We start from the raw sequence: 125,712 nt of genomic DNA, 5'->3' as shown, positions 1-125,712 counted from the left end.
CTTTCTTTGGACTGGTTCCTCAAGTTAATTGGCAAATAGTATGTATGTAACGACCCAGGATCTCATCCAAAATGACTAGTCGAAAGGTATTATTTGGATTCCTTGATCATGTATAAGTATCCAAGATTTACCCAACAAATAATTGATATGGGACAAAACACACGCCCGCACGGATCCTCACGTATTCCCTCCGTTCAAGTCCTGACGTTCTCATCAGACTAAGGGTTTAAATCCATTTAAATCTAATCACAAATATCACGATTGGCTCATGGCCAGTCCTAATAGAATCGTGCTGCAGTGTCCCCTAGTCCACATAGGTTATGGGCCGGGTCCACTTTGATACCATTTGTAACAACCTAGGACCTCGCCCAAAATGGCTAGCCGGAAGGTATTATTTGGGTTCATTGATCCTGTATAAGTACTCAAGATCTACCCAGCGAATAATCGATGTGGGACTAAACACATGCTCGCACGGTCCTCACAATGTATGCTAAAAAAAAAAGGAAGAAGGGCTGGGTGTAAAAGATATTGATCAATTGAACACTTCTTTTTTTTTTTGGTAAAATTGAACACTTCTTTGCTGGCTATGGAGAAGACAAATTTTGTTTGCTTATCATAGGTGGGTTAAGCTTTCAATGCACTGGAGGCCAACAAGGAGATGCTCGAGTATGTGGCGAGATATTGTAAATGCACTACCGGCTTTCTGGGACAGAATCCAATTCAAGTAGAGCCAACCCTTCTTCGGATGCTAGGACTCAATTCTCCCAACTATCAGCTCTACTTGCTTATGCATACCCAACACGGGGAAGACCAGATTTTATGGAAGCCAAAGGATAATGGAATTCTCTCCACTGCTTCCTTGTATGATTTCTTAAGAAACTAGAGGGGTTAAATGCAGGTTTGCAAAGTCTCTCCTTATACCTTTGAAGATCAAAAGCTACTTGTGGTTGTGTTGGAAGAAAAAACTCAATACATGAGAGATTATTGGAAGAAAATTGGGGAGTAATCTAGGTGGATGTGCCCTATGAAACCAATCACCCGAAACAGTGGATCATCTTTTCTCCCATGTTATTTCTTCTCCACCATTTGGATGGCCATTTGCTCAGCATTGAGATTCCTACACCCTCAATCCTCTTTTCAGTTCCTTTGCTTTGATTGGGTTCAAAGAAACTTCCATAGGTCAGCCCACCCCATCATTCTGATGTTGTTAGCTGCCATGGCATGGACATGTTGGAAGGAATGAAATACCAGGCTTTTCCTCATTAAGTGCTCTTCCATTATCTCAGTTGCAGCAAAAGGACTGCACACTTTCAATGATTGGTCCTGGTTGTGCAACTTCAAAGAGCTTGCTGAATTCGGGGGCATTTAGTCTAAAGTCAAGGATATTTGCAGATCGCTTTCAGAAGATTGAACATCTTTGTAGATGCAAAACTCTGTTGCAATTCACCTCCTAGAATATAAAAATCTCCACTGCAGCTTCGGAGTTCCCTCGCTGCTTGCTGCTATCGCAGGGGTGTGCTGGAAAGAAAGAAATCCATAAGCTTCTTCCTGAATTTGTCATGATTTGGGACCAAATGTGTTTTTTCAGTAAGCATTCTGGTTGGAAGCCTGTCTCTATGATGTTACCATCCTACTGATCCTTCTTCTGTATTGCTGCTACACACTGGGATGCTCACTTTTGGACCCATGAAAATCTCTATTTCTGCAAGACTTTTCCTTTTGTTCCACAATTCTCCATGATTCTCTTCTGTTTTTCAGAGCATTGGTTCCCTTTCTAGAGAACAATTGAAGACAGCACAAATGTTGGAGCCCCAGCCTCTCTCTTTCTACTTTGGAGGAATTTGGTCCGGAGCAGAGAAATCTCAACTAGCTAAACTTTCCATGCTGCAGTTATCCAAAATGATTTTTTTTTCTTAGGAGCACATTTGTCTATTTTTTGGGGCTTGGTTTCTGTTTCCTCACTCTCCTCTTATGTTCTGAACACAGTCAATTGCTAATTGCTCATTCATAAGAGCAGAGACCATCTAGTGTAAATTCTACCTTTTTTTTTCCTCTTTACAATAAATTTCAGGGTGGCCTTTTCAGCCTCCTTTATCCTAAAAAAAAAAAAAAATTCAAGCAAATGGTTGTCATCATAGCAGCTTGCAACAATCTAGGATAGGATCTATTATAGCAAAATAATTGTATTGTTGAAAGTTTAGTCCCACCTTCATTGCTTTTTCATTGTGATGGATGATCTCAATCTAGATAGTGATATTTTTGGCTTTTAAGCTAGCTTGAAATTGCACTCAATTAGGTCCTCCTAAACTCTCATCCTGAGCAAGCTTTTTTCGGGTTTCAATTTCTTGATCTTGTTTTAAAAATGCTTGGATCAAACCTAAATTCTCTTTTGAGTTTAAACCTTTGAACCGATTAAACCTTACCACCTTGTATGGCTCTCTTATCTCAGCATGACAACAGAAATGCTAAGCTAATATTGGGGGGAAAGAAGAAGAACATCCAAGAATCATTTCTAGTCTACATTTGAGATAAAGGGTCAAAAACCTAGGTGGTGGTGGGGTCCCAATAGCACTAATTTTTGGGCCATTCTTGTTGGGTTGATATTGCTCGAAGCTCAATGTATGGTATTGTAGCCATTGACCTATTCTCGTCAATATTAAGGTCAACCTAGTTGCTATGAAATGTATTTCAGCTAAGAGTGATGCAATATGTCGTCAGTATGATGGATTGTTTGGATTTTTTTTTTTTCATTTCTAAAATCGTCTAGTTAGAGGCGTATCTTTCACATGAAAGAATAATTAACATTTTCTCTCACAAAACCATCGTTGGATTATCAGCTACACACTTTGAGATCTGTGCTGATGGATGAATGACGGACTTTGAAGTGCTTTGAGAAATGCGAGGTGGGTGATCCAATGGTGGTTTTGTGTGAAAAAAGGTTAATCGTTTCCTCTATCTTTGTCTCATTGCTCACCGTGCATGCGAATGCGCACAAACTTGCACACGTATTATGTGGTATGATATCTCACGGTGAGATGGTTGTGTTTGAATTATTGCATTTTGTTGTACCTCAATGATAGGTAATAGTGATTAAATCAAGAAAACCAAATCTTAACAAAAACTATGAAAATTGGAAAATCGAGGCATGGATACACTAAATGAGGTGTAGATCTTTGTCTATTTCATGATAGTGATAATACACAGTCATTAAACATAGTGAGTTTTGATATGGGCAAGATAAAGAATGTTGCCAATGCGCCCATGCCATTATGTTTTTGGGATTATGTATTCTAATGATAAGGTAATTCAAATTGTCATAAAATTATAAATATATAGGTTTTCAGTACTTCAAAAAAATTTCTAACATCCGCTACTAGGCGACATCTGTTGGCTGGTGGCTGGTGAGGAGTGTACTGCCTTTCAGGCCGTACATATATACCGAAATGCGAATAGAACAGTTGATTGAGTCGCCTCATTTGCTGCCCAATACTTCAGGGAGATTCTTTGGACTCGTCATATATCTATTTTTCCACTACTGAGCCGTCTTCTTTTCTTTAACTTTGTTGGTTGTATTCATGTGAAATTAATGTGAGCAGTGGGTGTTAAAAAAAAAAAAAAATCCTCTCATCCGCTAATCTTCTTTCATTGATATAAACACATCCATGATGCGGACACATAATCTCCGCCGTACAATTAATGCACCGGTAAAAATGGAACTCGAATTATGAGGCGGCCAGTTGTTAGGGTCAGATAAGTGGTTAAGATTGTTCCGTCATTTCTTTTTCGGGACTCCGACGCCGGCTCCTTCCAAAAGGAAAAAGTTAAAAGTTAGGTTGATTTGGAGTGCACCATCTGAGCCGTTGGATGTGCACCGAGACGATAAAGATCCGTCGTCTAGCACGCGCCTCATCATAACGCGTCGGTGTTATAATGGACGCACGTGATTTGCTGCAGCCCCCGCGTCCGAGCGGCAGTGGCCGGGTGGCGTCCCGATGTCTCGTCTCCATCACTAGCGGTTATATGCGGGTGTTCGATCTACCGTTGCAAGCATACCTTGTATAGGCGGGCGGTCAGGATCCACTCGAAAGAGGCAAGATCGGCAGCGGTTTCATTGTTTGCATATAAATTTATATGCGGACTATTCTTCCATCTGTTCTATTCTCACACCTTTCGGCAGCACCTTAGTGCCAGGTGTCATTCGACTGCCAAGTTCCACCACCGACTTCATTATGACAACGAAATGACATAAATACCCTTAGCAGCCTAGCAGGACGACGAAATGATGTTCGGAACCCGGAAAGAAATCCACAGATCCAATTGCCAAATTTCTCCACCGACAGTAGCCCCAGTTTGAATGGTCGTTGATCCAGCCACTTCAGAGGGAGAGAGAGAGAGCACTACCGTCAATATCCGATGACATTGGGGGTAGTTCTGGAATCTAGTTTAGATAATATCGTGAGGACGGATAACGGCTAATACCGGACCATGGAGTGCAAAAAAAGTCAAATAAATTAAGATCTCTGTTATGCGGCCCCGTCGAAGCCCACGAAAAGAATGAACACTCGTAAAGCGGTCCGCGAGAAAACCGCGTCACCTGCACGCAAAGCTGGTCTTCCCTCGACTTTGGGGGATATATTGGGGCCGCATTTCTTCCTGTTTATACTGTTTAATATCTACCTGCTCATGTTATCCAACGGCTCTTTCTTGAAGAGCGTTTCCGATCCCGTTCATGTTTCGCTTTTCCGACACTCTCAAGCCCAGCAAACCCCAACCCCCCCGCCCCCCATTTTCCTCTCTGTCTCTCTACTTTACTTTTCTTTTTTTCTTTTTTTTTTACTTCTTTTTTGTTGGTTACGGGTTTCCATCAGCTCCTTAGAGATCCGAAACCTAGTCTGATCTCTCTCGCCTTTTCTTTCTCCATCTCTCCCCTTTCTTGATTTCTGTGGAGGCTAAGGTGTAGGTAGGGTTTCCGGTAACTGGGTTCATCTGGTAAGCTTCAGATCCATGAGATTTCTTTTCTTATCTATGTGATTTCACTCCGTGTTAGTTTTTTCCTTTTTCATGTGCATTGGATTTGGAGTTTGGACAAAGTTGGTCGAGCTCTGGGACTGACCGTGGCGTTCTTGTCGATCGGAGTCAGGCTTTCACGCTTTTCTTTGTGATTTGAGCTGTTTTTCTACATATTTTCAGTGTTTTGGTCTCAAAAGCTTTGATTCTTCCTGTCGATTAATTGTTTTGGCCTTCTTTGTTCTAGCAAGTAATTGTTTTTTGGGGTAGGTTTTCCTATTCCCCTTTTCTCGTTTTTCTCTCATTTAAGCGTTTTGACCTTTTCGATAGAATGCGAAGTGCTGAGACGATCGGTTGAGTCATAGTTTCCTTCACCTTACAAGTCATTTCTCTGCCTTTCGTTCTATGAATCAGATTTCTCCTTACTTGATGTTGCTTGCTCTATATTCTGTGCCGTGATCAAGGGTTCTTGCAGGTTTTGTTTCGAGATATTACAATTTAGGGTCTTGAATTTTTGCTGATGGGGAGGTCTCCTGGAAGATGGATCAAGACAGTGCTCTTTGGCAAGAAATCATCCAGATCTCATGCATCAAAAGGAAGGGATGCTTTGGTATGGAACTGGATGCCTTTGTTCTTTATGTCAATAATTGTTTTATGTTTTTTTTTTTCTGTGGTTAATGATTAGATGTCTGGTTTTTAGAGGTAAAGATTCACTTGGCAGTTGATCTACATGTGTTATATATAGCTTCTGTCATTTGCTTCCTAAGCTGATTAAGGAAGCCTTCCATAGCAGCAAGTTGCTAGTTTTGTGTACTTTTTTAGCCACACGTTATTCTCACCATCACCAATTAATTCAAGTGATGATGTCTGCATGACTCCCTGTAACATCTCTGATCTTTCATTTGTGCATACATTCGTTCCTAGATTAACCAAACAGATCTAAAGCATTACATACATGCCATCTTACTGTTATGTCAAGGGATGTGGTTGTCTTGCAGTGAAGATGAAGTGGGGGTTTGGTTAGGTTGGTGTATATTTGGCTTCTTTATATGATGGATATAAGAATCTTCAATAGAGAAAGGACTGAGGTGATGAACATGGTGCAAGCCTTCTTTTATATAGGACTAAGGTGATAAATATCATGAGTTTAGAGTTAATGATGGTTTGATAAGATATAGCTTTATGGGGATGGAATGCATTGAAACATGAATCATTAAAAATGAAATGGGAAGACTGGCATTGCAAGATGAGCTACTTGATAGTTGCATTGTGATTCATACAAATCAAGGTATTGGTAAGTTTGATGGGATGATTTTTGACTTTTGAGAGGAAATGGGTAAGGTTAATGCCGTTTGAATGCCGATGCATTTCTAAGCTAGGAGGTATTATCCTGTGTCTTTGGAGGACAAGGGAGTGTTAAAAGTGAATGACATGTAGGATAGATAGCACACATGCATTGCATTTGGCTTTAACATGAGGACGAGTGAGCTTCATGGTCTCAATTCTCTAATGGAAGGATGTCCTTAAATTTTGTAAGATCTCTTCCTGTTGATAGGTTTCATTCTTTTTTCCAAAGCCCCTATTATTGTTCCATCCTGTGATCTGATGGCTATTTTGCACACAAGGTTAATAAATCCAAACATAATGACCATAACATGTAGTAAGCTCATAAAGTTTCATCTTTTGGAACAAAGTTTCAAATATCGGCATTGCATCTCATACCAGTTTTTTGTCGGAATGGTATGGTACCAGTTACCAAAACAGGGTATGGGACGCGACACATTATGTATTGGTGTTGAAAACTTTCTAGAACGGTATGGTATTGTTCTTACTGTCCTGTTCTGGCGGTATTTGATATCTTTTTTTCGGAATGTGAATATTACAACCAAAAGCGAGGAGTTTGGTTGAAAGTTTATATGATTAAAAAGAGGTATGGGTATGTAACCATCCAAAAGGGGCATTAAATAGAATGTTGGGGAACAAAGAGATCAGGAGTTTTTTTATCAAAATACTGTGTTTTGGAACAAATATGATTTAATGTCAATGACAAAAAATAGGGAAAGAGAGGGGGAGGGTACCATTGTGCTTGCAAAAAATTAACACCTGAAACCAAATGTTGGAGGAAGCACATAAAGGGTATCATTGTGCTTGCAAAAATTAACACTTGAAACCAAATGTTGGTGGAAGCACATAAAAGATAAGTCATCAAAGAAATAATTCATAATTTATAAGCTTCTGCATCAGCCTTGAGAGTTGAGATATGCTTGAGAGTTGGCTTCTCTAAACTCAAAAGAGACTATTAGGCTTCGCTCTGTCATGTAATGGGTCAAATTTGATTCAACAGACTGTCATTGTAGTGATACTGTATTTTTACAATGTGGTTTTCCACAACGAAGACAATGATTTTTAAGGGCATTTGCTGATTATACATGAAAACTGAGCTATATGATTATAATAGATCATCAAACACTGCTTCATTTCCGAGGGCCTGTTTGGATGCAGGTATAACTTGTCGTTGAGTTAAACTAAACAATTGGTCGAAGTTGAGGAAGGTAGTGGCGGCCGTAAAGAAGAAAATTGATGAGAACATACATACTCTTGTCTTTCATGGAGCACCCAACCCCTAAAAAATTGAGATACTGTATTCCACTTAAAAGGCATTTTCTCGTGTCCTGATCCTTTTGGGATTTTGATCTCAAGTTTCCCTAATGGGAAACTTATTCGCACTATTTACTTATTCTCAGCATTTGTCATATATAGATAATTCAACCGGATAATCTATAGCGGCATCCAAACAGCCCCTACATTAGGGCTTTGCATTCCTTAGAGTTGACAGTGACTACAATACAATGAGGTTTCCTGGGGATAGAGAGTGGATGCCTTACCAAGTAAACGAATGATTTTGGGCAATGAATTAGAGACATGTTGTTACTTGATGTGCCTTTATTTAATCAATGTTTCAACTTGGAACAATATCAGAAATTGTGTAATTAATTATATCCATCTTTGATGCTAACTGAGATGCATTGATGCAGTTAAGAATCTTACAGATTGAAAATGATGCACTTTGGGCTTAAAAAATAACTCAACTAAATTTGTCTTGGCTGCTTTAGTCAATTATGAAGATATAATTTACCAAAAGTAAGATGGTTTGACTTGGTTTTAAGTAAATTAGGGAAGATTAGATGGTCATGATTAGATAGTATGTTGGAAATGTCGCTGATTGGAAGGGAATGTTTATATTTGAGGGCTCGAATCACTTTCTTGAAGTTGTTTTGTCTATCATATAATTTTCTCTTATACATGTATGCATCATATTTCCATGGAGAGAAAGAAAAGGTGATGGTAAGAGACCAATCTGTTTTACTTGAAAAAGGCTACATAACGAGGGTTCAGCATTAAGCCTTTGAAGAAAGTATATCATGCACCTTGCTCACAGTTCATCATTCTTCCTATTACTTAATTTCTGAACATGCAAGATATAAGAGGATATCAAATTACTGGGAAGATGATTTGCTAGGAATACAACTGACCTTGTGGGGTCCGTGTATTTCATGCTGCTGAGTGTAATATTGCTTAATATTCACTTACCACTGAAATTTAGGTTTTTTCTTTGTTTAATTTCAGAGGAGTCTAAAGGAAAATTATTTCCTTGAGGAGGCATCTTTCTTTACGAAGGAGTTGCTCCTTGTTAATGTTAATTCTACTGTTGTCTTCTCCTCCATATATTTATTTTTGTTGATCCCCTTTTCCCCTTACCCCCTTATCAGGGCAGTGGATGAGCTAACCTTGCTTTTACTTTGTTCCATCTCATGGAATTTCTTGCCATGAATAGACTTTAATTTCAGAGGAGTCTAAAGGAAAATGATTTCCTTGAGGAGGCATCTTTCTTTTCGAAGGAGTTGCTCCTTGTTAATGTTAATTCTACTGTTGTCTTCTCCTCCATATATTTATTTTTGTTGATCCCCTTTTCCCCTTACCCCCTTATCAGGGCAGTGGATGAGCTAACCTTGCTTTTACTTTGTTCCATCTCATGGAATTTCTTGCCATGAATAGACTTTAAGAAATATTGCCTCTGCCTGCTGTAGAGAAATTAAGTCAGAAGATATCAACATGATCGTCTTTTGGGTCTGCAACCAAATATAAAGGAAAAAGGAGCATTGGTGATTGATCTTAGTTATCGATGGCTGGATATCTTACTGTTGTTTTGTCTTTTGGTTGCTTTCAGTGCATGTCTGTTTGGTTGCTGTTTCTAGGCCTTATTTTCTCTGGCTTTTCTTTCTTCGGGGTGGGGGTGTTTCTTGTTCTGTCTCTACTTATGAGTTGAAGATCTTGGGGTATGATCTTGTATTGTCCGCTTTTTCCCCTCAAGACTATTCTTGAGGCAGCTATAAAGTTACAACTGCTAAGGTCTCACCTTTTTTGGGAGAAAAACCCAAAAAAAAAAAAAAACAAAATTGTTCATTGCTTATTCTAGCCTCTTCTGCATGTGGTGTCGGACTTATGAGAGCTTGGTTTGGCTCGAGATTGCCTGCAAGATATGCAGTCCTTCAGTAAACTTGTACTATTGTGGCACCAAACTGCTTTGGCTGGCTTGGCATTGACAAGTCAGCATAGCTTTGTTTTGTGATTTTAATACCATTCTGTGAAATTTGTTAACTTTCCAGGAGCTTTTTAACTTTCTCTGCATGGTTACTCTTCTTTTAGAGATGACCAGAAACCTATCAGATATAACTAAACATAAGGACTGTTAGTGTTCCTGTATTTCATCAGCAATGCAATGATTCCCAGATGGAAATGGAATCATGCCTTTTGACGTATGTCACAAGAACCTAAAGAATCCTGATTAAGCCGTTTATCGAGAAAAGTTTGAGGTTCTTAATATTTTTTCCTGCTAGGTCTGTTCACTTTCACCTGTGCAAGATTTATTAGCATCCTAAAACCTTTTTCCTTTAATTTAAAATTGTCAGATACGTTCTCTCAACATCACTTTCACTTGGAATCCTGGATTGTTAATAGAGTCATAACTTTTCAGTAAGTTTTCAATACTATATATTAGCTGTCTTTTTTCATGTCGCAAAGCTATTTGGTGACAAATATTGAAGGTAGATAGGTCTGGCTGGTTAGTTTCATAACCAGTAGATAGGGCCATTAAATGATGACAGAAAAGAACTTGCAATATCAAGTGCAGTTGTCAAAGAGGACTATTAAGGAGCAAAATGCATGTGTTATTAGTTGTACAGGGCCTATTAGTGGGAAATATCATAGATTTAACCAACTGTCGAAAACCATTTTTATTCTAATGTGAAGTCAGAGAGATGAGGAATAACATGTGCCTTTTAAAAGTCAAATCCTGGTTTTCTGTGTATATTTCTATATATCTCAATATTTCTTACTCTCCTTCAAGTTTGCTAAAGTTTATCATTAAGTTTCCTCACCAAAAAAAAGTTTTCATGCATAGTATGCCCAGTCTAAATCTGCTAGAGTGATTGAATTTGCAAGGACTGACCAATCTGTCTATTTCTATTAGAAGAAAGCTGCAAATGATAAAGAGAATATTGGTGGAAAAGGACCATCTGCTCAGGTTGTGAGTTCACCAGTGATATCTCAATCAGTACTTGTAAATGCCAGAGCTAATGATATCATCTCAGAACCAGAAAAGGGGGCACCTGCTGATATGGCTGCTGGAGCAGTTCCATCATCCATAGGTCAAGATGCAGATGATCAAGGAATTGTTGGTCCTGATGTATCAAAGGAGACTGAAAAAGTCAAGGAAGAGCAGGCTGCTACCAAGCTGCAAGCAGCCTTCAGGGGTTATCTGGTAATGTTTGATTGGAGTTATGATAATTTGCATTTACTTTGGCTATTTCCTATTTTCCTTCCTCACACTACATCTATATTGCAATTTGGCCAGGATAATGCACTCCTATTTGCACACACTCTTATTTGCACATTATTTCAGTAATGTGCTCATCAATATTTTTTTTACTCTTTAAGCTCTTTGGGGGAGATAATTGTCGATATCCCTGTCCTTCCCTCTCTCATCATTTGATATGCTCTCTCTCTCTCTCTCTCTCTCTCTCTCTCTCTATATATATATATATATCTTTCTCTCTCTCTCTCTCTCTGTAATTTTTTAACTGCTTTTGCAAAGTGTGGAACAGATAGATATGCGGGAGAATACAATGGAAAAAAAGTCCTCAATGCTGTCTGATATCTGTATATTTTTTATGCAGTCACGCAGGGCATTTTGTGCGCTTAAGGGCATCATAAGGCTGCAGGCATTAGTTCGCGGGCACTTGGTGAGGAGACAAGCAGTTGTAACTCTACGTTCTTTTCAGGGAATCGTTAGGTTACAAGCATTGATTCGTGGGCGGCGAGTCAGGCTTTCTGGTATTGGCCTTGAAATCGACACAAAACGCAATCAGGGAAAGGATGCGGTAAATATTCTTACCTTGGAACTTTTGAACTATAAAGAATTAACTTAGTGGGTGTGTAACTTGTTCTTTTATTTTTCTCATCCTTCTCTGAAATGAATCTCCTTGTGGATGTCAATGTTCCACTACTTTGAAAAAAAAAAGCCACATAATCTTGATTTATTGCGATGTCGGTCAAATTGGTGGAGTCACAACTGGTTGGCTATTGTTAGTCCAGCTGCCTTGCCGTTGTGTTATGAAAACAAGGTCTTGCATATAGTTCTGTAGCAATGAAGCTACTATTTCTTTTTGTTTCACACTCTCTTGGGAATTGTACTGACATGTATGCCCCTTGTGAGATTGTGGCCTTGCATGTTTGGGTAAAGGCAGGCAATTAGGGGATGTGTGGATGCAAATGTGCATTCAGCTTTTGGCAACACAAAAAATTCAAAATTGCAAGAACAACATGCGTGCATGCATTTTGTTTTATTTTATGGTCTAAATAGAGTTGGCCATATTTTGCTTGTTCAAGCTTTACTTGTATCTTAATCAATTCGCTATAAGGTCTTGGAATGGTTGCACCAGTTTATTGAACTTTCTCATCTCTTTGTTGAAGATTGTCTGCCTCTTTCTTTTCAGGATGCTAAACACTTGAGAACTTGGAATGAGAAACTGTCAACTAACGCTTTCATTTGTAAGGTAAGTTATGTTGCGTTAGAGCTATTAGCATGATGAGATCATGTTTTTCAAAATGCTGCTTCATATGCTTGCTTACTGTCACTGCTATATCTGCCAAGCTGGTTAAACAAGCCTTTAAACAATTTTCCAGAATATATATTGCGCATCAATCTTGTTTATTATATATTCATTTGACAAGGGATATCGCTTGTTCCATTGCTGTAGCTTCTTTCTGCATCACCTGTTACAAAACCTCTGCAAATCCAGTATGGTGATGGGGAACCCAATTCAGTCTTGAGCTGGATGGAGCGCTGGACGTCCTGTCGTTTTTGGAAACCACTTCCTCAACCAAAGAAGGCTGTTGATTTGAAATCTCAGGCGAGAAGGGGTGTTGGTGCTATGGAGAGTGAATCAAGCAGACCTAAACGTCGAGTTCATAGGAATTCAGCTGCAAATGCTGACTCTGGGCCAGCAAATGTCATGACTGAACCTGGAAAATCCAAACGCAACCCGAGGAAAGTACCTAATTCCCCTGCTGATTCTGCCCAGGAAAATCCACAAACTGAGCTTGAAAAGGTCAAGCGTAATTTAAGGAAGGTATCTAATGCGACAACGGAAGCCTCTAACAGGTTGGATACTGAAAATGAGATACCACCTCGCAGTTTGAAGGTGTCAAGTTCCCCTTCTGATGTTATGCAACAGAGCATTGAGGATTCTGCAGACAAGATGAAGAGAGACACTGCAGTGACTCTTGAGAATAAACCTGATGTGGAAACTGCAAGACTGGTGGCATCAGATGGGCCTACGAATACATTTCTAGATGATGGCCCCCCTCTTGAATTGTATCCATCGCAAAATCACAGTAAAGAAGATAATCTTTCTGCATCTTATAGGGATTTGAGCATGAAGGATGAACAGCCATGTGATGGAAGCCAGAAAAGCAGCAAGAGGCGGGCTTCTTTCTCATCAAAATCTGAACATCATGCAGAAAATGGTTTGCAGAATGCTCCAAAATTACCAAGCTATATGCAAGCAACTGAATCTGCAAAGGCAAAACTACGGGGACAAGTTTCACCGAGGTTTGGCTCAGATTCAGCTGAGAAAAATAGCACCACACGCCGCCATTCTTTGCCATCTTCAATGAATGGAAAGCAGAGCTCGCAGTCGCCACGGACACAGAAACTGATTCAAGCAATTGGCAGGGGGGTGATTAGAAATGACAGATCTCTGACATCATCTGGAGATGGTAATGATTTAGGACCAACTCTGCCTATATTTTTGGGAACCACATTCTTGGATTTGTTTTGTTAGGGTCATATATTCTTTCTTTTTCATAAGAGCATAGCTCAATGATTTTACTTGAGATATTGATAGTTCTCTTGTACTTGCTATTCCATCTGGAAATTGCTTGAGTACTTTGTCGCATTTTACACAATCATGTACTCACTCCCCTTTTCTTTTTATTATTAAATGCAGAGAAGGCGATCAAAGTAGATTGGAGGAGGTGATGACACAAGTGGGATTCACGTTCTTACAAGAGCAAATATTGTGGTTTATCTGCAGGTTTCCCCTCTTAATTGTGTGTGGGTGGTGCAGGGTTGCCCTGTAATCCTGTAACAACTTATTATCATTTGGGGTTTGGTGTGCTTAATGCTGTGTTCTTCACAAACTTCAGGTTACAGAATGTTGTTTTGTATTTGTACAGAAGAAATGCCTTTCGGATTCGTCTTGTTTGTCATTTAGGTAGATTGCTTTGAATTTTCCAAATGTCGGACATGGCCATCAACTGCGGGACCACTTATTAAATTCAGCATCATCTCGGTACCTTTTCCTACATGAACGAATTCCTAGACATATGCTGCTATAAAAATGGGGCAGGTTCTTTGTTTAATGATCTGTTAGAGGTAGCTTTGTGGTTTTGAATATATTGTTGTAGAAATGTTGTTAGGCTCTGTTTGGAGAACATTGGTAGTAGAATTTTTGGAAATAGAGCTTTTGGAAGTAGAGTTGTTTGAATTAGAGTTTTTATAAAATGTTGTTTGCTGTTTGGTAGCTACATTTCTAAAGTGTTGTGATATTTGGTAAACAAGCCGAGAAAGTATTTTTAGTATAACAAAATGGTCATAAAGGATATTGTATAATATTATACAATAGAGCATAATAAATATAGTATGTATTAGTATATAAATATATGATATAATATAATACTACTATAATATAATATAATATTATTATAATATAGTAAAATAATATTGTATACTATAGCATAATAATTTAATATAATATTAAAATATTTAACATAAGATATCAATATGTTATGCTATAATGTAATATAATATTATTTTTATAGTATAATATAATAATAAGGTATAAAATATTATAATTATTAGCGTAAATTAATTTTTCATAATATAGCATCATATTAAATTATTTAATATAATATATTAATATATTATGATATAATGTAATATAATACTATATTTATAGTATAATATAATAATAAAGATATAAAATATTATAATTATTAGTGTAAATTAATTTTTTACCTTCTGACGACCATTTATCTGTATAACAAATTTTTTAGTAGATTTTTAGGATTGTAAAGGATATTTTGTGTAATTGTTATATTTTATTACGGATATTTTGATTTAAAAAAATAGTTTTCCAACTGGGCCTAAAAATGCTTTTTTGGAAAGCTCCAAAATTGGAGCTTTTCTCAAAAAGCTATTTTTAGCTTCCTAGAAAAACTAAAATAGTTTTCTAAAATTTTTACTAAATAATCTTATTTCATCTAAAAGTGTTTTTGGAGGGTTAGAAAATACTTTTTGGCCCGTCAAAAGTTTTCCCAAATAGGGCTTTAGACATTTTATTTTTCAAAGTATCTCTAAAAGGTGCCCTAGAACTTTTGAAGCTGAATTTGAGTTCTACACTAACACATCTTTTATCTTGAGTTGTGGTCTGCAACAAGGGCTTTTTCTTTTGGATTTTTTACATGGATACCCTTCTAAATATCGAATTTTGTATGAATACCTTCCAAAATTGATATTTGCATGTATACCCTCGTAAAACTCTGTTATTGTACAAATGCCGTAATATAACGGTTATTCTAACGATGTTAAGAAAAATCATATTTATATTAATTAAAAATAAAATAAAATTTTAAAATTACGCTATTGTCTTTATCTTCTTCTCCTGCTATCAGGATTGCGATCTATTTGCATGTCTACCTATTAAGGATATTTTAGTCATTTTAATTTGAAACGGTTAATTTTTTAACATCGTTAGATATTATGGGTACATATACAAAAACAAAAATATAATAAAAGGATAGAATGACAAAACAAGTGTTTTACGAGGGTATACATGTAAATATCAATTTTGGAAGGGTATTTATGCAAAATTTGATATTTAGGAGGATATTTATGGAATTTTTTTTTTTTTTTCTAGTCATGATATACCTGCTATAACATGCACTCTCCTACTGTTTAGTTTTCTCTATCCTATGCTTCTATTGCACTCTCCTACTGTTTAGTTTTCTCTATCCTATGCTTCTATTTTCCTCGCTAAGTTATTTACAATGTAACTGTCGAGTCAAGTATTTAATTAGATGGTATTATTTTTTTCTCACTTGGATAAGGGGATGGAAAACCGAGTTTGGTTGGAGGCGGTCCTCAAAGAATTAATAATAATAAGATCAGGGTCGAAGGTTCAAATTCTTTCTGTATATTTATTATTTATTTAGATTTTTTTATTGAAAAGCTTGAAAAGTATGTATATTGTACGTACTGCATCCTAGTTCGTATAAATCATTTTATTTTAACACTACATTCTCTAATTGTAGCTTGCGTGATTGGTTCTTACCTGAATCTTTCGAGCAAGATCTTGGACCCATATTCCTGTACGGGAAAACTATTGCACTTCCATTCTCCTGCTCCTCAACTCATTATTAAAATAACACAGTCAAAGCAAGTGCAACGGTTTATTTATTTATTTATTTCGGTACAACGGTTTATTCGTTTGAATTAGTTTTCTTGTGCCAAGAAATTTTTTTTTTTCAATAAATGACAACAAGCTGTCATCCAAAGGAACATAAGGGGACATAGTTTTATTGCATGCATGAAGACTTCAAATTTTTTTATGTAACTCCCATCTTATTGTTGATAGGTGATTAGCTTTATAATTCATGGCAAAATGGCTACCAATTTTTTTTGGATTGTTTTGTCGAGCTAAAAATATATGCATGCTTAAATAAGTTAGTTAGATGTTTTGCATTTTCTTTTCAGCCAAATATCCCGACCATAAAATGAGACAGATAGCATTGTAGCTGATCCAACTCCTCACATACATGATTTTTTCTTTTTTTTTGGGTGAAAAATAGAAAAAGGGAGAGAAAACTTATGGCTCCTACTGAACCCTTCTCCCATCAGAAAATATTTGATGCAGGCTGTAAATTTTTGCGTATCCTTTTCGATCCGTAGGCTTCTTTTATTGAGATCAACATGAGTATGTTACTCCAACACCATTTCGATACCAGCGGGTCAGTAACGCTTCTAACGACAGCTTCCAGGCGTGGCCCGGAGATGATCTTGGACTTTACGGCGCTTATTGCGTCCACCAGTCCATTTACGTCAACTCAGTGAATGTCTTAGCTGTCTGCGAGCAAACACGAAACAACTTTAGTAGCCCACAGGCCATTACAGACCAGACTGTGGTTTTGGAGGTCACACCAGGAGAGGGCACTTTTTTATGTGACCTGCGGGCCCCACTACCTATAGAAGGCTGTTTTCTGTTTGTTACTCGTCTCCTCTGAGGGTATTCTTTTAAGTTGTTAGGCCTGAATATTTTTCTAAATATTAAATTTTATATAAATAAATTAATATTATATATATTTTTGCTTATATATATCATTAGAAAATATTAATGTAAATTTGTATTTTTAGAAGAATATTAAATTTTTTTTTATATAATTTTTCAACTCAAGCGCTGCTCCTCAAGAAAGACGTCAAAAAGGAGGGGCAATTTCGTCTTTTCGTCTCAGAGGATCTATATATACGTATAGAGAGAGAGAGTCAGTGTGGAAGAGAGGGAGGGAGGAACCAAGACGTTGTAGCAGGCGTCTTCTTGCAATCAGGAAGACGGGAAGTCTTAGATGGAGAAGACGTGAAACACTATCCGTTGCTGCGAGCTCTGGAGAGCGCAGGAGAATCAAGAAGACGTGAATTCCAGAACAAGAAGACGGTGAATGGAGGGCCGTTGTCCTTTGGAGCTTCGTCACCCAGGCCGACGCCCCTTGGAAAGAACCCCACATTCCAGGTCGGAGAATTCCACCTCTTTCCATCTTCCCCGTTTCTTTTTCGCTCTCTTTCATCGGTGGGAGGTAAATTTATAATCTTGTCGAATTTATCGATGTCTTCGACAATTGTTGTGCTTTCTTGGTTGTGGTTTCCGGTAGGAAATTTCGATGTCACGAAGGGTCGAAAATTTTTCTTGCGCAATTGAGATTAGGGTTTTCATTCTTTGTTTTTCTTGGTTCTTGATGATATTTCACATAATGTAATGTAGAAATTGGATTGGACGCTGCGAAACTTGAGATTTTTTTTAAAGAATCACGCTTCAGTTCAAGAATGTTTACTTCTTTTTTTCTTTAGTTTTTACGTAATGAATGCAAACTAGTGGTGAATGCTTTGGTCATTCATCCATCAGGAAAATTCAAAATCTCAAAGCTGAGAAAGATTAATTACAAACAGGCTTCTATTTATTGAGTTCTTGCAATAGGGGCCGCTCTTGTTTCGGGTGGTCTCTCTTGCGTGCTGTAAATTTGAGATTGACTTTCTTGATTGTTTTTGGTGGTTTATGTAAGATATATCGTAAAAAGAATTGGGTATTCACCATGTTCAACATTTTTTCTTCAAAACGTTCAGAGTTGAATTTTTTGCGAGAAACTAAATGAATGTTGTCCTTATACAATTCAAGAATGTTAATCTTTGTCTGTTTTTCCGACAGTATTGTCTATCATTCCCAACCTGTCTCCCATTTCTTTCCTTCTCTTTATTGACACAGTCCGGTGAAAATAATTGATGTCAATTGATTTTCTTTCTTCATGATACATGGTGGAGAACCAAAACTGAGTCGGCTAGTGCACTGATAAAAAATTTATACTTTCTTTTCATGCTCATGACCTATCATGTTGGTGTTAATTTGCAGAAATGTAATTTATATATTTTCTCATCCTTTTTCTGGTTCTCCTCTGTTTGATAATCATTGGCATTTAATATTGTTTAATTTTGGATCACATACACCTAAGAACCAACATGGATGTTGCTATATTGGCAAAAATGGGGATGGCAGGTGGAGAATGTCCATGATTTCCACTATTCATCGTTAGACCAATTGTTTACTTGTGCAGTACCTATTCCTCTGAAGTAAGCACCTTTATTGCAAGTTCCATAACCTGAATATCCTGTCACAAGAGCTGATTTTATTCAATATGCATATCTTCGTGGTGAATCATACAAAAAGACATAATCCTCTGCTCCTTTCATTGCGAAAGTTATTCATTTGCTGAGTACATGTAAATGTTTGATTATCACAATACTCTAGATCATTATTTTAAAGAGAAATTGTCATTACATTTCTTAGTTTTTTTGACAGGTTAGGCTGGAAATTTCTTTTTGATTGCTACTACTTCATATTTCTTTGTTTACCCAGGGCACTTTATCCAATTTTATTCCGGTGAGCATGCGGTGAGTATGCCCTAAAAAATACATGTGATGTTTTTCTTCACATTTTGCATCTACAAGTATTTATACCTATTTTTGCAAGGCCGGGTTCTAATCTTTCTAATCCTTTACTGGGGACAGACACAGAAAGTTGTATTGTACATTTTGATTGCTTCTATCATGATGCTTGGTTACCAAAATTCATGGTTCCCTGACTGATTCAATAGCTATTACCAGACAAATTAATGATTTCAGACTCGTGTCAGGTAATTATTGGGTGCTCCGTATTCTGTATCAAAATATAACATCTGTTTCCACCTTATTTCTGTAGCATCCTTATGGGTTCAGTGAGGACTGCGCAGACTTGTGTCAAATAATAATTGGATGCTCGTTTATTCATTATCAAACACATGACATCTGTTTTGAAGCAAGAATTGCTTATCTATATAGTTTTTCTGATTAAAAGGGTGGATTATCCATCTAAGAACAGGTTCTTTTGCTCAACTGGGTAAAGTTATCCCTCCTGGGCCATATTTTTCTGACTGGCATTGTCATATGAAACTTGAGTAGCTCAAGGAGATACAATGAAGTGTACAAGTCTCTTAGTAAGGCTTCAGCCCAATATATCCAAGTTATGAAGATGCACACAGAAGCAAGTGAAAACACACAAGGGTGCATATGTATAGACTCCATGTCATATAAGCATATACAGATGCAAACAACAATAAGAGAATATATCATGGTCCTCTAAGGCCTGTACTATGCAAAAGATGTTTGCTGTGCCACTTCACTAAACTTGTAGCCCAACTCAGACCCTTATTGTGTGCTATTCAGCTATCAACCAAGTATGATTGCATTTTTTTTTTCATTTTTTATTTTTTTAAAAAACCTAGAACAGTGATGGAATGCTTTCTAGGTTTAGTTTGTGGTGGAATGATTCATCATTGGTAAACGTTGAGCTGTTTATTATTTATTTATTTATTCTTTTGCGTGTGTGTGTGTGTGTTGGGGGGGGGGGGGGGGGGGTGGACAAGGGAATTGAGAGAAAAACAGAAATGAAATTATCGCAGGTATTTGCTGTTTGGCCTCTGTCTTTCTCATCTACTGTTAGTCATCTATGAAGGTGGTTTTAGATCTGATTTGTTTTTAATTTTGCATTTGCAGCTTATGACTTCTTAAACTCCAATAAGAACAACATCATGCATGCGACCTACTATTGCAATGTTGTTTGTTCCACCTGCGATTAATTTGGTGAGCACACCCTTAGAAGTGAATCAGAATCATTCAAAATTTTCTTCTTAGGTTGTATTACCGTCTTCTTTTTCATACCAATGTTTCTTATTTATATCAGAATTCTTAGAGCTTTTGAGCAGGCAGATGGGCTATGACATCCAGTTTGATTCTTGGCTAAGGCATTGTAGAGTTGCGGATTCCATTGATTCTCTTGCTGCCTGCCACCCTTCCTCCTAATTAATGGCTAACCACTAGAGCCCAAAAGGCTTAAACTTTTACGGAAGGGGTCGGGTCTTAAACACCTCTTCTCGTGTACCGCTCGGACCATGCACCTGAAGGCATAAGTTAGTGAAGAATGACTCAAGATAACAAGTCAACAAAGATTCAAGCTAACCATCCAGAAAGAGCCAAGGAAAGGAAAGACTCCAGATAACGAACTAGTGATATAAAGAAAAAACTTGTTTATTCTTGCTTGTGTGTTCTAAATGGTCATATAGCCTTCTTGAAATCCCGGCTCAGCTAATTGGTCATACGGAGTCGTGCTTTGTAAACTTTCTTTAGATATTTAGTGATCTTTTCTTCAGATTTTCAATACATGGGAGCTGCTTCACTGTATGTGCATTTCTTGTGCAAATACTCGAGCGAGGCCAAGCATGTCTCAACGCTGCAACTTAAATTGTTGGTAGCCCAAATGTTATCCTTGTTCTTGTTCTTATTATTATTATTATTATTATCATTCTTCTTCTTCTTGTTAATATTATTAGTTATTATTGTTGTCTTTATTGTTGTTGCTGATGTTGTTGTTACTATTATTATTATCACTATTACTGTTACTGCTATTATTATTATAACTATTATTATGAATATAGTATATAATAGTTTTCTAAATATATATAAAATATATTTTATATTTTTGAGTCTTGACCATAATTTTTTTTTTACTTCGCTGTAAATGGCATATTGTGTTATTAATATCGTAAAAAAGCGACTCTGCGTTGGCCACTCCACCAAGTAAACGGGCGTTTTCGTCTTATTGTCCTTCTATCCGAAGACTCTCGTCAGCCTCGTCCTCCGCCTTATATATTTTAGCAGCTACGATGCACGGAGAATGAAATCATCGAACTCTCTGTCTTCTCCTCCTCGCTCCGATGGAGGACTCGTCCTATGTGCCCGCGCGTTTCGTCACGGAAGCCGGTCCCGATGCGCTCCACAGAATGCAAAAGTCGATCGAGTCGTCCCGGGGCCCTGCGAGCTTCTTCACTCAGGCCGATGCTCTCCTCCGAAAAAATCTCATGTTCCAGGTCGGAGATCCCCGCATCTCTCTCTCCTTCTCCCTCTTCTGTTTTCTTTGATCAGTGCTTCATCATTTCTTCGTTCTTTCGTTTTTTGATTTCTGGAAAATCATTTTGATCCATGATTCGGGGTTCCTGAGCGTTTCTTGCATGGTCTAGATTATGTCACAGGTTCTTGTTGGATGCTTGTTGATGGCTCGCGCTAGTGTGAATAGAGATAAAATTCTGATAGCAGAATAACCTTTTCAGTTCGAGATTGAGATCGACATGCTTGAGTTTACGTGGGAATTTATGGCAGAATAAATATGTAAATTGCCATCAAAGAATGATCCTTTAATTCAAGACTCATTAATTTATTATGATGATATCTTTTTTAATCCCTGGCTTGGATATTTCTTTTTTTTGTTTTTTCCCTCCTTCCTTCCTTTATGAGTTTGCGTATATCTTGTTTTTCCTCCTTTATGAATTTCATGCAAGCTAGTGGTGCATACATTGAATCTTTTGCTGGCTTGAAATTTTGAAACATTTCAGATATACTGGTGTCATATCCAACCATTGTCTTGGTTCTGGCGTTGGCAACAGATTCTAATTATTTACTCAGGTTTCACCGTTTCAGGCATGCTTGTATTTTGATAATCTTTCTTACGTGATTCATATGCTTTAAATATTAGGGTCGGACATTGATTTTTCTTCGTTCTTGATACTGGTGCAGAAATTGTAAGTTCTTGTATTTGGGTTTGGATGTCACCGGTAAACTTTATTGTTTAGTTTCATGCTGAATTTGTTACAAAGATCTTATTTGCTATTCCTGATTTGCAGAAGCGTAAATCCTGCACAAATATCTGCACCATTCTTTTCCCAGTTCTTATCTGTTTGCTAGTTGGTTCTTTGCAAAGTTGGGTTAACATCCAGTTGGCTAAGTATGGGCCCAAATGTGAGTGCTCCTGTGTCGAAACTGATGGGAATGGCACATGCAAGACAGACTCCTGTTCGCAGAACATGATGCCGGACCAGCTGTCCCCATGCCCAGTCCCCAGCCCTCCAAAATGGCCGCCTTTACTACAAGTTCCTAAGCCCAAATATCGTGCTACGAGAGATGACATTATTCCATTTACTGACCTTCCAGATAAGTCATGCAAGAGGACAAAATCATGCCCTGCTACTATACTTGTAACTGGTGGCAATCAGTCTTTTGCAAAAAGTAAGTTAATTTGTCAACAAAACAATGGAATTTTACTTTATATTTTTTGAGGAGTAATTGCTGCTGAGAAACTTAATCTTTTGATAGGTCTGACAGACAATTTTTTTATAAAGAATTCTTCTTTAAATTTCTCAGAGTACCTGGGCACTTTTTTATCCAATTTCATTCTGGTGAGCTTACTTTTCGTGTATATTTAATAGTTCTTCATGTTTTCTATGTTTTTTTTTCATATAATTATTAGCTATAGCACAATATTTTAATCCTTCTAATATTTGAGAGTCTCACAGGGAACAGACTCACGACCTATGCAAACGCAATTTACTGAAGTTGCTTTCTTGCCTTTTGGATCCTTATATGTGGTTCAACCTATGTGTGCGCCGAATTCTACGCATTTAGTTCCCTTTCAGGTAGCTGGTTCTCCTCTTGAGAAAGGTAAAGGACTCTTTCTTATCAGAAAATTCGCGCCTGAGTAGCATCAGCACTGACTATTTTCTAGGTTTCAGTTTGCCAGTTTCAAGGAACTAGTTTGATAATTAAATACTTTTCTTATTATGGAGCATAACATTGCATTTCCTTTATGTGTTTGTCAATCCACCTTTCCCTAGTAATATCAGCTGCTTCTCATTTTGGCTCGTAGGCATAGACAAAGGACACATTTCATTTAAGAGCTTACAAGTCCTGATGCTCACTCAGCAAAGTTGAAATTTTATATTGCATTAGTAGTTTTGGCATTTAGCATTGAGCAATTTAGGGAAGTATGCAATAGCAATTATTTGTTGGTTTAGGTGCTGATCTCATGCTTGGTTACAACATGTATGGTTTGATGTCTGCTACAAAGCCATTATCAATTATATCAATGATTCCAACCACATGTCATATAAAAATCGAGTGCTTTGTTTATTTCGTAGTGGAAAACATTAGAATATTTATTCCCTCTTTTTTTTTTCCCTTTTCTATACGAATACTATTTTTTAGTTCATTATTTATCCACAAGGCTTCAGTCTTAAAGTATTGATTTTCCGTTTTAAAAGAGCGCATACTTTTTATCTGTATCTATCATGACTGATGAAAACATTTACTAATGTCAAGAGCATGGGTACGTCATACTCGTGCATACCTTATCGTATTGGTACCAAATTGAGACTCGGTATGGGAGGTGTACCGAGTCTTGGTATGCTGAACGAACCCCTATATTGTGCATACTAATACTGTACCAGCATGGTACTAGTACATAATCTGGTATCGAGATGGCCAACCTTGGTTGAGAGTATTACTTTGATTGATATTATGTCTTGAAACTTGAGGAGCTTGAGGAATTCAGTTGGGGTGAAGACTCTAAAGTCTTTTATGAGGGTTGATCCCAATATAAAGTTATAGAGACGAAAAAGTTTGTCATCACAGGGTGCAGGCACATATATGCAAATTGCTTCAGGAATCAAGGAATGTACTGTGACCCTACAAGGCCTGCAGTACATGACAAAATCACCTACACCACAAGAAATGAGGGTTTGATTCCCACATAGACATTCTATAGAGACATACCACATAGACATTCTATAGAGACATAAAAGCTAATAATTTCAAGGAGTGTCATATATTTGTGGACTAATGCCATTTATGTATCGACGTAGACTAATTCGTGAATGAAATAATACATTATGGTCCTAGAGAGCCTCTAATACATGATAATGTCACCTACAAAACTTGACATGAGTGAAGTTGTAACTTCATCTTCATTTTTTATTCTATTCAGCTAGCTAGTCTATACTGGTGCCTTCTAATTTTTTAATCTTTTAATCCTGGTATAGTAGTTGAATGTGTACAAGGTTTACCATTATGGCGCAACAATTCATCAGTGATAAATGATGAGTTGTTTAAGGGTTACGAAAAAGGGAATGCAGAGAAAACTACTAATGAAATTCTTGCAGGTAGCTGTCATTCAGTTTTTTTTTTTTTTTTAAAATTTATCTACTTCCGATTGGCGAATATATCTCTGACTTGTTTTTCCCATTGCAGCTTATGATTTCTTAAATTCTGATGAGAAAATCTTAAATGTGAATATCTGGTACAATTCAACCTACAAAACCTTGAACACCATTGGGGAGGAGCCTACAATGCTCCGTGTTCCACGGTCAATTAATGTGGTATGTACATGCTAAAATAATCAGGATATGTGATGTGTGCTCCCTTTCTGCTGGCACCTAGAGGAGTACCATGTGTTGGTACAATGCCATTCCATAATACCACTAAGGTACTGGTATGTGGATACCAATACTGGTACTCCAACCCTTGCTTTGCAGATTAATATGGTACATCCCGATCATTTGTATGCTAACAGGCCTCCAGCGCATACCTTCAGTTCTTGAGAGGTGGTGCCAATATGCAGTTTGAATATGTTAAAGAAATGCCCAAATTGGGAACGCGGATTATGATTGACCTATCTTCTTTAACTGGTGCACTATTCTATGTATGGGTTATGGAGCTTCTTTTTCCTGTAAGTATGATACTCCTTAAATTTGGAGACTGTGCTCTATGATTTATTCTCTATATACTCTGTTTCTCATGAATTAAGAATAATGACATAGTTGTATAGACTGTGCTCTATGATTTATTCTCGGTATACTCTGTTTTTCATGAATTAAGAATAATGACATAGTTGTATATTTTGTGGTAAACTCTTGTAAATGAAACTTTTATTGATGTTTCATTGCTTACACTTAATTCTGTGATCACATTAGTCAACCTTAATAGAATTTTTCTGCCCTTGTTTTTCCTATAAAAATGCAGATCATTTTGACATACCTAGTCTACGAGAAGCAATGGAAACTAAGAATTATGATGAAAATGCATGGACTTGGGAATGGACCTTATTGGACGATATCTTATGCTTATTTTCTTCTTTTATCATCGGTTTATACATTATGTTTTGTGATGCTTGGTTCGATTACAGGTAAGACAATTTTTAAGCAATAGACATGCATCTGAAATCATCCTCTTCTGAGGTGAATATTTCCTTCTGTTCAGATTTAAAGATCTTCCAGTTGAATGACTACAGCATACAGTTCGTGTTCTATTTCGTTTACATAAACTTGCAGATTGCACTAGCATTTGTTGTTGCAATATTCTTTTCTGATGTGAAAACTGCTTCAGGTTAGACGCACTAACTAGACGAAATTGATTACATATTTTCCTAACACTTCAGATAATTCATCCTTTCTTTATGTTGTGAATAACAAATTCACATATTATATGGAATCTGATGTTGCAGTAATAGCATATATATACGTATTCGGTTCTGGCCTGCTTGGAGAATATCTATTCCGGTATTTTATTGAAGATACTTCCTTCTCAGGTTTGAGAATTTAATCAACTTCAAAGTGCTCACTTTGAGTATCTTGACATATTGTCCCTTCAAAATTAAGTCATCCTCTTTGTTTTAGTTGCTTTATTTGTAAACAATCTTTCAACAAGTTGTAATTATTATATATATTTGTTTCTGTTGTTTAAGGAGGTTGGATTCTAGTAATGGAGATGATTCCTGCATTTTCCTTGTACCGTGGGATATACGAGTTTTCAAGTTATGCACTTCAGGCAAGTCATGTTGTTACTTCTGGCATGCAATGGAGAGATTTAGATGACAGACAAAATGGAATGAAAGATGTCTTGGTTATAATGATTGTGGAATGGCTACTATTGCTCCCAGTTGCATGTTATTTGGATCAGGTTGTCTCATTAGGAGATGGGGTTGGGCAAAGTACTCTGTTTTTTTTGCCATGCTACTGGAAGAAGCCTTCACGGTCTTTCTGCAAGCCCATTTTACAACAACAAAAATCTGAAGTTCTTGTAGATTTAGAGAAGCCTGATCTCTACCAAGAAGTAAGCTTTAGTACGATGTATTTTTTTTAAATGTTGGTTATATGCTATATATTTACATATATATACACACACATATACATGTTTACATACATATATAGATATATGTATATACATACATACATATATATGTATATATATACATATATATATATGTGTGTGTGTGTGTGTGTGTGTGTGTGTGTGTGTGTATGTATACATACATACATACACATATATATGTGTGTGTGTGTGTATAAAACAACAGCAGAAGTTATCTCCTACATTCGATCCTTTGGACTCATAGCTCTTGCAAAACTACAGATCAGATTTTATATAAGATAAGTTCTTATAACTAGCTATTGATCATTATCTAATGCCCGAGACAAAGATATAGATGTTTGGTGGGCCTCTGAACTTGTTGCTACGAATTTACACTTATCAAGTTATCACAGCCTGTTGCACTCTGGCATGTAAGGTTTCTGCAAGGGGCTGCCCTAGTGCTCCCAGGAAACTTTTACAAAAGGGGTTTTTACATGAATTGAACCCAAAACTGTTTCAATTTATTCAATTAATTATGGAGGAGCAAGAAATATACAACACAAAATTTTCTTAAGATAAATTTCAAAATAATTTCAATCGGTTCAGATATATGTTTTCTATAACTTGGGCCAGCTGCTTATATGGATTGTCTTGCCATAAATTTGTGAAGAGATGCATCTTTCTCCTTTTGATTTCTTTTGCAATTATCTTCAACTTCTAAAAAACTCTAGGCTGTTCTTAGTTAGTTTGGTCCCATTTATTCTCTCTATACAGTGCTTGGAAATTATGGTATTCAATCATAGATGCCAATTTTCTTTTGATTTAATCAATTTCAGAGACAGGTGGTTGAACAACTTCTACAAGAACCTAGTACTAGTCATGCAATCATATGTGATAATCTCAAAAAGGTCTATCCAGGAAGGGATGGAAACCCAGAGAAGCTTGCAGTTCAGGGATTATCTCTTGCCTTGCCTCGAGGAGGGTGTTTTGGCATGCTTGGTCCTAACGGTGCTGGAAAAACTTCTCTAATCAACATGGTAAGTAAGTTCACTCCCTGATAGTCTTAGCGAATTTGAGCAAGATGATCAAAATCTAGAAAGGTTTTCCTTATAAGGGAGCCCATTACATGGGTTTTAGATTTTAATTACATCAAAAGATCATGCCATGTTTTTGTGTTTCTTCAGATAAGTTGTGAATTTAGGAGATTGTCAGCCCCCCTCCCCCACCAAAAGATAAAAAAAAAAACCCAAAATTCCCCTCCATTTACTATTATTGTTAAGACTATCTTATTATCTTAGACAAATGATGCGTAAGCATTTGTCTGCACCTTGTTTGTTTCCCATTTCTTCTAAATTTATGAGGATTTAGTATTATGATGCAAAAAATGAAACCAATGCCTTTAGATGGTATGAAGGATAGTTAATCTATTTACAGATGATTGGGTTTATAAAGCCAACTTCCGGCACGGCATATGTTCATGGAATGGACATACAAACTGATATGGAAAAAATATACACAGGATTGGGTGTATGCCCACAGCATGAGTAAGATTTTTTTTTCTCCCTTATTCTCCTGATCAACAAAGTTCAGTTGATGAATTATACAACATAGATTGATGGAACCTCTGGTAAGATTCAATTATTTTCATCACGAATACCTTTTCTTTTTTTGTTTTTTGAACACTGCACTACAGCTTGTTATGGGAAACACTGACTGGCAGAGAGCACCTGTTATTTTATGGTCGACTAAAGAATCTAAAGGGTGCTGCATTGTCTCAGGTATTATCCAAATATTTTGCGTATTGCTCCACTTCCTTTTCTTCTGCACCTTTACTTCGGCAAGTAATTTACATGTGCAACTTTTCACTTAAGAAAATTCTTTTAGCTGCTGCAGAATATACAGTTATTGCCAATGTGCCTCCTTTCACTTCATTCGTCAAGAACTTAAGAACTGTACAAAGTCCATATATTTTACGTATTTATTTTTTGTATTCAACAGATCTGATCTGCTGCAACCATGATAAGTTAATTTAGCCTATATGCCTCATGCATTGCAATGTTGTGTTTGAATGAACACTTTCTTGTGAAGTTGTGATGTGATAGAGATGGTAGAAAGGAGGTTTAGAAGCCTACATTACTAATTGTGATAAAAAGAAGTACATAGGTTGTGTTGAGGGTAATACCGCCTTGATGTGAGCTATGCTGCAGAAGAATTCAGAAAGCCAACCTGGAAAAACAAGAGAAAAAGAATAGTTTTTGATGATGCGGTCAATGTGGTGGGTGTTTACCACACCATTCTGACCGAACAAACTTAAGGAGCATAAAGGTTTGGCCACTTTTTGTTAAAAAAGAAAAGAAATATTTTCAGAATTAGGTCGATGTCATGTCATTCTTAAGATTAAAACCCGAACAAATGTAACACAATTTTAACTGGTTTGCTGATTGAAGCATTGTTGATTTAGAAGATCATGGCTTGCATGAAGCTTAGTTTTTTGTTGTTTTCAGCATACAACAATGTAGTCCAAATTCTTTAACTACTCAGATCCCACCCCCCACCCCCCCCCCCCCAAAAAAAAAGTTCTCCAAATAATAGGAAAATTCTTGAACTAACCACAGCTTTCTTATTTGACTGAATATTTCTTAGAATAATTCTCAGGAAAACCAAATGGTTAAAAATTTCTTGTACACACTATGAACTTTTCCTTTTTCTTTTTCATTTTCTTTGGTCGAATGATTCTCCAAATTATTTCCTGCTAATTAGACTACTCAAGAAATATTCAATTATTGATAGCATTTTTTTTTCTGGCTAGCAATTGATGACATTTTCATGCATAAATCAGGAAGCTCATGGATAGCAAGTTTATGATGTTATTGCTGTTGTTGTTTGTGGTAGTGTTTTCAGCAAGTAAACATATAAATATATCAATGTTTTATTTTTTTAATATTTAGTTTTTTACATTTAAATTTTTTCCAATCTTTTGGTGAGTCTTCACTTATTCCTTTATTCTGAATTTTCATCATATGGAACTATTCCTGAATTCTGAACTTGTGACCATGATTATCAGAGGAAATACCAAATTGCGACTCTTTCTTGATGTTTTTCTTTGACACATCCAAGATAGGACCACTTCAGTATCGCAAAGTCCCAGTATCTCATATGAAATTGCTATTATTATTATTAACAATAAAAATTAGATTGCACCAAGTACTTCTAAATTAATGAACCTGATGTGTTTCTATCTGTAGAGTAATATTCCTTGCTACAAACTAGATTCATGACACATCTCCCTCCCATGCCCCCTACCTCTTGAATTTTTAAATCATGATAAAACACCTCCACCACCCCATGGTTGCCACAATGAAAGGGTCCGCTTAGGTCATGGTCTGCTACAAAAATAGATCCACTCTAGTCTCTGCAAATTTTCAACTAGCTAATTCATTAATAAAAATTCATGCCTCTGGTACTAAATTAACCTTATCAGAATTACTAAATCACCAAAAACCCGTACTCTGTTAATTTCCGAACTTCAGCTGCAGCATTTAAAGAGTACTGTTGGATGTCAATGGTTGGGCCAAATTTATCGGTTGTCTTGGTGTTAGCCCTAGCATGATCTTAAACAGAGACTATGCCATAGAGCACTGATGGTGTTGTTGTAAGCATCCTCGGCTTGGGAAAGAATGGTGTCCTTTGTAGCTGAGCTCCCTACAACAAGACTTTGTTAACAGGTTCCCAAACTTTTATCTACAACTTCAGCCTGCCCATTGGTTTGGAGATGGAAGGCACTAGAAAATCAAAGCTTAGCGCCTATCTTGGCCCACGGTGTCTTCCAAAAGTGGTTGGTGAACTTGACATCACGATCGAACAATATCATCTTTGGAAACCATGCAAAATGAGCTACCTCTTTGAAGAAAAAAATTTTCAACATGGAAAGCATCAGTAGCCTTGCTCTTGGAATTTCTTTGGCAGTATCTAATTTTCTTGGCAATTGCATTCCTTATTTTGCAGGCAGTTGAAGAATCTTTGAAGACCGTGAACCTATTCCATGGTGGTATTGGTGATAAGCCAGCTGGAACATATAGTGGTGGCATGAAGAGGCGGCTTAGCGTTGCTATTTCATTGATTGGTGATCCTAAAGTATGTATTTTTTGGCATAAGCATTCATGTGCTATCAAATTTTATCAGCTTATAACGAATGGCCCACTGATAATATGCCCCTGGAATTCTTGTTAGGTCGTCTATATGGATGAGCCAGGTAGTGGGTTAGATCCAGCATCAAGAAAAATCTTATGGGATGCTGTAAAACGTGCAAAGCAGGATCGGGCTATTATTCTTACTAGTACAAATTGTGTTACCTTAGTTCTGAATTTAATTTTTCACCTCATCACATGCCCTTTTTTTTGGTCAGGAGAGAGTGAAGTTTGTTAGTCTGTACAATTGTTTTACAATAATTGGAAAAATACATTGAATTTATTGGCTGATACAATGATAAAATATGTATTTAGTGCTCTCTCTGTGTGCTTGATTTCATTGGTTAAGCTGTCTACTTGTCTGTTGCAGCACATTCAATGGAAGAAGCAGAGGCCTTATGCGACCGGATGGGAATTTTCGTAGATGGAAGTCTGCAGTGCATAGGGAGTGCAAAAGAGGTTAGTGGCAATCTTGATATCTTGACAATTTGAAGATACTCTAAGTTCAGAAGTTTCCTTTTGGCGTGTGGCTAGTATTTGAATAATGAATATCCGATAAGAAATTTATGATAACTTGATCATACGTAGATCTAACAATTGATTTAAGAATAATAATAATAAAAAAGATGCATGGATTGCTTACAAAAATGATGTTTTTGACAGCTGAAAGCAAGATTTGGAGGATCTTATGTCTTGACGATAACAACATCATCAAGCGAAGAGGAAGAGATAGAACGTTTAGTTCTGCAACTCTCACCTAGAGCTAACAAGATATATCATCTGTCAGGAACCCAAAAGTTTGAATTGCCAAGGCAGGATGTCAGAATTGCCGATGTTTTTCAAGTAGTGAAGGAAGCAAAGAAAAAGTTTCCTGTATTTGCATGGGGATTGGCTGACACCACCCTGGAGTATGTCTTCATTAAAGTTGCTAAGGGAGCACAGGCATTTAACGAGCTTTCCTGATCGAAGAACAACAACTCATTTAAGACATTTTGATCTTATCTTTATTGTTTTCCTGGTCATGGATAGCTTCTTTCTGATAATCTCTTGGAGAATCTAATATGCTAGTCCAAAAGAAGACATGTTAATTTAATAAAAAAAAGTCAAGGTTAACTTAGGCCCCGTTTGGCAGAGTTTTTGGTAGACCAAAAAATACTTTCTGATTCTCCAAAAGTACTATTGGATGGAATAGGGGTGTTTATAGCTTTGCAAGAAAGCTAAAACAGCTTTTTAGAAAAAACTCCAAAATAGAGATTATTCAGAAAACACTTTTAGCATACGTTGGAAAGCTGTTTTGATTTATAAATTTTTTTGGACCAAAATAACTAAAAAATATAATATTTTGTATCTTTATTATTATATTATACTATAAATATAATATTATATCATAATATATTGATATGTTATGTTTATAATATCAAACTATATTATATTATTATGCTATAATATATAATAATATTATTATATTATATTATAGTAATATTATACTATATTATATATTTATGTATTAATACATATTAAATTTTATTATTTTCTATTGCATAATATGATGCAATATTCTTTATATTCATTTTGTCATACCAAAAATATTTTTACAGTTTATTTATCGAACGCATATTAAAGTTCCACGCCACTTTAAAAATATAGTTACCAAACAGCAAATAACTTTTTATAAATATTTTACTTTAAAAAAATTTATTTTTGAAAACTCGGCTGCCAACAGCTCTCTCAAATAGAGCTGGGAGGCTGAGCTTAAATTTATACATTTAATCCTTGTCTCTTACATAAATGAGGATGAAGCGTATCTGAATCTGAAAGGGAATTTTACGGTTTAACACATCACGTGGAATGATATATATATATATATATCTCCTTAGATTTCTCTATCACGTGCACACGCACGTGTTTGGATAGGTTCTTTTGGGGCTTCCGAGACGGCTAGGATCCGGGATTAGAGATGTTGCGCGTACCGGAGGTGGCCCTGAGCTCCGGCGGCTCCCGGCCCATCCCCATGGTGGGCATGGGCACCGCGGGGCGCCCCGTCGTGCCGGAGAACGTAACGCTCGCCGTCCTCCAAGCCATCGAGCTTGGCTACCGCCACTTCGATACCTCTTCCCTCTACCAAACGGAGCGGCCCCTCGGCAAGGCCATTGCCGGAGCCTTGCGGCGGGGCCTCGTCAAGTCCCGGAGCGAGCTCTTCGTCACCTCCAAGCTATGGTGCAGCGATTCCCACCGTGACCTCGTCCTCCCGGCCCTCCACAGGAGCCTCCGGTACTCATTGGAAAGAAAACACCCTCTTCTACTCTTCTCTCTCCTCCCGAGGAACGCACTCTTTTTTCTTTCGTTTTTGAGAAGGACGTCAATTTTAGCAATTTCGAACTCTCCAAATATCAATATATTTCCAGAATTATTTTTTTCTTAGGAATATTTCCAGAATTATGGGAAGCAACATAGAAGCTGATCAAATAAGGTAACTGTGTAATTGTATATGTAGCGTTCTTTTTCATAACCATAATTCGATAAGATCAACATATATTTTAAAGCAACCTTGAAGTAATGCCATGAAACTACGGTGAAAATTATACAGAATGGTCATCAATTCTCTTCACTCGATTTTCCGGTTGTAGTGGCGTTTCATTTGAGTTTGATATGATAAATTCTCGCATAAAACCGAAGAAAAACAAAATATGTACAACCTCTTTGATTTATTAAGAAGCAAACGATGATAAGATTTGATTATTTTCACCAGCAGACTCCACAAGAAAAAAAAAATGTAAAAAGAGAAACAAACTAAGGAAACCATCCAAATCAAGAGAACATCGCAGGGCTATGAGTATTGAAGTGAAAAAATCAAATTGTTGCCTGCTCCTTAATTTGCTATTTCATTCATTATATAACTTTATTGCAAATAATGGTGGGAGTGCTACCAATCATTTTGTTGAGGTGATGGAATATTTATCCAGTAAAACAGTTGGGGAAACACCTTTCAAAGTTCAGATGAACCTTTCTTTCTGACAAAAGATGAGTGCAACCACCATGCTGTAAGCCTGTTTTGCTATTTCTTCTTGTACATGTGTACTCCCTTGACATTGTTGTTTGTGGTGCAGAAATCTCCAGTTGGATTACCTTGATCTCTATCTAATTCATTGGCCTATGAGCTTAAAGCCTGGGGCTTGCAGTTTTCCCATAAATAAGGAAGATATTCTTCCCTTGGACTTGATGTCTGTTTGGCAAGCCATGGAGGAGTGCCAAAAGCTTGGCTTGGCAAAGTCAATTGGTGTCAGCAATTTCTCACGAAAGAAATTAGAAGAGTTGCTCGCATTTGCAAAAATGCCTCCAGCTGTCAACCAGGTTTCTTGGTTGTTATTTTATGGTGTTTGAGATTTTTGTGTGTGTGTGTGTGTGTGTGTGTGTGTGTAGAAGATGTAAAATATAATTAATTTTGTAGGTTGAGATGAATCCGCTTTGGCAGCAGAAGAAATTGAGGGAGTTCTGCAAGGAGAAGGGCATACATATAACTGCTTGCTCTCCCATAGGAGGCCAAGATAGACCAGGGAGCAGGAATCTGGTGATGGAGTCTAAAGTTCTCCAAGAGATTGCTAAGACTAGGGGAAAGACTGTGCCTCAGGTAGCAATCAAATCCTCATCTTCCTTAGCTTTGACTTGCAGCTTATGAATTACCATTCTTCAGACTCAAATCAACTCATTGGCTTTGACAACCTTTTCTTATAATTTGGAAAAAAAAAAACTGCTGTAATTTCTTGAGATGTTCTGTTTTAGACATGCATGGTAGTGAGCCTCAAATTTTGCTTCCTAGAAGTCATCTATTTTCAGCAGCCCAGCCTATATGTCATATTGCATACTATATCAAATATTTCTCAATTTCAAGCCTTTTCCCATAAAATATGGCCTCCATATAGAGCAAAACCAAGTTGAGAAGGCTAATTTAGGCTAGAGGGGGTGTACCAGGAGACATGTACAACTATATTTACTAGGCGGATAGGGAGATTTATCTTATCTGTTAGTATTTAAGATCGAGCAATCAAGAAGCTATCCTTCCAAATCCCCCTCGACTTGCAAAGAGTCTAATGAGGTGATAAAATGATGACTTTTGATATAGCATGCCATGTTTCTCTTTTATATATGGGGAGTCATGTTCATCTTAAAAACACAAATAAGCCAAGGAGCTAAGTGAAACACTTCCACAAACTTCAAGTTGATTTTTTTTGATCGTTCTGTACTCTAGCTTGATTTAGATCTCTCTTCAGGTTTCCTTGAGATGGGTATATGAACAAGGGGCGAGCTTGGCAGTGAAAAGCTTTAACAAGGAAAGGCTCGCGGAGAATATCAGCATTTTTGATTGGGAATTAAGTGATGAAGAACATCAGGAAATTAGTCAAATTTCGCAATGTAAGAAGTATTCAGTGCAGTCTTTACTCTCCCATGATGGGTCTGGTAAGCTGCTTGGCCTTTCAGATTTTGACGTCCTTGACGAGTAATAAACCGAATGTATTGTATGATTCGAGAAAAATTATCGTTACGTCCGAAAAAAGATAAATTATTCTATCTATTAATGCTTTGTATTTTATATTTTTCTCCATGGCCGGTTATATATTTTTAGCTCTTGGTTTATACAACCCTAAATTATACTCCTTTGTCGTCTTTGTGCGGTTACTATGTGGATCAAACAAGTTCCTTGTTTTACTCACTGTTTCTTTTCCATCCTCTTCTCTTTTCTTTTTTATTGCATCAGTTATAGTTAAAAAAAACCTAGTTGCACAGTTGGGGCCGAAACTGAGATCATCCACAAAATGGCATTTCCTGTAATGTGCGTGCCACGCCCCAAACCCGCAACTTGGGTCAATTGCGTGACACGGCCGTATGAGAAAATAAATCCATCTAAATAAATCCATAATAATTAAATTGGACCAATTATAAGATCTTCAAATGTTCATCTGTAACTAACTTGTAACTTTGATGTTTGAATTTTATGCCCAACCTATTCGAAACTATGCATACTATGACTCTGAAAGAAGAGAAGAAGTGGTGTGAGCTTTACAACCCAATAAAAATTTCATACACTCGTACCAGTATAAATATAATAAATTTAAAATAAAGATTAACTATAAACTATATCAAAAATCATAAAATCTCACACCGATGGTCCAACATAGCTCGATAAAATCTATATAAATATGCACCCATAAATATATGTCATCAAACATGTAACCCATTCCAAAAAATATATAAGACATTATGATACAGTGGTCTTATATTTTTAATCTTTTATTTTTATCCAGATTTCTGATCTATCATTATCTTTCTGTTTTAGACTATTCATGGCCATCCTTCGGCCCGTGAGGCTGTGACTAACAAACCATAATTTCACGCTTGGGCCTATTATGGCAAACCAAAATATCTGTGCTTCGGCCCGTGATGGCAAACCAATGTAACTGTGCTTCGGCCCGCAGTGGCAAACCAAACTATCCACGCTTCGACTCACAGTGGCAAACTAAGATAACTGGGCTTTGGCCCGTAATGGTAATCTGAGATAATTACACTTCGGCCCATAGTGGCAATCGGTCCGCAGTGGCAAACCAGAATATCCGTGCTTCGGCCCACGGCAGCAAACTAATGTGGGACGATTCGGCCTATGATAGACAATTCATAACATGTCTAGTCCAAATTCTTTTATTCATCAATCAAATTATTTAATTTCATCCATATCAGAAAAAAAATATAATTTTATAATATATTTTATACCCAAATTCCAAAATAATTAGCATCATTCCTAACAACCAAAACTATAATCCAAGCAGCCATAATCACCGATATTTGATATGTCTATATTTTAATGAAATATATGTCAGAAATTATTAAACAATTATACAAAAAATAATGCAAATCTTAAAATCATCAACATATGTTACAAAAAATATGTTATCCATGAAGGTGATAGTGTATAGGACTTATTACCTCTGCCGATGACAGACTCAAACACTGGGTACCTCGATTCTCTTCTTGATCTATGAACTCGGAGGCAAAGTGGCCTACTTAATACCTTCTTGCCCAGTCGAATGTCCCACTATAAGATCAAGCCTAATCATTAAAGTGATCACAACAACCACGATCAATAATATGAAATTATGGAATGGTATTAAATTTTAACATTGCATGTCCGAACTCCCTGGTTACACAATGCCAATTGAGACCTCTGATCGTACAATACTAGCCCGACACCCCTCCTAGGGTCTACTAGTCAACCCGAGTATATTTGGACCCTCTAGTCCTAAAATATGTAGAAAGAGAAAGAGTGAGAAAGAGAGAAATATTGGAGAAAGAGTATGACAGAAAGAAAAACAAAAGCGAGAGGGAGAAGAGAGAGGAGCCATGGTTGGCCACCCCCCATGATAGCAACCTTCAATAATTGTGGCAGCGACAACCTCGGCCATGGCCCTCGGCGGTGGTCGGTCAGACGGGAAGAAGAAAAAAGAAGAAATAGGAGAAAATAGGGCTTTTCCTTCTCGGCCAAAATCCGGCGATCACCGGCTGACATTGGGGCTCCAAAGAATTCAGAAGAAAGAGGGAAAAGGTAGCTTGAAGATGAGAGGTCTTTACCTATTTCTCGGCGATGTTCGACCGTGGCGACAGTGTGAACGATGATCGGCGTTCGGAGAGGAAAACGAAGAAAATATCGACGGTGAGCTCAAATCGAGGTTGGATCTCTGGTGGGGGTGGGAGGAGAAATCGGGGATGGCCTTATGCAGACTTGGTCACGACCAGAATCCGGCTTAGTGTCGATTCCGTTCAACCATCTCGGAAGGGAGAAGACTCCCATCGGGAGTCCTCCTCTCTCCTTGCACACGCGCAATATTTTCTTTTTTTGTCATGCTTTAAGATTCGTGCAGGAAAAGACTTTGGGCCTATGCAAGTCTTTTGGGCCGGGCCCTTGCAGTGCCTGTGTTGTGCGTGCATCCGTACGTCTGTGTACAAGCTACCTAGCAAATGCAGATGAATTTTCAGCTTTTGTGTTCTTTTATGCAAGTTTTCTCCTTGGTTGTATAGCGGCGCACTGTCATGCCTCATGAAGTAGTTGGAATGGAATATGTGTCGTGACATTAGAATTAGAAACCAGAGCTCACAATATATCCCATCGCTTCCACAAATGCACATTGATTTTATCCCTGAAACCAAGTCCAAAGAATGTTACGCCCAAGTTAGAACATATGCACATTTATGTGATATCTTAAGAAGCATGTGGAACCATATTACGTCCGATTGTACATAACAACAGTACTTCCAAAGCAGCATTAGAACTAGGAGCGGCCTAATGCATTTGGGGGCCTAAGGCGAACTCACTAAGAGCGCATTTTTTCTTTCTGGTTGGTCTTTGAGGCCTTCCCTGCAGTGGGCCGGCTTAAGACGAATTCACAAAGGAGGACCTTTTTTTCTTTCTGTTTTATCTTTGAAGCCTTCTCTACGGTGGGCCTTCTTTAGGCCGGAGCCTTAGGCGACCGCCTCAGTCACCTAAGGATTGGGCCGGTCCTGATTAGAACTTGCATAAAATTTTTCTTTTTTCTTGAACAAATAATTTATGATATTATTGTTTATTGCTGTAGTGCTATTATGATAAAAAAAAATTCTAAAAAAAAAATTATTTATCGAAAGAGCTCTCATTCTGTTGGACATTTTCAATCCATGCTGTAGGGTTCGAACCCAACAGAATGCAAGCCACATAATACGCTGAAACCACAATTGGAATTGATGAAACTTCCAAGAATGCGTAAGTTTAAAGATTAAGTTATTTAAATCTATCTCATGCCACTGATTGTCCAGCCAAATAGACTGCTCCACCCACAGGTGGCCCTGTTCAAGGACTCGCATTACTACGAAATAATATTAATTTATGCATCCTGATAATCCTATCCTTGAAAGCAAGAGAGAATCTTATCATATTGGAACGTCGACAGTATTATCTAACAATATTCTGAGGAAGGATTCAATGACTTGGTGATATAAATAATGACGTGCTGAGATGCTTGCCCATCCTTGACTACATCTGGGGGTGCATCTGAAGGCAGGATGGGTAGCATCAACCATGGAAGAAATCTTTGTTTTTTTTTTTTGTTAAGCCAGATGATTCATACAGTTCTAGTACAGGCACATCCAAAAAAGTCAAAAAATAATAAATCTTGGAGCGCTCTAAATAGTTCCTTCTTTTCGATTCACAGGGCATCTCTAGAGTGATTGGCCATGCACGTACGAGGCTAGTCAGTTCGTGGTCCCGTTAGTCTCTCTGTAAATGTGTTTAGCTTGGAACGCCACGTCGCTGCTAATAGTGGATGTGTTCTTGAGTGGTGGACTATGCTATGGCCTAAATGACTCACTAAAAATAAAAAATTTGTTGGAGACTTTTGCTTTCCTAAACTATGAGAGTTAAGGCCTAAGCCCTATGCAAAGGTCCAAGTCAATGATGATAGAAAAATTGCCTACTCTCTAGAAAACTTTTGACTTGCTTTAAACCATCCAAAAGCATAAGCACCCACCTAATCAAACTAAAATATTCCGCATTCTCAATGTAACTCCCCTGAGATAGCAAGTAACAAAAGCTTAAAAAAAAGGTCCGGAGATTATTTATTAGATTTCAACCTTCATCTCCATCTCTATCTCTCCTTATAGCCAATCTATCAACTTCATCTAGCATCAAACCGTGTCTGCGAATTTGTTTCTTGCTTTTTTACCAAAAATTCAGTCCTTATATTTGTGATTACACCAAAGGCTGCATAGTATAAGCATGTTAAGTAAAGTTTATTGAAATTTTTGAAGCAGCTGGTAAATGAGAAAGTGGCTAGCCAAATCCTTGGAGTTAGAAATTAACAAAATATTCGAGGTATTGTGGTTCACTAATATCTCTGTCTCAAACAAAACTACAATGCAAAACGGCTAATCAAATTCTCATTGCAGCAAATTTAGTAAAACAAGTGATTTTTTTTTCCTTTAAATAATTCTTTTTCATATATTCCCCCATTTTTCTCCCTTATTTTTCGGTCTTGTTTCTGCTCTTCCTGGGATGTTAGAATGAAAAACTCTCCATATGCTTCTAAGAAGGTCAATTTGTCATCTATATATCATGTCTTAATTTTGATCTTTGCATTGTCTGTAGCATAAATACTTGGAGATTGCATCAGAAACACATTAGAATTCTCTTCTTGTTCTCTTATAATATCATTGATTGCTGTGTTGAAAAACATTAGATGTTGATTCTTACTAAAGTAAATGATATTGCGCACATTATTAGTTTTATCAACTCATGAATTTAATCAAGCATATAGTGTTAATTTGAACCTTCCTAATTTACATAATCCAATTTCTGGTACACATCTTTGTGATGACCTTGATGTTCAAAAATTCATCAAAATGGTGTTTATATATTTCATCATGTGACTGATCATCCAGACAAAGACACTCAAAAACCAGATATACATCTCCATGGTCTTCAGAAGCTGGAGAATCCCCTTGTATTTTCTAAGTCACGTAGAATTGAAAGGAAGATGCTAGTTTTCAATCAACTAAGACTGCTCCACTTAACGAAACAATACTTACTTCCAGCCTCCACCCGTTTTCATATTCCTAAGGCAGGTCATTGCTCTCGTAGTTTTTGAACGGAGTAGAAAATGTAGCTAATTGTTAAACTAAGCGTTAGCCCGTTGGTTTTCTTTTTTCTCTGACCATTTTCCCCAGCTTTCCAAGGTTCATATTCTCTCTTTTATTTAATCATATTTTATTTGCTATAAAATTATCAGACACTACCGGAAGCAACAGTAATCTCGACTGTTATTTGCCGATGCTAGAAAAAAGTATCGGTAAGTTCTCTACCGCGTCTAAATTTTTCGATACTTTTTATTAGCGTTGGTAGATTATGACGATCAAAAGCGTCGGTAATGAAGGACACAATTTTCTCGACGCTTTTTGGTAAACATCAATGAAAGCCAAAAATTAGTCGATGCATATAAGCATTGGGCATATTAGACGGCACGATTAAGCGTCGTCGATCCAATAATAATATGATGCTTATAAACGTCATTAGAAGTCATATATTTCTAGTCCGGCCTTCTCAAGCCTCGTCACCGGTCTCCCCTCCTTTTTGGACGCTTAACCAGCAGCCTCACCATCTTGAGGAGTGAATCCGAAGAATCGATTCTGGATTCTAAAAATCTTTGACTTGACTTTGGCCACCCAGCATCCTAAGCAGTCATCTGGTTTGAATTAAAATATGCTGCTGGTTAAGACTAGAGACAACTCCGAGATCTCTTAAGAGATAATCCCTTTAACTCTGTGGCCAACTTCGTCGTCCCAGCTGCTTGAAAGAGATTCCGATGTGCTCTCACATCATATCAATCCAATGGTAGGAGAAGATAGTATTATCCACAGTTTAGCCTCTCATGAAGCCGAGGCAAGAAGAAATAGAGGTTTTGATGGGAATACGTCATGCAAGTCAACGTGTACTAGCTTCGCTTTGAGATCTGCGCAGCCTGAGGGTATTTTGGAGAATTTAGTTAATGGAAATAGAGGAGGGTGGACGTTTCGGTAACTACGTGAATTGTGAAACTTGTCCTCAACAAAATAGAACGCCTGCCGGGAAAACTCTGCACGTCAAGAATTCCTTGTTTTTCTTCCCTCCTTGATGAGATCCCAACGGCTATATTTTTCCCTTCCGCGTCAAGAATTCTTTTTGATTCGGCGGAGTGGGTCTGTGTGTTAAAGAGGGAGAACTAGCCGTTAAATGGATTCTTCCTCTCCCCGTTCTTCCGGGCCTGCGAGCTTCCTCACCCAAACCGACGCTTTCCTGAGGAAAAACCTCGTCTTTCAGGTACGTTGCTCCGAATCCGTCCTCTTCCTGTCCCCCCCCCCCCCCCCCCCCCCCCGCCCCACACACACCCTTTTCCATCGATTTCTGTGACGTTTTAGCTTCTTGATGTTGGAAGTCTCTATGGTTTTCTTGGGTTTTTTTTTTTATGTTTCACTGGCGGGGTTTCGGTTCCTGCGTTTATTGATCTTCCCGTGCTTAGTCCGGGTGGTGAATTGGTTAAAAGTTTTGCGAATTCTTGGAGTTGACCCACTTATTTTATACCTTTCTTTTTTTGATGTTTGGAGATGGGTTGTTGTTTTCAATTTTTTTTTTTTTTTTTTGTTCTAATAACTGGGCTTTGATCAAGTGTTTTTCACTTTGAGTCTCAATTAGTGCTTCTTCTTTACCCATGGTTGATGACTTTGAATCACCGATGCGTTTTGCCCTTTCACATGCTTATCGGGATCCTTTATTTTTTAAAAAAATTTAAAAGAAATTTTCTCGTTGGATATATTGTTTAGATTTTAGCCCTTTCGTTGATTTCTTATCATCTTATGGCTGGTAGAGCGGATGCATATTTTTCATGAATTTGATCAAAGATTTATATCCTCTACCGATTACTATGCCAGTCATGGCTGGTATGATCGTTTGTAAGAGGTGAGCCGATTCGATGGTGTAGCTAAAATTACAAATTCAATTTACGATCAACAACAAAGTCGGAATATTTGAAGAAGAAAAATTAGAATCTTTGAAAGAACAAATTGTCTTTTCAAAATATGCGACTGAGCATCTTCAATTTGGAAAAGCTAATCTTAGTGCCTTCTAGAAGCTGATATAGTGCATTAAACTAAAAGAAATTGGTACAAATAATTCTACTTGTTTAGAACATTATTCCAATTTCTAACACTAGCAGTTAAGTGCATGAGTGGCTGGAAAAAAATCCTTTTTGTTGAGCACCACTTTCTATATATCATGAAGTCAGAGCTTTATGTATAACCTAAAGCTTTTAGGCTTGCATGTGAACAAATAAGACCCTTCTTAAGTTTCAGCTTTATATTTTAAGAGGATATCTGTCATTTGTTTAAAGCTTGTGGTAGAAATTTTATGTAGTAAAGCATGGATAACATTCAACTTAGTGGATTTACAAGCAATCTGCACTATATAGTAGAAAAGATGAGATCTCATGAAGCAGTGTTGCAGATGGTATTATTGCTATAGGAAATTCTTTTGACACCATATCATATTCAACAATGAAGAGTGGTCATACTTGTCAATAACATTTATTGCATGCTTTATCGAAAGCTGAGGAATGAACCGAAATCTAATATGGAAAATTACTTAAACAACTTGCCCCATTAGTGTACACATGGCAACTAACTGATTTTCGAACATTATTGCTTGCTATAACGATGCAATCGTCATTGCTTGGATTTGCAGATACGCAATCGGAAGTTAACTATTCGAATAATAATATATCCATTAATCATCTGTGTGTTACTATCTGTCCTGCAATGGGCCATTAACAGTGAGCTAGATAGTCCGAAATATAAATGTGGTTGTCGTTGTGTTGACACGAATGGAAACGGTTCATGTGAGAACGTATGTGGAATTCAGTATTCTACTTCAGACCAGGCAGACAGCTGTGCAATACCAAATCCTGAGGAATGGCCTGCATTATTGCAAGTACCTCGTCCTGAATATCGTGCTGCAGAGGTTGATTTTAGTACATTCACTGACCTGCCAAACAAGTCATGCAGAGACGCACAGTCCTGTCCAGCTGCTGTACTTCTCACTGGGGGGAATCGATCTCTTGTGGACAGTATGTGACTTTCCTATGTTACTTGAAGTTGGAAGATTTATGTTACATTCTAAATCCTGTTGTATGATACTGACCATTAAATTTGTTAGGCTTGGCACTGGACCTGTTTACAAGTTCATCGCCTTCAAATCTCTTAAATTATTTGAGTAATCTGTCGAACTTTATCACAGTAAGTTGTATTGAATAGATAAGTATTTGTCTTCAGAATTTTCTCATTCTTTTATTGTTCACTATAAACTTACTAGATTAAGGCTTATATGCTGTTCTTTTTTATGGTAAAAGGCTTATATGTTGTCTGACAATCTTTCAGGGAACGGATACAGTGACCAGAGAAACAGAGTTTATTGAACCTGCTTTTTTCTCTGGTAGACCCCTATATATTGTTCAACCTGAATGCAGACAAAATTATACCCTTACAATTCCCATTCAGATAGCTACTGCCACATTCCAGCAAGGTATTAAACTTCCTGGCCATTTGGAGAGATCATCTAATTTACTTTTTTTCAAATAGATATGCAAGAGCTATGTAACAAAGATACAGAATGCTGCTTTGACTACCAAAAGGCCTCTCTGCCTTACAGTATTACCTCTATTCACTGGGTGATTTTGTAAAAAATTGAAAATGAAAAGGTTATTATTTACAGTGCTAATTCCTTGCATATAGTTCTGGGCCTCTGGCCCATTATTCAGTTTGTTGTCAAATTATGTGCAACCCTGAGTTCATGGGATTGAAGGAAGTATATCGTTTAAGAGAGAAAATCATGTACATTTTATTCTAATGTACTTTTTGCTCACTGTATTTGCCTTTCGCACCATGAATACATGATATTTAACATCAAAATGCCTCAAAGCTTATGCTTAAAGATGATGAGAACCTTTTTTAAGATTATTTTGAAATCCTGATATACCACCATAAAAATATCCATCCATTTAAATTATTATGTCTTCGACAAATGTGTGCCTATATATAAACTGATTCATAACTATGGCATTTTTACAAATGCATGTCAATCATCCTTGTGCATGCATTTATCCTGTGGAGAACAGTTCTCCATTCAGTGTCATTTCCTTCTGAAATTATCACTTCTAAAATTTTGGGTCAGAGCTGAAGTGTGTTCAAGCTTTACCCTTATGGTGCCGTAGCTCCTCAGAGATAAACAATGAACTGTTTAAAGGTTACCGTCTTGGGAACACAGAGGGGGTGATAAATGAAATCATGGGAGGTTAGTCTTTTTCTTCTCTTCTATGAATTGACATGTCTTATCCCCTCTTTTATTTTGCATAGCAAGTGGACATAAATATACTTGTTTTTTTTTTTTTCTCATTGTGCAGCTTATGATTTCTTAAACTCCAACGAGAAAAGTTTTAATGTGATTATTTGGTATAACTCGACATATAAGAATGCCAGTATGCGTGGTACTCCTCCTGCATTGATGCGTGTTTCACGCTCATTAAATGTGGTGGGTATTGGATGACAATGAATTTGAAAGCTGCCTTTTCTTTTATTTTTCTTTTTTTTCCTTTCATAACTTCAGCTTCCTGTTCATTTGAAAGTTCAATTTCAGAACCATATTAGAATGATTTTTCTTATTTGTATATGATCAGTTTTCTTTACTTTGGGGCTATCAGGTTATTATAGTCTTACTAATGAATATTTCTAGGATTTTTGTACCCTATTCTAACAGAAGGTTCGTCAAGTGTCAAGATCTTAAAGATCTGTTAAACCACAAGAGAACTGTAGGAGAGAATCAATATATCAAAAGAGAAACATAAGTAAACTACTAGAAAACGGTGCACGCGACAGGTGAACCTCTTGTGAATTCTCATATAGGTGCGGTCTTTTCTTGGGTGGTTTTTTTGTGGTCTTTTTTAGTTGCTTAGCTTATCTTGCATGTTTCTCTGTCTTTGCAATATCAAAATAGACTAGGAGGAATCAAAGTTTTGAAATCTTTGAGAAACCAGATACACCGATATAAGTGCAAAAGTGCAAACTTGAACATATACTTGTAACTTCTAGTAACGTTTCTAGTAGGGTCGGTGGAACCATCTTGAATTGGGCGGTTCCGACCATTCTGAGCCATATCGGCGGCCTACTGTTATGGTTTTGGCAACGGAAACGAAATCCATTGCCGGAGGCGGAGAAGGAGAAGGAAAAGAGAGAGCAGGCGGGGGAGGGAGGGAGGGAGGCCGGCGGCCTCCCTCCCTTCCTCCCCCCCTCCCCCCTTATCTCTCTCTCTCTCTCTCTCGTTCTCCCTCTCCCCTGCCTCTTCTACTGTGTCGGTATAGATCCGTACCAACTCGTCCCGCCGGAGAACTAGTATGGTGCCCGGTATTGATTCCGCCGATATTGGTTTCTAGCATGTTTGCCCATATTGAGCCTAATTTTGATTAGTTTGATGTAAATAATTTTCTCCTTCAGTAGTCATTTCATGATTGTAGTTCTAATGAAGGTATTTGATATGACAAAAAAGTAAGAAAGGAGAACTAGCTAAGTTCAAGAGATGGAAAGTCTTCTTTTAGAGCTATGGTAAAGAAACGATATTCATGGAATAAAAAATAAACCATGAAAGAATACTTTGTTTTCAAAATTCAAGCCATACTAAAACTTAAGTGTCATGTATCATAGCAATGATGCTTAAGGGGCATGAGGGTATTATGTGACATAGGGGATCATACATTGACAGTGAAGAATACGAAGCACTGCTAAAAAATATGCAGCTGGTGCACTAGTTTGCTCTAGGAAACATGTTAGCTTTAATTGTATTTAGCGGACGGTAGACATGTTTCATATACTCAAAATTGTTTCTATTTCATCTAGGTAAATGTAGCATCTTCAGCAACACCAAAGACACTTTTATTAAACTTATGTATTGCACTTTCTTTGGAAAATTCAAAATATAGAGTAAGATAAAGTATACTATAGATATTATTATATTAGATTAAACAAATAAAATCAGAGACCAAAAGCTGAAGGTCAAAAGAGTTAGAGATGTTCTGGGAATGAAGATAATAATCAAACCCACCCAAATGAAATATTTCTTGGCAGGTTCAGTCCAGTTTGACCATTTGTTGACTTTTAACTACCTAGTGCCTATTAATCCCTTTTAAAATATTTTTCTTGCACAACAACTCAATCCTTATTCTTGTGTAGAATTAAGTTGAAGTGCTGATTGCTGTACCTATTGGTGGAAGTTCTTCTGAAGTAGATCTTAGTTATATAGCCAGCCTTTTGCATTCAGTTGCTTCTTCATGAAAACATGACAATGGAATTACTTGCATTTAATGCCTGTTCTTGTTCATTCTAAAACTTTCTTATGTACTTCTTGTTGTCATGTTTTTTTTTTAAAAATATGGATTTGGAGACTATAATAAATCTTGAACCCCCTGTTTACAATCTTGTATAGGTTTCAAATGCCTACCTCCAGTTCGTAAAAGGTGCAGATTCGAAGATGCAATTGGAGTTTACTAAGGAAATGCCTAAACCAGCTAATCAACTTTCACTTGATTTTTCTTCTCTTCTTAGTGCTCTTTTCTTTCAGTGGATTGTGGAACTACTATTTCCGGTAAGAAGTAGGTCTTGGTTTTGTGGTCTTTAAATGCCATTTTATTCATGATTTGTATTTCTTGTGTGTTACTAGTATTGGCATTTACATGAAAAGACCTCCGCAACTGGATACTTCTAATTGTTAATATTGTTAAATTACCATAAGGTGTTTTCGGGGTGCATTAATTTCCAATGCACTAATTAGGAGCCATTGTTTGGTGCAATGGTAAAATGCTTGGCCTGACAGGTGCAATGGTAAAACGCTTGGCTTGACGAGTGCAATGGCATAGATTTGAGTCCTGGGGTAGCCACTTTGTGCAAAAAATGCCAAAGCTTTGGTCTGCTCCCAAGATCCTAGATTGCTAGGATCGTAATTGTATAATAGCCCTTTTGGCCCTTTTATCTTGAGCAAATTGCATTAACATTCTTCTTATATTAATAAATTTAGCCTAATATTTTGGTAGGATTGAGATGTTGCTGTAACGTTATTTATGGCCCCCTTCCTTTTGGATGACCTATGTTGTGTGTGTGTGTGTGTACCTATATATATCTTATGTCAATCTTCACATTTGCATGGTGTATGTAGGAATGAGGATGTTTTAAGATATAAAAGCCATTGAAACTTATACCTACTTCTTACTTGTTTTGAACTAAGGTTTGTCGAACCGGCACCGAGACACCGGTCGGTGACCAGTATGGTTCGGTACTGGTTCGAACCAGACCGAATCGGAAGTGCTGGTTCACGGACTGGCACGCCCTAATTTATATTTTTTTCGTAATTATCTCTCTTTTCGAACTTTTTCTATAAATTTAAGCCGAATTTGATGTTTTTTTTGTTGTTTTCTTGATGTCTTTTTTATGTTTTTGGATGTTTCTATGATCTCGGTATAAGCTAGATGATGCATATTATTGCTTCAAAATGATACAAATCAAAAAATGAACAATATAAATCATTGCCATAGCCCCGCAGCGGGGGTCGGTTTGCACCGAATCCGAGTCGAACCGGACAGAACCATCCGATTCCGACTGGTTTCAGCTGGTTTCGGTTGATTCTGGCCACATCCAATCAACCGGCCCCGTCGGAGACCGGGTCGGCTCGGTTTAGGCTGAACCGGCTGGTTCGGCTTGGTTCAATAATCCTTGTTTTGAACTCTATATAAATTGTCAATGTTGCATGACTAACCTGAAAGCAATAGAGAATAGATTGAACAAAGGGAGCGATATAAAAGATTTTGTAACTAAGTCTTGTCACACATCATGTATATATGTATATCTGGGCATAGTGCAGATTATAAGAAAAAAAGATGGTAGAACTCCTTAATGTTATTCACCTATAGAAAACTTGTGTGTATGCAGACGTTGTATCTTGTTACTATAACCTTGAGGAAGCAATTAACATGGTTCTAGAAGGAACATAATAGAGTGCAAATTTCTTTTCCTTGGTCTTATCTCCTCAAAAATATGATTAGGTTTGATTACATTGTTCTAGTATGGAAGACATAATTGTCAAAGTTTAGATTGTTGCTATCATCACCTTTGTTCTTCTGAAAGATATATCAAAGCTAAATGGCCTAGTTGCAATGCCAAATGTAACCTGATGTTTTACTTAAGTGCTTGAATGGAGAGCCAAACATTATTTTTGGGTGCACCTAAAATCAAGATCTACAATCTTGGTACCGAATATTATACCAATATATTACCAGTTTGGTATGATATAGGTCAGAACAGGTATACATTCCATATCGAAACAACTCTTGAACCAGTTTTCTCACTTTAATCTTGGTACACCTCGGTATGGGTCAGTATGGGCCTGTACCGACCCAAATATGATTTTTGTACTATTTTTGACCTGATACCCATACTGGGTGGTTCGGGGTAATACGACGGTCCTTGCCTATAATAGGTAATGAAGCAAAAAATCTTGATAATTGATACTCAGTCTTGGAGCACCTTATCTCTAGAGCATCTACCATAAAACAAACCTTGCATGGGTGTTATCATGATTTTGACATGGATCGTGCAAATAACATCATAGTTGGTCGGTGTAAGTAAGATTTGGTATTATAAAGGTGCCATATTGGATACTTTCTTGTATCTGTGGCATAGAAAGGATAACTTTGTGTTCGGATGATTCTTAGGTGGCGGGTACATAAGCTGCCTTTGGTTTCCCCTGTGAAATTGTTAGAGGTACTTATAAGCATAACTACATTTACATAGGATCATGTGATCACCTTGTTGAGAAACTTAGCACCTATAAGTTGTGGAAGTTACTAAGCCCTTTTATTGTCAAACACTTGATGGATCATCTTCTTAAGATTTTTTATGGATATATAGTCGCTTTCACTGGTTATGGTATTGTGAAAATAAAGGAGCACTTCTACAGGGCTAAGAGAATGATTAGAGATGCCTTATTTATTCCCTACGTGCATGACATTCATGCAAAATATGTTGTAACATGCAGTGGGAGATGAAACCATTTATGACTTTGCTAAGGTAAGTTTGCACATATAGTTATCATTTTCAGCAAAATTTAGGCTGTTGTTTAATGTACTTATTTGACCAGGCTATTCAGGAATATATATTCTTCTGCATTTATTGGAAAAAAGGCTATTGGAATGGTGTAGCATGTACTAGAATAAGATGTAGACTTAATTTTTCTTTTTACTGTAGACAGATATTTGAAGCCAACTCCTTAATGCTGGTTCATCATCTCGCAACCAATCAGATCTGTACCATTCAATTGATCTATCTAGTTTTCTTTGAATAAAAGTATTCATCTGCATGACATCATCTCTATCCTTCAAGCTATGTGATAACTGGTATTCGTTAAGCTTTTGGCTCATAGGCTAAAAAAACATGTTAGAGTAATCATGTTTTCTGACGGGAGAGAGGAGGAAGCAATTCCTTCAATCTGTTCAGCTCAAGCCTCTCGTAGAAAATAATAGAATTGTAAAAGTAGGTTTCAAACCATTTTTGCTTTCGCTAATTTATACTAAAACTGATTTACATTGCACCTACTAGTGAGGTCTGCATCCTCTAATCTGAGACAGGTTCCTCTGAGTTAAAATAGGTTAAAAAATTCTTAAAACAGTTAGTAAGAAATTAATGCTAAGGTGAAATCATCTTGGAGCTGGATCTCGACTCCCATGTCAACTTTATCTCTTGTCGTGTCACATAATTTCTCTCGAATTGAAAGATATGTTTGATCAAAGTCTTGCCCAAAAAGAAAAGTTTTACTTTGACCTGCCCGCTTTGAGACCGAAATATTGTCGAACCCCCTGTTAACGAGGTGCGATGAATCCCTTAGGAGTCTCGATCGGCCCATGGTCAACCTCAATGAACCCGTGCTGCAGTGTTTCCTAGTCCACATGGGTCATAGGTCGGGTCTGCTCTGATACCATTTGTAACAACCTAGGACTTTACTTCAAAATGGCTACCTGGAAGGTATTTTTGAGTTCCTTAGTGTTGTACAAGTACCCAAGATCGTTCTAGTGAATAGTTGATGTGGGACTAACACATGCCCACACGGTTCCTCACAGAGTGGTTGCTGCTTTTAAGCCGACGGATATTTTTTTGGGTAATTTTGCTGGCTTTTAGGTATTTCAATCAAAGTTGGCTGGGTAGGGACCCTTTAAGTTATTTTAGTTGATTGAAGTTATGAAGAACTGAGTAGAAATTCATTACAACCCACCAAAATGCAGGCTGCAGGAATGAAATTTCTCAGTTTGTTTCATGTGAAAAAAGGGATGTGAAAATTAAATAGAGCAAATCATGGCAGAGTCCTAGTTTTGTGAAATTCTACAAAAGATGTAAGAATAGGAATAGGGAGAGAAAATACTAATATGCTATATAGTCACCCAAATTAATTCTTGTCAATTGTATAGATTTTTCACTCGAAAAAGGAGGGAGGAGGGGGGGGGGGGGGGACTTGAGACACAGAATTATGGAGATTTACAATTCTAAATAACCTATAAGAGATTCAAGAAATTCCTATGCCCTTAACCAATTTTTAATTGGAGAGAAACTTCTTTAGCTTCGGTCTTCCAACATGGCAGCTAATGCTGGCCAAAACACAACCATATCAGAGACTCAGTAGACAGAATGCAAGCAATAGTTTCCACTTCAATTGTCTGACTTGGACATGAATTTGAGACAGACCAAACAAAGGTCATGCTTGGTCACAGAGTTATGCATTTAAAAGTTAGGAAGTAACTTTTGAAACTACGACTACTTTTCTATGACTACTATGAAGCACAAAGTTTCATCCAGTAGTATGTAATGTTCTTCATAGATTGAAATCCTGTGGAACTATCAACTTTAGGTAAGCTTATTTATACGAGTCCAACTTAAATTAGTAGGCTTCACAATTTTTCTTTTAATAGTATAGTGGACATTGTTCCATTTATGGTAACTAGTATTTAGCACATGCTGTGTACATGCCTTTCTTACGGGATGGAGAGAGAGAGGGAGAGTTGTGAAAAAAAAGGGTGCAAGGACAAAAAATAAAAAGTGCAGGCTCTCATGAGATATAATTAGTACACAGAGGCAGAGGCTTCATGTTCGTGGAGTCTGGCTTCATGTGTTAAGCTCTTGGAGTTTTTGTATATAGTAGATGCATGGATATTTTTCTCAAGTGTAAATATGATCTTCTTTATGATGGTTGAGCTCAAACATTCATCTTAAATATCACAATTCTTTCTACAGTCCACTTATTCTGATCAATTTTTTTCCTGATAGATGATGTAGCTCGTATATAACTAAATTTTGCCTACTGACGCAGGTCATGTTGATTTATCTGGTTTATGAGAAGCAGCATAAACTAAGAATCATGATGAAAATGCATGGGCTTCAAGATGGTCCTTATTGGATCATTTCTTATGTTTACTTCCTTTTCCTATCCTCAGCTTATGTGTTATCCTTTGTGATACTTGGTTCTGTAATAGGTAAGATGATATTTAGTGGACTTCCTGGAGTGAAGGTCATTTTAAATCAAGTAGTTAATTTAAAAGGTTCATTCTATGCAGGCCTAAAATTCTTTATGCTGAATGACTACGGTATACAGTTTGTATTCTATTTCACTTCTATAAACTTGCAGATTGTGCTTGCTTTTCTGACAGCAGCATTCTTTTCGAACGTCAAGACTGCAGAAGGTTTGAAATAACTCAATAAGTTTATCTATCGTAAATAATTAATTCTTCCTGAGACATGACCTGTGATTTTTTTTTCTTTTGGTCTATCTTCTCGATGATAGTAATTGGATACCTATATATATTTGGATCGGGGATCATGGCAGGATATCTTCTCCATTTTTTTGTTGAAGATACATCCTTCCGGGTAAAGTGAAAAGAATTCCTTTTAGTTGATTTTTTCAGCTCTATAGTCCCATTCTTTGTTCTAACTTTCTTTCTGTTTCCCTTATGCCATCTGATGAGCATTTTCTTTCATCTTTACATTTGCTATTTTAGGGAAATGGCTTTTGGTTATGGAGATCATACCTGCATTTTCCCTATATCGAGGGCTTTATGAGTTTGGCCAGTATTCTTTTAATGGAGATCAAATGGGAACTTCTGGTATGCGCTGGGGAGATTTAAACGATAGTCTGAATGGAATGAGAGATGTCTTGACTATCATTGTCATAGAATGGTTGGTACTGCTTCCTGTCGCATATTATCTTAATCAGGGTGCCTCACTGGGCAGGGGAATCAGCAATAACCCTCTATTTTCCCTACAATGCTTTCTGATGAAGACTCCATCTAATCAAAGGTTTAATATTCGAAGACAGGGTTCAAAGGAAGTTTCTGTGGACATGGAAAAGCCTGATATTATCAAAGAAGTAAGTCAAGACTCTGCAAGTGTACAATAATGATGACATGCCCAATGGTGCATTGCAAAGTTCATTTGTTTCTGGCTTGCATATATCATCATTTAAATTCTTGAAATTGTCTGTGGATTGTGGTAGGCCTTATCCAGTTTAGCACAACTTAAAGCAGGATTACAAAGTGACATACATAAGACTAATGTTGTCATTGCCGCGAGCATTAATATTAGACAAGAAGTAGCTGTAGAATGCCACTAGATTACTCCCAATATATTGTCAGAATCTATGTTAAAATTGAAATAAATGTTTAATCCAGTTTGCAGAGACATTTTCCTGTTATGTCCCTAACCTGACTTTAGAAAGCCCATATCATCTGTAGATGGTTTTCATGCAAGCTAAGAGATAGTTCTCTTTTCTACTCAAACACAAAAATTGCTACTGGTATTCATATATTTATAAACAACTCTAGATGGTTGGTTTATGATTAAACTAGACTTTTGCACATGCCATGCACAGACACAGAACACAGAGTCCTCATGCTGAAAGAATGCCCAATTTAAAGGAAAAGAAATTTGACACTGTACAAAATGCCTAATGGTTTAAAGAAAAACAAAGTCAAAGAGGGACCATTGTGGAGTCACTTGGGGGTGTGGATACAACCCCAAGTATTTCCATTTTATACAGCAGAAGATAGCATCTTTCTACCAACAAAGCAAAATTAAAAAAGATAGCATCTTGCTCGTGCAATCCATGTGGGCATGCTGGAGTGGAGACTCCAAGAGAAGAGCAAGGCCCATTGGAGTCAAAGCGCAGATATACTCAGGGGTGGAGTTGCTCCAAGAGCATTCTCGCTATACTAGTTATATATAGAGATGTTCTCCAACGTGTCTTGAAGTCCACTTAAATATGAAGAACATTTTTTCATTTCTTCAGATTATGCTTTAGGTATCCTGCAATTCGTTTTTCTCTTCTTTAAACCAAAAACATCTTAAACAAGGACTGTTGTTTATCTGTACCTTAATTTATCTACCATATCTACCAGGCTGGCAAGCTTTCCACATGGTACAAGGATGTGTATCTCTGAACCTTGTATTTTCTAATCATTGTTCTTGACACAAACTAATACATAGTGCTAAAGGGTTGCACCCTACATTTCCAATCTAAAATTGTACCTACTCTTCCTGAATGGTCTTTATGTCTTCTAGTTGCACTGGAAGTCTTCTCCACAGAACTTTCCTTCCATTTCTTCATGAAGAACTGCTATCCTGATTTACAGATTCTGGATGTTGTTATCATAAAAATTCCTTTGGCATAAGAAAGAGGGTCAAAATTTAAGGTAACCCGTATCATATAAGCTTTTAACAATATTACCAACATACAAGGTTCCCGCAATACTGGCAGTATATGTTCAACACTTCAATTATGATGCTAATATGTAAATACAGTTACATACCCCCCCTGTAATTTTACCATGAATCTTGAGGTTATTTTGTTTTTAATGTGTAAAGTGGTTATGTAAACTATTAAAGTTGGTTTGTATGAAAAAAAAACTCAAAACTATGTCCATGCACAAGTATAAAGCTTTGAAAATTGGTCTATATATTAAAATAAAAAACAAAAGAACTGAATTAAGTATATTTTCTTTGACTATAAGTTGCTAGTTTGAAATCTTTTTCACGGGCTTGCTTATTTTTCCATGTCATTGCATGTCAAGTTTGGAAAAATAAGCTTAACATGCTGGCAGGCTTTGACCAGCATATGGATGGTATAATAGTTGAGGTTTGTAGGTGTTTCTTCCTATCAAACTTATGTAGTCACCTTCTGTTCTCTCAAAGCGTAACTAGTTTTTTTTTTTCTTACAAAAATTATTTCACTTTATGTCAGAGGAAAATGGTTGAACAGCTACTTCTTGAACCTGATACAAGTTATGCAATCATCTGTGATAACCTAAAGAAGGTTTATCCTGGAAAGGATGGAAACCAGGATAAGTTTGCAGTTCAAGGTTTATCTCTTGCCTTGCCACGTGGAGAATGCTTTGGGCTGCTTGGCCCTAATGGTGCTGGAAAGACAACCTTTATCAATATGGTTTGTAGCAAGAATTCCAATTTTACAGTTTAGCAATCAGATTTTTAAACTGCATCTGTTTTCACCAGTACAAACAGGGGAATCAAAAGATTAGTTCTAATATTCTCTATTTTCCCTACTAATAAAACTTTGCTGATCCCAGATAAATGTTATATATACAGTGACCTATATATATTATTTATGTATTTAATTAAATGCAACTTGCAGATGATTGGTCTTATAGCACCCACATCCGGAAATGCATTTGTCCGGGGATTCAACATTCAGAATGATATGGATAAAATATACAGCAGCATGAGTGTGTGCCCACAGAATGAGTAAGAAATGTTCTACTTCCACACGACAAGAATTATACTGATAAAATGAAACTCACATGATTTACTATGATATAACTGATGAAACATGTCTTCTGATTCTTTTTTTCTTTTTTCTGATTAATGCAGCATGCTCTGGGAAATGTTGACAGGTAGGGAGCATCTATTGTTCTATGGTCGATTGAAGAACCTTAAAGGTTCTGCTTTAATGCTTGTGAGTTTTTGTGGCACCTATCATACTCTTTGATTAATGTAGCATGTATATAGTGTAGCTTTCATATGCTATCCATCAGAGGATTAGCACATCCTGAAGCACATATATAGGGCTTTGCTCTCACTTGATGTCTTCTTTTCTTTCTATTTCCATTTAAATTGGCTTTTTTGGGGGTTTCAATTACTAGTAATCGCTAAATATTCCCCTTGATCCTGCTAGTATATGGTAATAAAGGGATACCATGAAGCACATCTCTACTTCATCCACCTTGTTGTCGCCCTATCCAGAGATTTCCTCAGCTACAATGCATTATTTTTAGATGATAAGAATGATTAACTAAGTCTATCTTTGGGCCATCAAGTTCTAACAAATGGTACCTACAGAGCTGCATTGCACTTTGTTTAGTATTGACCATCCTCTAAGACCATATGCTCTACGATGATCTCCATAGTGCCAGTTTACTGATTTGGAGTATCTTTGTTATTTCTGCTAAGTTCCTGCTGCCTGACCATCAATTTATTTCATACCAAGTGACATCTTATTGAATGTCAGCATTATCATATTTATCTACAACACGCTTCATAAGGCTGCAGGTAGGTATTGGTTGATCTCGGTACAATTGGTTCTCAAACCTTTCTGTTTTGATCCTATGCAATGTGAAGAGCATGTATTACAGCAAAGCTTAGGGAGCACCGAGCTCGCGTCCATCATGACCTGTTGCATTTTACAAAATGAAAAGAATGAAATAAAACTTGGCATGCATAAATAAGTCAGTTGCCTCTGAAATGATCATGTGCATTCATTTTCCATGATACTGTAGACTGTTGAAGAATCTTTAAAAAGTGTAAATTTGTTTCACGGTGGTGTTGCTGATAAACAAGTCAAGAAATACAGCGGTGGCATGAAAAGGAGGCTTAGCGTTGCCATCTCATTGATAGGGGATCCTGAAGTATGCTCCTAACCTATATGTTTCCTTGTTAATCAATATTCTACTTCATCCTTATTGGTGTATATGCGGCGAATATGCTAGGTTGTCTACATGGATGAGCCCAGTACTGGCCTAGATCCTGCTTCAAGAAAAAAGTTGTGGAATGTTTTGAAGCATGCAAAGCAGAACAGAGCAACTATTCTTTCTAGTAATAATCACTGCTTAACCAGTATCCCCATTATGTATGCTAGTGTGAACATTTGATTTATTATTTTTCTGTTAAGTTAGCTGTCTCTATTCAAGAATGTTACGTGGTTGTACCACGTCTGATCATAGTGGCTGGTGACACTATTAGATCAGCCTTTGAAGTTTGAGCACACATTTTCTAAGTTGTCTTTTTTGCTAATTTTTAGCACACTCGATGGAAGAGGCTGAGTTTCTATGTGATCGATTGGGAATCTTTGTAGATGGCAGTCTTCAGTGCATAGGAAACCCAAGAGAGGTAATTTAACAAGTTTCATTGAAGTACTATTATGTCTATCAGATTACTTATCAGTTCATTAGATGTGAACTATGGCCTCCACATATACTTAGGTTATACTTGACAATGAATGATCCATATTTCTTTTCATTGGTAAATCAAAATTTGTTCCATCATGAAATAATGATAATATTGGACACCATCAAAAACATTGTGAACCAGCCGATCAAGAAATTCACTTTTATTGACAAGCTCCAAATGCACCAGCTCCTCTTGTCTATCAGATTACTTATCAGTTCATTAGATGTGAACTATGGCCTCCGCATAGACTCAGGTTATACCTGACAATGAATGATTCATATTTCTTTTCGTTGGTAGATCAACAATTTGTTCCATCATGAAATAATTTGTGAACCAGCCGGTCAAGAAATTCGCTTTTATCGACAAGCTTCAAATGCACCAGCCCCTCTTGGCTAGCCTTTCGTATATTCATGAGTAGCCCATCTTGCATGAATAATTTGAACCTTCATCTCAGAAATAGTACTGCTGGTACACCTAAGAATAATTTTCTATACACCAAATGACAGTTGATTGTAGCCACCCAGAGTATTGTTTGAGTTGCGCCTGCTAGGGTTTTCTACTTCTTCTCTTTGTGCAGGACTTGTCACTCTGAGCCAAAAAAGGATGTTTATTTTGTTAAAAACAGAAAAAAAAAAAGGGGCTAGGAAAAGACTTAAATTGTTGAGAAGATAGCATCTTATCTAGCATATTCTCATCTGATCACAACCTTATAACACTTTACCTTGTTAAATGTGGTCTATATGTGCCAAAGCTGCCCTGAAAAACACAAGCTGCCATTGAACAATAACTACACACATGAAGAAAGATAATAGGACTTGTCATTAACTATTTCCATCTCATGGCAGCAGAGGAAGCACTGCATAACCAGTGCAGTATTTTCCAGCATTGTGGATGACCATGATCAATAATCTTTTCACAAATACTACACCAAGGAAAAACTATGTATCTAGGAATTGAAGCACCCAAACCCAAGTTTGTGAACAGAGGGCCGTGAAGATGAATGTGACTCAACAAAGTGACAAAACACAAGAAGTAGGCCATGATTCATCCACCCAAATGCTTGCACCAACCTTGCTATATGTGTTATCGACTTCAGTAAGAACATCTAGTAGCATGTTACATTTCTTCATCACCTAACAAATAACAGGCATCTAAATAATCAGGGGCAGCAAACCCATCAAACGAAATGCTTATCAACGAAATATGATTTGGCTCATGCAATCCTAAAAGAGATTAGGGATTAACAATTAACTTCATTTTCTTCCCTCCATACTATTCTATGTAATTGGTATTACACATATTATATATAATGACTGGTGAGATAATGTCCAGAGCCAAGAAAATTATGTTCTGAAAACTTTTTGCTCAAAATGAAAATGAATAGTTAAACAGCGCATCAACAAAGCAGCATATAGAAAAGAAAATATGTTATGTGTGTTTTTGTGACAGCTGAAGGCCAGATATGGAGAGTCTTACATCTTTACAATGACAACATCTCCAGACGATGAACAAGAAGTGGAGAATTTAGTATTTACAGTGTCTCCTAATGCAAAGAAGATTTATCAGATATCAGGGACGCAGAAATTCGAATTGCCAAAGCAAGAAGTTAGAATTGCTGATGTCTTCTCAGCTGTTGGTAACTTTAAGAGCAAAGTCAGTGTACGGGCATGGGGTTTAGCTGATACAACCATGGAAGATGTCTTCATAAAGGTTGCAAAAAGAGCAGAATTGTTTGATAAGTTGTCATGAGTGGTTCATATTTTCTCCACTGTACATTAGGACAATGTTGATTGTATATATATATATATAACATCAGTGTTGATCCGAAGGACAATGTGGATTCAGTTCTTATTGTGTATTTATGTCCAAATTACAGCATCCAATTAACTGTTTGCTGGTTCATATGACATTATGCCATTCTATATATATCGTGAACTAGTACAGATTTGCATTTTTCAGTTTCCATTCTGGAAATTGTTAATACCTAAATGGGGAACCAAACAAGCAGCATCAGTGCATTAGTTAGAGTTTTGACATGAGCATTATGCTTTGATGGCATAAAGTATTCCCTTATGGTGTCATGCTGCTGTGAAAACGCGCCGTGTAAGGTTTACTTGTCTCTTTGTAGCATATGGGGTTTTGCTAGTTGCATTATAATCTCTACTTGCATGTAGAAACTTATTTAGGATTGGAGAACTTGCTTGACATGTCATGTTTTCCCCTTGAGAACAAGAACAAGGAAGCCTGGTAGGAATCTGGTGAAGGGATAAAGGTAGGAATATTAAAAATCACATGTGATGTTTAGTCCCACAAAGAATAACTAGTGAGAGGAAAAATGGTTGATATTGATAATTAAACTCAAAACTTAACAGCTTGAGCTTTCAAGTTGAATTGGTTTCCAACATGTATGCAATCAATTTTTCGTCTATTTTTACCTCTTCATGTATAATAAACTGGCATTGTTTCATAACAATAAATATAAAACAATGTAAAAACAGTTATTGGTAAATGCACATCTCTTTGTTTCTTTCATGATCCCTACCTCTAAGAACTGCATGCCAATATTAGTCAGCTTTAACATCTCCTCCAAATGGTGAAGGTTCTATATCTGAATCTTAAGAGGTGTTACGTTACACACAATTAATTGTTGCAACATTCCTTTGAAAATTTTACTGGTGTTTCCGCAATGAATCTCAGAAAGAGAGTGACACAGATTTCAATGACATCCTAAATTATCACATTTTGATCCTTGCCATTTCCAAAGTTTCAAAAGAAAAATTCTCCTGACACTGGTAAAAGATTCTCTGTATGCTGAATCACAAGTTGCACGCTGCAAGCAGAATAACGATGCTTTGATAACATTCTACGTACAGGCTGCCAATCAAGAGAACAGTAGGAGAAATACAATTATACAAATCAAATATAAGGTTTTCTGTCTGATATCTTAGTGCCGTGTTAGCATCAGAACTTGAAGAAACGGCCAAGCAACGAACTTCTCATATCTGCTAATGTTAGAGGTTGGCATCATTGTTATTTAGTCTATGCTGTTAAGTTTAAAATAACAATCTCCAATTTGCGAATTGAATTCCATAGTTATATGCATGCTAGCGGTGTTCCCACTTTTTTATTACAAGTCAAACAGTTTGCTCTTCTAAATGCTAATTACAATAATATAATTAGCGAAGTATTAGTTGTCTTGGAGCTCCTGGTGTACAATTGGGGTCCAGCAACGAGCATAGGCTATAAAAATTGGATTATTGTTTGCTGGTCTTTTTCAAAATCAAAAAAAAAAAAAAAAATTCAATAATTTTTTTTAACACCAAACATAGTAATGGGCCGTTGTTGGAAATCTTCTGGCTATTATAATAGTATTGTTACTAACTTGGAAGCGATCCCGGTTCCAATTCTGGGAATATTATTATTATTATTTATTATTTATATATTTAAATACAGATGAAAAAAAAGGAAAAGGATGGTGATGGTGAGAGATAGGGTGGCCTTCAAGGCCAAGCATGTATTTAAAGAGACTAACAGGGCTGCGAATTAGGTGGCTGCCTACGTAGCTAGTCATTCTGAAATCATCATGTAGGCCGGAGAGGGGGAGTTGCTTCGGACACTTTGTGACCTTTTTTTTCTGACTTTATTGGGTGTATTTGTATTCGTAATGTACGAAATATTTGTCTTAGCAAAAAAAAACTCAAAAAAAGAGAAAGATAAAGGAGAAGCATAACCATAATATTATATTTACACCACATCTCTGCCCTTTATCATCAAAAAATAATAAAAAATAATTATTCTGTATCTATTGACCCGTATGGAAAATTGCTCCAAAGAAGATCCTATTCCTTGTGATTCTATGGTTTATCTCTATCTCGACAAAAAAAAGAAAGGAGGAGATGGCTCCTGGAGTTGGCGAGAGGGCCGATAGAGAATTTGATCCAACGAACTTTATTTAGCTAGGGAATTGGATTTCTTCTTAGTTGTAAGAGTATGTATGTAAAATGTTGGAAGTCAAATTAATTGGGACCTGCCCTGCTTGTAATGTGCCATTGACATGCCACTATATCAATGCTTTGGTGAGTTTGAGCTGACCTATGGTCCGCCAAAATATTGATGCAGCAAAGTGGCTCCGTTATGCAAGCTAGTCGCGCATAGCAAATTAGTGACATTAGGAGTATAATTGAGATGATTGAGCTTAGACCTGATCAAGCTTGGTTTGAAATTAATTTGATCTTAACTTTAAGATCAAGCTTGATTTGTTCACGATTATGCTGGGCTTAATTGATAAGATTGATAATTCTAAATTGGCTTGAGATCAATTCCAGCTTCAAGCTTTGGTTACAGTTTGATTTTTAAGTTTAATTCAAGCTTGGTCCTAACATTTAATCGATTTGAAGTAAGAAAAGAATAAAGATACTAAATAAAGCCTTGTTCCAATGATCAATTATCACATAATATATACATAATATAAATATATTCGAGTCATATTGCACAGAGCTTGATCAAACCTAATCATTTTCTTTTTGATCACTTGGCTTGAAATTAATTTGGAGCCAGCTTTGCGTTCAAGCGCGATTTATCAAACACTGAATCAGACTTGGCTCACCCCTGTCATGTTTCTATAGGGAGAACCAAAAATAAAAAAAAATTAAAAAAATAAATCGTCCCACAAGGTACGGCACTCCTTAATCCGACGGTTTTGATTGGTGTATCCATAAAAGGTAAGGAAGAGTTTGAAACACAGTAAAATTAGGATTTCCATAGCAGATATGGACAAAGTTTAGATAAGCGGTTAAGCACTATGATTTATAGGATTTGGATCTCTTTTTACCCCCAAGAATCCGGTTTGCCAACTGCCACCTTCCATAAAGGACGTTTGGAGACTTATCAAAAGCTGGGAGGAGTAGGAGATTCGACTCCGAGTCCGCTTATTCCCCGAAATCGACGCCTTCGGACTCTCGGAGATCAGAACTTTATATCCCCTTGTATCATACGGTTTGGTTTATTCCTTCTCTCTGCTCTCTTTCTGACCTCTCCACTGCCAGGGTTTCTTAGCTCGAGCTTCTGCTACCTCGTCAAGGAAGAACCAGAAACAAAAGGATTCTTCTCTGGTTTTTTTTTCCGTTTCTATCTTGTTCTCGGAGTGAGAGCGAGAACGTTCCCAGGGAGCTTTCTGGCTTGAGAACGTTATAAAGTTTTCTCTTTCTCCATCCGTGCTGCCATCGTTTAGCTGCGTGAAGAGCTTCTGCTAGTGTTTGTTTGTCCTCAACACCAGATCACTTGGTTTCCTGTCATGATTTGAAGTTGAAGATTATAAAGGTCGTACCTAAGAGCTATCTTGTGACTGCAAGAAGAGGCCACCCGTGGAGAGGTTGCAACTGAGGTAATCTCTGCTAACTTTTCTTTTAGATCTCTGAAATACATGGCGTAAGAAGAGCGGGTCTGCTACATTTGGCATTGCTTTTTTTCCTCAAAAAACGTAGTTTTCTGTAACTTCGAAGCTTCTGAGAAAGTGCTTTAGAAAGCGCTTTTTTCAGTTGCCTGGTGTTTTTTGGTAGTAGATTGTCAATGTTTATTTGGTGTCCATAGGGTTGAATTGTGTCAATAAGATTGAATCACACTGTTGTAGCTAGCCAGGCTTAATCTTCGTGTGTAGATAAAAGACACGGTAAGACCATTGTTGGGTGCATGATAAGGTTGATTTAAATTTGACTTTGCGCAGTTCATTCAAAACCTCCAATTTGTTTGTTCTTTAGCAAGACGCACTCATTATTTTTCGTGTTTCATGCATAAGTTTCAATCAACCCAAAGAAGCAACCTCTTAACATTTCGAAAAAAAACCATCAGGAATTGTTTTTCAAGCAATTCCAAACATGCCCACTGCTTTTACTCGCAGTTTTTACAAGCTGATATTGTTCCTCTCCTGTAGATTTGTGGCTGCATGGTACTGAAAACTGATTATCTAGGGAAAGGTGTACTAAATCATTTTCTTACAATTCTTTGCTTCTTAGATGGGTGACGGAAGTGATTTTGAAAAACTGACAGTAAAAGCGCTGCTGCGGAGGAAATTAAAGTATCGAAAGATTAAATACCACGACGGAGATGTAGCGTGTGATACTCTATCTTCAGTCCGGAGTTTAACAGCCTTAGATTGTCAGGTGAAAGCTCGGAGTGACACTGAAGAAGATGGAATTATTGGAAGCCCAGAGGCTGGTGCTGAATCGAAACAGCAGTCTAGTGATGGATTTCCTCCGAGCACTAAAGTGAGTATTGCCGATCATGAAGCAGTCTCTCATAATCTCGGAAAAAGGAAACATATGGATGATGATGCCACTTGCAAGCTTTGTGGGAAGAACTTTTCATCGATGAAGGCATTGTATGGTCATATGAGAAGCCATGAGAGAAACTGGAGAGGACTGACTCCACCACCGGAAGGGAACACACTGGTGCCGATACCAGCTGCTAATTTCAACAGCTGCAATATAGTTTCGTCAGCATTGAAGTGGTACGCGAACGCAAATAGAAGTAGGAAAGCCAAAGCAGCTGCCAATCCCAGGATTGAAGAAGAGTCGGAGGATCCATTGATCAATGCTGCCAAGAATCTTATGTTTTTGGCCAATGGGGGTTTCTCTCTGGATTCAACCCCAGCAAGGCAGCAACAAAATAGGAACTCTGTACCATATGATTTAAAAGCGATGAACAATGAGGACGATCTGAAAATCAGCACTACTGCACAAATGGATGTAGATAAGACTGAAAAGAGCTCGAATCAAAACATTAATAGTTCGGTGATCGACTGCAATGAAACAGTGGACATGTCGAGCGAGAAGCCAACGAAGAAGAAAGATGATTTGGAAGTAGTGACCGAGTTGGCCGGAGACCAGAAGCAGTATTTGTGCACCGCCTGCAACAAGTCATTCTCCACTCACCAAGCACTCGGGGGTCATACAGCCAGCCACAACAAAAGCAAGAGCAATGCAGGAGTTGAAGAAGCAAAGCTAGCACAAGCTGAAGGTAATTTGATTGGCCAAAGTGGTGGTTCGGCCATGAAAGTCTCCGAGCATCGGTGCAAGATCTGCGGCCTGGTATTCCCAACGGGGCAGGCTCTTGGTGGGCACATGCGGAAGCATTGGACGGGTCCCGAAAATATTGCTGCACCCTCGTCATCAGAGAATGCTAGAAAAGCAAACCAACCTTCCTCATCATCAGAGAAAGCTACAAAAGCAAACCAACCCTCATCATCATCAGAGAATGCTCCAAAGGCAGAACGTCGTTATCTAGATATCGATATCAATGAGCCTGCACCGCCCGAAGACGCCGAATAGCTCGCAGGACGTTGGCTTAGAGGAAAGACGGAAGTGTGCATTGCCGGTTCAAGTTACAAATAAGTCAAAAAAAAAAAAAATCTGTGATTGAATTATTTAGACATGTAGAAATTATGTTGCTGTTAGAGTATTAGACAATAAGAGGGGACTGAAGCTTGTTTTGGATTCCTAAATTTTGTTGGTTTCTCTTCCATAGTCCTGGTTTCTTTCTTTAGTTGTGACGATTTTTTATGTCCCTGAGGATGGTGGAAAGGTCAATTGAAGCCTTCTCCATCTATCTACCTATGATATATGAAATCCACACTTCTGTTGTGTTTTTCGAATTGGTTATGAATAAACTCAGGCATATTCCTTTGAGGCCTGCTTTTGCTCCCTTGCTCTTGAACTTGCCCTTAGGTATGGTATGGTGGCCGCAGCTCCAACATTATCATCTACACAGCGTATGTGCGGGAATTGTTCTATAAAATGCCATCATGGAGCATCGGACTTATTGTGCGTGCTTTGTCTCGGCGTGGTTAGCTTGATGAAGTCGCCATGGTAGGCATCCTCTCTGCGTACACCAACACGAGCATATTCAAGCTCGGTGAGATCCTCCAAGAAGACGGATAGATCCACGCCCGTGCTCCTAAATCTGGTGCTGGCTTTAACATCCTCGTTTGCAACTCGTGCGCACGAGTCGTTTGGTAAAATGCTAAAAAAAAGACAATAGCTTTGGCGGCCATGATTGACAGGTCTAATCTGAAGAGAGTAAAATAGAGAGAAACAGTGCCCTAAAGTGATAATTATAGAGGACTGGCTACAAAGAGGCAGCTCAGTTCGCGGTCCGTACACATTGCTGGCTCTAAAAGTTATACATTCTCTAGCCTTTTTATCAAATATCAAGAGAAAAAAAGTATCTATGCGCGCATGGGTACGACCGTAACCGAGTCGCTCATCAGGTGGACGATGTCCGTTGTCTCATGCCCAAAGGCTCGACATGGAAGACTTTTTATTCTATTATTATTATTATTATTATTATTATTATTATTATTTATAATAACTAAAAAAAAGGAAGAAAGGCGAAAGTACCAATATCGTTTGACCTAAAATGTTGCTTCCCTTTTAGGATAAGTTTTAATAAAATGGAGAGGGGGCAGCGCGGGCGAGAAGGCGGCGCCGAAGGGCCGCTAGGAAACCCTAACCCTAGACCTGGTAGGTCCGGTGGCGCCCCGTGGGTGAAGGTCCACCTCTTCCAACGAGGCAGAGGGTCGATCGATATCTTCCGGTCGAGCCTTGGATTTTCACTTGGTAAGCGTTTCTTCTTCGAAACCTCAGCAGATATGGTTTTATAGGACGATTTGTCCAAAACAGAAATTTCGCTGCCAAGCCTTTTTCTTATTTTTTGAATTTCACTCGCTATACTTTTTTCTTATTTTATTAACGTCCTTCATGGCAAATAATTGATGAAGGCGACACTTGATCAGCGATATGGTAACGGAGTAATCACCAGTAAGTTTCATATCATCAACATACAACAACAGAATAGCACGTCAGTCATTTTCTTACTAAGGTAGTATATGGCCCTTTGCCTTTACGCGTGCGCCCGGATACATAGGCCGACTGCTGAGCCAACTCTGGCTCAGCCGCACCACCCGGGGTCGGGGTGCGAGCCACCCGAGAAGCAAGCTATTACAGCGAGCGGCTGGAGCAGTAGGGAGCCGAGGAGCAAGGCAGTAGATAAGATAGAAGAAGGGGCCAGGCTCCCGGTAGAGCAGGGGAGACGGTTAGGATAACGAACTTGAAACGCGGAGCCCGAGCGGCCGGCGAGCGAGTGGTTAGTGGCAAATAGCGCCCAAGGATGATGCCAAAGCGCTGGCAAAAGATGCTGCCTTCCCCGAGATATAATCTCATTTGCCTTTCTGATTGACTGAGGCAAGCCTGACGGAATAGTCTTTTAGACCTACCTCCTCCAAGAAGAATTGTGCTATGCCCCCCCGATATCCCTATAGAGCGAAAGAGCTGCCTGGTGATCCCTAGGTTGCAGCACGTCCGGTCGTTAACTCCTCGCGCCGCTGCCGCCGTTTCTAGGACCGACCGACGCCTCACCTGCACAGGTACCTACATAGTGTAGTGTCGGTCGCACATTCATAATAGCGTTCGGACTCATGTGCCTTCCAGAACCAGGAGAGTTCCCTTGCTCCTGCTGCGTACGATTAGCCAGCCTTGCGGCGGCAAAAGGATTAGGACGTCCCCCCATGCTACGGTTCCCTGCGGTCCGGCTGGAGCCAAACCGAAGGAAGAGCAAAAGGAAGGTTGGGCGAGGCCACCCGGCCTCGAATAGGAGGGGGCTTAGCTCTGGATCCCGCCTGCTTGCAGAAATGAATGGATCAGAATCAGTTTATTCTCAAAAAGGAGACTAGTGCCTTACCTGACTTCCTTTTCAAATTGAAATTGTGTCAATTCAAAAGAAATATCTAGTTACCGTCGCATCAACAGTCAAGGTCATTGCTCTTCGCCCTGCTTCTATTTGTCTAGCTGTGATCCAAACGGGTTCAAGTGCCTGAAGAGCATATCCGCCGAAACAAATATGATTGCCTCGACAAGATATTCCCTTCATTCCGTTTTCGTCAAGGAAGAAGGGCCTTAACAGGAGCTTCCAATTGGCTGCAGTATCTCCACACTGAGACTCAAATCTGGCTAAATGTTCTTTAGGATCGTCCATCAAAGAGCTGGAAGCTTGGGACCGTGTATCCCTGAGGATACGGGGACTGTTTTGAGGATGAGTAATTACTGGATCCGCTCGTTTTCTTCCTTCACGTACTTAGTTTAGTACAATAATATTCCTTGGTGAATCGGGCGAAAACTTGAACTACGCACATACATACTTTAAAAAAAAGGTAAAGCCATCAGGACCACCTCGAGGTCTGATCGATCCTCGCCAGGTACGGGCTCAGATCCATCTTCGCCTTCAGGTCCCCCTCGGAGAGGGGTTTCCCGATCCGTTTCAGCCCTAGAGATGGGACATCTCTCCACCCCTACCGAGACAGAGCCGTAGTCTTCGTCGACAGAGAGCCAAAGGTTAGTTCGTCTCCCTGGAGTTTTGTTTCTTGATCTCCTAAAATGATGCATGGCAAGTGCCGGCCGTTCTATTTCAGATCAATTTTGAAGTAACTTTCTTGAGAGATAGAAGCTTTCTATTTTCTGAGAGAGAGAATTTTGAAATAAATTCTTGTGTTCTTGCTTTTGAGGAGAATTGAATTTATGGATTTCTTTCTTTCTTTCTTTCTTTCTTTTTGGCCAGGACTCCTTATTAAAACCCATCATGAAGGATGCAAAAAGAGTAACGAGAAAAGATGGTCTGCTTATTTCCGTCTTACAAACAACCAAGTATTTTACTTTTAGCAAGAACATCTGTAAACGAATCAATGGCAATTTCCATAAGATAGATCTAATGATCAAAAATCCAAGCAGCATAGCTAGGGCCATGATGAAAGTCACACAGAGCATGCAGATCAACTCCAAACTAGAGAGCACATCGCAAGCAATTTCATCAAATGCAACAGTAAGAATCCCACCACATACATCTTCAGCAGCTGCTGAAATTGCTTTCTGGTATCCGTAATTCTGCACACCATGCAGCAGTCTCCTCCTGAATTGAAGACAACTGTGGTCAGATTTTAGTCAGACATTGATATCAGCTCGCCTCGATCTGGTGCTGCCAACAGGCAAACTAGATGCTGAAGATCTCTGGAAGCTGTAATTCTCAGATGTAGACATTGGCTGCTGCGGATAGAGCGTGGGAGGTGGCGTTAGGTTTCTTTGAGCAGGGAGAGGGGGGAGCACATTGTACTTGTGGCTCTCACTATTTAAACTGCCAGAAACATGAAGCATTATGATTGAAGACTTCAACCAGAAAAAGAAACAATAAGAAATGTACATATTCAACAGGAACAACCATGAGGTAAATCACATGAGATCAGGTTGCCCCACAAGCACTTTCATCATTATTAAGGCAATGCTTTAGAGTAATATCTGCCGCATATCAAGATCTCAATAATATAGGACATGTAAATATGATTATCTAAGCCGTGCATTTGCATGGGACTTCCAGCCGGTCCTTTGCTTGCCTGCTATATTGTGCTTAAACCCTGCTGACTAAAGATTTTATTCCTACCCCTTTTTTAATTCCTGTGCAAAACAGATACAAGTGTGCACGGATGCGTGTGAACAGGCATGTAAGTGTGTGCGGAACCCATGAGAAATAGTAGAAGACCTTCCAAGATACTATAAGCGATCTCCATAGTTCTCTGATGGAAAAAAAAAAAAAAACGCTCCCAAGCACGACATTCAAGCCTTACTTCAGGGAATTTTTAACAACGTTTTATCCATTTTATTGCATCTTATCCAAGTCAAACAATAGAATTAATACCTACTTAAGTGTTATGCCTATTTATTGCATCATGCCATACATACATATAACTTGTAATGCATGCTCCATGAAGAAAATGATACAAATTAAGAAAGAAGGGCCTCATCCTCATGCTGTCTTCACCATTATCAACTTGTAAATAACTATCAAATGAAAATGCAGAACAAACATTACAAAGGTATTGACATAATATAAACCCAATACATGTCATATGTTTCTGTAAATATGGTACCAAGGGCCATACAAAGCACGAGACTGTCACCAATAGGGTAGGTACTGGCCATATGGACCAATACAGGGAAGTACTTAAATCATTGGAACATGCAGCAATTTCAGCAGTAATGTCAGAGTTTTACAGGTTCAATGAAAATATAATAAAGATATAAAAATTCAAAAAAGGTTGAAGTATTTAAAATATAACATGAAGTAAAAAAGGCAAGAAAGTATATTAGACATTATTATAGAGTAAATGCATTACTTAATTTTGGGCGTATTTTCCCTTATAATCTTAATTTAATAAAATATTAAAAATAAAAACAAAAATGCTAGCATGCATGTTTCATGTCATTTGGTTGTCATATATCCTTCAATTGTGGATAATAATATATAAATATGTGAAAATAGTCCATAGATAGCAATCTAAAGAAAGTAAAAATTAATGATAATTCAATATGCACATGAAGAATTGCCAGATTTTCTATTAGAGCTTAAAAAATTGATGGTTGTTCCAAAATATTTGTGCCTAAAGATGTTTTATCTGCCACCAAGGTGGTAGCCCAGTTGGAACGGGGCGTTTGCTTCCAACCAAGTGGTTCCAGGTTCGAAACGCACAGGCGTCGATTAAATTCGGGGACCGAATGCCCCACGCCTGGACACGGGGTCTGGAGCGCTACTGGTCGGCTGGTAGCCTGGGTGGTGCCAGGTGTGACGTACTCACACGGAGGGTCGGGTCGGATAACTGAGCCGGCCCACGGGTGGGGAGGGTATGAGTAAAATAGGTCGGGGTGCCCAACACACGACTCGGTCTACCCGCATCGAACATTCTCCTGGCGGGGTGGGGGCCCAGTGGTCGGGGCTGCTACGCGGGGGTGGGCTTGTCCCTTCCTCCCCCCTTCCCCTTTTATTTACCAAAAAAAAAAAAAAAAAAAGATGTTTTATCTGCATAATGTATAGGAGATTGATTAGAAAATACATTATGATCTATCTACATGAAATATAGGGGAAAAATAGCAAATACAATATAACTTATTAGGTTTTAAAACTTCCACACCTTAAGAGAGCTTTTATCTCATACCTCACAAATCATTAAGAAGGGCTAGCCTTAGTGCAACAGTAAGGTTGCTCATTGTGAACTAAATGTCACAGGTTTGAAATATGGAAACAAATTCTCTACGCTCGGGGATAAGACTGCATATATTTGATCCTCCCCGATAGCGATGGGAGCCTCGTGCATCATGACACTTTTTTTCTCACAAATCACTACTTGTGAAGGCCAGTCTACTTAACATCTTATCTCTTTTGCCTAAAAAATCTCCAAAAAACTTTCAAATCTCTATAGCTTTGAATTAAAAACATACATCTAAAACACTTCAAATCTTCTTAAAACTTACTAGATCCAAGTTCGTTACTTTTAAAATGCTTTCGGAATTTAAATATATAAATGTGCAAGCATAAAAAGCCAGCCTATATATACACAACTATGGCCCTATAAGTTAGTTTTGCCCAAATCACCATGAACTTATATTTGGAATGGTTATGGGAAAAAATGAAAAGTTCCAGTTTAGATTTAGCATGGATGAAACTTACAAACCATGCTTGAAGTACTCTTCTTGCTAACTTTCCACAGCACGAAGGAAAACTTTGCCCATAAAGGGGCCTGCCACGTGGGCATATGAAAATTCTAAATCTTGATCACCTAAGGAATCCAGTAGAGGGATTTTCCAACTTGTGTTTCTTACACAGTCATTCATTTATCCATTTTTCTGTACTTACCAAATTGATATTTATTTCAGTTCTGTAATTACCAGATTGATATTTATTTCACTTTTGTTTTGGAACCACAATCTACAGGATTCACCTTAAACCTTATGGATATTGTAGCATAGATTATGCTCTTACACCTAGTCTTATAATTTACCCATGCACACAAACATTCAGTATTGACATAATTTCCAGAGGCCTACTTTTGTTTCAGAGAGCTTTATTTTTCTATTTGAAAGCAGGGAGGTCGCTGCTATAAGCACCTGATCCTAAACCTCGATATCACAGATCAAGACAGGTTGAGATACAATTTAAACAAATTCTAAGGGAAAAATAAGGATGACGTTAATGTCAAATAAGGTACCACTAGGTAATTAATGCACAGGCAAGAAAAGGATCGGTGAAGGTAAGATGATAAAATAAAAGTTAAAAGGTGCATACCTTAAATTCTTTTGAAATTGATCATCATCACTTGAAATCTCATCCAACCTCTGGACGGAGTTCTGCAGGGCAGCTACAGACCATGGATTTGGTGCAGGTAGTTCATCAGAAAAATATCTTCTCCTGATCAACTGAACAAATGCATGTCACTAACATTTAAACTTAGATTACAACCAAATAAAAACATTAGTAAATTTCCACATTATGATACAATAGCATTGATACATACCATGCGAAAAAACTTAATCAAAGCTTCTTTGTCATATCTAGCTTCTTTGGCAGCCTGCAAATAGTAAATAGAAATTTAAAAAAAGCTAATATAAAAGAATGATTTCAAAACCTATATAGTCAAAAAGTACTAAGTAATATTTTTAACCCAAAAAAAAAATCAAAACAACATATATTTAATGGCTAGAAAGTAGACTTAGAGTATCGAATGTCCCATGCCACATGCTGCAAGTCAAGTGATCTCTCAAGTCAGTCTCCAAGAGGATCTGGCTCCTACAAGAATCTAAACAAGATTTGATTGCTAGAGTACACACTGAATAGTGAACATATGCATGACAAGATAAAGAACTTAAGATAAGACATAATACGAGTCGTAAATAAAAAGGCAAAAGAAAAATTAACATGGATAACCAATGAAATTTGCAATATAATTACACACATGATAATGTGGGTTCTGTGAAAGGTGCTAGAGAATTGAATTTCTGAACATCTATAGGAGGTTGTTGAAGATGATACTTGGTTAGATGTTGTGCCAACAGATTCACTAATAGCCTCCAACTCATAGTATCCACTCCCAGCAGAGAAAGCACATAAAAGGCTCCTGAACCCACCAACCCTAACCAGCCCAAACATTTTCATACATTTTGCAACACAATCAACAAAAACTTTTGAGAATGTTAACATCTTCCATACCCTAAACATGCAAGTCTATATATCTGCAGATGGGTCAATTTGGGTTGACTGCAAAGGTAGCTAGGTGCAACCTACCTTTGTTTTTGGAAATGCACCCACTTCAATGACACTTGCAAATCTATATATCTGCAGATGGGTCAATTTGGGTTCAAGATATGCTAGAATCAGTTTCCAATCAGGCAGATCCATCTCATCTACTAACTGCAGCTGGGTTAGATTCAGGTCAGCAAGTATAGCAACATTATCAGGCTACCTTTGGTCTAACTAGATCCAAATCCGAAACCAATATGTTTGGTTTTGGTTGGGTCGAGCACAGGCTGGGATCAATTGGGTTAAGTATGTGCCTATGTCATCACTAGGGCACAGGAAAATTTACTGTCTATATGATGAAAGCAATATTATAGTAGATATAGTATCAACACAGATCACTATATCTAGCTAATGTTTATCATCTCTTGCTCAGTGTAATGATACAAAACTATATAGCCAAATTTTTCTTTGCTATTTATTTATTTTGCAAAGACTAAATAGCAGTTCTTCAATACTACAAATAATCATATGCCTATCATTTTAAGTTGCAATAGGTTTAGGCCTTGTCTTTGGTCTGGTCAGGTTGTAAAGTGACCCATTTAGATCCATTTTAGCTTTGTGACTGGATCAGTTTAGGAACATGCTATGGATAGCCAAGTCCAACACTGAAATGAAATCAAGTTCAAAAGTTGGACCAAATCCAACACAATTCATTAAGAGACATTCTGAAAAATAGCATTTAGTTAAACAGCCAACATCTTTCAAATCAAGGGGCATGTGATGTAAGGACAAACACTAAGTTTGTTAAAAGGTTTGTATATCATTAAGCTACAATGTTTTCATTAAAAAACAAATCTAAAGGGCATTTAGAATTTGATCACAATAATGTGTAGCCAAATCCAATCCCTCTGAAATTGCTTTTAAGATTTGGATCTAATCCAACTGAAATAACATGGTATTCCAGCGTATGGATATGGTACACAAAGGAGGTAACAACAGGGAAAAAAACAGTAGGTAGAAGTCTGCATCATGTACAGGAACTAACCCCAAACAGGAAGAAAGAGAAGCCACTCAAAAAAAAAAAAAAAAACAGAACTACATAAACAAGTGCAGAAACCAAAAAAGACTAAAGAAAAGGCAACAAATTAGCCCAACTATAGCAACCGCTTAAAACAACTCCAAACAAAGGCAACTCCATTTTTATAATTCATCTATTAGAAGTATGGCAGATTTCAGAGTATGCATAGCTGCTTTTCAATAAATAGCAGACTTTCGTGATACATTGCACATACATTTTGCACATGCATATATTACCTCAGGCCGTACCTAGTACAAAATACCATTGCTGTTAAAATCTTACGGTTCATGATCTGGATCTTACAAACTGGATTAAAATGGCCCTATACGATCCGAATCCCATCCTAGGATCAGGCTTAGTGTAGGACCACAAGATTTAGATCCACATAATTGACTATACATTCCTTCGAATCATAGACTCTAGCTTGATATGCTAACTACATGTTAAATCATGGGTAGACCCATTATCTATAAATCAAGTGACTGTGGCTTTTAAATTAGTTATCATCAGTAAGTATTAAGAAGTAAAATTAGCAAACCTACTATTGGACTCTATAGAGTTAAAAACAAGTTGCACATATTTGTCTTTTTTTTACAGGCATATGTTAAAGATTTGTTCATGTTTCCTCCAAAAATATTATAGCTAAAAGGATAATTAAATTGTTAGATAATATATAAACTTCCTGAATAACCAAATAAAAAAATGGTCACATTAAACATGTTATATATGGCCTATATTTGTGAAAACTAGAGTTCTCGATGTATGGCTTTCTTCGTTCATTTACTTTATAGTTGACCCATATTTCAATTCCACGTTTCTTGTGTAGTTACAAAGTCCTATAAGAAATCAAACAAAATCTTACGATCTACGATCCGATCAGCTAGCCCCTTCTATGATTTACGACTCGATGCCGATCTTAACAACAAGCAAAATGCATTTAAAACAGATCAGAAATTATTCAAGTAGGGCACTGAGAATTTCTGATAAGCTAACAAAGGAGACAGATCTAATATATTCAACACCAATAAATCAACACGACTAATTATTATCTTGAAAGTTCGCATGTAACAAGTGACTTAGGTATCAGTAGAAAGAGTTGTAAAAGTGGTGCATTACAACATATCTCAGCATAACTGCAGAACACCTGAAATTAAACTCTGAAACTTATACATACGCACGCACGCACGCACACATAATATGTATGTATGTATAGTTCTTACTGTGATAAGGCCTGAACTGCCTGGGAAGCTCTCTGTTAAAGGAAGTTCTTCGCTAGATGCAAGTAGGCCCTGCTTTTCAACCCACTGGCGAGCGGCGTCAACAAGGTTTCCACTGCTTCCCCTGATGCCCTCCTTGGCAGCAATATCAGCTTTGTTACTGATAACCAGGTAAGGAACAGGAAGACCTCCAGGCCCTCCAGATCCAAGTGGTGCTGAAAACGTCCCAGTTGCTGCAATCTCTGCTGCCCACCGATGCAAGCTTGTCTTTGTCCTCCTTTGGGAGAGATCATGAACAAATATAACGCCTATGGATGAGTGTCAAAATAGGAAAATGACTACAGTATGTTAATTCTCAATAAACAAACTGATCTAAATTATACTTTTGTTCTCAAAGAAATAAATAAACAAACAAACATTACATGCAATGATCATTTCCTTGCTATTATCATAGATTGAACATGGTATTTCCAGCATTTTCCCCTTTATTGTTAAGTCATACGTCATCAGATATGGGTAACGTGCACTATCTATGTTCATGACCCAAGGGGAATAAGAAAATTTATTTACGAAAACTGTTAATTATCCCATTTTAGAATGCAGCCACAATATAAACAAAATTTGAGACTAATGAAACCACAAGGACATAATTCTTAAGAGCCCCTACATATTATTTCTGTCAAGGCATGGCTTCTAATCATCTAATAACTGTAAGAAAGAAGCACTTCTCATGTCCTATGAGCGAACAGGCTGCAAAGTGGACAGTCTTAATATAAACAATCGTCATATTATGCTAAAGTGAAAGATATTCAGATTATGATAATAATTTCAATATCCCTGGATTAAGATCAAAGTTGAAAATCAAAAAGAATATCACAGCTGAATAAATCTGGAGATCATCAAATGGCTGGCTGCAGGCCTGCGGTAAATGCACAAGATGATGATTACAAGACAATATAAACAGAATAAATCAAATACCATGCATATGCAGATGGAAAATCTGCATAATGTCGCAACCAATAATATAAATGAAAGGGTAATCAATCCATGGCAGGAGGCAAAGTGATTCATGGAAAGAGACAAGCAACAGGAATAATTTCCAAAGAGGTGGTGGAAATGACATGAAAAGGAAAGATGCAAATATAGAAACCAAGCAAAGAAGGACAGAGGCCAACAACCCACTATTCTAGATCCATTTCCAAACTAACCCCCTGAATACTTCACTAACCAAGGATTCATGTACCACATCTACCCCCATACCAGTCACATGTTGGCTGAGTACAGTAACATACCAAACCATATCAATAAGGCCATGCGATTTTTATATGATTATAGGTTTGAAATTTGGGAACAATATAGCTAAACATAAAGATCCAAAATTCCCAAAAAAATGAAGAAGATATACAAAATGTTCAAAAAGAATTCAAAATTATTCAATATGTAGCATTTTCAATTTGTATTTTATAAAAGGTTCCTTGAAGTAGCCACGAATAATTTTTGAATAAATCATAAAATATGTCAATAATTATTGAATAATTGCATATTCTATAATAATTCATATAAGAAGAAGATTTTAGAGAATTAATCATCTAAGGCAAAAAAATGCGACCAAATTGAAATTGTTTCAATAATTTGGATAGTAGTGTTATTATGGTTCCAATCATGTGCTCACATTGCATGGCTAATGGCAAAGAAAAGCAGGTCCATCCCACTCCAATACTGATCCATGCAAGTGCACACCTATCCCTCTCTCAATATCCAATCCCATCAAAAACTTAGAAGATTCCACTCTATAAATTTGGTCTCTTCATAACACTTACCTTTTAATACGTAACCATAAACTAATAAACTCCTAAAGTTTTTGGATAGTCATGTGAAGCCTAAGGGCATCATCTTTTCTTTTTATTTGGCAATCTTCAAATACCTGAGGTCAGAACTGGTTCCTCTAAAAACATCATGAAAACATGTACCATACTGATTAAGCAAAACCCAACACTATTTTATCATAAGCAAAATCCAACACTATTTTATCATAGGCAAAATCCAACACTATTTTATCAAAAGAAAAGAAAGAAATTTCAAGCATGCATCATGAATGAACAGAAGTAGTACAATAGTGATCTTAATGATGCTGTCATATGCAAAAGTATTGTCACCAGCCTCCATAGCCTGACGCCCATTTGTCCCGATATTGTAGCTGCCAAAAACCAATTAGCCAGCGCAAGCAACAATGCCTCTTAGATATCTATAAACAATAAATTTTCATGGTTTATTCCATTCATCCAGTCTTTATGTCATTTTACAGCATATATTGAAGTTGCCTGACTTGGAACTTCCCATACTTGAAAATGACTTTGAGTGATTTCCCTCATAGAAGATGACAATGTTTTGCTTTTAGCCCTATTTTTCTCACATTCAGTGGTGAAAAATTACAATTTTTCATATTCTTGTGAAGATTTTGATATACATTTTTCTACAAAAACACACCAATATCATGAAAGCAAAATCCATTAATATCAATATAGCATTCATGGACAATTATTCCCCTACAAGCCATTATGATTTCACAATAAGAAGTAAAATTTAGTAATATCCTCCTCAACAGATATTATGTTCCTTACCATATATAAAAAGAAGAAAAACAATAGGAACATACGACGTAGTGGACATGTGGAGCCCTATATGTAGCTATGACAAGTAAAACAATCTAAAACATGAAAGATCTGATGTAATATAAGACTTACCATTGATTTGTGCATAAAAAAGAGATCGGCAATCCTTATACCGTTCATGTCCCGAGACATCCCAAAGCTCAACAAAGAAGTCCCTTTCTGCATCACCTTTTATGCTATTAGAAGAGCTGCCAGCACTTCCATAAGTAATATGCTGGAGAAGAAAAAATAAGATTTTGTGAGGAAACATTAAGTGAAAGCATATCGCCAATTGAAAAGAAAAATGTAAAAACCATACCTTCACATTCACTGTACATCCTATTGTCTGAGATGGTCGAGCAATCGAAGAACCCTTTACAATTAGATGCACTAGTGATGTCTTTCCAACACCTGATAGGTGATTTTAAAAAAAAAATCATGTTTCAAGAAATACTGCAATAGGTTAGCATGCAAACATGCACGGCACAGACGGACATATACATAAGAATACCTACATACAAACAACATAGATATGGATGCATGCATGCATGCATTGCATGGAAAAAATTGTGCGCTAAAACTAATTAGAAGAAGCACATACTATAGTAGACAAAGTGCATTGTTTTTCTGGCTATACAAAATATATTAGGTAATTCATACTGGATGCAAACTCTTGCTACTCATGCAATTTTGCACCAACACTGCATAAGCGAAATACCAACTAGGGGAAGGGAAAAATATTTAAACTTACTGATTTCTCATGTTTTTATGTTCGTTCTACTGCTAATTGTAAACGTGATCGATTGCAAACAAAAACACTTAATATCTCAAATTTTAGATAACCATCTTTCAGACAACCCTTTTTAGATGTAGACTCTGTGCAACACCTGAGGAGAAAATCCATGTTGCGAAACCACTGATTCAGCTTCGAACATGAAATGCTCCTTTCAGAGTGCAGACATGCATCCACACACACGCTTGAAAATAAAATAAAACGTGATCATGGCTCTATTAATGCAACCAGAATGGGCATTAAATGCAATCAGCTAGACATAAACTGCAAATTAAACTCCAAAAATCAGTCGTCTTGTTAACAGTTAAATATATTTGCAATAAGAAAGTACATTCATTTGTATTGATCTCGCATAATACACATTAAAACGGAACACAAAATCAAAAAAAAGGAAAAAAAAATCTGCAAAACAATCGGTGGGAGCAAGAACAGTTGATCATCTAAACAATTCAAGAACCAAACTGGTAAATTATTTCCGACTATCTAGCCGGAAGGACTAAAGATCCAATTTTTCAGTAACAAAAGAAAGGAAAAGAAAGGAAAATAAAGAAAATTTCAATATTCCGCAAGAAAAAGAAAAGCAAATCGATTGAATACCAGGCTCTCCGACGACGAGGACCCGGACTTGGCCGCAAGGAGGGCCGCCGTTCTGCTCTCTGCTGTCCCTTCCCCTCCTCTCCCTCCAGAACATGGCTCCTCCAAATCCCTCAACCACAAGAATCTATTCCCGGACCCAAGAAACCCAGTCCCGCAGAGATCAAGAGCCCTCAAATCCCAGAGAGGAGCAACGCATTGAGATGGGCATCTCATTGACCAAACAAAGATCCATCAAGAACGCCAAGAATCCAAACCTATAACCCAGAAACAATAAAACCCTCCTGACCAAATCGTCTAAAAACGCATCAATCGGAAGAACTGATCATGATCTGAGATTAATTGACCAAAGCCCCAGCGCTATCCGAATCCAGAACCAAAGAATTTCGGTGCCGATTCGGAGAAAGGAGGAGGGTGATTCAGTCTAAAAGAACGCAGAAAGCGAGGAATTTGAACTCTTTCCGAATACCAGAAGGAATGGGGAGGGAAGAGGAGGAAAACCCAACAAGATTTGGGAAGAGAAACAACCTCTTTTGTTCGAGATTTCTTTTTCCGCTTACATAATGTCTAGGATCGAAGAAGGAAAAAAACGAGCCGATGGGCGACGCCCGTCGAACTGATCGGTTCTCACTTTCGAACTCGCTCGTCCGCTCTACTTCTAATTCTATCTATCGGATCGCGTCCGCGCGGCGCTGAGAGGGTCCGGCTTATAATCACAAGATATATATATATATATATATATATATATATATATATATATATATATATATATATATATATATATATATAAAATATAAAATTTATTGAAAGGCTTTGTATGGATGCTAAGGGTCCTAATTTGAATAGTGTATATAATAACATTGTGCCTCTCCAATAAGGCTTGGATTTCGCATTTTTGTTATCTTTGTTTAAATATCGATTGGATTAGCAATAAAATTAATATTTAATTTACTAAAATGATTGTATGGATGATCAACCTCCCAACTCAAATTGAATAATAGTTTTTATTCACTGCAGCATTTGACATCAAAATGTCTATCCCCCAATGGTTCGGTGTAGTTTTAAATTCAAATGCATGCACTCGGGTTTTTTCTGGTTTTAACATAAGAACCTAATTGGATAAGGTAGCACTTTATTTTACACTCGATAGTAAAATTTTTGTTGCATCAGACAAGACTTCAATTCTTTATAGCAACCGAAGACACGGTTCGAAAGTATATTGCTACAATTCATATTTTTGTAATATTTGGTTCAATAGAGTGCGAGGCAGTAGGGCAAAACACTTGATCATGCACTATGAACCATAGTGCTCATTTTGCTTCAACATCATTCTCCCCTTCATCGATGAAAGATTTAGGCCTATACCCTCGGCATCCCCTGGCTGTTGTTTGGGGTCTTTTATCTTCTTGGTGATAACCATGAAGTGAGATGCTGCTTTCTGATAGTTTTCATTAAATTCAGCTAATCCCTTGCTTACTCATACACATTCTCCTAGAGTTAACGGCCCACTAATGGGCCAGTGGGTAGATTTTTTTTGTGTTGCTGATTGGGCTATATCCAGACCGACTCAAAGTTTTGGATGTGGCCCATGAACTCTTGTGTTTTAGATTTAGGTCTTTTGTCGGACCACTAATACTAGGATTGGATTAGAAGATTGATTTTATGAAATCCTATCAATGTAATTCACTTTTCAATATTTAAATATGTTCGATGGGGTTGTACCCTTTATCTAAAATATGCTTGTCACCACAGAGACAGCAAAAATTTGCAACTAAACGTTTGGAAAGTGCCTGCTCATAGTGGTAATCCTTTGCAAGATAAAGCCCTTTCCTTTTTAGTACCCACAAGCTCCTTTCCTTTTAGCACCATGTTCCATTAATTGAGACTGTTGTTGTGCAAAAGCCATTAGTGAATTAGATACATGATTTCTTTCCAGGTTCTGCTACTTTTTTGTGCTAGGAGGTTTCATTTTGTCTCTCTTGCTTACAACCATCTTTGTAAAGCCGGCTAATCCATCGCATAGTTAACTCCTAGAGAGAAGAATTTGCAATATTTCTTTGGTTTTTGACTCTTGATACTGGGCTTAGCATGGGCGTCCGCATCGACAAGGCCCTACCTCCGCCAAAGCCCTAAGGATGCCAAGGCCCACGAGTAAGGATGTGGTCGGGTGGAGCTTGACCGAGCTTGGATCTAATCAACGATACTTTGAAATTAATTTCAAACTCAAGCTCAGAGTTCAAGTTCAATTTGTTTATCATAATTTCGAGCTTAATTTTGAATCAAGATGAGCATGCGCCTAATTGATCAGTTTGATAAGCTCGATTCAAACTTGAATTAAAGCAGGGCTCCAAAACTTGGTTTTAAATCTGAATTCACATTTAATGTTTCAAAAATAAAAAATATTAATCAAAATTTAATCCAATGAACCAATATATAGTATATATTATATTATATATAATATTTACATATAACATATATCATACATAATGCATAACATATATTATATATAAATAGTATATAATATATGTTTTATGTATTATATATTATATATAAGATAATATATATTACATGTAATACATGTATTTCAAGCCTTATCCGGTCGAGCTTGATTTAGCCGGTTCAATTTTGAACCTAGCTTGAAATTAATATCGAGCCTATTTTGCTAGTTCGAGATATATTTGTTTACTTTGGAATTGAGCTTGATTCAAGCTTTTCTCGAACCAATCTTGTGCTTAACTTGAGCTAATTATTTAAGGAACCTTCTATATTTACTTTAAATCGGATGCAGTGAAAATATCCCCTTCTTATGTAAGATTGGTGCAATTCATGATAATTTCACCAGCCGAAACCATCAGCGTTTGGGGTGACCTTGTAAACGCCTCCTATGAATCTTATCCCCTCCTCGTTGCGTTTTGTGATTGACTTCATCAGCGTGCGTGTCCGAGGTTGCAGTTTTATCTGAAAAAGGTTCCTGCTATCGACTTTGCTTCACGGCTGAGAACAAGCTTGGATAGATGAATGGGCTGCATACGTCGTGAAGTTTATCGAGGTACATGTGTACATCTTGACAACAACATTTAGTCTTCAAATACGCATCCAAGCAGCCCTTTGCTTCCATGCTATTTGAGTGATCTTGGAGTCAAAGTGAGGTCATGTTGGACTGGAGTGCCCCGCACATAGGCCAATCTTTTCATGGTCATCCGTTTTTCAGGTGCTAGGAGCTAGGCGCATCACTCTTGAGAGTGACTTGGCTATGGTGATAGAGTGGATTCTACAGGAGGGTTGAAGGGAAGCAGAGCATCCGCTTTTCGGCGTCATCCGGTGGTTGGCAAGAAGTTGTGTTTCCTTCCAGGCGGTGCATGTATACCGTGAGGCAAATAGGGTGGCTGACCGAGTCGTTTCTTAAGCCGCCCAGTATTCTGGTGGTTTTTTTTGGACTCGAGAGTCGGACATTTCTTTAGCTTTGGGTAGTCTATTTTTTCTTGACAATTCAGGCTATGCTCATGCAAATTAGCATGAGCAGCCGATGTACCAAAAAAAAAAATGGTCGTCCGTTTTTATAACAATGCATCAAGATGAGTACTTGATAAATGAAGCTCATAAAATGAGGGACTATAATTGACAGTATACACGTCTATGAGTTACATATAGTGTAGGATATTATTTCCCTACGTTGGCGTGGAAGTTTTGTTCTTTTAAAGAAGTTTGCAAGACCAATCACTTTAAGTGGGCTCTAAATTTGATAGCGAGCAAGCTGAGGTCGATTCAGGGATTTTGTCTGAGCCTCTAGAAAAGCCATATATTCTCTCTATCAAAAATAACTAAATAAATAAATAAAACAAAGGATGTATCTTTCTGATCTGATGTTTGAATGGTTCATACGCTTTGCAGAAAACATTCATGTTGGCTCCATTGACAGGTTTAAAAAGGTAATAGTCGTAACAGAGTATTGCATTGGTTACTAGTCGTAAGTATAATTATAAACTTCCAATTCTAATTCTAATCATAAACCACTCGAGAAATACGATTATTTTGATTTTTATTTTAATTTTCATTCCAAATGTGAACCAAATGCATGTTAAACGGGAGGCAAGGAAGCAAAGATTTGTGTTCTTCTCTTGGCCGTTTTCTATACCTACTGCCGCCTGCCGGAATATCAACTTCCGTGGGTCCCAATTAAAACGCATGAATGAGATCAGCAAGCACGCCACCCCTGTCCTCTTCATATCCAAGTAGAAAATAAATAAAACCTCGTTACTTCAAGAACGTTCATTGGATGCACATCTTCCCTGCTTATTATCAGTTTAAATTAATCGAATACATTTAACTAATATAAATCGTTAAGAAAATCGTGGACATGCAACGTCCTCATATTACTTTTCCGTTGTGTTTCACGTGCTGACGGTCCCCTTATCAGAGCCAGACACGTGTGACATAAAGGTGCTTGCGTGGACGCTCATACGCTCACGAGCAACACGAAAAAAAATTCTGACAATCCGTCCCACAAATAAAACCGGTTACCCAAATCCGAGTCCCTCATGCCTACGACTCCACGAGGAGGTTAGGCTTCGCTCGGAAGGCCATGACGAAGTATATATTAAAAATAGATACGGGAGCGTGGACCGCCTTATTCTGGAGAAAGAGTCAGCCACAATAATTGGGTGGATTTGAGGTTGGAGGTTCTCGATCGATCATCGACCGCTGCTCCACAATATCTGTAAATTACTGAAAGAATGCGATTCTCATCAGATCATATACGTATACCGAAAGATAAATGATGTTGCAGACCGAATTACATCTTTTGCAGCTCATCATTCTTAAAATTTCATCTGGATAGGTCATGATTTTATGCTAATACCTTTATGTAGTATTTTATTTTTTAATTTTGTTAGCCCAATGTACCCAAAAAAAAAAAAAAAAAAAATCTGAGCCGAACCAAGGACGATTCGGGGTTGGGCCGGTTCAGGTTTGGGTTCGCCGAAAACCATGCCCCCTTGGACTCTAATTTGGGACCACCGCAACAACCCGGTTTCTTTATCCGCTGCCGTCGCGGAAACCGACGGCCCGGAAGACGCCAAGAAGAGTGGGGCCCACCTCAACGTTGAGTGAGAGAAAGTGTCGAGGCCTGTCGGCCCAGCTGGCAGCCACGTGGGCGGCGACCGATGGTTGTACCATCAGAATCCGACGCGTGACAGACATGTCGCATCAGCCGGACGCGTGTCTCCTTGCCTTTTTTCTAACCAAGACGTCGGCGACAATATACGTGGCATCCGTCGAAACATGAACCGTCCAAGCCATGGACCAATCACTAGACTGTTCCAAATTTCCTATTTAATCCAATTAATTTAAAAATTACTATTACTATTATTATTATTACAACTACTACTTAATGTTAACTAGTTAGCTTGTGGGTCAAACACGCCTCATCTGCCATGTCATTGCCGGAATTTCTCTCCTCCTAATTGTGTTGCGTTACTTGCGTAAGTTCACGGTTGGCTCCGGTAGGAGTTGGGGCAGGTTGAAGAGTGGAGTTCAAGTTGAACAGTTGATAGTGGCATTTTTCAAGAGATGAGCTAAAGTTCAGGGATCATAATTTATGAATTTTTTTATTATTCAGCATATTTTAAGAATTACTATGTTAAATATTTGTGGTTGGATAACCTTTTTTATAGACTCATCACTAGTTCTTCAATAGCCCATTCAACGTCTTTCAAAACATGTGTGAATCAAGATGGAAGACTATGTTAATTAGCTTTTAGATATATGTACATCACATGTCCTATCAATTCACAACATATGCTGATACTAAAACACATCAATAGTATGTATTAAAGTCGTGAACCCCACAATCATACTTTAAGAATAATATCCATACCATAAACGAGCGCAATGATAACTAGTCCACAAATATCAACAAGAATGTAAGTGTACGTCGAGATTTGAGATTATGCCCTGCATTCGCCAATTCTATGTATGCTTGAAAGTGTCCTATTTGCGTATTACCACGGGTCAAGTTTCTGCTATTTGTATTAATAGCTATGCTAGAAAAAATAATTTTATATGGTGCTAACGATTTAATAACTATTTTTGTAACTCCAGAATGTTATGAACCCGTGACCTCAAGGTTATGCGCCTTGCGAGCAACCAAACTGCTCTACTCTTCAATGAAGAACTGGGATTTCGTGATCCACTGCTGAGCTCGGACTCAAATCATGGGGATCGTCAGAATACTCCGTATCAACAGATAAGATACTCGATATATCATTATTGATTAGATCCGAAATATATTATTAAATTGTTCATTCAATGAGCATTCTCAATATTATGCCTTGAAGAGAAATCGACCTCCACGCTCCTTAGGTTAATTTCATCATTTTGATATGTATAATATTGGAAAACTATAGCATGCGCTATAGCTGTCTTTCTTTCACGCGCTTTGTTCTCTCATCGCCGTTGAATTTTTCCGAGTCAGATGCATGGCATAAGCAAAAATCCTAATATAGAATCAATGAAAACTCGCAATTGTTATACAAAGCAATGCAAGATGGGACAAAGCACGGCCTCTCGGAAGCATCCCTCACTATAAATCAAACAACATGGTATCATATATCACGCGCAGTCCAGGATCCATCCCTCTCAAGATTTCAGCTGACTGAGACTCGGTAACGATAACATTACCCGGCTCTTGTATTCTCAGGAACGCTCTTCCTTGTCTCTGGTTCTCACTGAAAGACTTCTTGCCACATCACGTCAACCCTGAAAAAAAAAACACACACCCTGATGATAGCATGAGAAAGGACCTTGCTTTCTCCCTCATCTGTCCCCGCGATAGGCGTCGAAACTTTTCATTCATCAAGGAAGTTCTCCCTCTCAAGTCACGCAAATGGACGAAAAACCATTCCAGCTGTGATACCAGCTCAGCGGTCCAAACTTTTCATTCATGGAGGAAGTCCACGACCCACCCCCCAAGTCACGCAAACGGACGAAAAAACACTCCAGCTCAGTGACAGCAGCTCAGCGGCACCATCGAAGAAAAATCAGACGAAACAGGTACCAAAAATAAAAAAAAAAAATAAAAAAAGACTTTTTATTTTATTATATTTTTTTACTATTTATTTTTTAAAAAGATTAAAAATTATAAACTCCGACTAATGAAATCGTTAGTCCTATGATTGAAAAAACTATGAAAAAAATACAGTACTTACCAATGTAGTCGAGTAATACATATAAGTAAATAAGTTATTTAGTAAGCCAATATACACATTTAGATAATTTGTTATATAATTTCTATAACATGATGTTCATTATGTATATAATACACAATCAGATGATACATATTTAGCAAATTAGTTATCCAACAGCCCAATATACATCTCCAAGTGAGTTGATACACGGTTTCTAAAATATTATATTAACCAATACATACTATATAGTCAATGATACAAACTCATTGACTTCCTGATATTTATTGCAAATCTATTTGATTCACACCTAATAATGATCCAATACACACTTCCAAATAAATCGATACACAAGTTTCAAAATATCATTTTTACCAATACGCACTATATGGTCAGGTAATATACACCAAGCAAATTAATCATCTCGTAAGCCAATACATACTTCTAAGTATATTGTTGCATAGTTTTCAGAATATAGTATTCATCAGTACCGATATGCAGCTTTCTAGCTTTGTCTAATATAAAAAACTATATATATATATTATTTCTTAAATTCTATGAACTCTTAGGTGCAAAGATTATAACAAAGAGAGAGGAATTTAGAGGAGGAGAAGTAGACTTGGGATGAGAAGGAAGACCTCATGGATGGAAAAGAAGGCTTAATAAGGAAGAGGATAAGTGGAGAGGCTGAATAAGAAAGAAAAAGAATGTGGACGGTTTCTCTTCGTGGCCCATATCTCTTGGTGTGTGTAATTTCTTTTTTTTTTTCTAAGTTACAAGATTGATGAACTTCATTAGTAGTAGAAGTCCTATCCCTATTTGACTTTTGGGTTTTCTCTTTAAAATAAGCACTACAAAAATATGGCAAAATAAGAGTCTCACTCTATATGATATTCTATAGTGTCCGCCTCATATAATTCTTGTTCCATCTAATAGACATTTTAATCACCTTAGTGTAAAAAAGCAACAAAAAAAGGAATAGAGAAAAGAGAAAGAAAAAGAAGGAGAAGCGGACCATCTCTACCTCCTCTCCTCATGATGCCGCCCTCTGCCTTGATACAAACTGCCTTATCCCTTCAAACAGATTCAGCCAAACGCTCCATCTCCTCTCAGAGGAGACCGAAAGGTTGCATGCGAAACACTAATAGAAGTCGACAACAAGGGAAAGCAACCATTGGATGCTTCTCCAATGATGGTGGGGGACCCAAATATTCTAGCTGTAATAGCCAAGGACCTCGCCTAAAAAGACTAGCCAGAATATATTATTTGAGTTCCTTAGTCTCGTATAAATACCCAATATGTACTCAATGCATAACCAATATAAAACTAAACACATACCTACATAGATTCTCATATACTCTCCCCCATTTAAGCCCAGCATCCTTGCAAGGCTAAGAGTCTAAATTCATTCAAATCCAATCACAAATACCACGATCAGCTAGTGGTCAGTTTTAATGGACCCATACTGCAGAGTCCTCTAGTCTACATAGGCTATGGTTTGGGACGATTCTGATATCATTTCTAACAACTCAGAACCTCACCCAAAAAGGTTAGTCAGAATATGTTATTTGCATTCTTTGATGTTGTATAAGAACTAAAGATCTACCTAGTGCATATGTGATGCAGGACTAAACGCACACCCACATGAATCCTCAAATACTGCCTCCATTTGAGCTTTGGCATACTCACCATGCTAACGGTCCAAATCCATTCAAATCCATTCATAAATACCACGATCAATCCGTAGTCAGTTCTAATGGACTCATGCTTTGATAATATTTCTAACAACTTAGGACCTTACCCAAAAAGGCCAGTCAAAATGTGTTATTTGTATTTCTTTTTTTTTTTTATAAGTATCCAAAATCTACTTATTGTATAGCCAATTTAGGATTAAACACATGCCTGCTTCTCACACCGGCGGAGTAGTTCAAGGTCCTAATCGGGGATGAGATCTACCGGACGAACCTAAACACTGTCTATGATCAAAAGGAGGAGCACGACCTTCACCGTCCATCAATGAAACCGTTAGTGAAGGAGCACGACATTCGTACCCTCTTTGTCTGCTACCATTTCCAAAATCTCCGTGGCCCAGATCTGCCTCACCGTCGGGTAAGCTGCCACAAAGCGCAACGCCCTTCGTTCCTTTGCTGATGTCCCCATCCGTTTCGTCCAAGCCCTAGCCCGATTGGGCATCTCTATCACCGTCGCTCCTGACCGGACCGATGCTAATCTTCTCGACTCATCTGAGCGATAGAAGATCTCAGCCTCCCATGAGGTTTTGCCAACGCGTCTAATCCGACGAGACCGCTTCTAAGATCAAGCATTTTAAGAGAGCTAATGACATACGTCCAATTGGTGGAGGATGGAGGCAATTCCTTTCCCGAGGCCGATTTGATGCGAACCCGTGAGATCTATGATTTTGTCTAGCTTCACATAAATCAGGTAGCATTTTACTGATGCAGTGTACCATACCACCAGGCTAAGCTAGCCCATCAAGTGCAGGATATAATTTCTCAGGTAATAGGCCTTAAATATTCTAGAGCAGAGGGTGGCACCTACCCATGCCACTGGTGCCCCTTGAATCCAGCCAATTACTGTGGCCGAGTCACCCTCGAGTAGGACTGTTATGGCTCACAGAACATGCCGTGCATAATATCACCAGCCCATGCCGCCCTCAGTTCCGCCCCCGAAATAGAGGTTTCAAAGATCTGGCACTCGCTAGCAGCAACCACCTTAAAGTCCGAGCCTATAATGATGAAGTCTGCACCACCTCTTCTGTCAGCATCAAGTATGTATCTATCAAAGTTGATCTTAAGAAAAACATCATCCAAGATATTACAAAAGCAGAAGTAAAGCCCCATGTGCCCTAAATCTATGATTTTGTCTAGCTTCACGTAAATGGGGCAGCATTTATGATTTTGTCTAGCTTCACATAAATGGGGCAGCATTTTAGTGATACGTGTACCATTTCCATCAGGTGGAGGATATAATTTATCGGCTGATAGGCCTTGAAGCTTTTCATTCATCAAGGTAGTCCTTCCGATTCACGTAAATGGACAAACAAAACACTCCAGATTTTTTTAGGCAATCATGGGACCACCTATCTTTAACTAAGACATTGACCAAGGTACCTTTCAATTCCCACTAGTTTTACACAACTTCAAAGCTTTCTTCAATAAGAACAAACTGAATACAAAGACGAAAAGTTTCACAAACCATCTAGATTTTAATTGCCACTAAAATGGCTTTGTTGCTAATTATTCACCACCAAAATTAACCTCACCAAAGACGCAGAAAACACAGTAAAGTAGGCACAAATCGAACATCGTATGAGTCAAGGCCAGAACCAATAGGGCTGGTCCTCGACAGGGAACCTGTAATTATTCAAATTGTCTTCAAGCCTCAGGAAGCCAGAACCTTTGACCTCATCAACCTCTCCGGCATGCGAGAGATCAGATCGATCAGGTTCGAAAGCATGGAAAGAATCCACAGGCTCCATCAGCGTAGAGCGATCTACTTCGTCAATGTAGGGAGGGCTCCCGGAGTCTAACACAGTGCTGTTGGCGGAGCTGAGGTCCTCTTGCTTGCATACTGTGACTCGGGCATCTACTCTTTTCACCTCGCGCATGGCATCCGGGACTATGTTCTGCAATTCGTGAGGAGGCAATTTGTTGCATTCAAATGGTGCCGAGCTGCCGATATCCTTCTCTTTGAGGAAGACCTTGTTTGTGAGAGAGAGAACCTGTCAAGAAGAAGCTCCAGTTGATGAGGGTAATGGTTCCATAATTTAGAATACTAAGCTAACAAAATATCAGTCCACTGAACAGATGAATAGAGACAGGATATATACTGTGTCAAACTTTCCTTTCCTTTCCTTTCAGCATTATACATGACATGTCTCAACAATCTACCGCTTTCCTTAGTAGCACTTAGCAAAATGACACAGAAAAAAAATAAAAACACTAGTGATTTAGCTAGAAGCGTTAGGATTCACACCTTTCTAGACCTTAACATTATCTAGGCATCACAAGCAATTCATAGAATTAGATTAGTTTGTTGAAACTTGAAACATCCAAGATATGCAGTATGCCATCCTAGACAGTTGCAAAATGTCAACCAACCTCTCCATATATAAAGAGAAGAATTTTACACTGCTAGACTATGTTTAGGTGTCATTTAATAAACCACTGTCTTCAACAACAGCTGATAACTTTATGAAACAAACGCAATAGATTCGAAGTTAGAGGAACTAATTAAGAAATAGATACGGTTGGCAGACCAGAAGCAGTGGTTTTGAAGCATATCAAAGAACTAAATGCTTTGTGAAAGTTCTGAATGGATTACCTCGGCTTGAAGTTTCTCCTTCTCATCGAGCAGGTTATCGTAATCAGCCTTGAGGACATCATAACTAGATTTCAGGGCCTCGTAGTCCTTCTCCAGTTGCTTTGTCTTCCACCGAGCACGGCGATTTTGAAACCATATTGCGACCTGTCTGGGCTGTAGCCCGAGATCCCTTGCAAGCTGAGCTTTCCTCTCTGGCTCAAGCTTGTTTTCAAGCTCAAAACTACTCTCGAGGAACTGGACTTGGTCAGCTGTAAGCCTTCTCTTCTTTTCTGGGCGGTGAACACCCTCGTCCAATTCCTCGTCGCCAGTTTCTTCCAACTCGAATGGTCTGCAGAAGGACCATTCAGGCCTCTGCCCATGGACATCTTCAAAATTCATCACAGACCTTGAGCCTGAGAGAGAAATCTTTTAGACTTTATTCTATATTAAAGTATTACCATCAACAAAATTGACGGCAACTATCCAGCCATATATATATATATAGTTGCATTCAAAAAATAATAATAATGAACTATAGATATATCAATGGAGAAAGATATTTCATTGTATATCAGATTTCTGAGGCAAAAAAAAAGGTCTATAATGATGCAACACATCATAACTTTTTGATGCTAAATGAATTTATGAAAGCAAATAGATTGTGTTACTTGCATCAAGGAATTTATAAGAGCTGCATAGGCGCAACTTCTTTCACCATAGAAAAATATCAGGAAAACCAATACAAGAGAACTTTTAAATGACTTTTTTCCCTTCCTTCTCCCAGAAAAATGTTATATCTAGGGCAATAATATGATCACAAAGTCTTTCACCAGCATGTACTGAGGTTTCTTGAAAAGGTAGGTAGTTGAAAACAGGGCAAAGGCAGAGGTAAAGCAACTCAAATTTTTAAAGGGGAAAAAAACTCAGAAAGAAAAGTTAAAGGAGAATATTAGGTGTCCATAATCATAGAAGGATAAATGGTAATAGATCACTGTTCATACTTTGAAATCATAACAAAATGAGGGAGAAAAAAATGATAAAATGAATTCTTTTTGAATGAAAGGGAGGCAGAGGAAAATAGCCACCCGAAACAGAGACTAATCCCTGAAAAAGTTGTGCTTATACGTGAGAGATCCAAGCTGCTGCAATGCTTCAATGACCAACTGAATTTAGATCAACATGACAAACCTTCAATTATATTAAGAATTCCAGCTGAGTTGCAGTGGCCGATTGAAGATTAGTAATTATTGAAACAAGCTAACTCTGAAAAGTGGGAGTCTCGAAAGACCAAATTATGTGAGAAATTCCGGGTGACCATGTCAGAATATTGCTAGAAGCAAGACCAAATTAACCGAGTGATTGGAAACATTAACAGGGATAAAAAAATAAAGCATACGAATCATCAAATATGGCAACTTGAACTGTAGTATAGAGGAAATATGAAAGCCCTTGACATGTTAAGAGGAAATCAAACCCTGAGCAGCATTGGAAGAGGCATAGTCTGTTTGCTCTAGTGGACCAACAGTTTTTGCATGACTACAAACTTGGATCCAGAAATCAAAGAAAGCCAAAGAAACCTTCTAAAATTAAAAACAGAGAGAATAACAGGGACGGAGAGAGAGAAAGAGAGATGTTACCGGGAAATCCTCCATGAGAAGTCCCCGAAGAGAGCAGGGGCTCAATAGCCTCGGAGGAAATCCAATTATTCCGGAGCAAAACCGCCATACTCGAACCCTCATAAGACCTTCTTCCCGCCATCTCCTACCTTTTTTTCTCGCTTCCTCCTCCTCCTCTCTCTCTCTCTCTCTCTCTCTCTCTCTCTTCTTTTACCCGAAGAAAAAAAGAAGTCTTTTTTCCTTACAACCTTCAAGAAATCTTACACCATACCACCTCTTCCCCCGTGTTCTTGACGAGATCCGACGGGCATGATTCCGCCGCCCCCAGATACCTTCGCCGCTTGAGCTCTAGTACTTATGTCGGAAGAAGCTGGTGACCATCATAACGGAGCCATGAGAAGAGGCCTGGGCGCAGCGGCCACTCATACCCATCTCTCTGTCTCTCTAATCTCCTTCAGGAGGAGGGGAGCCAACGGACGCTGCCAAGAATCGAGGGATGGGTCCCTGAATTTTCCATCAATTCTGAAGGAAACTCTAGAGAAGAGACTAGGGAGGAGAGTGGGGAAGGGAAGAGAAGGATTTGGGTAGGCTTCCTTTCTCTTTTTTCTTCTCTCTTTTCTCCAGAATGGAGGCGTCGAGGGTCCTCTTATAAAGCGAGGAGAGGGCCCTGAGGTCTTCTCCTGCTCGGGGATAAGGAATGGCGAGAGGAAATGACGACTATAACTTTCTTATCTTTATTTAAAATATATATATATATATATTAACTTAGGATCCGCGGCGTGTTTTTTTTTTTTTTTTATAAGACGGCATTATAATTAATCAATGGACAGGATGTATCTCAGGGAGTTGCCGGGATCAAGACGAAAGAAGTTGATATGGCAAGTGAAAAAAAATTTGGAGAGATCGAGATTTTTGGGACACCAGCTGATATTCTCCGATCAAAATATCAAAATCTCAGACGGATATGATAAATATTAGATTAAAACTGTATTTAAATATTAATTAAAAAATAAATTGGAGAAAGTAATAAATAATTGAAAATTTTTGGTCATTATAAATATATTATATCAATCATGGATTTATATTGATCGAATTAATAGAGCTAGAATTTTTGTATATAGTATACCAGGGTATCCAAATAGGGTACAAACTATAGCTCGGAGATCTAAATCTTGCCAAAAATATATCATAAATTTGCTTAATGATAGCCTCAATCAAATATGATACGAGATAATTGATGTAAAACTGTTAAACTAATATTAGCAGGTTGGAGAAATTTATGTCTTTCTATAATGGAAGCATTATTTCTTTGCCAAGTGTTTGCATGGTATATTTTTAGAAATTTCTACATTGTAATTCCTTCACTGTTTTTTTTAGATTTTTTGATGGCACTTGGTTTATTTTTAGATTTCACTTGAACATGAAGAAATGTGGTGGTCTAAATAGATAGCACCATAGAAAGAAATAAAAATGACAATATAAAACATTAATAACCCTTGGAGCAATTATCCAAGAAATAAAACGAAAATGCCAAAAACGTGCTTGCAATAACGAAGATAACGATTGAAGCACGGTTTTAATAAATTTGAGCAATGGTTAGAAGTGGCTTTCTCCTAATGAAGGCATCCATTGGAGGGTAGAGGAATCCATTCTAGTCTAACAAGGTGCAACAAATTATAGGTTTGTTTTAAGAATTGTGCAAATCATTTCAGTACCCTAATAATTAGGATTGTATTCGATATTGTTGTCAGGTAATCTATACATTCAGATATATACCAACCAACAAACTCCAAACTTCATTGGAAGAATTTAAGCATTTACTAATTAATGCTAATGATTTGTGCGTGAATCACAAGAAAAAAATCTTTTTTTTTCTTGGTTATATTGTTGTCTAAAATTAGAAGCAGAATTCCGCCTCTTAAATACTTATGCTCAAAAAAGTACACGCACTACGGCAACACGTCAACTTTCTCCTACTAGTTGCTTGCTGGTCTCGATTCGAAGACCATTTCATAGAAGTTTATTAATATCTCCTTTTGATCAAGCAAATCGACTTGAGTAGCTTTTTTTTTTTTTTTTTTTTTTTATCCTTGCGGGAAGAAGTAAGAGTAAGGATTACTATTTTTGTTGAGCAAGGCAACAATGTGCAACTTGTTTTAGGCTACTCGGATTGAACTTTCATTGGGTACATAGAAATATAATGGTTAAAATAAAAGTATAAATAACGCATATGTCGATCTGGATTATAATATGCTAGTAATAAGTGTTCACTAGTAAGGGATAGCATGGCCAATTCCAGGAAAAGTTTTCAAAAATCATTCGCTGGAAAAGAGAAACAAGATGCAAAGAAGGCCAACTTTCCATAGGCCGCAGGATAAGTTGGGGAGAAAAGGTGGGAGCGTACAATTTAATCATGGCAAGGGAAGGACAAGACTGAGATGAAAAAGGGGGCATATTAAAGGCCAAAGGTTGACAACAAATAAAACCAATCTAGGCCACATGGAGCTTGTTTTCTATTAGCAAAATTATCCACCGTTGTTGGTGGTTTCCAATCATGTTCGATGACTGAAAACTTTTTTCCACTTTGTGCGACAAAAGCTTGCAGTTGTAGCTGCCAAACCGGACATTGGAAAGGCCTGTGATGAGAGGAATCCAAACCATTTCCGAGGTGAACTTTGGCCATGAATGAATTGCCTGCACTGTATTCCTAAGCCTTTTTGGAGTACGTTCGATTTCAAGGAATTCACTAGTGATTATTGAATTTTAATTAGAGCCAGGCTTGAACTGTGAATCCTAAATTGTTGTCGGCTCCAATTTAGAAATAAAGTTTCCTAACATCGATTTCAAAGGATTTTTTTTGGTTCGTGATCAAAAATGGAATCGGAATGGATTAGAATAGAAATGAGAATCAAAATGGTCATATTCTCCAACATATTTAGTTCAAGAATAAAATCAAAGTCGGAACTAGAATGAGATTTGAATATCATAGAAGAGTCCACGTGAGACTTTAGGAGATTGGGGCATTTCTCATTGGCCACTAAAATCGAAATAGGAATGAAACTTTTTTCAACTAAATGAATAGGAGAGGAGTTATTCATTCTCATCTCAAAGCTCAACTCTCTACAACCAAACATGCCCTAAATATTCTAATGGACAGGAAAGCTTCTATATGCAATTAAATATTAGACTTGTGTGGAACCATTAATGACAGCATGAACTAAAACATCTGCTGCCTAGGTTCATTAAGAGAAAATTTCTGCTTTCTATAGCCCAGATGGCACATTTTTCCTGCAGCATGAATGGGAAATTTCTTCTTTAACTAGATCCATCACTAATTTGGTGAGAGTTTAAACAAGCAAATCATCTGAATCCCCTTATCTTAAGAAGATAACTATCCGAACGCAACTATCTATCAAGTCGAATAATCATTTCTTCAACATACCAAGGAGTGGTCAAGTGGGATTATGAGAATTCAAAGACGTATCACTTTAAAGATGCCTAGTGTACGTTTGCGATGCGTGGAAGGTAATGCATTTTGTGTACATCACTTTACGACTCAACGGGAAAATTTGGTCTGGGAACTAAAGCGAGTTTTGTTTAGTAGGGATTCTAAATGAAACGGTTACCAAAATTCAAAATTCAAAGGTCAGAAGAGTGCTACAAAAAGAGTTTGCAAGAACCTCCTTTTAGAAGGCGACCTAGACCACAAAAACTGTACGTGCCGGCTTGAAATTCTTGCCAACATTGTTAGACTACCGTTGAATTCATCCATCGAGAAATACTTTAGTTATAACATAAAATTCTTGCTTTTTTTTTAAAAAAAAGATAAATTTTGTAAAACAGCTCAAAAGGTGGCTAAGTTGCATGATTGCCGGTTGAAAAAAGATTAACGAGTAAATCACACAATACTAAGTACTCATGTGATTATTTTATGCACGTACAGGATATCATATAATCCTCCAAGATGCTTAGGCTATCAACACTTTAATTTTTTTTGATGTAAAAGAAGGCAAAATGAGCCATCTGACTTTTATTAAAAATTAATCATAGAGATGAAGGGCGGAGATGAATTTATCAAGAAAAGAAAGTAATGAAAAAATTGAAGCTAAATGGCTCCAAATAACCAGAACATAGAATGTTGACGCTTGTAAGAAGAAGCTGCCGAGAAAAAGAAATTCTATTCAGACCAACAAGTAAGAACATTTATTGTCTGAAAGAAATACTTTAATTCAATTATATTTAACCGTTCACATTAAGATGCCACTTATCCAGATTTTATTGTTACAATTTCTTCCAAGTACCGCCAACTTTAGTTGCTCGGTGCTACCGTATCACACCACAGCCTAATCTCTTGAGCTCCAATCGTAGCCCGGGACCGTTAGGTGTGACCCACCGGCTACGAAATGGCTCGACCCACGACAGCCGTTCTGTCAACTTGCGAGCGTACCTGGCGACATGCCAGATTCGAAGACGATGCCACATGGCACACATTTGTTTTGCGCTTGCACGGTCGTGTCGTATAAGACGTCGGCATCTTGGACACGTGGCAGGTCTTAATAGACTCAATGGAGGCGGACGTGGGAGGTAAAGGCAATAATATCGTTTTATTTTTTTATTTATTTTTGGTTCTCACGAGCTTTTTTTAATCCCGTTGGCGAGCAGATCATTGCCTTCAGATATGTATCCAATGCCACGTCTACCGAGGACTTACGTCCTCGCTTTTCCACACGTGCCTTCCCGTGCGTCACGAGTGGCTGCTTCCTCCAAAGCCAAGCCTTGTGTCCATGGTCCATGGCGTAAAAATCCCACAAGCTCGTTTCCATTCGCATCTTGGAATTCAAGAGACTCTTCTATGGTTTTGTTGATCCAACCCAGTGGGATCGGACGGTGGAGCTGGTGAATGATGGGCGGGCCAATTATGCTCAGATTGTGTCCGTTGGGATAGATTATCCTGCTCAAAGTTGAATGTCCGACCTGCAAATAAGAAAAATAAATATCTAAAATGTCTAAGTTAGACCAAGTTTTTAAGAAATAGTGAAGATTCGCGAAAGCTATAGATGAAGTAAGCAAGAGTAGCATAGCATAAGTGTAGCTGAAGGTTCATCGAGTCTAATATATATAGAGATGAGGGCGTAGGATAGTTATTTAGTAAAGTCGAGACAACTTGTAACCATCTCGCAACATATCTCAACAATGCACGGGGCTATAACTATCCCTTTAATAGATTTAACGGTCTTAAATGCATTTTGAATCGGAGACATAGTTTGTTGCTGCTAGTCGGTCTGTCTAGTTAGGTGTTCTAGTCGGCAGTTCGGTCGACAGTTACAAACCGATAAATCCAAGCCACATCAAGTTTTATAGGTCAAATTTTAAATATATGTGGTAGGTTTGGCCGGGCCTAAAAAGAGCTCCTAACTTGGGCAATGCACATTTCCACACAATATTTCCATTTTGAGGATGAACAACTAAGAATATATACATCACTGATCAAAGTGACGTGGAAACCTATTTTGATCGAGCAGGGGCATTACTCGATGGATCTCTTTTCTTGGGGAGTCTAATATGAAGGGAAATACAAAAAGTGCATTTCATTTAAGAATTAATGTGCACCTATTAATCATCTCTGCCATTGTAAATAAAAAAATTCTTCCACATATAACATTCACATCAACTGCATGAAGTTTCTTTTTGTGTTACATACAAATGGATGCAGTTTTCGGCTTTTTTCTATAAAAAAAAAATATTTATGCCGAATAATGTATTCGTGATGCCTGATTAGCACAATGATTACTAGTCTATGAGGAGGAAAGTACCAATGAGAATTTAAAACCAACTCCAAAATTCATTAGGTCTAGCGTAACACATCAAGACACACTTGTAATACCTCTATAGATTTGGTAAAGGTGAAAGTCCCCTTAACGTTAGGGGCTAACCACTGAGCTCACTTTGGCCTTGTGGGTGCAAGCTAGAGCAACCATAGCTTATGGTTAGAACAATAGGAGGGGGGGCCAACAGAGATTCGCTCGCCGAGCGAATGGCAGGAGCAGCAGGCAAGTGCTTGGTAGGCCAACAACTCAATGAGTCGCACTCGATGAAAGAGAGCCACACCGAGCAAATATGATAAATTGGCCTACTCTGCTTTTTTAAATAAAAGTAAGGACTGCTGGGGGAAGCCACAAGAACTTTACATGCATCATGAGGGTACAGTGTCTCATGTTTGGCTTCCGCTAATGCTATATTATTGGATCTACTCTTGTCCCAATAATTAAAAGAGACCAGGATAAGGATATTTTGGTCAATGCAGCCAGTATAAATGATGAATTCATAATTCTTAATTTCGGGTAATGGAATATATATATAGACACACACACACACACAAGAACAAGGGTATCTTCGTCCATCGGGACGCGGTGGATGTGTGAGGCTGCAAGGGAGGTTGAAGGGACGCAGCGTCGACATCGGGGGATGGAGGTCGGAATCCAGAGTGAGGAAAGGGACGCGCCGTGTGGTGACTCATCCTCGCTCCCTTGTTCTTTTATGCAACCGGAGCGACCGAGTCTGCGTCGCTTCATGGGCCCCCTAAGCCCATTAATGGTCCCCCACGGCTGAGCCCACTCGGACCGGCATCGAACGGACCACCTTTGGATTCCTAAACTCGTGGATCGAAGACGAGGCTTTGTGGGCTTCTTGGTGGTGGATTTTAGAACAGTCCATGTCCATCGCTTGGTTGGAATGCACGGACTCGTTTCCTTTGCCGTATCAAAGAATGTGGCCATTCTCATCAAAGATTCGGAATTCGTAGCTGCTGGTATGAAAGCTTGACGGACTTGTCCAAACTTACCTCCACTCTTTATTGGTGTGGGGGGTGTTGCTGCCAAAATCCGAGCCGAGATTGGTCCCCGCCCAAGATGAAAAGTGGAGCATGATACTAAGGTGAAAAGTGGATCGGCCTAGAGTTGGAAAATATTGACTTTGCTGGTGGTACTCATGTTAGACTTGCGTGAGCTACTGTTGTACAAAAAAAAAAAAGTCGGAAAATAACTTTGAGACGAAGGAGAACTAATATCGCTGTTCGGAAGACGAAAATGATCTGTAAAGAAAGTCTACTTGACGAAAGATTTCTAGCAGAGGATCTTCTGATGTTTAAATTAGTAGAGATCTAAAACAACAGTTGGAGAAAGAGAGAGAATGAGAGTAGAAAAATTCTCCAAAGTGCTTACCTAGTGTTCCTTGGTAACCTCCATATATAGCATAAGGTGAGGATTCGTTACCTTAATTGTCGGGAGGTGCGATAACTGCATAGTGATAGCTGGCCTCTTATGTTTAATACATGGTAATGCTCCTTGCGATATGTTTGCGGTATAAATTGCGCCGATTGTGTATTTATGGCCGAGCTGGATTGACTGTTGCCTAGACCATAATTGCAACTTCTTTGATGATTCTTGGTGTTACTCTACAGCTGAACCGACCAGCATAACATATCGGTCAATACCGAAGTTATCTACCTCGATCAAGGCCGAGATCATGGAGATCGGACAATCCGAAATCAAGATGATTAATATTCTCTCCAACATGGAAGAAATGAGACCCTCAAGAGAAATAGGGGTTGGGTACTTAGAAATGGTCTATTGGTCCCTATGGATATCTTTTCCTTAAAATAAAATATATATTCTAATTGGTTTAGCTTTTGCCTGAGAGGATGCGACAAGAGAAATGTACTCGCTAAAGAAAAAAAGGTTGAGTCATGGAATCATAGGCTCACAGCCATCTACTCGTACTGCCAATCTGCAAACTATCAGCTTTTATACCTGCGTTAATTAACTTTATCACAGCTTTTCTAAGTGCCAGTCTGCCCGTGTTCACGGTATCAAGAAGAGCGAATCGGGCTGAACGTGAGAACAAGCTTGGCATGATTTTTGGCCGAATTTTCGAAGAGAAAGATGTGGAGGCGGCCCAGGCCCATAAGGCATCAACTTCATGTTTTTCTTTTCTCCAAAAACAAAAAGGGACTAAGAAGGGTTCAAGCACCATTTGGCTCATGAGTCCTGAAGGGGTTATTTAACTTATTCCTACATTACTCCATCTGGGTTAAAGCTCAAGCTTGGAGTAGACCGAGTCAAGATTGGGGCTTCTTCTTTTCGAGAGCTGTACCGAGAGTCGATGCCTTGCAAAATCAATCCTCGATCTTTTTCCTAAAATGGCAAGAGATGGAACCATTCGAGACAAAATTCGGTAATCTATAATATTGAGTTTTGATTTTATGTTAATTGTATCTTTGAGATGCACCTGATTGCCTCTATGGCACTTTGTACAATATAAGATTTTTTTTTTTTGGTAAATATATAAGACATTTCTTTTAATTGGCCTTTAGGTTTTGTTTGCAATACCATCATGTTAAATTTTGGTTGTACTTTAACCAAAATCGAACCAATTACATTTATGTCTTCCTTGAAAAAAAGAATCATTGTATCTATCCATACATTAGCATAGATGTTACTAGAAGAACGCAAATATGCCACAAAAAGAAATAAGAAAATGTCACTAAGCTGGACACATAGGATGATTTGTAGGGGGTGGGTCGGTAGGTGTAAGTGAATAATTTGTCGCATTCTTGCGTATTTATCAGCGACTAAGGTAATTTAGCAAGAATTTTGTTCGTGAAATAGTTATACAACTGACATGCAACTTTATAATCAATCTCCCCTCTTTTAATTGATTGTATGTAAGGTTACAAGATGTTAATCCGAGTGGCAATATATTGCATAGAAAGGTTAAAAGAAAATTAATTCTTGACACTTGTTTTGCAGGCCATTTTGGCAATCAGCTAGGCTTGTTACAGAACATTTAATCACCATGCACTGCGCTCGTCAATTTAAGTTTTGGCTTGCGGTCATGCACACAGGAAGCAAAGGTGTCCTCACTGTGAAACATCTCGTAAATGAAGGGCTGGGATTTTATCTTTTCCTGAGTAGACTGCATACCCTCCAACCAAGTCACCTTGAATCTGAAAATATAAATAAGTAATCTTCCCTCTTTTAATTGATTCTAGATAAGGCTACAAGTCGTTAATGTGAGTGGTAAAATATTACATAGAAAAAAGTTAATAAAAATTAATTCTCGACACTTGCTTTCCTAGTCATATTCACAATCGGCTAGGGACGACAATAGATTGGATATGGATCGGGTCGGACAATATCCGTACCCACCCCACAATTAAAACCTTCATATCTATACCTACCTCAGGCCGGGTAAAATAAACAGTGTCGTTCGATAGATAAGATGGATCGGATTGGGTCGCATTAACTCATCATGCAAATATTCTAAAATTATTGTAACTTTGGAAGGAGGGATTTAGATTAAGGTTATATTGAGTCTATTTCTGCACCTGAATTTGTTTCAAATATTTTTCGAGAACACATACCTACCCCGGTATTTAAAAATATCTAACGAGTTGGATAAAACCCATCCTATTTGAATTAGGTAAGATTAAATATAGATGCATCGGCTACAATTACCATCTCTACAATCAGCTAGGTTTGTTTTGTGAGTAAACAATCAGCTAGGTTTGTTTTTTGGGTAAATAATCAGCTGGGCTTGTTATAGAAAAGGTGTCCTAATTGTCAAACAACTTACAAATGAAGAGCTGGGATTTTTTTTTTTTTTCCCCTGAGTAGTTGGCTGTAATCGGAGCATATCAATTAATACCCCCTAAAGAATGCACCCTGAAACAGAGCATATGAGTTTATATATACGTGCGGTAACGCGCTTTTCCGGGTTCAATTTGGTAGGTCGGGACAGGGAGGCAAAAGAGGAAGGGATACGGGCCATAAATAATGGGGAGAGAAAAGACAAAACAACGTGCTGCCGAGTGGGATCAAAGACACGCAACCTGGGCGCGTCCCGTCCTCCAATCTGCCGTCCGTACCATCCACATAGGACCATCCAAGCCGTTCGTTTCTCGTCATTACGGAACAAACTCGACGCGTGAGCTTCACGCGATAATCGGGCGGCAGCGATGCACGAATGGACAGAACCAACGGCAGATCGTTTTCCGCATAATATCTTTACGCGGACGCGTGGAAGATTTCCGCCTCCACTCCCTGCCTCGTTCTTGGCTCAATATTCCCACTGCCCGCCCTGCCCGCTTTTGCCGCTTGTCACCTGCCCCTGCATCTTTTTCCCTGCTGCCCGAACTGCCCGCACTTTACCACCCCCCAGCCCCCCAGTCTTCCATACTTCCCCTGTCTCGTCCCTCTTTGTTCTACTCCAAAAGCCATCACCCTCGCTCCTCTCGTTCTCTTGCTCTCTCTCTAAACCCTCTCTCTGCCCCCCCAAGCCCTTCCAATGCCGGCGACCTCCGGGAGCTGGGACGGCTTCCGGAGCCCTTCTCCGCTTCTCCCACCCCCCGCCGGCTTCCTTCGGGCGGCGCTCCGGGTGGTGCTCTGATCGCCGGCGGCCGGAGCCTGTTCTTTTCGCCGGGAGCAGGTCGGCTTCTAGGTTCCGTGTGGTACCCGCGGGAGTGTTCGCTAGGGTTCCGGAGGCTCCGAGAGGAAAATTCTGAGGTACGGGGTGGTTTCAAGATCTCGGCATCGGGTTATCTTGTTGGGTTCTCTTATTTTATTTTAGGGTTACTAGTTCCAGTCATTTGGTCGGAATCCCGAGGGTTTGTTATTTGGAGGGTTTTGCTGTTGATCTCGGAAGAGATGGGATTGGGGCCCGAGGCGGCTGAAGTGGTGTCCCGGGAGAGTGATGGGAAATCGGAAGGAAGGAACGGCAAGAACGAGAAGAAGAAGTGGAGGACGCGATGGACGTGGGTCAAGCTTCGTTTGATTGCGTGCTTCATCTCGAGATCGAAAGTGGATACGTCTGTTAGCGGCGCCAGCACTCTTTGCGGTAACTTCCTCAAAAATGTAGACTGTTTGATCAATGCTTTTCTTGAATTTACGGCTTATTAGCATTTTGAATTTTCTATTTCTAGGAAATATTGCTATTCTTGGTTATTATTATTCGAATTGCTTTACGATCTATGGGAAATTATGCAGGGAGAACTGCTAAGTTTGTTTCCCTATAGGCATTTGTTTTATTTCGGTAAATAAGATTGTTTAGGTAGAAGATACTGTACGTTGCAAGTTCTATATTACTGTTCCTTTGGGATATTGTGGTATCGCCTGGCCACATTTTTTTAATATTTATTTTTTAAAAAATATTTAAATCCCAATGTTCTGGGCATTCTTTTGTTGAATTAACACCAACATAAAGTGAAAGAAGGATAAAGTCATGCTAGTCCGATAGTTTTAGTTTGAAGAGGTATTGAATACCGGTGAAGTGCGGCGTGCACCCTGATAGTTACATCCCTCTACTTAGTAACCAGATGTTCAATGTTCGAGTACTGGATGGTGCACTTCCAAGTGTTTGAACTTGGGTAATTATAGTGTGGGTAGGTCTCCTTCCCTTTCTCTCTCTCTCTCTTTCTCTATAATAAAAAGTACAAGTATCGGATATTGGAGATTCTTTTCTTGATAGAAGAAGGAGCCATAGGAATGTTCGCATTGGGAGAGATGGCAATTTTTGTTTTAGGATTAATTGGGGTTTTTTATCTTTGATTTTTTCCCCTCTTTGTTTCTTTTTCCCCCCCAAAATGCAGTATAGAAAATGTGCAAGTTCTAAAAGGGTGATATAGAATGAATGAATGGGAATTAGGATGGAGGGCAATTGGATGCCCCTTTAACAGGGGCTCATGAAAATGAAGAAATTTGAGTCATGAATATCATGGAGAAAAATCATAATAACCTGCTTTAGCCTTCATCAATGAAGGAGAAGTTGGTGGTTTCTTCTTACCTTGATATCTACCTTTTCATTTGCTTATGTAGGGGAATCGACTCTGAAAGCATGAAATATGCCTCCCTCCTAGATACCAGCGACTTAAAGAACATGCCTCTCAGGTGGAAAGCAGACATCAGAAGGATTAAGTACCATGTGCTGCACTGCTGCTAGTCATATACTGGCATAGTTGATAAGACACCATATTATGCTGTGTTACGATGTTCATGTCATGTGCAATGACAAAAAAGTAGTGTTGTTTCATATCATATCAATGTTGGTTTATGTTAACAAGCATGCGGCCAAGCAACTGATGTAAACCAATAAATACTTAAAAATACATGTAAAGGTGGGTCATGGCATAACCCCTTGTGCCTTGCCCATACCTAGTCAACATGGTATAGCTCTTACAAGCTGTGTTACCAAGATATTTCTGTTCAGCTCCAAAAATCTGTGTTGGATATAGATCAAAGCCAGATAAGTATTAGACACTTGAATACTTATGAAATTCTATAATCGCTATGTTTAAAGATAAGAAGAGCTGAATGCCTCTAAAAATATTTTTGACTCCCTATTTTCATGTAGAAGTGAGTATTTATTCGTTTTAGTGATTAGTCAAGGATTTAGGTATTAAACTAACTTTCCAAATATTATTTTTTAATATATTTTAAGTTAATGGGAAAGTTTGAATGAGAAAGACGTGTTCGAAGACCTTAACAAACATTATCTTCTTAATATTTATTTTTAATATTAAACAAATGATATTAAAGGTAAAAACTTGTAAAATTTAGTTAAAATTATAATTTATCCTATGTATCCCCATATCTTCTTTTTTTTTTTCCCCTTCTTATCAAGCCAAACACCTAGCTTTCATATGTGAATCTGATTCTTATATCCATATCCATGCATCTTCTACTTACATGCATGGACATATACAGCACGATACTTACAAGTCAAGAAAATAAGTATAACAAACTAGGGTTCATAACTAAGTCCGAATTTTTTGGACAAAATTTGCCTATATGCATGCTCATGGAGTATATTTGGTAGGTAAGATGTGATTATTTTATCATAGTGAGTGAAACATCCAACCAATGGACCAATTAGTTGTTTTCCTTGCTGTGCACTTGGATTGTCGACAATAATGTTGATTATGCCTTATGGAAAACAATGCCATATATGTTTATTTACTTTTAGATGATTATATGATCGTGAGTATGTGTTTAGTTGATAGAAATTTCGTCAAAGAATACAATGAGTTTGAGAAATGACATCGCTATTATAACTATTTGAGTTAAATTTCTATAGTTTTGGAATCTCCTTTTTTTTTGATAGAAACAGTTGGTAGACAACGGGCTGCACAACTTGGGGTAACCCTCCCATAAACACCTGTAACCCCCCCCCCCCCCCCCCCCCCCCACCAACATAAAAAAGTAAACTGAAAAGAGCCGAGGGTTAGAACCAAAAATAAAAAATTGCCTCTCCCTGCTTTCGTCTTGGTGTAGGGCTAGAGGTTGAGAGAGAGGGGGAGAGAGAGAGGAGGAGGAGGATGGGTTTCTTACCAATGATGCCGGAGAGGGGCAAGCGTTGAGTGGAGGCGTGCTCCGAGCGGTTGCGATTTTCGGAGGAGGGGGAGAAGTCTTGAAACATTGCGAAGGGGGCAACATGGCCTATTAACCGAGTCGGGGAGGGAAGGGAGTGGGTTTTAATCGAGTGAACCAAGTTAATTAGTAAAATCTGTGTCGGTCCCTAACCGGTCTAGTTTGGTATGCCCCGAACCTGCCGGTTTGACACAGTTCAACATACCATGATCCTAGGCATTTGGTAAAACTGCCAAAAAATGTTACTTATTTGTTTCCTTAATAAAATAATTTTAAGATATTGAAATTTAATTGTTTAAGGATAAACATGTGGACTAACATAAAATGGTTACTCTTATATCACTTGTTAATTGCGCCAAAAAGCATGCGTACATCCATAAAGGTACTTGCCCAAGTATGGGATGGCTGTTACGTGCCTAGGCAGCCACGTAGGCACCTACTTGCGTGATTGCCCTGCTTGGAATGTATGAATGCAACAGGTACCTAAATTGTGGATTTGCTAGTTGCTTTACGTTGGACCATCCAGGCTCGTTGGTAGTGCCTATGAGAATGCTGATTAACATTCTGTATATTGAGGTAAATCAAATTTCCATAGGTTTACTAATTTAGGACTAGAGTTATTTCTCTTGTCATAGGCTTAGTGCATAGCTAGACAATCATGCAGATTCTAAGTGCAAATTAGGGAGGAATAAGGCTTTCTAATTGGTTAACTCATCCAAGGTTTTAAATATCATGCGATGGAACTGTGCTGGTTTTTCTGTGGAATGGATGCCTAGCATCCTGCCACTCGGGACGATGGATATCCTGTCTTGTCCCAGTTCCTTCTCGACTTGTCCCATCCCGGTGCATAGGTTGGTGTCCTATCTTGATACTAGATGGTTAGATGCCCTGCTATCCCGCTAGTATTTAAAACCTTGATCTCATCCTTCTAGTTTAGATTGTTTTGGGAATCGAATGGTTTAACAATTGAAGAAATCTACAAAGGGTTGTTGTCAACACCTTTTCTTTTGGAAAGGTGAGGCACTGTACACTTGAGCTGTTTGATGGGAATTGTGAAACTTGTTTGGTCTATGTGATTACAAGGGGTATGACAATACAGGAAGTCATCAGATGTTTCAATGGCTATTAAACTATTGGACAAAATGCCAGTTATATGAAGCATATTGTGTCCGAAGGAAGTTCCTTTCATGACCATTTATGTCATATAAAAACTATAATATTATTTTAGTCAAGCATGGTTTGTAAGAAATGTATAGTGAGATTCAAAGAGGATGTGCTAATAATATTATGAGTCTTTCTAAGAGAGGCTTGTTGGAACTACCCAATGCGTTAAAAGCGTTTGGTGGATACGTAGCGGCCGAGGGGTTTCATGCCATGCAACAAATGGCAAGCGAAATGCGTGCAAGGTTGGTTGCTAAAAAGATATTAATATTTTACCTTACAAATCATCCAAGGAACAATGTCTCCCATGAATTCATGTGTTTGATTTAAGATTCAATGAGTAATAGTAAGTATGACCAATTGTTATTTTTGTTACACGTCAATGGATACGTCAAATTAATTAATTGTGTTTCTACAGAGTCACAAATTAAAACATTATATCATTATTTAAGAAAGTAAAATGCTAAAAATTGACGGTTGATTGTGAGGAGTGGGGTAGAGGAAGTCATGGTGCTTTTTGTTATACATATTCATAAAAAAAATAAAGACATCCACTTCAAAATTGTTTTATGTCTGCCACATTGCTCGTCATTAGCTAGGATGCCATGCTAAGCTGCCACAGGTCATGGCATGGCGATTCAGAACCAAAACCACCTTGGCGTCTGCCATGACCTTTTTTGAGAATCATGTCAGTTTGCACCTTTTGAGGACAAAAATATATTGGGGAAAAGTCATTGAGAAGTTCAAGGATGATCATTATTGTCCGTTACATGATTCCAAGAGGTCTCCTTACGTTGATCAAAGAAGTGACTGGAAGCTTATTAACATTTTCTTTAAAGAAGTTGCATCTAAATTGAGAAGAACAATTCCATCGATTGAAGAGTAAGGTTAATTTTTAAGAGTCTCCCATTATAGAAAATTTGAGTTAATGACATTTTTGCGGTACATGGCCATGTGTTTCTTGACCTTGAAACTGAAACATTAAATGAATTGGAGGTCTATAAATCTTGCACTATTCATGATTATATAACTATTCAATTTGAGCTGATTGTGGATATGGGTCGAAGCAGGTCCTGTTGGACAGGGGTTTGGTGTGACCCATTCTTGACCCAAAAGATTCTCTGTCCAAGATTATGGCCAGATCTGGTCTATTCCATTTGAGTGTTTGGTTAAGTTGGGTGCAAATTAATTGCGTTAGGTTTTCACCTCGATGACCCATGTTGAACCCCAAGAACCTGCGGTTCATGTTGGTTTAGGATTGGGTCAGGGTCCAATTTTCATGTCATGTAGCTGTGTCCAAGCTTCGTTTAGATTTAAAAACTAGTTCATAGGAAGAATTGCTTAGAGTGAAATGCTGATCTTAATAAAAGGACCTTCATGGCTTTTAGAGAGGGAGTGAAAGTGAGTGTGGTTAAGTGAAATTATAAAAAATGATGCTTAGATTGAGATTGTAGTATCAACCAAAAGGGCTTGATTACTGCTAGGGACCATGGATAAGGAGTGAGGACAATCTAGAAAGCAATATTGTCAAGATCGGGATGGAGTTGTAAATCATAAATAGGGTCAAATCAGTAGAATTGTGGATTGGATTATGGGCTGTAAAATTCTTTCCATTTTCTTCAAAAGTTTCAAGATATAAAAGAAGTTGAGAAATTAAACGAGTCAACCGTCGAGTACATGAATGAAGAATATGAGTGATGCAACTAGTTTCCAGAATCATAAGCCCTCATATCAAAGGGTGATTGTGAAAGTACAAAGATTTTTGGATTTGGCCCTTTTAGCTTCATGAAGTTCAAAAGTTTCTTTTTTTTCTTTTATTTTAGTAAGTTCAAATTCCTAATGGCCTTGCTAATGCTAAGTATTTGAGGCATATTAGTCATAAAAATGTTAACTCTAAAAGCCATACATTCACACGTTATAGAAATTGCAATTTCATTCTCCTATCACCAAGGCATGGAGGCTTATTTGACACCATTCTAATAGTTGGGCTGCCTAAACCAGAATTGAGGTAGCGAAGGCAGCCGTCTCTCTCTCTCTCTCTCTCTCTCTCTCTCTCTCTCTCTTTCTCAATGAATATGAAGAAGGCACAATGCAATGCTGGTTTTTAGAAACACTAGGAAGAGAGAATATAACATTTGGTTATGTCCATAGTGCTTACAAGGCTCATAAAGTAAGACCCTGGCAATCTCGGTGATCAATTAAAAATTTATTCAGATATAAGCTGAGATCTGAGTCATTGTTTCAATAGGATTGCTTGAGATATGCCTTGCCTCACACTTTTGAATACAACACTCCAAAAATAGCTTGAGGCTCTTTGGCAAGATGTTACTATGTGAGGCATGTCACAGAAAAGGCTCATGTGGGTTAGGGTTGGAGATGAAGTTTATTAGGGCGTTGTTGCACCTTAATGTACGTAAAAACTCTTATGAAGCTTGTGGTTGCTGGGGCCCCTTGTTCAACCCCTCCATTCTCCAACTTGTTGTTTTGCACCCCACTCCCTTGAACCTAATCTGTGGTTGCCACCATCCTCCCAACTTGGGAAGCCCCACTTTCCCTCCCATAGGTCCCACTTTGCTGTCCTGAACTCCCAAGGTCGACCTACCTTGTAACAAACTAGGACCTTACCCAAAAAGGTTAGCCGAAAGGTATTATTTGGATTCCTTAATCATGTATAAGTACCCAAGATTTACTCAACGAATGACCGATGTGGGGCTAAACACACGCCCGCACGGGTTCTTGCATACCCCCTCCTACTTCACAATCCAACAACCTTAGAGCTTGGCCCTTATAATTCTATGATGGTAACAATTTGGTTGTTACAAGATTAAAATCCTTAACTTCAAAAATATATAATAATCTCCAAATCCATCAAATCTGAAGTATGCCTCAACCAACACTTTCTTTCTCTATGTCCTATATAGGTCATTCACTGGCAATAACTGATTGGTCACCTTCTCATGGTTCATAGAGTGCCATTCACATAGTTGCTTTGCCCGTGCTTATGAGATATGACAATAGTTCGACATGCTTGTGATCCCATGTTGTGGAATTCCATGCTTACTAATTGTGTCTCTCTTATTTGACCTTTTTTCATCATTTTCTAATAATAAACCTCTGGCAATTTTCAAATTTTTACCATATGGTATTCTTTCATCTTCCTGTTGTGAAGCATGTGTTCAATGCCTTGTAGAAATTAACAGCATACAACTTTTTGAAAATTAGATTTGGTTTATTTCTGCTTTTTATGAACTGACAAGTCCATAATTTAAGAAGAAACTTGTACCTCTTCTCTAATTCAGAAATAAATTATGCATATCAATAAGAAAGTGATGTATACTTCTATTAGCTGTCTCAATAAGTAACAATGTCTACAAGGTTGACAGTGCTAAATTGCCCTCTCTTCTCATGCTTTTTCATTTCAGGATGGAAACTTTTCTATTTTTTGAGCAACCATGTGATAGATACTTTATATACTTGGTACAAAATTAATGATAAACTATGCAAATTAGAAAATTTTTTATTTTTAATCAAATTTTATTTACAATTATTAGGATAAGGTAAAATGTATATTAGAAAGTCTAAAGACTTTGTCCCATCAATGTAGAAATTCTAGTTGTGCCTTGATGTGGGATACAACCAACATCTTGCACATCGAGTTATTTCTTTGTATGGAAAGCACATATATTCCATTTTTTGTCATTACAACAATGATGGGCAAGAAAAGATCTTTTTTCCTTTTCTGGTATAATTTTTCATGGCATTATCTATAGACTTGGAATTCAAATAGGAGAATGTTAAGATATCCTAAATATGTTATCAAATGATTTGGGCAAATCTACATTATGAAGGGCGATCTTTAGCAAATTTTATTATCAAATTCAAACACAATTCAACAAGAACTAGTCTCCCAAGATCATAGCAGTAACTACGGAAGGTTAGAGAGGGAGGGAGAGAGATAATGCAAGATCTTACCGACTTCTCTTTATTTTGTTTTGATTGAAAAGAGTTAGGGAAGACCTAACTCAGAAAATTTATTGAGGTTTGCCATTATATGAGTACAAGAAGGTTACATGAGCTTTATGAAGGTGGAGACGGGATGAAGGTCTCAAGGTGAGGCACAGGTAGGTTGCCTTCTCATTGACATGTGCAAGGGAGCCACGTCTTCTGCACCCAAATGATTACAACATTTAATTGGAAGTGGGTCGCTGCAAGGCGTATTTTTGGCGGGGGTATTTGAGAGCTGGGGCTTCTCTAACTTTAGGCGTTCTCCTTTTCTTCGAGGCCGCCTGCCTTGCTGCCGGCTTAGGGTTGCGCTCCAGCCATAGAATCTAGCATCCTGTGCTGAGTAAGGCACCCAATCCGGGCAACATTTCTCTCTTTGGTAGGGATGCACGCCATGGAACCCACAAATCTGTTTGGGCAACTTCTCTTTCAATTGAGCTTGATGGATGTTGTCTAGGTATGGTGGTATCTAGGCTAAAGAAAGGCGAGTAGAAGAGAAAGTAGATGAAAATTTATTAGGTACCCAATACTCTTAGGTGATTAAAGCGAATGGCCATGGAATTCCTTAGAGGTTAGGCATTTTGATGACAAGATGGGATCGATTGGGTATCCAAGTCTCATATGTCGTGGATTGGGGTTTTAGAAGAAGAGATCTGTTACATCTTGATATTGTTTGTTAAATACTTAATATCCAATCAATTTTCTAGGGGTCGTCAATGGCCACCTCTTACAATGATTTTTAGCAATGGGTATATTTGATTATTGGTAAAATGGTGCTCCTATAGGTTAGCTTTGCAGTAGTGGATTCTCATGCTCTTTATGCTTCTTGCTCAACTCAAATCTCTTACAAAATTCAAGAAGACAATAAACTAGAAAGAAATTGGGTAGAAAGCATGGTAAAACCCACTTTACTTTCTTTTCATCAATATGTGTACAAATCTATACTATAAAGCCTCTATTTATATAGTGAGGTTCATCCCCTAATTTAGGTTGGAATCCTCCCCTACCTAGTCAGGCCGAGTTTTTCCAAAATAGAAAAATACTACAAAAGTTTCCAAAACTAGGTGGAAGCTATATGTCAACTTGTACATCAACTTCACCTTCTGTCATGTTGCCAAATTCTTCCTAGATTAAAAGATATAGCTTAGTCAAAAATCAGAAATGACAAAGTTTAATTTTACCAAGCATTTCAGGGGCCTACATGGATCATCAATTTATTATTTCCTATATTTGTAATCATTCAGGAATATTCACAAGACTTGTTCCTTTTTGAGAGTCTAAAATTCTTATGCTTTCAGATTTTTAAACATTGATCCCAGTTTATCTTGTGAATTTGAAGAGTAGAAGGCTTTAAATTTCTTCTTAAAATTTTTCTCTTGTTTGTAAGAGATATGTAGATATCTTGCTTAAATGTGAGTTAAGATATCTAAGTACCGGATGATATGATGAACAGATATGCTCAATAGATAATATACATTTATTATTTTTTACAGGGTTTCATTACCTTCATAATTCATACCGCCTAGTAAGTAATAAATAACCTAATATATAAAAAGAAGATAAGAGGTATTGCCGCTGCTTATTTCTGTTAATTAATTTTAATTGGGATAAAATGTGCATTTAAAGATATACACACACAACAAATGAAAATAATTAGTGTAATTAATGAAAAGCATAAAATAATTGTTCAAGTGCATGTCTGCTTTATGGTAGCAAGTTCAGTTCTTGATGGACATACAATATGTGGTCATGGGTGTGCATGCCTTTTACTATATGGCCATTCTCGACAATCTATTATTAAATATAGCTATTCTTGACAAATTGCTCAACATTTCTAACTCTGCTTGTATCAGCTAAGCATTTACATCGGAACACTTAATATGATTGACAATTAACGTGTTGTATTGAGTGCCCGTATCCATGCTCATGTCCTTTCTTTTCTCATTGTTTTTTCCAACTTCAATCTTGTGTAGTGAATATCCATTTCAAAATCCATGTATTAGTGTCTATAAGGTTTGGTCACAGCTGGCTTTTTTATTTGATAATCTAATTTCTTTCCATTTTGTTATATTTTTCATATCTTCCCAGGTATTGGTTGATCTGTGTCGCTTTCTTTTTCTTCTTTTTTTTTTGCTACCATTATACTTCCAGTTTCTTTTTTGGGATAAAAAATTATCATGCATGAAGAAAGGTATGAGTCTCTGTATCCTTTTGTCCTTTCTTCCATCCTATAATAATTGCATCAAATGGATTGACATTAACCACTCTGTGCCCATTCTCTGCCATGATCTTCTTTAACACATCATGCTTTTGATATTTCTATTTATATTACCTGACAATTAACTCATTTTCTGACTTTCATAGTAGCAGCAACTTTTGATTGATAACAGCTCCTTTATTTTTTGATAACAATGACAACCTATTTAATAGTCAATATTTTGTATCTGGACCTGCAGAAAATAAATCCACTAATGATGCTAGCAGGGACCAACCTGCTGTTCCATTGGTCTCTGGTTCTACAACCACTAGTAATGCAGAAAGTAGTGTATCTACTCCTAAAATGGGCGACGAACTCAAAGTTGCTTCTCAGCTGCGAAAATTCACTTTCCATGAGCTCAAGTTAGCCACAAGAAACTTTAGACCAGAGAGTCTACTTGGAGAAGGAGGCTTTGGTTGTGTTTTCAAAGGCTGGATTGAGGAGAATGGAACAGCTCCTGTGAAACCTGGTACAGGACTTACTGTTGCTGTAAAAACGCTTAATCATGATGGTCTTCAAGGGCACAAAGAGTGGCTCGTATGTAGCTTACTCCTTCCGTTTCGAGACATCACAAAATAATTTACTACAATTTCTTTTTATATAGAGTTTCTTCTGCATATTGGAACACATGGTTTTGCAGGCTGAAGTTAATTTTCTTGGTGAACTTCTGCACCCGCACTTAGTGAAACTGGTAGGGTATTGCATAGAAGATGATCAGAGGTTGCTGGTGTATGAGTTCATGCCTCGTGGGAGTTTGGAGAATCATCTATTTAGAAGTATGTAACTGCCTATATGATGAATCTATTTCATTTCTTTTTGTATCTTGCCATGTCTATGCTTGCAGTCTCTTTCGGTTTCTTATGATAGTTCTGCTCGTCGAGAAATTTTTGCTTGTGAGGCAAGTATGCATGCTATCTTTGTTTCTACTTAATACTTGTCAACACCTACTGTGATGTTGTTCTAAGCTGGAATACAGTTATTTCTCTGAGTCATATAAGATAGTCTGGATTTCATAATAATCAAAAGTTTTCAGTCACAAGCCTTAAGATACAAGAAATCTGCTTGCTTTTAGTTACATTTTTCAATGAGAGGGCCAAAGGCTTAATATACAGTTTACCTTTCGTCAGGCTTTATAGTTTCTAGTAGGATTAGCAAAGCATACTGCTTTTGAATGAAAGGACTTTGATATAGTTGAGTCAGTTGTTTCTTTCTCGTTCCTTCTTTTTTCATAAAAAAATGGACCTTATCATGCATCCGACTCTTTAGAGGCAATGCTATCATAATGGTGTTATCAGCACATGACTCTGGTGGTGCTTAAGATCTGCTGGCTAACATATGGGAGCTGTCAGATCTCCATTTTTTTGTTTTATTAAGAAACAGTATAACTTGTCTCACATCTTAATTGTCAGAAGCAAAATCCTCATAAAACACTTGATCAGTTACAACTCCCTGAGCTGAATGCTATAATTACATGCATTGTCCAAATGCTTTACATTTGGTTTTTGATATCCCCCTCCAACCTCATTTAGTTGTCCTAAAAAATCAAATACTTTCACTTACATTCAATCACTTTGTCTCATTATATATATACTTTCCTCCACCCCCAATTTCCACTACCAATTCCCCATCAAAAATAAATTAAACCCAAAATCTTCAACCGGAGACAAAACAGACTATTTTTTACTTTTTTTTTTTTGGAGTTCAGAACTTGTCCTCAGCTGTGGAGTCTCGGTTTAATAGACAGAAAAATGCTTCAGCACACTTGTATCTTTCTGGGCAGTTAATATATTCTACTGGAGGACCTGGATTGATTGCTTTAATTGGCTACAACTGGCTATGCCCAATAGGTAGTGGTTTACTTAGAATGTGTCTTAAAACTAAGGATATTTGTTCACAGAGAAGTAAATCCCATAGATTTATTGCATTTCACAAGGCAAGCATAACTAGCAAACAGTTTCATTGGATTCTTCAAGTCATCGCGTTGAATTAACATGGAGGAATTTGTTTCATTAGAACTCAAGTTTGACAAAGTACAATTTTGGTCTTAAAAACTGATAAAACTTCTTTCATTTATATTTAAAGCACAGGGACTCAACAAACATCTCCAGTTGGATTGTTCTGTCCAACTAAACTAGCATGTAGCCAAACACTTCTGGCTCTATTTGTGTGCTTCTCTGATAATTTGTATCTATAGATTCAATATCCTTAAAAACACCAGAGGTAGTCTTTGTTATTAATGATTGGCAATGACGATTCCTAAAGATGACTCATGTCCTTTGACAAGGCTTGCTGGTTATTCTTATGGTTATGTTCAATGTCCTTATTGAGATAATATGAGGTTGACTTGTCCTTTTGTCCTTTTGGAGCTTCAGTTGTGTTTTCATCACTATATGCTTTTATAACTTTTGGAATTAAGTTGCTCGCATATTGTTACCTCATAAATTTAAGTTGAGTCGATTTTGAGTAATTAATAATTTGACATTTATAACAAGTTATGACTTTTGATTTCAGAGTTGTCTCTGTTAATTTAAAGAATTGTACTTAATCATCCAAGTGTGTTTCTTCTGGCCTTGCCTTCGGACAGAAAGACTACATGCTATTGGAAATTTAGTAATTGCTGGAGTTACTTGAATATGCATAACAGCAGTTTTGCATACTGTATACTCTTGTTAATGATATAAGCTTTATCCTTCTAAATTTTCTACCCAAACATACAGGCATGTAGATGACTAGAAAATGCACATGGAAGGTTTTTTTATTTCCTATGGATTATTTTTCTCTGTAGTTTTTGTTACCTCATTCAATGTCTGAAAATATTGCACTTTTATACTAAATATAGCACCCTTTTTGGAACATGGGACATGCCTTACTAGAGTTCAAGTTGATGTTAAAAGCTTGTGTAAATGGCAATGCTGATGCTAGATAGCACAATGCTTATTTAACCCAGTTATCTAGATAGGCTGTCAAATGAACCAAGTAGCTTGAGAAAGGTCGATTCAAGCTCGATTTAGAATTAAACAAACCAAACTTGAATTAGCAAAAGAAGCTCAAAATTAATTGAAGTTGAGCCCAAAATTGACCCCACTTGATCAGGTTTGGCTCGAGAAGGCACGAATATATTTATATTCTATATCATGTCAAGGATTGTTGTGCCGGTACCGGGGTCCGTACCGGTTGGTTGGCGGCACGATTCGATATGCCCCCATGCTGTTCGATGTTGGGCCCATACTGACATAGCAAAGAGGGCGAGGGAGAGGGAGAATGAGAGAGAGGAAAAGAGAAAGGGGAGGAGGGAGGGAGGGAGAGAGAGGGTGAAGGTCGGTGCAGTGTGCCCTGACATGGCAGAGAGGGGAAGTACAGAGAGAGGAAAGGAGAGGGGGAGGGAGGGACGAGGGTGGCAGACGGCCGGCGAAGGCCACCGAAGGGCCGGAGAGTGGTGCAGAGGGACAGAGGAGGGGCTCTGCCGTTCGGACCCCTATTTTGTTCGACATAGGGGTCCTGAACGAGGCTCATTTTTATTTTGAAAATATTAAGTGAAGTTGGCAAGAGAGTGGCCGACTTCAGAATGAAACATAAATTTCGGACGAGGTTCCTTTTTTATTTTGAAAATATTAAGTGATGTTGGCAAGGGTGTTGCTGACTTCATATAAAATTTTCAAATAAAAAAAGAGGCATGTCTGGGTTCCGGAGGGCGGAGCCTCTCCTCTACCCCTCTGTGCCACTCCTCGGCCCTCCGGTGGTCTTTTTTTGCTGTTCGCCACCCTCTATCTCTCTCCCTCTCTCTTTTTCTCTTTTCTTCTCTCTTCCCCTCTGGTTTCTCATGTTGAATGCCGTAGTAGTCCTTGTCTGCCATCGGTGCGGCCTCGAATCAGACGGTTCGGGACGGTTTCATTCCTTGTACCATGTTATATAATATATACTATTTTGAGTTTGGGCCTTAGTGCAGCAGTAGGGTTGCTCCATTGTAATCTGGTATCACAATTATAGAAACAACCTCTCGCATATAGGGGTAAGGTTTTGTACAGCGACTAGGGGTGGCAATTTGTGATCCGACCTGTGAACGACTCGCTTTAAAGAGGTTTGGGTTTAAAATAAACAGGTTTAGGTCGTAAATGGGTCAACCTGTCTAAACTTGTTTATATAATGGATTGGGTTCATATTTAAATTTTTGACCCATTTAACCCATTTTGACCTGCTTAATAATTGGGTCGGGTTATAACCCGGCCTATTGAACCTGTTTAAAATCTATTTAACCTATTTGAAACCTGCTTAATCTATTTCTGACTTGCTTAACCCGACCCACTTAACCTGTTTAAATCAATTTAACCTGTTGAAAGTCCGTCTAACCTGTTTAATAAATGGGTTATGTAGGTCGGGTCAAGTTACCTGTTTAATAAACAGGCCGAATTCAGATTTAAAATTTTGATGTGTTTAATAAATAGGTCGGGTTTGGGTTGATGAATTTTTGACCTGACCCGCATCAAACCCAACCTGTATCTAACCTGACCCGACCTAATTGTCACCCCTAACATCGACCCTCCCCAAACTCTACAGTGGTGGGAGCCTTATGCACTGGGATGCCCATTATATGATATATATTATTTTGCAAATCTATATGATATATTGCTATATTATTATATATTACATTATACATAATGGACCATTTGATCGAGCCTTTGATTTTTTTTGGTTATTCTTTGAGTCAGTTAAACGTTAAAACAAGCTCAAATCAAGCTTGTATCGAGATTTAGTTCAAGGTTGAATGTTTTTTGGCTTAATTTAGGATCAATTATGCTCCTGTTCAGTTTGGTTTCAAATTGAGTTCAAAATCTCAAAATAGTGATAACCAAATCAAGCTTGATCTTAGAGTTCATGCTCAAGATTAATTTTGAACCAGGTTTGATCACGCCCAAGCTTGATCAAGTTTGGCTCAATTGCATCCCTAGTTATGTAGTTTCATTGTTCATATACTGTTTGGTTCACCCTTTGTTTCTGTTATGATAAGCATCAGGAGTCTATCTGGGAACATACTGATTTCTTGAAAATTTTATCGGACCACAACCATTACTTGTAGAGCTAAAATAGCTGTCCACGAATGGAGACAATCACAATCTTACAACTTTCGTAATAGTAATAGTTATGGCAATCGTCCTTGTTCTTCAAACATCAAATTTGGAGAACAATGTCCTTTCTGGTGAGGCATTTATGCGTTGGCAAAGACACTAGACAGCAGCTCAAGGACGTCAATTTTGTACCGTAACTCTTTAACTGAAAATTATAATAGAAATATAGGATATACAATTCCTAAGATTGACATAGCTATTCATGGCATGTTAAATTTTAGATATTTATCCACTCTTCTACATGATTTTGTGCTTCTGTTTTACTTTTTATCCATGCCTTGCATTAATTATAAAATCAACCAACTAATATTGTCCATCTGGCTGGCCTTGTAAATTTCTTTTTTTTTTGTTACTTTAATATCTTTTCAGCAATTGCTACTGCTGTTTTTCTCATTTGTTGAGAGGAGGTGGGTGTGGTGCATTTGTGGATAGATTCCATTTGAAGGGCATGTGTTAATGAGTTGATTTAGGGATAGCACTATGAACTACATAGGGACAAATAGGGCTATGCCCCTGCTATGGCCTTTACATATATTACCGACCTTGAAAGATGTGGTTTTTGTATTCTCAAATTTGCAAGCTTGAGCATTGTGCTATCTTTTACTATGTTGAACTGCTCGTTAACATTTTTAATGGGTAACAGGATCTCTTCCACTCTCGTGGTCTGTTAGATTGAAAATTGCACTAGGAGCTGCAAAGGGTCTTGCCTTTCTTCATGAAGAAGCAGAAAGACCAGTTATATATCGTGATTTTAAGACGTCTAATATTTTGCTTGATTCAGTACGTAACTGAACTTCCTAGCAACAATATATATATATATATATATATATTCTCCCTCATGTTCCCGCTCTTTCCTCCCCCTTTCTGACCATGTGCTTTTCCAGGATTACAATGCCAAGCTTTCTGATTTTGGACTTGCTAAAGATGGCCCTGAGGGAGACAAGACTCACGTGTCCACAAGAGTGATGGGAACGTATGGTTATGCAGCTCCAGAATATGTAATGACAGGTAACTTTACCGCAATGTTTTTATTTCTGAATTGTGGAAACAATTTGCATGCAGACTTGGCATTAGAGTTGATAATTGTTTCACAACGCTGTGTTTGCTTAAAAATCGAAACAAGTCGACCAAATAACAGAAATATTTTGCTAATATTTTGATGAGATTTTTCTGCTATATTTTGCCAATAAATAATCACGGCTTGCTATTCTTCGAATAGATGCATCTGGTTCTTTTGTTGAGCATGAGTACTTAAGAAATGTAACTGCAATTGGACTTGGAAAGGTACCTTTATTTCCCAGTTCTTTTTCTCTCAAACGATGAGAGCAAAAGCAATATCCAGAAGGAAGATATGGTTATAGCAATATAATATATATTTAAATATAATCCTAATTACTTGGTGCTGGCCTCATGAGTATCAACATCCTCCTGTCACTTTGATTATTCCATAGTGTAGCAGAGATATCAGTTGTTTGTTCCATTGGATCTTTGGAGGCAGCACAAGCACTTCAAAAGTCTTTTAGACTATGGCTTTTCCAGTCATTGCTACTCTACTAGGCAGGCAATGCTACTGAAGATATTTACAAGCGAACCTTGATTTGTCATGATTTCACCAGAAGTTCGTCAACAAACCTTGTCTGCCTATGATGTCTGTCATCCCCACATGCTGTGTTAGTATTTGGACTCTTCATTTACTCAATCTGAAATCTTCCTAGCAATTAGTCTATAAGTTCTATATTTATAGATTGCAAATATGTTATGCCCACCGCTCCCTCTCATGTTTGCCCACCCAATCATCAGGTGTAGGTACTTGAGCATTTCTTCTTGAATCGTAGCCCTATGACATCCCTAGAGGAAGCTCTGCATTTTGTTAGTTCTTCTTTGGTATGGGGAATTAAAGTAACAGATGCCCAGAATAGACAGAACCTGGAGATAATAAGGAGACAACTTGATAGAGAAAATGAGTACGTTGCTTTCAAAAGTAGCTCTCATTATGTAAGTCTGAAATAGTAAACTAAGCATTCATAGATATTGCTTGAGGCCAATTCAGATATTATCATTTTCATATTTCACCATTTATTAAACAACACAGTTATGAATTGTATCCCTTCAGGTTCTTATTTTATCCATGTTAGACTACTACAATTCAGTTTGGATGTGGCTTGATATTTTGGCTTTTGAGTTTGCTGTGATATTCTGGCTTCTGATATGTCTCTTCTTTTTCGTACAAGGACATCTGACTTCAAAGAGCGATGTTTACAGCTTCGGGGTTGTCCTACTCGAAATTCTAACAGGGAGAAGGTCTATGGATAAGAATCGGCCCAATGGCCAACATAACCTGGTTGAATGGGCACGCCCCCATCTTGGGGAAAGGCGGCGCTTTTACAGGCTTATAGACCCTCGCCTGCAGGGCCATTTCTCTGTCAAAGGGGCACAAAAGGCAGCTGAGCTGGCACACCGCTGCCTCAGTCGGGATCCCAAAGCCAGACCGCTTATGAGTGAAGTGGTGGAAGCCCTGAAACCACTACTCAACCTTAAAGACATGGCCAGTTCATCATACTACTTTCAAACCATCCAAGGAGATCATGGTGCTGCCAATAGCAGTAATTCAAGTATCCGAAATGGCTTAAAGAAACAAATTTCCTTCTCTAAAAATGGGCAGCAACCAATGAGGAGCCTTTCAAATAGCACGATTAATTCTCCGTACCATCAATCACCAAAGATCAATGCTGAACAGCCATGAGTTCATCCATTTCCATCTGTCATCTCCTCAGAGGAATACAAAACTAGGATGGGCATTAGGTCTGCAGGCTTGTGTTGATGCTGGTGCTGGTGGACATTCAACAGTGAGGTTTAATTGACCAATATTCTCTGTTGATTCTAAATTATCTGAAGATACACCTCTTAAGGATAATTATAACTGATGCCTGTTTGTCTTATTCAAGTAATTGTCAGTTGTTTGATATTAGCTAGATTCGTTTCAAAGATATTTGGCAGGGTTATCAGATTTTGTCAAGAAGCAAAAAGGAGGAGATCCCAGGAGAAGAAAAGGGTTCTATTTTCTTTCTTTTGTAATTAAATTAAACTTAATGCAGTAGAGGGGCAGTTTTGTTCAACAAGTTACAAGTTGAATGACTTCATGAACATGGTTAAAACAGTGCAGAAATATTTCTCTTTCTCAGTACTGAAATATAAACATAATAGGAGTAGGGCAAGTAAATAGCATAATGTAGTTGTAAAATTAGGTTGACCAGTTATTTGGATTCTACAAGATAGCCTGGGTTGAAAATAATGAATATCATATGAACTTGCTAGAGGACCCACAGCAAGGTTGAGTGGATGTTGTCATCGCTCCAAACCTAATCCGTGAAGAGATCTGGTGACCTGACGGCTGACGAGGTCTCTGCTCGCTAATCCAAATTCAGGCTTGGCATTTAGCAGCTCTTTCAAGGAGGAAAAACTTACAGGCAAGAGTGTTTGACAAAGCATGCCTTACTGAAGGAAAAAAATGAAGTGTTTCGCCTCCCCCAATCTGGGAAGGGGATAGATAGGATTGAAGCCATTTGAATGCCCCAGGAGCAGTCATTCAGCACTCATTTTCCTTCAGGGGCTAGGTCATTGTATAAAGAAGCCGCGAGAACCCACGTAGGATTCAGATGCACAAGCCAACGTGAATTTCAAGCTCATGAGATTGAATAGAATTTTCACCTTGATCGAAAACAAAAGCCAGTAACTAGCAGACCAGTGAATTTTATCTCTGTATTACTCCATTTGCAGGTTGATGGTTTTCTGAGTGGCCTAGCAGAAACAACTTGGCCAATTACCTTTGCGGTCATCCTTCACCTAGAGTTGCATGGAAACCTCAACCAACAAAACATATGCATTCGATGCACGTTGAATCTGCCTGATAGCACTCAAGAATTGTGACATCAGCTTTTTATGTCAAGCAGCCCGTTGCCTTGAAAGTTAAAACCTCTCCTGCTCGTTGAGACTTGAGAACCTGCTCGGCGACAAATATATATATATATAAAATATAATTCCATTTGCCACCTGTCACCATAAGCCCATTATACTATTTAACTAATTCTATCCCATCTATCTGATCTCACTAAATTATTAAAAAGATATTACAAAGCACAGACTACTTTTGGTACAGTTTAGTGGGAAAAAAAAAAAACTGATTATTGAGATTCATAGTTGTACATACTCAACTGTGACATATTGCCATCTCTATTTAGTGATGCATTAATTACTACATTTATTTCTTAGAAGCACAAGTCATCATTGTGTAGAATAGATAGCTTAAATTCATTTCATCATGCAGCTTTCCTCGTCAGCTGATCTTTTGATGTGCTCTCAAAGATCTTATCGGCATTGCCAACTTCAAAACCATCACGTCTATGGAATTCCTTGATCTACCAGTGGAAAAAAACAACAACAATTAAAGGCAGGGGAGATGCAGAAGAATAGCAAGACAAAGTTTAATACTTAGATGCACAGACGGGGACTAATAACAAAGTTAGTATCAACTACCAAGACAATATGAAGTTATGCCTGCTAATTTGATACCATATAGTCAAAATTAGCATTTGATAGAGACTGAAAGTACTAGTGTTCAGGTTGCCTGATGTTAAGGCCATGATCTAGCAGCTATTCCAAAAGAAAAAGATTGCAATGAATTACCCCACCTATTGAGATTAATAGAATTTTGGGTTAAATTCAGAAAGTCATTCATTCCGGAAGCAGCAAAAGTACCAATGCTGGCAAATTATTAATGAAATCATCAATGTAGTAACTGGTGCCTGCAATCAAAATTTTAAGGAATCTTCAAGTACAAAATAATCCGAAATGTTCATCGGGATGTTGCTCTTTTCACTTCGCAGAAATGACATCGTGTTCTCCACCCCCCCCCCCCCCCCCCAAAAAAGAAAAAAAAGAAATATATGGCGCTCTTGACTATAGAAAGGTATCGTTTTCATTACATTAAAGGTTTTTTCATATTAGTCCCTGAGAGATACCTGTTTTGCATATTAGTTCCTCAATTCTTTAAAATTGCCAATGAATCCCTGAAAGAAATACAGTCCGTTTCATATAGGTCCCTGCAGTGTCATCTAGTTAAACACAGCTGGAGCAGATATTTGGAGTTTTAGCTGATTGGCATTGGATTATTATCTTGAAGTTTTTACCGTAAATTATGTAACGTTATTTATTTATGTATTTTTTTCATATCAGTTTTTGATTATTTGCATACCAGTCCCTTAGTTTCCCCTGAACAAGATGAACAGGCAGATTCAAGAAGAAGCATTTGTTATAACATCTACAATTTTCGAGTTACGGAAATCCTTGATGCGTAGAACCAAAATATAAAAACTGAAGATTCAAAATGCATAGCACATTTTATATGCATGTTATGGAAAATTAATTTATTGTCTCTTGGACTTCTTGCAAAGTCTTAAGTAGATATAGATACCTACTGATGTGTCATATATGACAAGTGCATATATATTTGAATCAAACAGTGGCTCCATTAAGAACGTAAACCTAAAGACTGTTGGGAAAACAAAGAAATCCAAACCTCATCATTTGCTAAATTTTTATACTGAGGTAGCACAAGCCGTTCTGCAAATTCGATGTATGAACAAGGAACAGATTCGGTGACCCCATCAGCAAAATTAAAAGAAGTTGAATCAGCCACAGTTGAACTTTGCAGTAGAAGGCCATCAGGGCTCACTATCAATAGCAACAAAGAAAAAAAGACCTGAGAATGCTTGTTTTGCAATGCCTGAAAACCATAACAACAGAAGACAGTTCTAAAACAGATCTGACTATTACCTACTAAACAAAACATTAGACTACTGTTTTTGTTAATGCAAGATGACACATTAAGCAAACAGGAAATATTGTGAAATTATGATATCATATCAATAAACAACTGGATGAGAAGTTGTGACCAATCTTATTATGTGGACAAGTACAGCTTGAGGAAAAGGGTCAGATTTGACGAGGAAAAATTAGCTCCATAAGATGTAAGGTTATCTAGTAGGTAGAAAACCTATGAGAACTGGCTACAAAGCATATGTCTTAACCTCAGGTTGCAAGAAGGAGCCAGAACATTTTTTGGCTACTTTCTACGGTACCAGAAGCTTATATTTTCTGCATGGTTCAGAATGTTGGGCCATATGGGTGGTCCAAACAAAAAGATGAACATGGAAGCAATGAAAAAGTTGAGATGGAAGTGTTGTGAAGCATAAGAAATCAATATATTATAAGACATGCAGGATTTATATCAATTGGAAAAACAAAGTGACAGAATTGATTCAAATGTTATAAAACTATGGACATATGCAGTGATATTTCGAGATGACCATGGTAAGGAGAGATGATGGAATATGTGATTCGAAGAAAATCTTAGATGATTGGATTAAGTTTCAAGAAAAGATTTGAAAAATTGCAATAACACCAAAAGTAACACTTAATAGGAATGATTGACAAATGAGAATTCATGAAACCAACCCTAAATAATTGGGAGAAGGCTTGATGCTTATATAGATGTGATTTTCAATTTTACAGTTTATGGACAAAAATTAAACATTCCACCTTCTACACTGAAGCATGAATAAATTATATGCATACACTGATAGCATGTCAAAGCAGGAATCAGAGTTATACATGTGGCATGAACTGGCAGGTGACTATACCATGCGTTATTATGTCAATATTGCTGCTCAACTCAACCCAACTCAACTAAGCCTTACTCCCAAACTAGTTGGGGTCAGCTACATAAATCCTTTTCCTCCATTCCGCTATGTTTAGGGCCATACTTTTTGAAAGATTCAATATTGACCGCTTTGGCACCAAACAATTCAAAGAGCAAATGCATTTTACACTATTTCAAATAGACAATATCCCACAAGCATATAGATAGAGTTGTTTTTTTTTAATCAAGACTACTTTATATAATTAGTTTCTCAAACATGGAACCAGACAGAGTTGATTGCAGACCTTTTAATGTCCCCCCTTCAGAATTCAGTTTGAATCCATGATTTTCAATGAACTCATTCAGGCTTTTGATGTTTCTAATATGAGATTTCAGCTGATGTGTGGAAATAGTGACATGATTCAATGCATAACCATTAACAAGAGTCCATGCAGCATATTCACTTTCCCTGAAACAGTAAACCAAAGAATAAAATAGAATAGCCAAAACAATGTCAGCTCAATAACAAAAAATACCAGAAAATGCAGGATTCAACTCATTTCCTTCAGCAACTGTTAAAATAAATTCTGTGCAGCAACTTAAAACTAAGTACTTGTGATATTATACTTCAGAGTTCAGACTGCAAGGCAAACACCATCAAACAAGATATCGCACTTGCCAGATTTACTGCTAAAAAAGTACCTAGCTAATTGTTGATAGTCAGAATATAAAGGTTTCTCCCATGTTAAACATCCCAATGCACTTGCGATGGATGCATGTTCGTTCCCATTACCAGATGTTTTGATGTATTTGCTTATCACTTCCTGCATGCACAGGCAATAACTGATGGTCATAATCTACAAATAAAAATTGGATACAGGATAAAGAAAGACTGGTATTGGCAAATAAGGTAAAATAAAGGTAACCACAATCAGCTTACAAACTGAAAAGAGAATGTTACAATATGCAATGATCAGTAAGATAAAGTTGAATATACAATACCTTGCACTAAAGAATGCTGGTATACTCATGTAAAATAGCAAATTACAATAGATTAGTAGGTGGTTCAGGATCATTTTAGCATGACATCTGAGACTCGGTGTTATTAGCAGCTGAAACAGACTTCTCTGTTTAACTGGTCACCTTTAACACACGCTATTAGTTTAGAAATTTGAAGATAATCATGATCACTCAATAGCTCTGTCAAAAAAAAATGTACGCATGAAAATGCCAAAGAAAGACTACTTTATGTCACTCTTCCAACAAGCAATATATTTGGAGGCATATGCAGCTGCTTTGGTGTATGTGTGCCCCAGAAAGTATTGATTGATGAAGTGAGGTACATATACACACAAACAAAGAGAGAGAGAGAGAGTTTGGGTGGGAGGGTTTGACGGGGGAGTTGTGGGAGGTGGCGTGAGTTAAACAATTTAGGCCTCATGGTGTATGTTATTTTAGGCAGTATTAACTGCTGAACTGTAGTCTATATATCTTCTCAATTTAAATTCAAGCTCCTTGTTTAACCTCATTTTGATGGGAAAATGCACCTTAAAGAAATTATTTTCATAATGATGAACGGATATATAATGCAGTTATTTTTACACGCATTTAAAAATGAAATGAGGAATGATCTAATCACTTACTTCAATCAATGATGTCAACTACTTCTCTCCCAAGTCCCAACTCGCTTGCCTAATCTAGAACCAATGGATTCTCAGGGCTGTGTACAAGGC

General features: G+C 37.8%; 9 protein-coding genes across 18 annotated transcripts in view; 6 read left to right on the top strand and 3 right to left on the bottom strand.

Annotated features, from left to right (window-relative positions):
- Nucleotides 1-4,477: 4,477 nt before the first annotated feature.
- On the top strand, nucleotides 4,478-13,825 carry LOC103709773 (protein IQ-DOMAIN 31-like). Of its 2 annotated transcripts, none has more exons than XM_008795273.4 (7): nucleotides 4,478-4,989; nucleotides 5,483-5,617; nucleotides 10,541-10,828; nucleotides 11,244-11,447; nucleotides 12,063-12,122; nucleotides 12,327-13,347; nucleotides 13,578-13,825. In XM_008795273.4, the coding sequence occupies exons 2-7, from the start codon at nucleotides 5,528-5,530 to the stop codon at nucleotides 13,607-13,609; spliced, it is 1,695 nt and encodes a 564-aa protein (XP_008793495.4). In that variant the 5' UTR covers nucleotides 4,478-4,989; nucleotides 5,483-5,527; the 3' UTR covers nucleotides 13,610-13,825. The 2 variants fall into 2 exon arrangements, with proteins under 2 accessions (XP_008793495.4, XP_008793494.4); XM_008795272.5 differs by having other exon boundaries at nucleotides 4,539-4,989; nucleotides 10,538-10,828.
- Nucleotides 13,826-20,977: 7,152 nt separating this feature from the next.
- On the top strand, nucleotides 20,978-31,758 carry LOC103709774 (ABC transporter A family member 7-like). 4 transcript variants are annotated; one of them, XM_088722745.2, is made up of 18 exons: nucleotides 20,978-21,354; nucleotides 22,165-22,546; nucleotides 22,634-22,716; nucleotides 22,834-22,978; nucleotides 24,355-24,474; nucleotides 24,563-24,690; nucleotides 24,885-25,040; nucleotides 25,334-25,496; nucleotides 25,571-25,696; nucleotides 25,815-25,898; nucleotides 26,055-26,422; nucleotides 27,277-27,477; nucleotides 27,875-27,984; nucleotides 28,134-28,218; nucleotides 30,446-30,574; nucleotides 30,671-30,692; nucleotides 30,998-31,086; nucleotides 31,291-31,758. In XM_088722745.2, the coding sequence occupies exons 1-18, from the start codon at nucleotides 21,202-21,204 to the stop codon at nucleotides 31,588-31,590; spliced, it is 2,844 nt and encodes a 947-aa protein (XP_088578871.2). In that variant the 5' UTR covers nucleotides 20,978-21,201; the 3' UTR covers nucleotides 31,591-31,758. The 4 variants fall into 4 exon arrangements, with proteins under 4 accessions (XP_088578871.2, XP_088578870.2, XP_088578872.2 ...); XM_088722744.2 differs by having other exon boundaries at nucleotides 21,013-21,354; nucleotides 22,682-22,716; nucleotides 30,671-30,776; XM_008795274.6 differs by having other exon boundaries at nucleotides 21,017-21,354; nucleotides 30,671-30,776.
- Nucleotides 31,759-32,541: 783 nt separating this feature from the next.
- On the top strand, nucleotides 32,542-35,225 carry LOC103700145 (non-functional NADPH-dependent codeinone reductase 2-like). Of its 2 annotated transcripts, none has more exons than XM_088722747.2 (4): nucleotides 32,542-32,898; nucleotides 33,735-33,978; nucleotides 34,076-34,255; nucleotides 34,884-35,225. In XM_088722747.2, the coding sequence occupies exons 1-4, from the start codon at nucleotides 32,585-32,587 to the stop codon at nucleotides 35,124-35,126; spliced, it is 981 nt and encodes a 326-aa protein (XP_088578873.2). In that variant the 5' UTR covers nucleotides 32,542-32,584; the 3' UTR covers nucleotides 35,127-35,225. The 2 variants fall into 2 exon arrangements, with proteins under 2 accessions (XP_088578873.2, XP_038985166.3); XM_039129238.3 differs by having other exon boundaries at nucleotides 32,553-32,898; nucleotides 34,896-35,225.
- A 6,051-nt stretch (nucleotides 35,226-41,276) lies between these two features.
- Nucleotides 41,277-58,684, top strand: LOC103709796 (ABC transporter A family member 7-like). The gene is made up of 18 exons (XM_089931015.1): nucleotides 41,277-41,497; nucleotides 42,914-43,295; nucleotides 43,385-43,464; nucleotides 43,606-43,750; nucleotides 44,399-44,518; nucleotides 44,628-44,755; nucleotides 46,700-46,858; nucleotides 51,620-51,782; nucleotides 51,864-51,989; nucleotides 52,091-52,172; nucleotides 52,303-52,672; nucleotides 54,542-54,742; nucleotides 54,950-55,059; nucleotides 55,186-55,270; nucleotides 56,091-56,219; nucleotides 56,301-56,406; nucleotides 56,612-56,700; nucleotides 58,210-58,684. Exons 1-18 carry the CDS (start codon nucleotides 41,411-41,413, stop codon nucleotides 58,507-58,509), a joined length of 2,862 nt encoding a protein of 953 aa, XP_089787141.1. The 5' UTR covers nucleotides 41,277-41,410; the 3' UTR covers nucleotides 58,510-58,684.
- A 2,949-nt stretch (nucleotides 58,685-61,633) lies between these two features.
- On the top strand, nucleotides 61,634-65,095 carry LOC120111736 (zinc finger protein ZAT9-like). The gene is made up of 2 exons (XM_089931014.1): nucleotides 61,634-62,143; nucleotides 62,772-65,095. Exon 2 carries the CDS (start codon nucleotides 62,772-62,774, stop codon nucleotides 64,083-64,085), a length of 1,314 nt encoding a protein of 437 aa, XP_089787140.1. The 5' UTR covers nucleotides 61,634-62,143; the 3' UTR covers nucleotides 64,086-65,095.
- Nucleotides 65,096-67,405: 2,310 nt separating this feature from the next.
- On the bottom strand, nucleotides 67,406-78,902 carry LOC103709775 (small GTPase LIP1-like). Of its 2 annotated transcripts, XM_088722739.2 has the most exons (8): nucleotides 78,202-78,892; nucleotides 77,131-77,222; nucleotides 76,905-77,046; nucleotides 76,273-76,357; nucleotides 74,164-74,437; nucleotides 71,144-71,197; nucleotides 70,915-71,045; nucleotides 67,406-67,935 (listed from the first exon to the last, which is right to left on the bottom strand). In XM_088722739.2, the coding sequence occupies exons 1-8, from the start codon at nucleotides 78,293-78,295 to the stop codon at nucleotides 67,746-67,748; spliced, it is 1,062 nt and encodes a 353-aa protein (XP_088578865.2). In that variant the 5' UTR covers nucleotides 78,296-78,892; the 3' UTR covers nucleotides 67,406-67,745. The 2 variants fall into 2 exon arrangements, with proteins under 2 accessions (XP_088578865.2, XP_008793498.3); XM_008795276.6 differs by lacking the exon at nucleotides 76,273-76,357 and having other exon boundaries at nucleotides 74,164-74,468; nucleotides 78,202-78,902.
- Nucleotides 78,903-88,527: 9,625 nt separating this feature from the next.
- On the bottom strand, nucleotides 88,528-91,964 carry LOC103709776 (homeobox-leucine zipper protein HAT5-like). Its single transcript, XM_039129241.3, has 3 exons — nucleotides 91,340-91,964; nucleotides 89,724-90,115; nucleotides 88,528-89,121 (listed from the first exon to the last, which is right to left on the bottom strand). Exons 1-3 carry the CDS (start codon nucleotides 91,458-91,460, stop codon nucleotides 88,714-88,716), a joined length of 921 nt encoding a protein of 306 aa, XP_038985169.3. The 5' UTR covers nucleotides 91,461-91,964; the 3' UTR covers nucleotides 88,528-88,713.
- A 9,509-nt stretch (nucleotides 91,965-101,473) lies between these two features.
- On the top strand, nucleotides 101,474-120,398 carry LOC103709777 (serine/threonine-protein kinase PBL34-like). The gene is made up of 6 exons (XM_008795278.6): nucleotides 101,474-102,211; nucleotides 112,359-112,696; nucleotides 112,800-112,935; nucleotides 117,926-118,062; nucleotides 118,167-118,290; nucleotides 119,514-120,398. Exons 1-6 carry the CDS (start codon nucleotides 102,022-102,024, stop codon nucleotides 120,023-120,025), a joined length of 1,437 nt encoding a protein of 478 aa, XP_008793500.2. The 5' UTR covers nucleotides 101,474-102,021; the 3' UTR covers nucleotides 120,026-120,398.
- Nucleotides 120,399-121,357: 959 nt separating this feature from the next.
- The window catches only part of LOC103709778 (plant/protein), an 8,038-nt gene continuing 3,683 nt past the window's right edge, over nucleotides 121,358-125,712 (bottom strand). For all 4 annotated transcript variants that reach the window (XM_088722738.2, XM_008795279.6, XM_088722736.2 and 1 more), the window contains 4 exons: nucleotides 124,682-124,803; nucleotides 124,285-124,448; nucleotides 122,858-123,012; nucleotides 121,358-121,697 (listed from right to left, as the gene is read on the bottom strand). In XM_088722738.2, the coding sequence (XP_088578864.2) occupies nucleotides 121,599-121,697; nucleotides 122,858-123,012; nucleotides 124,285-124,448; nucleotides 124,682-124,803 (540 nt within the window). In that variant the 3' untranslated portion in view covers nucleotides 121,358-121,598. The remainder of the gene's footprint in view (nucleotides 121,698-122,857; nucleotides 123,013-124,284; nucleotides 124,449-124,681; nucleotides 124,804-125,712) is intronic.

This window comes from Phoenix dactylifera, chromosome 5, assembly GCF_051530095.1.
Source record: "Phoenix dactylifera cultivar Ajwa chromosome 5, Ajwa_hap1_PhDact_Kaust_v1.1, whole genome shotgun sequence".
Classification (NCBI taxonomy): Eukaryota; Viridiplantae; Streptophyta; class Magnoliopsida; order Arecales; family Arecaceae; genus Phoenix; species Phoenix dactylifera.
This window is presented reverse-complemented; position numbering and strand designations above follow the sequence as displayed.

Bases quoted from the DNA above. Each gene is read 5' to 3' on its own strand.
- LOC103709773 (XM_008795272.5), top strand. From the start codon at position 5,528: ATGGGGAGGTCTCCTGGAAGATGGATCAAGACAGTGCTCTTTGGCAAG. The intron at 12,123-12,326 runs GTAAGTTATGTT...CCATTGCTGTAG, and splicing joins CTAACGCTTTCATTTGTAAG to CTTCTTTCTGCATCACCTGT. The intron at 13,348-13,577 runs GTAATGATTTAG...TATTAAATGCAG, and splicing joins TCTGACATCATCTGGAGATG to AGAAGGCGATCAAAGTAGAT.
- LOC103709774 (XM_008795274.6), top strand. From the start codon at position 21,202: ATGGAGGACTCGTCCTATGTGCCCGCGCGTTTCGTCACGGAAGCCGGT. The intron at 27,985-28,133 runs GTAAGATTTTTT...ACTGCACTACAG, and splicing joins GGTGTATGCCCACAGCATGA to CTTGTTATGGGAAACACTGA. The intron at 30,575-30,670 runs GTATGTATTTTT...AATTCTTGTTAG, and splicing joins CATTGATTGGTGATCCTAAA to GTCGTCTATATGGATGAGCC.
- LOC103700145 (XM_088722747.2), top strand. From the start codon at position 32,585: ATGTTGCGCGTACCGGAGGTGGCCCTGAGCTCCGGCGGCTCCCGGCCC. The intron at 32,899-33,734 runs GTACTCATTGGA...TTTGTGGTGCAG, and splicing joins GCCCTCCACAGGAGCCTCCG to AAATCTCCAGTTGGATTACC. The intron at 34,256-34,883 runs GTAGCAATCAAA...AGCTTGATTTAG, and splicing joins GGGGAAAGACTGTGCCTCAG to ATCTCTCTTCAGGTTTCCTT.
- LOC103709796 (XM_089931015.1), top strand. From the start codon at position 41,411: ATGGATTCTTCCTCTCCCCGTTCTTCCGGGCCTGCGAGCTTCCTCACC. The intron at 43,751-44,398 runs GTATTAAACTTC...ATTTTGGGTCAG, and splicing joins TACTGCCACATTCCAGCAAG to AGCTGAAGTGTGTTCAAGCT. The intron at 44,756-46,699 runs GTGGGTATTGGA...AATCTTGTATAG, and splicing joins TTTCACGCTCATTAAATGTG to GTTTCAAATGCCTACCTCCA.
- LOC120111736 (XM_089931014.1), top strand. From the start codon at position 62,772: ATGGGTGACGGAAGTGATTTTGAAAAACTGACAGTAAAAGCGCTGCTG.
- LOC103709775 (XM_088722739.2), bottom strand. From the start codon at position 78,295: ATGTTCTGGAGGGAGAGGAGGGGAAGGGACAGCAGAGAGCAGAACGGC. The intron at 74,438-76,272 runs GTACTACTTCTG...TCTCTCCCAAAG, and splicing joins GCATCATTAAGATCACTATT to GAGGACAAAGACAAGCTTGC. The intron at 71,046-71,143 runs GTATGTATCAAT...GCATTTGTTCAG, and splicing joins TGATTAAGTTTTTTCGCATG to TTGATCAGGAGAAGATATTT.
- LOC103709776 (XM_039129241.3), bottom strand. From the start codon at position 91,460: ATGGCGGGAAGAAGGTCTTATGAGGGTTCGAGTATGGCGGTTTTGCTC. The intron at 90,116-91,339 runs GTAACATCTCTC...TTTCTCTCTCAG, and splicing joins TTCTCATGGAGGATTTCCCG to GCTCAAGGTCTGTGATGAAT. The intron at 89,122-89,723 runs GTAATCCATTCA...TCTTCTTGACAG, and splicing joins AGGAGAAACTTCAAGCCGAG to GTTCTCTCTCTCACAAACAA.
- LOC103709777 (XM_008795278.6), top strand. From the start codon at position 102,022: ATGGGATTGGGGCCCGAGGCGGCTGAAGTGGTGTCCCGGGAGAGTGAT. The intron at 112,697-112,799 runs GTATGTAGCTTA...ATGGTTTTGCAG, and splicing joins AAGGGCACAAAGAGTGGCTC to GCTGAAGTTAATTTTCTTGG. The intron at 118,291-119,513 runs GTAACTTTACCG...TTTTCGTACAAG, and splicing joins TCCAGAATATGTAATGACAG to GACATCTGACTTCAAAGAGC.